General features: G+C 42.2%; 1 protein-coding gene across 2 annotated transcripts; it reads left to right on the top strand.

Moving 5' to 3' along the window:
* The first annotated feature begins 54,317 nt into the window (after positions 1-54,317).
* NPR3 (natriuretic peptide receptor 3) lies at positions 54,318-123,444 on the top strand. 2 transcript variants are annotated; one of them, XM_046672247.1, is made up of 8 exons: positions 54,318-55,987; positions 65,802-65,924; positions 76,150-76,316; positions 107,780-107,915; positions 113,625-113,719; positions 115,685-115,820; positions 117,293-117,380; positions 118,408-123,444. In XM_046672247.1, the coding sequence occupies exons 1-8, from the start codon at positions 55,231-55,233 to the stop codon at positions 118,517-118,519; spliced, it is 1,614 nt and encodes a 537-aa protein (XP_046528203.1). In that variant the 5' UTR covers positions 54,318-55,230; the 3' UTR covers positions 118,520-123,444. The 2 variants fall into 2 exon arrangements, with proteins under 2 accessions (XP_046528203.1, XP_046528204.1); XM_046672248.1 differs by having other exon boundaries at positions 54,319-55,987; positions 117,296-117,380.
* The last annotated feature ends 20,735 nt before the right edge of the window (positions 123,445-144,179 follow it).

Below are 144,179 nucleotides of genomic sequence, written 5' to 3'. Positions count from 1 at the left end.
AAACTCTTCCAGAAAATTGAATGCAGCTGGAACAGTTTGTATAGTAGAGAGGAGCCCATGGTGTTAAATAAAGACCGCCCACCCCAAATTTAGGGTCATTGGATTCTTTCCCTGACATACATGATGATTGCTCTCTCTGTTCATAACAGAAGACAGAAGCACAGGAAGCGTCTGTGGCTCCGATATTAAGACGAGTTTCAGAAAGGTTCCCTTTGCTCTTCTATTCAATATTCCTTATTTCAGTAGGACCAGGAGAAGCCATAGGAAGGCCAGGAACACACTGACCTTTTCGTGCTCTGTTCGGATTCAGGGGATTCCGTTATCACTTAAGCTAGTGATTCTGCGCTAATATTCAAATGAGAAACCGAAGCAGTCTGTTCATTCACAAATGATTTGAGTCCACAGCAACGGTCAGTTTCTTCTTAATTCAAGTGGAAATCCAGTTCATTCAGGGCACCTGCTCCATAGGTGTGGCTCTCTGTCTAATTAACGTTCGCTGCAGACGAACAAAGAGCTTCTGACAGGTTAAAGGTCAGGGGTCTCCTGTCCACATACATTCTGACAGTGTTTTATTAAATGTGGTGATACCTGTCCCTCCCACGTCCTCGGCATCTGTGCCGTGCTTTAGGTAATGGACTTTTCCTCAGGAAATGGCTCAAATCCAAGATACGGAGTTAGGTTTACTCTCTCTGCCCTGTTTCACACTTTCAACCTCTAACACATGTTGCATTTCCTCGTGAGATCCTGGAGGCGGGCCCATTTTCAGACCTTCATGACTCATTGCCATTGATATTTACTGGGCAGAAAAACGTAAGTTCACACAGAAACCTTCACAAAGAAGTTCATGGCAGGTTTATTTATAAGGGGTAAAATTATAAAAATCAAAAATTATCATTCAGTAGGTAAGTGGTTAAACTCTAGTGGCACTTTGTCTCCTTTCCCCGTATCCCACCATAGGCGCACAGTGTCCCACCATCAGATGGTGACCCCACACACTCACCCCCGGCTCCGTTCCCCAGGACGAGAAGGCAGGTGCAGGAGAGCAGGGCCCTGAGCACCTCTGGGCAGAGGGGTCAGGCCCACAGCAGCGTCCGTGCTCCCCACCCGCCTGCCCCCAGAGCCGGGAGCACAGTCATCCTTGCGGCTGCTGCTCCAGACTGTGACAAGGACAGAGGGACGGTGACGCTGGGCCGAGAGGGATGCGCAGGCCCATCTCCATGGCAGCTTCAGCAGGGAGAGAAGAAGCTCCCGGGGCAGCGTCATCTACTCCCACCAAGAGCTCGGGGTGCAGGGCAAGCTTCCTCACCCACCCGACTCAGGGCCAGCCCTGCCCCACACTCCCCTCCCCACTCTGTGACCTGTGAACCTGTCTCTGCACTTCCTGGAGCCTCTGCAAAGCCCCTCCCCACAGCCCCACAAGTTCAAGGGCCAGAGAACGCAGGAGAGGACAGGCGGGTCCCATCCTGACTTGGGTTTTAAAGGTTTTGCTCATCTGGAAACAGCCCAAAGCTTCCGTTTGTTTTTGTAAGGACGGTGTGATGGGGACTTCAGGTGCAGTGGGGGAGTCGGGGTGAGGGCAGGTGAGCCACGCTGCAGTCAGCCTCCCCCCATGGCCCTGTCCCTTCTGGAAGCCAAAGCAGACACTCAGGAAGGGCGGACCCGTTTTGACTACTAGCAGGGCACAGACAGAAGCCACGACCTCTAAGGAGAAAAAAAGTGTATTTGGGGAAAATTGGGGTGGGAAGACACCATTAGCACAGGGGGTGGGATAAGGAGTAAAACCGGGTTTTCTGTTCCTCCACTTTCCCGTTTGGGAAGATAAGCGTTCCTACGAGGAAAGGTGTGTCAGGCACAGTCTACTCATCCCAGGAGACACATATCTGAGGACAGCATGGCAGGGAACGGATTGGCTGAGGCAGCTGCCACCCTCAGCCCAGGCTGGCAGGGTTTGGCTGGGCACCGCGGCTGCCTGGATGGCAAGGTCCAGTTGCCACGCCTGTTCTGATCCATTCCCTCGTAGTCGGACAGTTGTGGTCCCTGGAGATAGGTTGGGGCCTGTCCTCTGTCATTGTTCTTCTCTGGTCTGGGGAGGAGGGAACGTCGTGGTAACAGGTATGTCCAGCTTCCGAGGCCTGAAATGGTCTTTATGATGCTTCGACTGGGAGGCCAGAAGTTCTCGGCAAGCCTCAGTTTCTCTCCCGGGACTCAGAGGAAGGATGTCACTGTCGATGGCGCCTGAACAGCCCCGCCATCCGACGCCGAGCTATGTGTGACCCGTGCCTGGCTCTGGGCGGTGGCTGACGCGGGCTTGCCTTTGCAAGGGGATCCTCTGGTGCTTCCTCCTTGTTGGGCCTCAGGCAGGGCAGGAGGCGTCTCAACATTTTTCTGAAAGGGCTGTCGTGAAGGACCTCTTCCTTTTCAGGCAGGGCCTGGAGGGGTTTGGTCCCGAGGGTGTCTCCTATTCCCCTGACCTGGCTCCCAAACTGGGACCCTGACTCCCCCTCCAGTGTTGCCACCCCACGGCAGGGCTCTGGTGAGGCCCCACCCCGACTCTCCTCCGGAGGCTCATTCCTGGCCACTGGGCACCCTGAACTCAGCTCTCCACGGCCTTGCTCGGCCCCCACGAAGGTCCCACTCTGCCCTTTTCTCTCTGAGAGGCTGAATGGGAAGGTTGGAGAAGGCGGCTGGCCCTCCTGTCCCAAGAGAGAGGCTTCCGAGGGCCCACTGCCATCGCCAGGTAGGGTCCCTCCCAGGGCCTTCTGATCTTCCTCACACACAGGTGAGGGAGCGGGGAGGGGACGGGCCAGGCTGGGAACTGATGCTTCTGTTGTCAAAGTTGAGACTTTGTCACCTGGAGGAGGCTCAAGAGGTTTTCCCATGAAGGGTGCAAAGTCAGCTTTCGAGGGGGCCCCAGAATCACAGGTGGCTGCGGGGGGCAAAGGGGACCGTGGAAGGGCCGAGGGTTGAGCCTCACATGCTTTCAAATCTGCAGGCCCCAAGGACAGGAGGGGTAGGCCCCAGCGGAAATTCAGCCCAGACATGATACCGTGTGCTTCGAGCATCCGAGGAGTGCCTGGATCATCTTGTTCTTTTTCCCAGACCTCCGTTTGTATTCTGTCCGTGATTTCCGTCTCGAGCAGCTTCTGGACATCAGGGTTGGCAAGTGAGGGGCTATCAGTCTCTCCCTCCCTATTCGTGGGGCCTCCCCAGAGTGAGGCCACTGGTCGGTGGCAGGACTGGTGCCCTTGCTGGGACTCGAAGTGTGATGACACGGGGAAGAACAAGACCTCGATCATGTTCCACCGGGAGAGGAACTCAAGGCGGCAGCTCACGCGGCCGTGGCCTGAGTTGGGAAACGGCCAACAGGAGTGACCTGGAGTTGAGCTCGTGGCAACAGGGCCTAGGGGAACTTTGGTCAAGGCCGATGGAGGTTCTGCTGGCAGAGTGGAGGCCAAAGGGAGAGTGCGCTGGGTCAGAAGAGCCAGGGAAAGTGCTGGAGTGGTGGTGAGAGGAGCACCTTTCACAGGCTTCCCGCATGGCTGGCGGACTCCAGCAGACGCTGCCTTGCACGCCTCCCCAGGGGAGTCTTGAGATGACAAGTGATGGAAGCATCCCTTACAAGACAGCCTCCCCGAGGAGCTGCGGGAAACAAGATGCACAAGCTGTAGCCAGGAGCAGAGGGCCCTGGGACAGCAGGGCAGGCCAGGTGGGGGTGGCCCCTTGGGACCCACGGCCCTCCCTGGCCCTCCCTTCACTTCACCGAATTCTCCTGCTGTCCCTCACCCCAGGCCTCTTGCCACCCCCTGCCCCATGGCTCCCCTCCCAGCTCAGCCCCAAGCTGCCTGTAGCCCTGGGGCATGTCAGAGACTCTGCGAGGAAGAAGCCCAGGAGAGAAGGGCAAGATGCCTTACCTTTGCAAAAGGGACATCGGGCCCCCCACTTCTGCCGGGTCCTTCCGGCCAGCTCTGTAAGCTAGAAATTAGGGCACTGGGTCAGAGCGATGAAGTTGGGGTCCTAGGGCTCTTGCAGGAGGCTGCGTGCAGTGTGCCTTTAGGGGAGACCGTTTGAGGTCAGACTCTGGAGCCCAGGAACCAGTGCCCAAGGCCACAGGATCCCTGACGGGGATGGCAAGGCTGCTGGTGGGTTGAGGTTTGTCATTGACCAAGTGCTTCCACCTCCACCACAACCCACGTGCCCCTGCTGGGCAACACCCTGTTCCAGGCGCCCGCTGGCCTGGGCCTTAGTTCCCAGCACAGAATCTGGCAAGTACTCAGGTTTTCATCTCCTTCCCAGGAGCCTCCCTGAGGACTCTGTTTCCTGAGGGACAGGCTCTGTCCCTGGCATCCTCGAGCCCATGGAGCTGTGCGCTCAGGGACAGGAGATGGAGGCCAGTTCTGGGGCACAGGGCTGAACTGCAGGAGCTTACCTTTCAAAGCTCCCCTTTTCTTCCTGCTCCTGCTGCTCCTCCCTCTCGGCTCCACTTGACGCTGAAATGAGAGAAAAAACAAGAAACTGTGGGGGCTGAGCCCCAAGGCTCCCTCTCCTCTCTCTGGACCAGCTGCAGACGCACAGCGTTTGTGAGCAAGATGACTGTCCACGCTGAACTCCTGGGGCTCTGGGGCATTTCTTCCCGTTTACTTCCTTTTGAAGGGGATAATTGAACACAAAATGGTCATTTGCTGTCTTCCTTCTTGGAGGATCATAAGAAGGTCCCCATGTGGGACGAGCATGCATCTTCTGTCACTGTTCCTCTGCTCAAGAAACGCGCACATTCTCAGATGTACAGAATCTTGTGAGCTTCCTCAGGGAGGACTTTGCTTCCTGAGGCTACAGCCCCACTCCAGGTCCTGCCCAGAGGCTCTCGGAGGCTCAGCTCTGCCCTCAGATCAACCACGACAGAGAAAAAGGCCCGCCTGAGACCCCTGCCCTGGGAAGGTGGCCGGGGAACCAGTGCTCAGGGCCTGTCTTCCCACAGATCCCACTCAGCATCCCGTCCATGGCCGCTGGTCACTGGCCTGGGGACTTTCCCTGGAGCCCTCTACCACACCGGGACTCCTGCTCGAAGATCTTCGGATCGAAATCCTCGTGCCCACTCTCACCCCTGCCCACCCAACCTGGCTTGTCTCTAGAAGGATGATGTTCTATTCTTTCCCGCCCCTGGAGTCCCTCTAGTTGATTCAGAGAAGTGGAAATCACAGTAAAAAAGAAGAGAGACTCATCTTCTGGTGGGTCTTGGTCCAGTATTTCTTACCTTCCTGACGTTTCCCCTTTTGAAAGTTAGTTGTGAGGGCAAATTCCTTTTGGGGCAGGGAAAGAAGAGGAGGAAGAGCCCCAGTCCATACAGGATGCGGAGGATGGTCCCAATCACCCAGGAAGCGGACCTGGAGCTCAACCAGGTAGCAACAATGCTTTTTAGATCTAAGATAGGAGTTTCCATATCTCAGATACAGTTCTGCTCTCAGGCAACTGAGCACTGGGAGTGACTTGGAGATTAGAACCCCACGCCCTCATCATGGAACTGTGGCCGTGTCACAAGGGCTCCTGAGCGGGGGAGGCGAGAGGAGGGCAGCCGATTGGACCACAGCCCCTCCGCCACCAACTGGCCTACAACTGCCTCCCTCCACCCTCCCGGGCCTTCTAGACCTTAGCTAGTTTTCTATGTCTTCCACCTGGAAGCCAGATGTCACCCGCTTCCTTGCGTCTCCTGGATTCTTGGTTTGAACCCACTGATCTCGTGGCCTTTGAAAGTCTGAAGTTCTCCCAGGAATTTGATCTAGTTCCCAGGGATTCATATACTCATTCTTCTCTGTCCTAACCTCCAATAGTTTTTCACCTTTCACATTGACTTTGTGTCTGTGAGAGCATCGAAGTGCTTCTCTCTTAGCTGATTTCAACTGTAAAATTCAGTGTTGTCAACTCTAGTCACCATGTCAGACTTTAGATCCTCAGAAGTTCTTGACATTAGAGTTGAAAGTTTGTCCCCTTTCACCTGCCTCTCCCCTTTTCCCCCGCCCCATACCCCTGGCAACCACCTTTCTACTTTCTGTTTATATAAGTTTGACCTTTTTTTTTAAGATTTCACATGTAAGTGATATCATGCAGTGTTTGTCTTTCTCTCTCTGGTTTATTTCATTAAGAATAATGCCCTTCAGCTTCATCTATGTTGGAGAAATCTCTGCTTCATTTTCCACATAACTTTTCTTTTTCCAAGGGATATTGGCCCTGTGCTAACTTCCATTGCCAATCTTCCTCCTTTCGCTTGAGGAAGATTGTCCATGAAATGATATCTGTGCCAATCTTCCTCTGTTTTATGTAGGATGCTGCCACAGTGTGGCTTGATGAGCAGTGCTGGGTCCATACCTGGGATCTGAACCTGTGAACCCTCGGCCACTAAATTGGAGCATGCAAACTTAAACAGTCTGCCAATAGGCCATCCCCCATAATAAGTTTTCTACTTTCATCTATCCAGAAGTAGAACTTTGTTTTATACTTATTTAATTTTGAATATTTAAGTTTTTATTGTTTCCATCAATCTTTGCCATTTTCACTCAGAACAAGTGACACAAAAATTCAAACTAACCATTTGCTATTATTTAAAATAATTACAATGAAAATATATTTAAATCTCCAAATAATGTGTTTTATATTAGTAGCATTTACATTTCTGAAGTTAGAAAAGCTTCACAAAGGCATAATTATGGGATATACTGTATGCACACACACACGTACTTCCACATACGTGGACGCATTTTCACAGACCAGTACTTTCAAACCCAAGAATTTAGCATTTTCTCATTTTCTTTAAATTCTTCATACATTGTCTTGACCCCAAGTAAATGAGTTTTAATGTCAAAAATAAGCTGATGCAAAAATTAAAATTTGGTTTTCTCTGTCTCTTAAAAGGATGATTTTCCTGGAGTGTTAGTCTGCTCTTGATAAAGAGGTTATACAAGGTTTTTCTTTAACTTTGGTAAGTTTACCTTTAGGACAGAATATCTATGTCTGTTAAAATAATTTTCTGTGTTCAAAAGGACTGGGGTTTCCCTATTAAGGTCTTTTTTTTTTCATGAGGAATATTAGCCATGAGCTAACATATGTGCCAATCTTCCTCCATTTTGCATGTGGATTGCCACCACAGCAAGGCTTGACACGTGGTGTATGTTCATGCCTGGGATATGAACCCGTGAACCCAGGCCACTGAAGCAGAATGCACTGGAGTTAACCACTATTGCAGGGGCCAAAATTTTAGGTGTTTTTTTGACTGTTTTAACCCTCTCTTTGCCCTTGACTATTTCTGTTATCACTTTGATTGAATGGATAACTGAGCATTGTTTTGCAGTGAGCTTTGTTTCCTATTTGACCAAGTGTTTAAAAACCTTTTGATATTTTTGATAAGCTTCCTCCCAAATTCAAATTTTAAATGAAATCTTTGTTTCAACCTGTATGAAAAAAATTTTCCTTTGAGAATTTTCAGTTGACCCTGGGGCTACTCAAAGAAATTCATTCTCTCCCTTCCTATAAAGAATAAGATACTAAACTAATTAGGATTATTTTGTATGTTAGATTACATGGGAAGCCTTGCCAAATAAGTGAGGGTAAACTTTCTTAGGTGCTATTATGTGGCTAAATGATATTGATATAAATGTCTTAAAAATTATGCAACATTCCTAAAATTCTGATCTGTTCTGGTGGTCAACGATAATTCTTGTTATTATATTGAAGTGTTATGTGTTACAGGATTAGCCAAGTTTGTCAATTACTCTTTTGTATCTTTTGTCATTTGCAGATAGTTGCTGTTTTACTTTCATAAATATGTTTTATCTTTGGAGATATTCAGGGAAAAGATTCTGACACTCTAAAATACAGGTGTCTGATAAACTTTCAGATCATAAAACTGAACTGGGTAAGAAACTACAGAACTCTAACAGAGAAACTGATGACTTCATGAAACTGCTAACAGAAGATTAAGATCAAGAATCGATTACAAGAATCAGGACTGAATGAACTGATGAGGATGATTATAATTTATATGACTTTTCATTTGCGATATTGCTGAGTTTTTAATCTTTTTTTTTTCCAGATTTAAGGAAACTTTTTCTCTTAAGCTAACTATGACTTAAGCAATTTGCTAAATTATACATTTGGAGGCAAAATTGACACATTTATCTTTTTTCTCCCTGCCTTATCCCTCCAGAATTTGGAAACTCTTGATGAGTGAGTATTGTTTCCATGGCAATACAGTTATCTGCATAAGTTAAATAAGTATCTGTTCTCCTTATAACAGGACACAATTGGAATCATTGTTATATCACCAAAGCTTTGACTGGAATATAATATTTGAGATAAATATCCAGATTCAGATATGACAAGCCAGTTTTTGAGGAATAGATGTTGTCTTTATGGAATAAAGCCACTTGGAAATATCAGCCTGATACCTTCTTTATGATTCCCATCAACCTTACTAGGTGAGTAAAGAAGGTCACTTCCCTGACAGGTGACTGGAACCTCAGAATATTTTCGGGACCTTGAGAAAAGAGAGGAATTCACCCAAATCTATAGGTATTGAAGGAAGAGTCTGATGACAAGTCCTTGGCTTGGTTTTTCTGGCCTCGAGAGGCCTATAAAGTTTAATCTGGGACTCCCTATGAAAAGTTCCAGCAAAGCAGGTTTGAAAGAGCATATACAATTAATTGCTATTCTTACTGTACTTATATAAATAATTGGGCAAAGCTTATTGTCTTAATTGGATATATTTGGTAAAAATAAGGGTGATTTTAGACAGAAAAATTATCTTTCAATGAAAACTATAGTACACATTCATGGACATTAGGTTCTAGTTCTGATAATCATCTTTGAGGTTTTGTTTTATATCTGTTAACTGGAATGGGTCCTGAATTCTTCTAGTGTCCTGAGATATCTGGCTACAAATCTCCAAATGCATGTTTTCAATTTTTTCCATAATTTTCATTAGGAATCATTGAGAACTGAACTGCCCTTTTCCCTGAAAACTTGCAAACTGAAACTGGACAACCTAATATAAACTTAAGAAAGATCCATGCCTGTTGTTTGTAAGCCACTCAGAAAGATACCTGAACATGTATGACATCATTGGACACATTTCAAACTGTGAAAGATGCTTCGACTCTGACATCTACAAATCCTTTGACAGGCTGCTCCTTGGGCTCAGGAACTGGTCTATAATTTGCTCCAACCATCAACCTTGCTTTTCTTTTTGTTTCTCCAGAAATGTGTCATATTAAATAACTAGTTACTTGCTTACACAACATAGGCCTAAACTTGGGAGCCCACCTGCATCACCGTCTTACTAAGAGAGTGGATTAATGACATGGATCAACCTACACCCTTTATCAGTAGGAAGAAGCTGGAGCAGTCATCTCCTTATGTCCTTCAAGATTGAGGAATGAAGAACAAAAAGGGGGGATTTGTAAGCCACAGGCCTCCAGGATCAGTTCAAGTGACCCAATCTCTTATCAAGAAAGTTATTAAAAATTGTCTTTCAGAAAAACTGCAAAGTCACGTAGCCAGAGCATGCATGAAAGAAAAAATTCTGACCTGAAATGACCACAGAACTAAAGATCTTCCTCCCCATGGAACCCTGGGACGCAGACATGATCAGAACTTGAATGTTAGGCTCTTATCAGAAATGAGGGGTCCCTCATTCAGGAAGATCCAATGTTAAAATTCCTCCCCCACCCTGTCATAAATGTTTAGAACCTTACCATAAATGCTTGAAGCCTGCCAACCAAAGCCTATCCCACCAGCATTTCTGCATGCCAGCCTGTTCTCCCTAACCTCTTAAATTTTGCCCCAAATCCTCAGTTGGGGAGACAGATCTGAGGGCACATGCCCCCTGTTTCCCTGCAGATTGATCTTGCAGAATAAAAGTTGACTTCTCCCCCAAAGGCCGATGCCACAATTAACTGGCTTGTTTATGTGCATCAGACACAGAACCCCAATTTTGCACTGTAACAGCAATGGGGCCTTTATCGAGTTGCTTAACTTCTCAGAGCCTCAATTTCTCATCTGTGGAAAGGGGATGATATTAGTAATAGTATTGCTGAAGTGAAATGAATGTTTTATCATATGTGAGCATGTACAGTAAACTCTGTATAAGGGATTATTCTTGCTTTTTTCTGTTTGGGAGCTAAGGACAATACAGTAAGACATGTAGCTAATCAAACTAGTCCATTATGTGGTGTAACGAGCTGTATTCCCATATGCACCAGTGTTCATGAGCTTGTCCTTCCAGTCCTTGTTGTTTGGAATTTGTTTTATAACCATCCAGAAGGGTTTGAGAGGAGAGGTTTAGGTCATATTTTAGGAGCAGAAGGGTGCTGTAGAGAAAGAGCTTCTGTTCCAAGTGCTTTGATAGAAGCACAAGCACTGCCAAGCTCTAGGAAACCAAAGCAGCCTGTCCAGGTGGAGTGTGTGATGGAAAAGCAATTCTTCCTTTGATCTATTCTCTCTAAGCACCCTTCTATGCCTTGGGGGCTGTCTCTCTACTGCTATTGCTCCTTGAGGGTCCCTGCCTTCCACTGGTGTCTAATTAGGCCCTGGACTCTCTTAGGAAAAGCTCCAGGATCAACCCACTCCCACAGCATAGAAATGTCTTTTGTCCCTTTCTCTCAAGGGTTTTTCTTGTATTCTAAACTAGTCTATAACATACATATTATCATAGCTTAGCTCAGCAAGTGAGAGAGGGCCAATGTATTATGTCCCCAGTTACCCTCTAGGTTTTCTGACAGATGTCCTCCAGAGTCTAAGCGATTTGAAGGCAAGGTGACAAGTAGGTAAAGGAAGGCTCTGAAGGTTGGTCACTTTTGTCTTCTCTTAAATTTCAGCATGTAAATGGCATCCTAGTGGTTTTCTGCATACTGCTCCTTGGAAGTAGGACAGAGAGGACAGAGCTTGGGGACTTTGTGTCCTTGGGCTTGATCAACGTGTCTGTTCAGAAGACGTGACATACTTGTTGTAAAGAGGTGCTCACGAAAGAGCACCTAAAATGAAGATGCCTGTTCTGATCCAAGGAAAATAACAGACAAACATTTGCATGTGGGCAACAAAATCTTTCAATCCTATAACCTCTCTTGGTCTAGACCACCACTGGCCAATAGAACTTTATGTTTTAATTTTAAAGAATTACTAAAAATTAAGTAAATATCAAAAAATCTGTTTTGTGGTCACTTTAGCCACAATTCAAGCACTCAAGTAGCTACCTGTGGCCAGTGGCTACCATTTTGGACAGCACAGGTATAGATTATACCCCTGTGAATGTAGGACGGACATTACTGTGCTCGTTTTATCCAATAATCAACATCTTGAGGCAGATAAGAGGTCATAGACTCAAAGGCCTTTAGGAGCCAGACAGATAAAGATGTGCTATGGGAATGGTGGGGACGGGGTCACACTGGAGAGTATATCCGTGTCCAAACAGCAGCTGTTACTCAGATTTAGCCAGTTGCTGCCATTTGGAAATGCAAGCCCACAGGTACCAGATCTTTACTCTTTTTCTGTTGCATTGATAATGGATTTTTAAAAACAACAATATAAAGGCTAAAAACCAACAAAAACCAAAAAACCCCACAACAATCTAACCACATTGGAGCCTTGATATAGTCCACGAACCATGAAATTTCAAATCCTGCAGATGAACCAAAGTATTGCACCTGAAACAGCTTCTTTGTGGAGAGAGGAGCTTGTAGGAATGTCGGCTGTAGGAAGCCAGACCTTGGGCATAAGCTTCCAGAAATAGGCAGACTAAATAAAGGAGATTGTGGTAGAAGTAAAAGAAAAAACCCAAAAACCAAGCTGCTTTTTTTTTTAAGGGTCAAAAGTCAGAGAAGTTCCCACTATGTGCACAGGCTGATAGAGAATGATGGTAGGGATTGGCCTCCAGATGTGAAAGAGCCCTAATAGAGAGAATGATTTTCCCCGACGATCCGAAGTGTTACTTGTCAACATTTCATCCACAGGCAAGGGAGAGGAACGGTGTTTCCATGCCCCAGTGCAGACAGTTGTTAGTTGACTCCCAAGTCTTCAATGTACAACTCCAAAATCATAGCATGGGAAGACATCTCAACAATACAAACATTTCAACAACAGGAATGGATGAGGGGAAAATACTTCAGTTTATAGAAACATCAATTATCTTAATGAATAATCATTCTGCTGTTCTGTGATGAAAGTTATTGCATATCCAAGTCAATCCATTGTTCTGACTTATAAGGATTAGAGACAGCTTTCAAATTATCAAAAGTAAAGAACATCATTTAGAAATACCTGTTTTACTAATTCAATACTGCAAAAAAAACTGCTATATCTTAAAGTTCAAGTTTCTTTAACCAACTGTATTACTAGATTGTATTTGCTGTATATTTTTGGTTCAGATACTTCAAGAAAAAATAGTTTATTTGTATTTCAAATTCCTGGGCTATGTCTTATTTATGACTCAGATGTTCTGCTGATTGTCTCAAGACTGCTGTTTTATAATATTTTTCTGACATGATGCCAAGAATGTTACAAAAAAAAAAAAACAGATTGAGAAACCTGAGTCAAACTGAGGCAAACGAGCAAATTTCATCCAAATGAAAATAGAATTGGCAGTTTTCAGCAAATATTTCAAATGGCTGGGTGTTTGTTTTATTAAATTTCACCATGTAAGCCAACATTTATTGACTGACTATTGCATACCCTTTCTTAAGTGCCCTAGGGTTGGGATATAGGGATAAATTCAACACTCTCATTCTTACTCTCAGGAGGAGTGAAATTCAGAGACGCAGTCATTGGTATTTTCTTCTGAAGTTCAGTTGAAGTTGACAAATAATATCCAAGGGCCTAGTGTGTTCTAGACAACATGCTAAGCATTTGAAAGTCACTACAGGATGAAAACAGGAATACATAGCTTACTGAGTAGTATGGTAAAATACCTCCAAGGTGTTTACAGATACAAGAATTAAATTCTCTCAGAATGGGGATGTTTTCTGGAAAGGAAATGTTGTTGAACCACAGAGATGCTATCCTCTTTTGATCACGGAGTCCCTTTCCCCTTGGAGCTTTGGAACATATACTGCATTTTGTTTAAACCATCAGCGGGTTTGTTGAGATGTGTCTTTCCCCAGGGGGGTCAGCCCTTGGAGAACTTGCATTAGCTCATAAATACGTTAAATTTTAACAGGCACCTCAGCAAAGAGCAAGACTTTTCCAGGATCTAGGGGCCTGGCCTTCTGTATTACTCTGCATGGGCTGCCATAATGAAATACCACAGACCAGGTGGTTCAAACAACAGAAATTTATTTTCTCAGAGTTCTGGAGGCTGGAAGTCAAAGATCAAGGTGCCATCAGGTTGATTTCTGGCGAGGGCTCTCTTCCTGGCTTGTAGAGGGCCTCCTTCTGCTTGTGTCTTCAGATGGCCTCTTCCCTGTGTGCTGAAGGAGAGAGAGATCTTTGGTGTCTCTTCTTCTTATAAGGACACCCGTCCTATAAGATTAGGGCCCCATCCTTATAACCTCATTTAACTTAAATCACCTCTTTAAAGGTTCTGTCTCCAAATACAGTCACATTGGTGGTTAGGGCTTCAACAGATGAATTCTGTGGGGGACACAATTCAAGCCATAACAACTTCTTCTATTTTACCTATCAGATAATTTCATCTAGGAAATAGTAGAGCCTGTAGCTAATTGTCCCCCAAATTTGTCAAAAAACAATAATTAGATCCTTCCAGGTTAACACTGGAAAGAGAATTTCCTGGAGAGGAGAAGCAGCTGGATCCTATATTCTTATTGTCTGTCCCCCATGTTCTACTGTCCTGTGGGAGATCTCTCCTGTATATCCCTGCCATCACCTCCATCCTTGGTGGGATAGGCGTGGGAGTGGGGAGTAGCACTTTCTTTTTAACAAAACTGGCCTAAATAGGAAGCATGACTCTTCCACTCCTGCCCAATAGCACAGCCAAGCCAAGGTTACATCATCTAAGAGAAGCTTTTCTAAGAGCTAGGAAGTGACAAAAGGTTGAGAAGTGCTGACTGCAATAGGAAGCACAATGATCCTTTGGCTAAATCTTCCTCATTTGTGGTCCACTGGAGGAGCTACCTTGCTCCCTAGTTCCTGGGGTATGAAAGATACCTAAACCTTCTAAGTTCTATCCCAAGAGAAAATTCTTATTTCCCATTTTCCCCCTAGCTGGTTACCCGAGCAGTCACCACCAATCTGTAGAGGAAATCATGGAGGCAGAACCCCAACAAGATAACCAACATGATAACCAAAGGAATGCCCCTCAACATTTTGTAACAGGATGGCCGTTTGCTGGGAGTTGTCACCCCTTTGTATCCATGGGTAAGTAATCTTTATCTTCCCAGCGCTCCAGATTAAGCACCAACATGTGCTAGGCACTCTTTGTGGGATAAACTGCTTACACGTCTTCTTTCTATCTGGGTCCTAGATGATCTCTTCTTTATTCCCTCTGTTCACTCTTGCATCATCCTTCCTTCCAAATGACAGAAATCCAGTGCCCCCACTAAAGATGTCAAAAGGGTTCAGACCACGTAATTATATCAGATCTTGCTTGCAGAGTTACTTTTTCACAGTTACTAACCAACCTCAGACAAAATGAAAACCCATCCTGAAATCCCTCTAGGCTTCCCCATAGTTGCACAGCAACGATGAAAGGACTGAAAGCTATATTTACACCTATGAGCATCTAATCTTTAAGATGATATTAAAAGAGTACTGTTTTTCATATGTGCGTTTTATCTACCAAATAAAAAGTTGATAGAAAATGTTTTAGTATAGCAAAGGAGAATTTTAGCAGCAAAAACCAAGGTTTCATTTGTTTTCCTAAATCAGTTGAACCTGTAATTCTCAGCCTTCTGCCATCGCTCTTCAGAGCACGTCCCCCGTGTGAGATATGGGAGATGATGCCAATTCCACATTCAGCTGCTGACTCTCAGTGTACAGGATTCTTTGAGCATTCCCTTGAAGAACTTAACCCCTCTTCCTTAAAGAGAAAATTACAGAAAATTAGAGCACTGGTGTTCTGATCTTAGTTGAGACAAATATTCAAAAGGATTTTATTTTAAAACAGACAATGAGAGAAAAGGCCAGGAAGACAGATTCAATTTTTCCCTTGAAAATGTTTAATTTCTGTGATTCCAATTTTGAATATTTGGTAAAGGCCATAGCTATGAGAAAAACCTTTTCAATCTACTGATGTCCTTGAATTAAAACAAGCCTCTCAGTCATTCACTGATACAGCAAGCATTTATTAAGGGCCACCTGTATGCATAGCAGTACACCAGGCAGTTCTTGAGGGTTGGAGAAGGGGAAAGTGATGCCCTCCTTGCCTTCTGAGGGTTTGCAATCAGGACCCATGAGGGGTAAACTGTTCCCTCAAGGAGCCCACTTCAGTAGCATAGCCAGCTTGGTGGCCTGGGTGGGGAGAAGGGTGGCTGCGAGGTTTAGAGCAGTTTGGGACAAAGTGGGGTTGTGTGTCTTTTAGGACCTGAGCTGCTGACTGATTCACAGCTATACGAAGTAGGATGTGAAGGGAGAATGCAGCTGCATGGCTCCCCGGGTTCAGAAGGAGATGTCAGAAGGAAAGCTATTTAGATGACTCAATAAGAAGAAGAGGTAGGAACCCAGGCTTCTTGATCAAATATGGCTTATTCCCAGGAGGATGCAGCAGGAACAAGAGAAAGTGGGGATAAAAGCATGCATACGTACATCAGTGCAAATACAGAAGAGTCTAAAAGGCAAATGGAATTGACTAGAAAGAGAAGACCTCAAGGTAAATGCCATCGGAATGAGCTGAAGAATATAGAAAGGCTCTAACACAGTACCCAGTAGATTCAGAATACCTATCCCGGAAAAGACTCAGAGGACTTTGTGACATTATGAAATCCATTTTTATTGTCCATAACACTCAATAATGCTTTTCAATCTCTGTGATCTTCCTTTTGCTATTAATCTCTCCCTCTCCCATCTATGGGAATTTCCCCCACTCATTTAACATTCCTTTGAGTCTTCAAAGCTTAGCTGATTGTTATTTTATCTGTAAGGTGGCAGTGTCTAACACAGTCAGTAGATGTCACTGTTGATTAGTTAAGGTGTCCATCCAAAGAAGCCCTTAGGTCAGAAACTTCACGTTCCCCTTGATGGATTTACTCTCTACTTGGTTGGCTCTATAAGGTCTAAAATCTGTGCATAGTGTTTACTCAAGACAGAGATGTAGCCACCTCTCCATTTCAGACATGACGTTCAAGACGTGATTTGCCTGGGGTCTGTGATCACCGGCTTTCACTGGCCTCCAGCTGCACCACATTGCCTCATGCCCTAAGAAGCCACACTTGCCCTTCAAGGCTGATTCAATGGCATTTAATGGTATCTAACCCTGGCCCACTGCCCTCTGGACTTAGATCTTTAAGTTGTGGCCAAAATCTTAGCTCTGAAGATGGAGACAGGATCAGGTACCGCATGGTCCTGAGCACAGGAGCCAGTCTGAATGTGTCCTGTCACTTGATAGCAGACAGACACTCTTCATCAGCTACTCAGGACTCCAGGCGCCAGGAAGTAAGTTGAGGTCAGGGAGTTTGTTTTATCTACTGATCTGGAAAAATATTTAGCCTCCCTGGAACAGGGATGTGCATTCCGTGTGCCTGAAGCCATGAAATTTGGCAAGTCCCGTATCAGATGCCTAAAACTGTTATACAACTCAGTATAATTTAGATTGTAAGGCTGCCAGAGGGAACCAGGTCTCTTCCTTGGTCCAAAAGTCCCCTCTGACAATTCTTAGGGCCCAACGATTCATATCAATATATAATAATAATAACAATAATAATATTCATTATCCAGATTAGACCTACAGTTCAAGACACACAGCTTTGAATAATCAGAAGCTAGAATTTGGCCCAGGAGGGACGTATGAGTACTTGTGCAATAATTTGCCATCCTACAAATGGAGACAAAGGTACCTGACAGTGTGAATTAGAAAGAAAACATCTCCACAACTAGAAGGACCTGCAACTAGGATATACAACTGTGTACGGGGGGGTTTGGGGAGACAAAGCAGAAAAAAAAAAAAAAAGATTGGATTGGCAACAGTTGTTAGCCCAGGTGCCAATCTTAAAAAAAAAAAAAAAAGAAAGAAAGAAAACATCTCCCAAACTTCTTCCACAATCAACTCTGGCAACCAGAAAAGAAAAGCCGTCTTTCTTGTAATTTTTCAAAGACAAGGCCATTGCGTGTCTGATACTTTTTATTCCAAATTGTCTTAAAAAAATTTAGTTCTACTTAATTTCGCCTGGTATATATGAATCTGCAAGAGCAAGTGCTTAAAACTTTGTTCTCTGGGAAAGTAACACTTAAAATGGAAAAGCAAACTCAAGATCAGTAAGTCTAACCATCCAAAAGATTAATGATACCGGTGTTGCGTTTGTATACATGTGTATGGAATGTGGAAAGAGCCTAGGTTTTAGATTCAAATAGATCTGGATCCAACTTGTTACTCAGCAGATTCTTCAGTTTTCTCATGTCTATGTTGTCACACCAAACTGTATTCTGTGGAACGCTAGTTTTGTAGAACAGGAAAGAAAGATCACAGGGAAAAAAAGAGAGAACTGAAGTTAAATAAGTTTGGGAAGTGCTAGGTTGAATAAAGTTCAGCTGCCTTTTTAACTGTAGGGTTGCTCAGAGCCTTTAATATATTAAAATATAATGAGAGTATGAAAGAGGAGAGCAATATATAAATTAAAACACAATGAATATCCAAGAGTTGCCCAAAATTATTTATGGTAACTTTTATCCCTGGAGCATGGAGTTCAGGAATTTAGGGTAATAATGACTACATTCTTCAGGACTCTCCAGGTTGCAAGTCATAGAGACCCAACACTAGCTTAGGCAAAAAGAGGAAACCATTTGCTCGGGTGACCAAATCAAAGGCGGGCCAAGGGTGGAGAGAGCCTCCTGGACAACTGGAGTAGCTTATAATAGTTAATATTTATTGTGAGAAGACCATGTGCCAGGCATTGTTCAACGTGCTTCACATGTATTAATTTGTTCAATTACAACAGCCCCATGAGTTAAGTACTATTATTATCTTCTTTTTACAAAAGTGGAAACTCAAGTTGAGAGAGGCTGTTTCCCAAGGTTAGCTAAGCAGTCTGACTCCAAGTCCACACATGAAACCACTATGCACTGTGTGTCTCCTGGGACTTAAATGCTGTCAAAGTTTATTTTCTCTGTGTGACTCTTGTGTCCTTGGGTCTATTTCATTCTCTTCAGCCAACTCTCCCCATGAGAGTAGAGACCTGGCTCCCACCTCTTAGCTTGTCCCCTCACCTGCTTCCCAGGAAAGTGTTCCTGCCCCTTAATGTTTTATGAAAACCATTCTGGAGAAGGACTATGATTAGCCCCTGACTTGAGGTCATCTACTCAATCTTGGTGGGCTGGTGTGTGGGGTTTTCTAACCAGCTCAGCTCACTGCCATTACTGTGGCCGGGAGAGTGGACAACTATGATTAGCTACATCCGCCATATCAATATTGTCTTAATGTGGTAATGGGGAGCAATTCTCTGAAAGAAAGAAGGTGTGTTTTCCAGAAGTAGATGCCTGGGGCACTGATATTCTGAACTCTGATACACCCTGGACTCTTTTAGGATCGAATGGCATATGTGTATAGACCTTGCCAACACAGTTCTTGGCTCTGGAACAGGTTGTTGATTCATGGTGGCTTCTCTATTCAGGTTGCAGAAAAGAAAGACCCTCCTTTTAATGTGGGGATGCTAAATTTACCAGGTGGAAGAAGTAGCTAGAAAGTGTGCTTTGTATAAAAGTCACAGAATTAGAAAGGGCTTGACTGTCAGGTCAAGATGTAGGTCTCAGAGGTCAGGGCAAGCTGGAGGACAAATAAAACCAGGTCAGAAATCCAGGGAATTGGAGCAGCAAGATCCAGATTTGTTATAAAGCACACACATGCTCAGATGGAACAGGCCAGGGGTCAACGTCCAGAAGTCCAATCGAAGCGAGAAGGCACAGACAGGGGTCTAACCAGGGAGGATGTCCAGCCCAAAGCGAGGTCTGGACGTATCTACTCGGGCTGGAGTGTAGGATCCCAGCTGGATGGAGGTCAGGGAGCAGTTCTCAGACATAGAACAGGGAGACAGAGAGCAATGCCTCGGATTCCAAAATCAGGGATTGACTAGGTAGCCAAGTGATGCCAGAAGGAATTTCCTCCAATTCCCAGAAAGAAAAGTCAGCACAAACAACACCTTGATTTACTTCAACCAACTATACCCACAAATTCTAAAGGTCATCATTGACTTCTTGCAGGAATGGGTTGCCAAATCCCAAATAGTGCTAAGCCGGGGAGCCCTTGAGGGGCCAAGGGCTTCAGCTCTGATGGCAGTCTTCTTCAGGTCAGGCTTCATGTCAGCCAGCTTTGATCTCAGGATCCATAAAGAGTGCTGTGCCTCCACTTTGTGATTATCCACAAGGTGGGTCTTCATCCACCTTTGGCATTGTTCATTTCATACTCCTGTTGTAACAAATTACCACAAACTCAGTGACTTAAAACAGCATGAGTTTATTATCTCACAGTTTGGGAGGTTCAGAAGTCAAAAATGGGTCTCCCTGGGTGTTGGAAAGGCTGTGTTCCTTCTGGGGGCTCTAGGGGAAGATCCCTTTCCAGCTTCTAGAGGCCGCCTGCACTCCTTGGTTCATGGCCCCTTCCTCCAGCTTCAAAGGCAGCAGCCTAGCATCTTCCGGTGTCTCTCTAACTCTGATCCTCCTGCCTCCCTCTTATGAAGACCCTTGTAACTGCATCGGACCCCACTCCTCTTCCAGATAATCCAGGATAATCACCTCTTCTCAAGGTTCTTAATTTAATCATAACTGCAAAGTCCCTTCTGCCACGTGAGGAAACATATTCACAGGTCTCAAGGATTAGATGTGGAAATATTTAGGGGGCCACTAAGCAAGGCACCACAGCTGTCGCGTTCACCTTTAAACCTCTGAACAGCTTTGGCTGTTTGTCATATGCATGTATCCTTTCCACAATGCTCTCATCGGTCTGTTCCAGATTTTATAAGCACCCGCCTGGGTATCTGCAGGGTGAGAGCTGCATGCCCTGCATGTCCTAGCTCTCCTTGTGGAGGAGGATGGGCTGGAAGGTATGTGCCGTTCCCCGAGTGAGGCGGGCTTCTGTAAGAGCCGGTGCGTATGGTAGAGGCCCAGCTCACCCCGAGACCCCTTCCTGACAGTTACATTTTCCTTCACAAAGAGAAGAATTTCTCAGCAACCTCTGGTGCTAGCTACAGCTATACAAATCTGCCATTCTTAAGCAAGCTTCATAGAAGAGCAAATGGAATGGATAGATCTCTCTGGAAAAACTCTCATACCTGTGCTCCAGGAAAAATGCATGAGAATATTCATCACAGTCTTGTTTTTAATGGTGAAAAACTGCAAAAAACTAAAATTTCCTTCAGTAGCAGAATGGATAGGTAAACTATTGACATACCCTACAGTAATCAGCATGAATGACTTAGAAGTATTAAAAATATAACGTTATGTGAAAAAAAATCCCAGGTTATAGAATTATGTTGTTTATGTACATAGCAGATAAAAGTATAAAAACATGCTTGGAATGAAAAGACTCCAGCTTCAGAATAGTGGTTTCTTCTGCGTCGGAGCGAGGGAATGTCATTGGATGAGGCCATGTAAAGGACAGTGGCCACACGGGTAAATTTCACTTCTTTAACAAAAAAACTGAAGTGAATATGGCAAAATGAAAATATTTGTTACAGCTGAGTGAGAGGGATTATGTGTTTATTATGTCATTCTCTATACTCTTTCATATCATTTTGAAATATTAATAATAAATCAATAATTAATTAAAAATCTCAACATAAGACATAATGGAGTTATTTGGATTACTTTTCAAAAGCAACTTTTTAAAAATAATGCAACATTAAAAAGAAATTCGAACTAGTCTCGTTATCGAGTCAAACCACGTGGTGAGCCAACGAGCGATTTACAGTTTTTCAACACTGTACTTTGACTTAAAAATTGATTTGGCATGCAAACTTCAACTCACTAATTGTTGTATAATTAGCAATTTGTCTACTTGTCTTTCTGAATGGCTTGTCAGTGAGAATATTGTCTCTTGCTTTCTTTTTTACAAAATTCCACTTGAAAAGGGGCTAAGGGGAATTTTCCACCAACAGTAATTCTTACTAAAAACCTCTGTAGTATGACACCTCCAGCATGAATTTGCTTTAGCAGGAGAAAGTCATTGTTCCAGAATTTTCTTCCCCAGGGACTTACGCAACAGATATTAATTTTCTCTGTGGAACTAGATGGAAACATAAGCTGGGTAAAATTTTTATAATGAGTACAGAATTATCTCTTCACTGTGGTGATATTGAATATGACTTTATCCAAATAACGGTAAGAGAATCCACCTTCACCAGTTCTACATTTCTGCCTTATGCAAAATGTTACCGACAAGTTTAAAGTCACTGCCATTTAGAAATTTAAGCCAATCTTCTTGCCTGTTCTTTTCTAGTCACCTAGTTACTCTGTACAGTCTTAACTCTGCAAGTATCATGTTGTACTCTTTCTCCAGTCTTCCCAGATTGCAAGGATGAGGTTGCTGACACCCTACAGGGAAGGAGAATTTCTGGGTGAAAAACAAGATTTTAAAGAGTTGAGGGAGTGGAGTCAGAAGTGAACATATCAAGGTTCTTATACAATTTCTTTGTTGTTCACTAAGTTAGAGCTGTACAGATAATACGTTCAGGGCTGCAGCTGGGCCATACAGCTCCTCTGTGCAAAGATTAAAATACAGCTCTTTCTCTGGGTGGACACAGCCTTAATCAGCCAGGTGCCCTTGCGCAGGACACAACCTGCCCAACCATGCATGGCAGCTCTGAGAGGGATTATCCATGGCATTGTACACATCTTAATATAGTAATATGAATATGCTACAAAGAATTTATTTATTTATTTATTTTGAGGAAGATTAGCCCTGAGCTAACATCCGTACCAGTCTTCCTCTAGTTTATATGTGGGACGCCTGCCATAGCACGACTTGACAAGTAGTGTGTAGGTCCATCCACATCCAGGATCCAAACCAGTGAGCCCCAGGCTGCTGAAGCAGAATGTGTGAACTTAACCGCTGTGCCACCGGGCTGGCCCCTGCTACAAACAATTTAAATGTGCAACCCCTTGCTTGATAGAAACATTTTCAGGTCTCTCTCCTCTGCACTTTCAGCAATATGCATGCAAATTTGTTTGGCTTTGCTGAGATGGTGTGTACAGTAAGAGGCATTTTCCTTCCTCTGAGTCTGTGTGTCTATTCAAACGGTCTGCGAGTCAGGACTGTTGAGTCATTTCTCACACTCACCCGTAGTTCCAATTATGATGCCCCCAACAGAGCCTGGGGAGGGATGGTGGGAGCAGGCATCCTGGGCTTAAGCAGCAGAGGAATACAGCAGTACAATGGTAGATTGGTTCTGCCCACAGACAGCACCCTTGAGGAGAAATAAAGTAACTTGAGTGCCAAGCCTTGTCTTCCAAATATTTTTTTCAATGCCCACATGCAGTCTCATCCAGTTTGAATGTCAGCAGTCCCAGGCAACTGGAATTATGAAACTGCATGAAGCCTGGCACAGGGACCTTCCTGTGGAGGGAATAAATGATGGATTTCTTTTATTATTGAATACCCCTCCCAATAATTGGCCAGGATTAGAAAATTCCAAAAAGAAAGAGCTACAAGAAAAGCTGGAAATGTTTTTTTGAATTTTTTCAGACCACTGACTCTATTTCAATCAGAATTAGTATTTCCACAAGAAATTTTAAAGTACGTATATAATTTTGAAACAATCACACAGAAAAATTGCAAGTACAACACAGAGAACTTTTTCACCTCTGAGACTTGTCTTTTCCCCTTTGTAATTAGTAAGTATTTTGTGGGGAGAGACTCTGAAACTATGTGTGTATCTTGTGTCTCATTCGTCTTACAATTCATTGATTGTTTTCTCAATATGAATATGGGCTCGTGTGTTTGGGTAATAATCGATTACTACCATAATTTATCTTGATAAATTGTTCTTGTTTTTGGCCCCCGTTCAGGCTGGCTTCTGTGTCCTTTTGGCATGTCCCTCACTCTGTGAGCACTTCTTGCTTTCTGGCATAACATGGTCCAGACTCATCTTTACATTCCCTGCCCCAGGATGGAGTCAGTCATTTCCTCTCAAGGAGCCCTGGTTCCTTTGAGTGGAGAATGGTGTTTAGGATTCAAGATCTGGGTGCTACGTGTGCTCATTGCTACTGGTGTATTGTTGCTCCCAGGTCTTTTTGATGGATGGATTCTCTCCCTCTTGATATATGTATGTATACAAACACACTTATGTCTATATTTCTCTACTTATATCTATTGAGAACCATGACTTCACACCAATACCTCCAATTCCAATCCATCACCATAGGGTTCAGGCATTCCTTCCCATATGTGTACCTCTCTTCTGCATGAGAAGCTTGGCTCCATTATCCTTATTTTATTTCCTCTTTTGATCAACCCTCTTGTATGTAACCAATCTAGCATCTCTGCTGCCATCCTTTCCTCTGCCCAGATGCCCTCCTTAGTCCCAGAGTGCTGACAGCCCTTGTCAGGCTGCCTTTCCACAAAGACATCCTCTCACCCTTGCCCCAACACCCTACCTGGGGCCTCCTCTGTGGGGGCGCCCTCCTCCTCAGGCTAGAGCTCTGATGTGTCCTACTGGGCTGTCCCCATGTGTGACACTGTGTTCTCCTGGTGAGCTCTGATACCCTGCTTGGGGCTATTATGGCTCTTCCCCCCAATGATGAGGAAGCCTAGCTTGTCCTGCCTCACCGGATAGCTTTAGGACTGAATTATTTGACAAGGAAAGCAGAAGAAGGAGCAGGAGGAGGAGCTGGAGGAGGAGGAGGAATTATATGCACTTTCACTAATAAAAAGCTCCTAACCCAACCTCACTAAATACATGTTGAGCCATTTTTAAAAATAACATTGATCTGAAGAAGTGCTACACCGTCGGCCTGCCCAGGGCGCCTTGTGTCTCTGCTCAGCCCCGGCTGTCAAGCCTCTTATGGATGTCTCAGTTCCTTGCTTCTGTGCGATCCCAGAGTACAATCCTAAGGAAGTAGCCTTCTCTCAGCTTCCTTTATCTTCCTGAGGCTTCGTTGCAGAAATGCTCTACGATTTACCTTCATTTTCTATTTTCAACTATCCCACTTCCACCCCATTCCTCCTTTTCTAAATATGCCTATCAGGGATGACTTCGGTTTACTGGGATCAACACTCTTGGGCTTGACAAAGAGATGTATAGCAGTAAAGGTTTGTTGCTAGAGTGTGTTTACCAGGATCTTGTGACTCAGTTTCTATACATGTTTATTCCTGAGTCTGGAGTCCTTTTTTCATAATTATTTTTGTCTTTTAAGACTTGGCATTGTACCTGGCGCTTAACAGGCAATCAGTGTGTGTTTGCGGGATAGTAACAAATGATCTTGACTGACACTATACTCCAAAGTTTGAACACTTGGTGAGCTGAAACTCGAAAAACTTGTTGTTTTCAGTCTCCTGAGTTTTAATTTGTTGAGTTGGCTGTTCCTTTGTTCTGGGGGAATTAGTCACAACAGGCTTTAGTAAAGAAAGTTGGAGCGAAGACCCTCTTCTGGAATGGAGAGGTATAAACTGAACCATTTGTCTAATTATGTACACAGGGACCATCACTGTGGGCAGAGCTGTCTTACCACTCGTTATCTTTGCTTCAGTGGGGCTTTTCTAGGTCCACATCTGGGCCATGATGTTTTGCATGTCACTGCTCCAAACACTGGAACAGTATGTATTCTTGCTCCCAGGTCAGGAGCAGAGACCCCAAAGAGTCTGGGAATACACACAAGCCACAATCTTCTCTTTCCTTATGCTGGAGCAGAGACGGAGCCAAGGAACTTTGCTTGAAGCAAAGGGACCTGGATGGGATTGTGGCTGACCCCACATGGTGTTATTAAAGATTGAATAACCTTGGCAGACCTGCTGATATAGAAATGTGTTCTGACGTCTTTTGGGGCTAAAGAACAAAACTACAGTTCTGGGGGTGGAGGTTGGAGTTTCCCCTGAAAGGAACGGACAGTCTGACCACCAGTTGTCCTGGAAAGAGGTCAGTCCTGGGGAAGGAGGTGGGAGCGTAAGAGGTGGGTCTCAGCAGAGGCAGAGGAAAGACGGTCTCTTTTCTCCAAGGCCTCAGGTCAGTTAGGCCTGGATGCTGACAAGTGGAGGTGTTCAGAACCCACATGTGGTGGTGAGGTGTGCTGGGCCATGTGACGTAAAGGCAGATTGGGGGGACCCAGAACAATGGGTAGCATTTTAATCTATTCTCTATGTTGTACTTTTCCATGACTTTTGAAATACACACACACATGCACAATTCAAGTCACCCAGATTGGAAAAAAAAAATCCCTGGAGCTATGAGTAGATTTCATCTGTAAAATGAGGAAAATAGGACACATCACATAGGATTGCTGTGTGTATTAAGTGGGATAACCCATGTCAGAGTACCTGCGAAACTGCTCATGAAATGTGGGTTTCCTTTACTTTCCATAGTGAGCACTTTAGGAACTATTTCCAGGGAAGCTTCTGTCTCACACGCTCTGAGACCCTTGAGCCCTTTACTCCAACCCAAAAAAAGCCAGTTCTTTATTCCACCATCCTTCATTTTGATAAACATGCTCATGTGTGGCAGGGTGGCTCATAGCATTTAATTATCTAGTTCATCCATCATAATTGTAAGGAAACAATGACATAGAGTAAAATGATGAAATGTCAAGGTGACAAGGACTTCAGAGATGATCTAATTGGGTTTCACAACAGGGCTACATTGATTTTCTGATGGAACAATTCTCTGTTGTGTGGGACTGTCCTCCCCCTTACAGGGCACTTTACGTTCTTGATTCCCTTAGTTTCATGACAATCAAAAAACACCACATACACTTCCAGATGCCCCCAGGTGGGAGAAAATTATATTCCTGGGGAGAACCACTAAGACATTCATTTTCGCTCAAAGATAGGTAGGCCTGAAGAGGTCACATGACTTGCCAAAATTACAGGGTAGATCAGAGAACCAGAAAAGAAACTAAGTCCTGTAACTCCTACTGGTAAATCTTATTGTTCTCTTTACCCAGATTGAGAAACTGAAATTCAGAGTGGTTAAGGACATCCCTTAGATCAGGCAGTTCACGAATGGCTAAGCTTGTGTTCAGCCCCAGACCCGGTTGTCCTCAAAGTCCACCCTTTATGCTCCATCACACGATGCTCCTAAACTAGCCCATGTCCAGTAAGAAAACGAAGACCTGGCATGCTTGGAACCTTCTACAGGACATTTCCTCCACCCTTGACTCAAACCAACAAAGGGATAATTCATAGATTTGCTGATATTTCTAAAATTTTCTAATTTTTCTTACATAAGTTACTATAAAAGTAACGTTTTAAAGTGATAGATGTTGCAGAAATCTCTAACTTTTTTTGATTATTACCCAAGTATTAACTCATTTTGAATTTTCCAAGTAATTAAACTTGCCCAAACCTACATTCTTTCAGTATGACTAACTTCAACACAGGAGTTTTCATACGGAGATATAGAATGTTGACAGAACATTTTCCCCTAAACGAATTACTGTTAAAAGCAAATTCTTTGAATTTCTGACTGTGGACATTAAGGATAATTGTATGTTGCATAAAATGAAACTAAATACTAAGAAGAGGCTTCTGTGTAGTCTCTCTTCACATCCCTAGAACATTAACTAGTTCTGTTAATCTACATAATCAGAATTATTCTGACATTTGGAACTAGCACACACAGGATTACTTTTTTTTTTGCTTTTTTGGAAGATTGGCCTTGAGCTAACAACTGTTGCCAATCTTTGGTGTTTTTTCTTCTTCTCCCCAAAGCTCCCCAGTACATGATTATATATTCTAGTTGTAGGTCCTTCTAGTTCTGCTATGTGGGATGCCACCTCAGCATGGCCTGATGAGCAGTGCTAGGTCTGTGCTCAGGATCCGAACGGTGAAAACCCTGGGCCACTGAAGCTGAGTGTGTGAACTTAACCACTCGGCCATGGCCCAGCCCCTGCTTTTTTTTAATATGGGTGATACGAGAGCTATTCTTCACTGAAATATTCATAGCACTGTTTGTTCATGCTTCCAATACACTTGTAAACAAGGCATAGTTATAAATTAAAGAGACTAATTCTACCAGTGACAATCAAAATCCTTCTCATTGTTATAGTAGAGATGGTCACCCAGGTAATCCATAACATGCTGACATTAAGCTTTTTGAGATTATTTTAGAAATATAAGTGCAAAATTTAAACATTCTTGGAGGACTCATTTCACATACGAAAGCATTTCTTTTCAGCTATCAGTACTCTGTTCTTTTTTTTGGATGCATAATTCTTAATCTAACTCAGCCACATAATTTAGAAAAAAATTTAGAACTTACTTAGAAAGTCAATGCATGTAAAATTTGGTTATTGTTGAGTTGATCTTTCTAAATAGAGCAGAATGTCATTTTAGTCTTACTGGGTCAGAAATATTTCAGAATCAAATACAGTGTTTCACAATCACTAGAAAGTAAAATTCTCCACATGTGCATTTACTCAGAAGAATAGCTAGATAATTATAAGCAATTTCATAACCAGAGGAATGGTCTGAATCCCAACCTCTATTCATGAACTCAATTTACATGTTTTTTAATACAATTTGACAAACATATTAATGCATTCGTAGAAACTGGAGCTTTCACTTACTTAATAGAGATTATCAACAACTGTAAGGTGTTTTTCCCCTTTAAGTACAGTTTGCAGAATAACAATGGAATAAGAACTATCAATACATATGAAAATTTTGCACCAAATACATATGTAGGAATTTGTAGCAGCAAATCATTGTAATACCCTTCAAAGTGTTCATCTTAGGAGGCCACACTCTTATTCTAAGGATGATGTCATTGCTCTAAACCACCGTTTCTCAAACTGGGAGTCATGTTCCCTGGGGTTCCAAGGATATAGTCTCAGAAATCCATGAGTTCTCCATAAAAAGCTTAAAAGTTGCATTAATATTTTGAAGATAATCTCAAAAATTTTAATATCAGTATGTTGCTGATCATCTGAGTGACCATTTCATAACTGGGTACTGCCAAGAATTATTATGCCTCTGTTTGCATTTGTGTTTCTGATTTATTAACATCAAATAACATTACTCTAATTATCATGGGTTAATAAGAAAAGAACACAGAGATTTTCACACCAAGTGAAGACCAAGTAATGACCTGGCCCTGCTGTCTCAAGGTTTCCCGGTAGATTGAAGGGATAAGAGTGGTGGGAGAATTGAGTCATCACAAGGCATGCAATGGCATAGCAATGCTGAACTCCCAAATGCCTGCAGTATAGCAGTCAGGACTATATTCACATTGAGAGAGCAGCTCAGTTTCAAAAAAATACCATCTGTCGAGTTAAACTTTTGAAAGTAATTTGAATTATATTGGTTTTGTCATTTTGCTTGAATTGAATTTTAAAATTTGTTGTGGCTTTATAATTTTATAAGTGCTCTAAATCCCAAGGATTTTTACCCTTAGTTTTATGTTTGTGCACATCTAAGTAGCATTGCAGTAAAAAGTAATTTAAGACAACACCAGATGGCTCAGAAGCTTTTCCTTTAAAATCTTTTATTTGCTTATTTTATTAAAAGTGGACCTTTTGAGAAACAGTGCTGTAAATGTTTTGGATTTTTCTTCGGGAATTGCCTCTATCGTGCATTTCTTTGAATGTTTTCAATAGTATAAATCTTTCTTCTCTTATCATGGACGTGTTTAAAGTCATCGTAGCATTTTCTATTTGCCTGCCTAACACCCATGAAGTCTTCTTGCAGTCACTGCCCCTCGGTTTTCCTTTCTGGAATTCAGTCTTGGTGGAACTGCCAATCATGGTGCCCATCCCTCCTCCACCCCCACCTCCTGGCCTAGGGCTGGACAGGGGATCCAAATGATGTCAGTCAGACTCTCACTGGAATTTGAGGCTTGAAGCAGAGTGACACAAGGACTGAAAATAGTTGAAGCTGATTCATCCCAACAGTGGAGGCCCAATGAGGCTGTCTGTTACTTCCTGTTACTCTGTTCCCTCATTTTGCCTGAATTCTGTCCTTACCAAGATTTACTGATCACCTGTTGCTTTAATTCTGTGGGCTAAACATACCTTTCAACAAATACTTTTATTTATTTATTAAAAAAATTGTTTTTTGCTGAGGAAGACTCATACTGAGCTAACATCTATGCCAATCTTCCTCCATTTTGTATAAGGGGCACTGCCAGAGCATGGCCACCAATGAGTGGTGTAGGTCCATACCTGGGATCCGAACCTGGGCCATCAAAGTGGAATGTGTGGAACTTACTCACTAGGCCATGGGGCTGGCCCCTGAATCTCTTTATTTTAGATAAATTTAGCCACAGTTGGTTTTTGTTACATGCTACCAATCTTGGAGTCATAAGACTGAAGTCTGGTCAAAAAAGTTGTTGATAATGCTAAGAAATTTTGTTTTGGGTCAACAAAATAACGTGGAAATAAAGTCATATGTGTAGCATTTATTGGAGCTCCTCATCTGGCTATTCATTCTGTAAACACTGTTGAAAGAAGCCGTGGAGATTGGCCACTTTAGTGTCAAATAGAGCTCGATCTCTCACTTAGCAGCTGTGCGTTACCTTGAGCATGTTACTTAAATTCTCTAAGCCTCAGTTTCCTTATAGGTAAATTTGGGATAAGAATAGTATATACCACAAGGTATTGTTGTGAAGATTAAATGAGATAAGGTATATAAAACATATAGTAAACATTCAAAATATAAAGTATTATTGTTATTATAATTTTGATATGCTTTATGGGATAGTCATTGAGCTACATGCTGGGGATGCAAAAATAATAAGTTAAATCCAGTCATATTCTTCTTGGAAAAAACATTGACTTTGTTTGAAGAAGTACACTAATATTCTCCTTCAGGTGGAAAGGAAGGAATTAATCTTAATTAATAGTTGAGTGAGGAAGGGAAGAGAAATTAGCCAAAGAATGACAGAGTGGAGATTTTAGAGTGAATAGTGATGTAATATGATTCAGCCTGTGTAAAATGAGGGGAAATTGTCCTCTCTGTTTTAATTCTGGTGTTCTTTGTGGGATTATTGAACTAAAGGACAATACCCAGTTATAATTTACGTTAGTTCATTTTATACTCAGAAAAAAGATCCTTGAATCAGGATTTTGGGATTAGGATATTTACGTTCAAGAAGCACAGACATTGCTTCCTTGATGGGGTGAGGGGAGAATGGGACATGGGTAATTCATGGCATGCAGTGGCATCATGACTCAAATTATCACTGCATGATACCAAGAAGTGAAGTGCAGGTGGAGGGCGAGGCTTGGGGAGATCAAGTGGCTGTGGGACTTAGTTGCTATAGTGATAGTAGTGTTTGTAAAGATTGTGGAGTCACCTGGCTTCTGAGAACCCTAGATGGTACAAGAGAAATGAAAAGCTATGAATGTAGATTTAAGAATACACACAGGGAACCAGGGGGCCTCCATGACAGCTTTGAAGGAATGCTTCATCTTCTGTAATTGCAGGCTTGATACAGCTGAGGGGTAAAGGGTGAAAAGTTACAGTGCCAATGAAATGCTTCAACCTGCCAGCCTTCTGACCCTAGGGTAAGGATACTGGTGAGGCTGGAGTAGGACATGGCTTGAAGACATTTGGGCAGACATGGACGAGGCTGAGAACTTTGAACCTGTAAATTCCCCTTAACTCCTTTGCCAGCGGAAGAAACCCCATCCCTTTCCGAGGGAACAAGCTTTCCTCTGCTAAAAGCCTTTTAAATGGGAACTCCTGGCAATTGCCTCCCAAACTAACGTCACCACTCCTTGCCTCTAGGTCCATAACAAGAGTCAAAACTTAACTCTTCCTGCTGCAGAGGCACTAAGGCAGGTCTGGCAAGAGAGAGGTTATACAGAGAGTTACAAGATGTCACTGATGGGTGTTGACAAGAGTCTGGGGAGCATATGCAAGAGTGGATTCTAAAGGTGTTAAATAGACCAAAAAGGACAGCATTTAAGGCTCTTTTGGCCTGACTTTATTAACATTGGAGCGCTCATCCAGGCTTCTAGAATTAATGTGTTGGCTTTAGTGTGCTAAATTGGCTAATCAAAATCTGGACTCAGCAGTGGCATGGCAGATTGCATTTTCTAAGGTATTTGGAATGTATATCCCATCCCACAGGCTTAGCCCTAGGGCTGAGTCAGTTCTCTGCTCTCTATCACAGCATAGTTTGGAGGAATGCTGATCATTTTGATATCCCGTCAGTGATGGAATTATGATAATGGGACTTGGTGGTCAGGAAGTAGCAAACGCCTTTGATGCCTTAGTAAGACACATGCATTTCACAGAACGAAAAATAAGCCCTGAGAAAGATTAGAGCTTTGCCATCTTTCTAGATGTCCAGTGACCTGGTCATTTTGGGATATTCCTTGTAAAGCTAGAGACATTTTGTTGCACCTTGCCTAGCTCACCGCTAAGGATGAGGTCCAAAGCTTGGGGAACCTCTTTGGATTTTGGAGGCATATCTATCCCATTTGGGCCTGCCGCTTTGACTCATTTCCTGGGCAACTCATAGGGTGCCAGTTTTGAACGATGCCTTGGATAAGAAATGGTTCTGCAGCAGGTCTGGGCTGTGATCCCAGCCGCCCTACCACTTGAACCTTACGACCCAGTAGAACCAACAGTAGGAGGGGATTTCCTTGGGGAAAGAAATTCCAGTATAATAAAAATAAATAATATTTTTATTTTCTCACTTTTATAAAATAACACATGCTTGGTATAGAAACTTTAAGTATACAAATAAGAAGAAAGAAGAAAATAAATCAACTATAACCCACAACCCATGTCACTGTGGATCCTAGCTCGGTGCATAGCCTCCCAGTCTTTTTTTTTATGTGTGTTAATTTCTTTTTCTTCAGTAAAGCAGATATTATAGAACAAGGAGTTTTGTGACTTACATTTTTCATTACGTATATTGAAAGCACTTCCCACCTTACTTATTATTCTTTAGCAACATTATTTTGAATACCTAGTTCCTGTTTCTTTGTGTGGTTATCTCATGATTTCCATAATCTCTTAGCTTCGGAGGTTTGGGTTGTTTTCAATTTCCTGCTTTGATGACAGCTATCAACACATTTTAATTCTTATTCCTCTAAAGTAGAATCATGAACTAAAAAAGAAAGAAAGCTATCTGAAAAGTTATATACTTTTAAATGAAAAATATTAATGTGGAAAGAAATCTATATATTTACTTTTCACTGGGGAGGAGGAGAGGAAAGCATCTGTGTGTCCTTATAATAATGCACAACTTCCTGAACCTGATTATCCTTCTGTGATTTAGGTGGTTAGTTCAGTAACACACCCCACCAGTATTGAGCAATGTCTGGGACAGAACCACTTGTAAAATCCAGATTGTATGGATTTCCTCTGTGTTTCCCATTAAGAGTTGATTAACACCAAATAGCAGGTCTAACGTGACATTTTGTTTTTGGTTAACTCTGCCTGAGAACAACTTGTCCACTACTTACCTTCTGTATGAGTCATGATTTTTATTTTCTATGTTTGATAATGCTTTGACGTCTTGGGGGGACCTGCTGGCTGGAGAGAGACTGACCCTCCCAGGGCCAGCTGATTCCTAGAGATAGCAATGACTCTCCTGTGAGCAGCCCTTCCTAAGCAAATCAAGCAATCCAAAGCCCATACCCCCAACCGCATCCTTTATCTAATTCTCCTCTACCAACCAACGTTTCCTCTTCCCTATATCAGGTCCCAGACAACTGGAGAACCCCCATAACCCAAACCCCCACAGAATTATTCAAACTATTTAACCCTAAACTTGCTCAAACTTGTCTATCCTGTTTTCCCATTCCTTCCCTCAGAAACCACAATAAAAGCTCTGGGCCATACTTTCTCCTTTGCTCCTTCTGCCTCCTGACTGACTGACCTTGGTGCTTTCCCATGTGGCCCTGCATGCTGTGCTGGGCCCCTTTCTCTTGGGAAATGCAAGTAATAAATTCTTCTTTCAAAGGCACTTGTCTCTGTGTCTGTCACATCACCATACCTGATTAAAACAAATCCCTGGTACATGTTAGAACACCTTTCTTCTCTCCTTAACCATAAACATTCTAAAGCTGCCCAGATCCCAATTCTATGCCCATCCTCAGTGTGCTTTCCCCGTTTATAGCAACACCCATTCAGGGCTGTGTGCATCTGAGGTTTTAGGATCACCCAAACCCGGAGGCTCTGTACACCGTGTGGACAAATTTTTTTCCATAAATACAGAATGCCCTTTGGGTATTGCAATTTGTCTCTTATTTTTCTTGGTTTTTAACTAGGTCTTCATGTTTTTTTCTTGGTTTTTTAACTAGGTCTTCATGTTTTTTTCTTGTTCAAAAGAAGAAAACATGCATTATTTTGCTTCATCTTCTTTGAATAGCTGCGTGAAACAAGAGGCCCCCTGGATTTTATATGATGCAAATATGTCTGCGGCTACCCAAATATAAATTTCACACAATGTGAATCTTTCTCCAAAGCCCAGTAACTTGACATGTAAAAGATGTGTCAGCCAAGCTTCTGTTTGATCTCCATAGCTCTGGTGGCTTAAAAATAACTCCCATTGAGAAACAGAAGAGCATCTGCTCACAATGAGTCTGGGTAACATGGGGACATCCAAGAAAACGAGTGATTCACTAGGAAAGGAGAAATCAAACAAAAATAGAACCCAAGGGCTTAAGTACATATTAAAAAACATTTTTCTGCAAAATAAGCTTGGTAGATTTTTTAAAAAACGACTTATTTGATAAATGCTGAGTTTAGAAAATTTGTAAAATTAAGTCAAACATTAAATCATTGCCGAATAATACCCCTACGCACTTCAGGCTCAGAACAAAAGTCCCCAAAGCTCTTAATAACATAATGTATGATAAGACAATAGGACATCATATTGAGGAGTGATAGAGTCACGATGCCTTGGTTCTTGGCTTGATTTCATTTGGTGGCAATGGGCGTTCACTTACCTTTCCAGGCTTTCCTTCATCTATGAAATGAAAGGATTGGACTGGCTGCATTCTTTAAGTTCTAAAATTCTAACATGTTAATAATTTACTTGAGATTCTTTCTATGACTATGCCAAGCACATCCTTAGATCTTTATCTAGAAAATCCCCCTGGCAGAGACCTTGCGTCTTAATTTATTAGCAGTACCTAACTCTTTTGATATAGCTGAACTATAGATACATACACTTACATTGTAAATAAAGAAATGAAAAAAAAAGATTAATGGCTAAAATGGAAAACTCTTTGACAATGATTTTTTCAAGGAGAGGAGGGTAGGTGATGTTCAGCACGGTTATGGAGCCAAGGAGCCCACCATTTTGGTCGGCTCAGATTTGCTCCTCAATTGGAAGTTGGCAGTTGACACACGCAAGTTCAACCCTCGTTCTGGTTGAATCCAAACTTCTTGTTTTGCCTGTGGAATGCTCCTTAGGAATATGGGCTTCAGAGTTAAGCAACTAGGTTCAAATTCCAGGCCTGCCACATACCTGTGTGACTACAGATCAATTATTCCATTGTTTGAAGGTTCAGTTTCATCATCTCTAAAATGGAACTGATAACAGTGCTTACTTCAGAGAGTTATTGTGAGGACTAGATGAGATAATGCCTGCAGAGCACTTAACAGTGTCTCGTTCTTACTCTGTTGGTCTAGTTGTGAAATCTCACTCCTCTCGGTTATTTGAACTTTCAGTGGTTTTCCAGTGAAATTCCTTTTTGCTGAAGAGAACCTGTTTAGTTTGGTTTTCCCCAGAAGCAGACCCTGAGAAAAGAATTTGAAAACAGGTGGTTTACTTGGGAGGTGCAGAAAATGTTGGTTAGGCAAGTGGAGAAATGACGTGGCGAAGAGAAGGCAGCTAAGAAAGGGAATATAGTCACGGCTACCACTGTGGGCTCCCGAAATGGATCCTACAGAGGAACTCCAGGAAACTGCAGGGACGTGGGTCTTAGAGTTGTCTCCCTCAAGTGGGGCAGGCACTGGGGTATTTCTATAGTCCTATCCTCAGGGCTGTTCTGGGGTTGCTCAAAGTCTGGCCCTTCTGGCTGCCATTAGAACAGGCAGGGCAGCCTTCTCCTGCTTTGGGCAAAGCCTCCAGTCAAAGAGATGCAGGTACTGGCAGCTGACTCTGGGCTGAGGCACTTGGAGGTGGTAAGGCCCGAGTGACATGGGCAAGGTGCTGACAGCATCTACTACAGGCCTAGAGCCAGTTCCAGTTGCTTGAGAATGAGAACCAGGACTGAGACACACCATAAGCAGGGCTGCAGCCAGGCTGCCTCTCCCAGGTCAATGATGCCAACATCACTTGACTTCCTGACATATGCGTGTCTTCCTAATAGTCTCAGCCACCCAGGTGCCCCTCCTTCCAGATTACTGTCCATGACAAGAACAGGCCAGATAGCTGTGTGCTGGCTGAGAGGAAGTGGAGAGAGAAAAGGCTCTCTCTGACTTGATTTCCACAGTGGAAGGCAGAGCACCGAATCCTACCTATATCATCCTAAAATTGGGAAGGGTGGGGGTTGGGGAGGCTGTTGGCCAAAAAACCTGACAAATAGTCATTGCAGCCATCATTTTGACATCTCAATTTTCACCCTCAATGGTATCCCCATGCTCCACAGCCAAACAAGAAAACCTGCCTAACATGAGGAATTACTCCTCATGTAATTAAAGTACATTCACCCTTTCTCTTAAGGAAGAACAACAAAATCATACCTTTTGTAGTAACCAGCTTCTGGATCAAGATTTCTTGATAGGGTTCATTATTTCTCTAATTCTGTGGCGATATCCCCTCAATATTCCATAACTGATGGACCACATTATAAAGTTATCACCACGGCACACCCCAAATATGATAATGGAGTAAACAGAGAGAAAAAAGGGAAAGTGGGTGAAATACATAAACAGACTTAGGATAGAGTAAGAATAGAAACAGATGGAAAGATTAACACCCTCATATCTGTACCAAATCAAGAGTAATTGGGTTTAGAGGACTTCACCACGACATAGTCCCTCTGTCTCTAGCCAGTGGCTCAGTTAGTGCTCTTTACCCACTGAGTTGACACAAAACCTTTAATCCATGGGGATGGGCTTCCTTGGCCCTGGAACACAGGAGTTCCAGTAGTCATTCGTTGTTTTCTCATCACTGGTACTGTCATGTGAGGAGGCACCCCAGGGGAATCCCTGGATTCCACTCATGTTTCTTCCTGTTCCTGCTGCGTTTTAGCATACATAGTGCCCCTTGATAGTCAAGATCAACCCTTCCGGCCAATTTAGGACTAGTTTAGAACTCACTCCATTTTTTGCTTGTTTGCCCATTGGCATGAAGATCCTGAGTAGCCGCTGTCAACTGTAGAATCATTCCTTTCTGGATTCAAAACCAGCAGAACCCAGAGTCACAGGGATAGTAGCATAAATTTTGAACGTGGATCACTGGGAGTAATAATGAAAGGTAATAATCTCATTTGTGTCCCTTGATTCCCAGATCCATGTATTCTGGCTGTGGGAGCAACAGTAACATATACTGATTGAACCTTTAATAGTCATGAAGGGGGTTGTTGAGTGGGAGCCATAACTTGAGAGTCTGCTTGTAGCTGATGCTAATATACTTTGCAGCACTGTCTATAAACCAGGCTTGTTTTTTCTCTGTTTTCAGTGAACTGGCCAGAATACACTTCCTACAAGGCCAAAGGTGTAAAATAAGAAAGAAGTATCAGTAGGGAAGGAGTATCATTATGGAAGGAGTATTTAGTATTTATTCAGGGAGTGTGAAAAACTTTCCCATGAACCTTCAGGATCTGTTGGGCCTGACCTTATACATACTTCTTTCACTTGGTGTGGGGTACTGCTGGGCATGTTTGACTTTGTGTTAAGGGGCTAGATAACACTCAGTTCATGATGGACAGCTCAGATCACATAATTACTTAGTGGTTCGTGGTCAGACACTCAGTCTCCATCAGGGTCCAGCAGCAAGCCGAGGGATGTTTCCCACAAGGAGAGCATTTACTTGCTCCAACTCTTGGGCCAGCTATTGTGATTCTTCTAATGAAGCTTGTCATAGGTTCTAGATAGTATCTCCATCTTCCACAGACACTCCAAGAATCTCCTAGATCATAATAGCAAGTAGCAGACTGCTTACCCCTCGGCCCAGACCTGTTAGAGAGCTTGCTTTTACTTTGGGCCCCACTTAAAGCTAGCAGTCTTTCATCCAGTTAACCTGGGTCATTGTAGCAAACCCAAACAAAGTACATGGTCCTCTAAAATTCAAAGAAGCCCAGCAAGTGAAATATATCTTTATTTCTCAAGGGTAGGGAGCACCAGATGCATAAATTTGCCCTTTATTTTAGAGTGAATAACCCTTGTCCTTTATTTTAGAGTGGACATGTATGCATTTTATAGGATCTCTCTTCTGTCTTTACCTAAGCATATACTTTAAATGGTCTGAATAGTATTCATCATGTTATGTTTCCAGGTACCCTTAGAATGCTAAAAAGTACTTGATCAGTGTGGTGACCTATGAGATATCAAGATGGTCAAGGTCCCTGAAAAATTAATTATGTTTCAGGCTAGTGAGTTTACATACATCTGAGGAGTTGTCACAAAACTGTACTGCTTTCTGGGGCCTGTGGCCGGGTGGTTAAATTCATGCACTCCTCTTTGGTGGCCCAGAGTTTTGTTGGTTTGGATCCTGGGTGTGGACCTATCACCGCTCATCAAGCCATGTTGAGGTGGTGTCCCACATAGCAGAGCCAGAAGGATGTATAACTAGAACAGACAACTAAGTACTGGGGGCTTTGGGGAGAAGAAAAAAAAAGGAGATTGGCAACAGATGTTAGCTCAGGTGCCAAGCTGTAAAAAAAAAGTGTACTGCTTTCCCTGCAAGGTCAAAGAAACTTGATCTGAGGTTTTTCATTTATTGGGTTAGAGCTGGGGACAGCAAATTACAACTTTCTGACTGTTTTTATAAATAAAGTTTTATTGGAATGCAGTCACACCCATTCATTGATGGATTTTCTGGGGCTGCTTTCATGCTACAACGGCAGAGTTGGGTAGTTGAGACAGATGCTCTATGGCCCCAAAGTCTAAAATATTTCCTATTTGACCCTTTACAGAAAAAGTTTGCTAACTCCAGGGTTGGAGAAACAACTTGTTAAGTCAATAATTGCATGACAGCTTCAGGGGCTGTTTGGTTTGCTGATATCTGTTTAGACAACTACAAATACTGCCTGCACCTGAGTAAACATCAAATAATTCACCATCATTTTCCCAAGACTAATCTCTTTTCATTCCAGCCAAGTTGGGCATATAAATGGACATATGATAGGAATCATCCTCTTTCTGCACTTACAAAAAGTATTTCATGATGGCTCCAATCTCTGTAATTCTCAGAAATGCAGAATTGCTTTTGGTTTCCTATTTTGGAAAGGAGGGGAAGCCCTAGAGGCTCCACTTGGAATAAGGACTATTGTAGTAGATGAGACCATGTGTTAGGAAGCCAAAGCGAGTATTCTTAAGTTGCTGAGAATGTCTATATTTTTAGTAATCATAAGCTGGTGTGGTGGTCCCCTTGGACTCCTGGTGAGGTGGATATGGTTAAAAGAAAAGCCAGTATTTCATATGTCCTCTATGATCTCTGCTGTGATTGGTAGACAGCAGTGATAATCTGGGAACTCTGGGAGTTAGAATTCCCATAGAGTCAGTGTACAATAGTTTCCCAAAGTTTTGGGTATTTCTCTTTTTTTTCTAGTGCATGGTTATGCGATGAACAGCTGTAGGTCCCTCTGGAGAAGAATAGGAAGAAGAATCATAGTAGCCACTTGTGGTGTTACTTCAGGTTCCTTTTCCGATGGAACCCAGATTTTTCTTCACCGAGTCTGGGAACGGATTCAGGACTAAAAATTGAGCAAGGTGTTGCTACTCTTAAGTTACTGTTAGGACTTGGTGTTTTTCTAATTCAAATCAAGTAGGACCTTAGCAGTCTGGATTTGTATGTTTTTCTAGGGACCAAATAAATAAAAAATTCCCAAAGTTCCATGTGGGTTGGACCACTTTGATTACAATGATGACTTTACTGCCTGTAATAGCAGGAATGGGAGGAAGATAAGCAAAGTGCCTTGGATACAAAATTTAAGGAGGCATCAGTCTCAGGGTAACACGAGTGCTAAGCCCTTCACTGGCACAACCTGGAGAGTGAATGTCTCCTTAAATTTTGTGTCCTAGGTGCCTTGATTGCCTCACCCTAGTCCTGGTCCTGTATAATAGTAATCATGAGTTTCTACTTTACCTCTGATTGTTAAGTGCTGCTTCTTGCTCTCCAACATCTCTAACATATTCGATTCTTTCATTCCCGTTAATATTGAAGAGGTTATTTCAATGGCAGTGTCTCCCTAGCTATAGTGAATGTGTGTTGTGCTTCCAGATCACCCCTTTAGGAGAGAGGCTCTCAGAGCTCTAGTAGCTCAGAATGTTGGTACTGAGGGCTGTTAGCTGAGTTGCTCTCCAGGAATTGCATTCGGCTGAAGAAAGCCACTTCATCCAAGATCACTCCCCTCCCTGGGGTCAGGCTTCAATGTGGAGCTGGACACCTTGCTTCAAAATTGGGCATTCTAATTCCAGAATTCTTGGTGGGATTGCATTGCAGTTCAACCCCTCCCTCTGCCTAATCCTCCTGCCTCCACTCACCCATATATGTTGACCATAAGAACATTAACCAGTAACTTCCTGCATGCAAATCTCCTCTCAGAGTGTGTTTCCTGGAGAACCACATAATGACAGTTGGTTTCCGGGAGAACCACATAATGGAAGAAGATCAATATACCTTCTTCCAAAATCTCTTTGTCTTCAATATTCAAATCTTCTGCCTTCTAAACTCTGACCATTGAGTCATACCATTAATCTTTTCCTATAGTGCCAATTAGGATTAAGTTCAGTTGCATAGAACAGAGGAAGCAGACTCTACAATGAGATGTGGAGCAGCATCACCTTCCATCTGACTGGCATTGAGGACAGCATCATTGGTGGCAGGTGGAATACTGATTGCCCCTGGCTTGCCATAGTTGTACATTCATTAAAACTTCCAGGGGCTGGCCCCGTGTCCGAGTGGTTAAGTTCTTGTGCTCTGCTGCAGGCGGCCCAGTGTTTCGTTGGTTTGAATCCTGGGCGTGGACATGGCACTGCTCACCAAACCACGCTGAGGCGGCGTCCCACATGCCACAACTGGAAGGGCCCGCAACGAAGAATATACAACTATGTACCGGGGGGCTTTGGGGAGAAAAAGGAAAAAAATAAAACCTTTAAAAAAAAACCGAAAAAACTTTCACTGCTGGTGTAGTGGGATAAGACACTGGTGGACTGTGGAAAGGAATGCAGAGGTAGGAGCGGTACCACAGGTGTTTGAGAAGTTTGGTGGAAGTAGTAATTATGAGAACTGTGGAATTGGATGGCTCTTCCTGGGGGCAATTAATGAAATAGAGTAAGACAATGAAAAACTGAGGGGTATTAATCACTAATTAAAGGCTAAGTGGGAAAGACAGAGGGCCTCTTTGGCAGCATATAAAGGGACTCCTCCCGCACCTAAAGGGCAGAAAAACCTAAGGATCAGGCCTAGAGCATCATTATAAGAATAATAGTGCTCCAGAGGTGGTTGAAGTTTCAACATTCACCACGGTCAGAGCCCTGATTGGGAGAGTGGCCCCCTATGACATGGGATGGGGAAATCTGGGTCAACGTATTAGGAAATCTCGAATCCCAGATTCCTTCAAACCTCCTGAGCCTGCAGAGAGACTTTACTACTTCTTGTTAAAGGACCGTGTTCCCCGCCTGCTTGAAAACAATGCAGAAGCCTCTGCCATGTAAGACAGTATGAAGCCCCCTTGAGATCTACACCCATCTCATATCCTGGTCACTGGGCCAATAATTAGGGTTAAATCACAATAAAACTCAGCAGTGGAAGTCCTGGGCCTGCTAAAGAAGGATAGGGACTCTACGTGGAAGGAACTGCAGGAACTCACCAACAATTACTAGTAGCAGCTGGGAGAATTTATGCAGCCTGGATCCTGAGGATGCTGACTAAAGGGAAGTTAGAACATACAGGAGTTCATCATGAGAGCGTTCTTTCGTGACAGATGATTTAACACCTTTGGCAATGACACTGGGAAATGATATCTCTTGGAAGTTGGAAGAAAGGGAAGGACCCCCACCAAGTGAACTAGAGATTCTAGAACTGCTGTGGCAGACAGTGGAAAAGCAGATCAGAAGGTTCAGAGAAGACGGCATGCTAGAGTGGGCATACATTCTAAGGCCAGAAAGCCCACTAGCTGATTACATTCTGGGGAAGGGCCCGGAGAACAGTCCATTTGTCAAATTAAAGAATGCTCTAGTGAGAGGACACCAGATTCACTGAGATTCTCATTGGTATTTGTCCCTGTTGGACAGGGCTGATGATAGATGTTGATACAGAACTGGGCTTCCCCAAAACAAGGGGATAATAGGATTACAAAATAGTAATGACCAGCTGGTTTTTAATCGTCAGAACAATGAGGCTACAAAATGGGAGTGGCAGGAGAGTGAGTGGGTCTGACCTCTAAGAAGTCTACAGAGTTGGTTAACAGAAGATGTCTTCCCTTGGAGCAAGACAAATGGCAGGAAATAAGGGGATTGCTTAATTTATGCAATCAAGAGAAATCAAGGTTGGATAATAGAAAGGCTGAATGCAGCCAGACCAAAAAGTCATGGTCCCTTGCTCAGTTTCCAGACCTAAGCTGTTTCAAGACCCAGAACCACTGAATTAAGAAGAGGCCATGTCTCCAGGAGGAAGGACCCTGCAACATCATGGTAAATGTATGTGGTAATGATTCCCCTAGTCGTTTCCCAGAGAGACCCATGGCCATTTACTAAGATAACCAATTGCTGGCAAAAAGAGAATACCCAAACATTTCAAGGACTGTTGGACATAGGTACAAGTTGACATTGCTATCTGGGGACCCAAAGCATTTTTGTGGACCACTTTTATAGTGGGGGCAAATGGGAGACCAGGTAATAAATGGAGTCCTGACTCTGGTCCATGTCACAGTGGGTCTGCTGGGTGTATAAACGCACCAGTGAGGACAGTCCTCAAAAGAATTTTGTGTATAACAGGAAAGAACAAAAGGAAAATAATACCAAGTTTAAAGAAACCACAAACAGCCCAATTTACGTAATACAAATTATTCACCCTACCTTTATGTACTAGTTAGGATTAGGCTCATATGTATTGACCAAAAACTCAAAGAATGGCATAAAAATATACATTTATTCATTCTTGTAAAAGAAGCCTGCTGGTCTATCATCAGGGACTCAGACACTGATTTTTACTTTCTTCTTTTTTTTGGTAATATTGTATAAATTTCAGGTGTACATCATTACATTTTGACTTCTGTGTAGACAACATCGTGTTTACCACCAAAGTCTAGCTGCCAAATGCTGAATTTTCTACTCTGCCATCCTTAGCATGAGGGCTCCATCCTCAAAGTCATTGCATAGTCTAATATGACTGCTAGAGTTCCAGCCATCATGTACATATTCCAGGAAGGAAGAAGAGAAAGGGCCAAGGACCTTAGTGTATGCTCTCCCTTGGAAGAGCCTTCCTGGAACTTTTACCCAACTTCCACTTACATTGATCAGCCACACTTAGTTTCACATGGCCTTACTTAGTGTCAAGGGAGGTTAATTAATATAGTTTTTCAACAGAGAAGATTGTTGCCTTGAATAAAATGGGATCCCGCTAATAAGGACAAGAGGGAGAATGGGTATTGGATGGACAGCTAGCTCTCTCTGCCACAGATTGCTTCCAGGGCTCAGAAGCCCTATTCAGTAGATGTCCTTTAGCTCCAACCTGGCAAAAGCTCGAAGCTACATTGCCTGTATTTTGTCTGTACCTGGAGCTTCTCTCCAATCTCCATAAGGAGGTGTCATCTTAGAGCTGATTACCTCTGTCCTCCCTCAGTCTCCCGGGCTGGCTCAGGCCAGAAGAGCTAAATACCTCTCTGGGCTTGTCCTACTTGCTTATGGTTTTTGGCCAGAGAGTCATACCTCTTCCCTAGGTGACTCCCAGTAAAACTCACCATTTTAGTGTAGTGTGCTGAAGAACTGTCCTCTAGCATGGTCGATTGTTATTTAATGGCCCCCAGTAAATCATGCATGTGGTACTCTCTTAGGAATTGCCTTCCCATGTTGACTCTGGGCTCGGCCATGTGACATGAGTTGGCCAATGAGACATCAATAAATGTCAAGCCAGAGACTTGATGTGTGCTACTGCACTGGGGCTTGCCTTCTTGGACCACCTCTGCGTAAGGAACCCAGGCCATCTTGTTGGAGATGCTACATGGATGAGAACTGTTCCAGCTAATAGCCCCAGCTAATCTCCAGGCATATGAGTGAGGCCGTCTTGGACCTTCCAGACCCAGATAAGCTGCCAGATGATTGTAGCCATGTGAGCAACCCTAGATGAAATACCAGACGAACGATCCAGCTGAGCTTACTTGCAGAATCATGAGTAAATAAATGGCGCTCTTTTAAGCCATTAAATTTTGAAGTGGTCTCTTATGGAGAAATAGAAGACTGAAACATCTTGGATATTACTCAGAGAAGTTATGGCTTGGGTAGTGTTACGGGTCGGTGATACTCCCTAACCACAAGGCTGTGGTTTTAAGAATAAGCACTCGTAAGCACTTGTTTTATTTGATCATCCAGCATCCATTTCTCCCTCTTTAGGTAGTAACAATGGAATTTTACTTAGGATAATCAATGATTCAATTCTCACATGCAATTCCTTTGGCTTCAGTGTTTGGACAGGGCGAGGTAGGTGACCTAATTCAGACAAATAAAGGTCAGGTCCCTATCTTTTCTCCAAACTCTCTTTTCATCTAGAAGACAGACTCCGAAGTTATGAAGGACCTGAGGAAGCTGGTTCAGCCTTCCTCTTTGGTAATGGAGATACACTAAACAGACATCAGAAACATACTGAGTTTTTACTGCAAAGAAGTTCCTGAAGGAAACCCTCAAGTAGAACTGGTGGGAATGTAAGCTGATGCTGCCATTCTGCAGAGTAACCTGGCCATAATAAGTCAAATAAAATATACCTTTGACCTGGCAACATAAACCCCAGGGAAACTCTTATACAAGTCCATGGGGAGACACAGATGAAGATCTTCAACAGAGCAGTTTCTGGTAGCAGAGAATTAACACATGCATCAAAAGCTACTAGAACGAAGAAAACACAAAATATGGTAGAATACTATGCAGCATTCAAAAATAATGATGTATGTCAGTGAGACGGCAGGCTAGGAGGCTCCAGTGCCCATCTCCCCATAAAAATAACAAAAACAATAAATAAACAACTTTAAACTGATGAAAACAGCTCTGGGAAAGCTCTGGACTACAATGAAGAAGGAGTAGAAACTCAACGGAGCTCAAAAACTGAGGATGGCAGTGCAGAAAAGTGTAGGAGGCATTTTGCCTGCATCATCCCATCCCCTGGTCCAAAGCAGCTAGGTGTCAAAAGTGATCCCCCAGGAGGGGTTTTACCCCACGGGGAAAAGGAGAGCAGGAGAACCCCAGCAAGCCTCACTGCCGTGGGCAGGGCGGCCTTTGCTACTGAGCACCCCCACAGTCTTCAACAACGCTGAGCCCAGCTGACAGAGCTTCCCAGACTCCCCACAGCTGTGTCTCCTCCCCAGGGCTGGAGCTGACACTGTGGGACATACTAAAGGCCATATATGACAAGCCCACAGCTAACATCATACTCAATGGTGTAGAATTAAAAGCCTTTCCTTTAAGATCAGGAATAAGACAAGGATGCCCACTCTCACCATTTCCATTTAATACTGGAAGTCCTAGCCACAGAAATTAGGCAAGGAAAAGAAATGGAAGGCATCCAAATTTAAGAGGAGGAAGTAAAGTTATCTCTGCAGATGACAGGATCTTATATATAGAAAACCCTAAAGACTCCACTAAATCCAGTCAGAACTAACAAATGAATTCCGTAAAGTTGCAGGATACAAACACACAAGAATCAGTTGTGTTTCTATACACTAACAATGAACTATCTGAAAGAGAAGTTAAGAAAGCAATCCCACTTACAATGGCATCAAAAACAATAAAATATTTAGGAATAAATTAGTCAAAGAGGCAAAGGACCTGTACAATGAAAACTATAAGACATTGATAAGGAAATTGAAGAAGACACAAACAAATGGAAAAGATATCCCGTGTTCTTGGATTAGAAGAATATTGTTAAAACGTCCATACTATCCAAAGCAATCTACAGGTTCAATACAATCTCTATCAAAATTCCAATGGCGTTTTTCACAGAAATAGAAAAAACTATTCTAAAAGTGGTATAGAACCCCAAAAGACCCCCCCAATAGCCAAACCAATCCTGTGAAAGAAGAACGAAGCTGGAGGCATCATACTTCGTGATTTCAAACTATAATACAAAGCCATAATAATTAAAAGAGTATGGTTCTGGCATAGAAACAGGCACATAGACCAGTGGATCAGAATTGAGAGCCCATAAATAAATCCGCGAATATGTGGTTAACTAATCTTTGACAAGGACACCAAAAATACACGATGGAGAAAGGATAGTCTCTTCAATAAATGGTTTGGGAAAATTGGGTATCTACATGCAAAAGAATAAAATTGGAATCCCTATCTTACACCATTCACAAAAATTAACTCAAAATGGATTAAACACTTAAATGTAAGACCTGAAAATGTAAGACTCCTGGGAGAAAACAGGGGAAAAACTCCTTGACATTGGTCTTGGCAATGATTTCTTGGGTCAGACACCAAAAGCACAAGCAACAAAAGCTAAAATAAACAAGTGAGACGATATCAAACTAAAAAGCTCCTGCACAGAGTAGGAAACATTCAATAAACTGAAAAGGCAACTGATGGATTGGGAGAAAATATTTGTAAATCATTTATCTGATAAGGAGTTAATACCCAAAATACATAAGGGACTCATAAAATTCTTTTTTTTCTTTTTTTTTTTTAAAGATTGGCACCTGAGCTAACAACTGTTGCCAATCTTTTTTTTTTTTTCTTTTTTTTCTGCTTTATCTCCTCAAATCCTCCCTGGTATATAGTTGTATATCTTAGTTGCAGGTCCTTCTAGTTGTGGCATGTGGGACATCGCCTCAACGTAGCCTGACCAGCGGTGCCATGTCTGTGCCCAGGATCCTAACCAGTGAAACCCTGGGCCACCGCAGCAGAGCACGTGAACTTAACCACTTGGCAACAGGGCCGGCCCTGAGACTCATACAATTCTTTAGCAAAAAAGCAAATGATCAATTAAAAAATGGACAAAGGACCTGAATAGACTTTTTTTTCCAAAAAAGATACACAAACGGCCAATAGGTATTTGAAAAACCGCTCGACAGCACTAATCATCAGGAAAATACAAATCGAAACTACACTGAGATATCACTTCACACCTGTTAGGATGGCTCTTATGAAAAAGACAGAAGATAAATGGCAAGGAGGTGGAGAAAAGGGAACCCTTGTGCACTGTTGGTGGGAATGTAAATTGGTGCAGCCACTATGGAAAACAGTATGGCGGTTTCTCAAAAAATAAAAAATAGAACTACCATATGATCCAGCAATCCCACTCCTGGGGATATATCCAAAGGAAATGAAATCAGTATCTCGAAGAGATATCTACATTCCCATGTTCAGTACAGCGTTATTCACAATAGCAAAGATATTGAAACAACCTAAATGTCCTCCGACGGATGAATGAGGAATAAAAATGTGAGATATATATAAATACACATGCGATGGAATATTACAATGAATATATGATGGAATGTTGTTCAGCCATAAAAAGAAGCAAATCCTACCATTTGTGGCAACATGGATGAAACTGGAAGGCATTACGCTGCGTGAAATGTCAGACAATGACAAATAACGTGTGGTATCATTTATATGTGGAATTAAAAAAAAGCTGATTCCACAGAAACAGAATAGAATGGTGGTTGTCAGGTGCTGGAGAGAAGGGAAAATGGGGAGATGTAGACCAAAGGGTACAAAGTTTCCATTCTAAGAAGAAGAAGTTCTGAGGATCAAATGTACAGCTTGGTGACTGTAGTTAATAGCACGGTCTTGTATACTGGAAAGTTGCTCAGATTTTAAGTATATTCACAACATATGCAGAAAAACAGTTAACCGCAAGAGGTGATATATGTGTAATTATCTTGATCATGGTAACTATTCTTCAATGTATATGTCTATCTCATCATCATGTTGTACACTTTAAATATGCATAATTACATTTGTCAATTATTCCTCAATAAAGTTGGGGAAAAAAGAGATTACCAGTTCTAAAAATCAAACAAAAGAATGATGTAGGTTTGTCACCTGAGAGTTAAGATCTATCCATGTTATTCTCTGTGAAAATAGCATAATACAGTTTCTATATTGGAAAAAACACATGCACACACAAGAAACACTCTTTTTCAAGAATATAGCCCTTTCTATGGCATATATTAAACACATAAAGAAGAGCCTATGGAGTAAAAGAAATGTGAAGAGAGCAATGAAGGGGAGACATTAAAATAAGACAAGAACTTCGCAGATTGATGATGAATGTGCCAAGAATTGAGGATTTGGCTAATTAAAAAATTTGTACCTAAGGTTAAAGAAAACCCCAAAGTGATTCACTAGAATATGAATGATATGCAATTTGAGACAATTTGTACACTTACATAACTTGGATACAAGAAATTGCTCAAGTAGAAAGTCATTTTCACGTCATATCTCAAAGACTTCCAAGAGTTGCAAAGCAATGGATTGGGGTTAAAAATGTCCTTACTAATTTTTCCCAGGCACTTAGTAAAGGGAAAAAGAACATAAAGGCTGAAAAGAGAGTATTTTTGTAGGATGGACGAAGAGAAAAGAAGAACATTTCATGTCAAAGGAGTTACCAACAATTGGAAAGTAACAATGTCAGCTTGACGAAACAATTTTCTCCACTAATGTCAGGGCGAAATTTGATGTCCCAACCTGATCACCAAAAATATGAGAGGGCAAATGTCAAGAATTTTCCTGATGTTTTCCTCATGGCATTCTATTCTATTTTAGTCTCATGCATCAGCTATCCAAGATTTCATACCTACTGGAATGTACTTGCTGGAAAGAAAGAAAAAACTATATCTCACAACATTGGCACAAAATGTAACAAAAATTTTCCTTATCACCTTTAATTCCCGTTCATAGCATTACAGAAGATAATGTACTGATTTTTTTTCAGGATACTGTATTTTTCATATTAGCAAGAAAATAATCAAGAATTAAGTGATGAGGTGTTGGTATATCAATGTGTTAAGGCCTCTTAAAGTTGGTATTTAGGATCTTCAGCTTCTTACATTGTTTGCATAAGCAGAAATCCAGTGTGACCATATCTGAATGTTCTGAAAACTACGATTTTAGAATTTACATACATGAGCTAATTTGTTTTTGAGTTATCTATTTTTTCCTTTCATTGCTTCATTATTTCTCTTCTACACTCTGTTTTATAGTAATCTTTGCATTCTTCGGATTTATCATTGGTAAAATAAAATGTCAAATGCCTTCTGTATCATTCTAGAAGGACAGAATGCAGGATTAAAGGAAAAAAACCCCAGCCCCCATGGAGTTTATCTCCTTATGGATTAATGCTGGTTAACTGAGAGTATAAACTGTTCAATAATGTGATGTAATAACACCAGGAAAATTATTTTTATAAGACGTTTTTGAAATTTGATATATTTTTGTCCTGATAATGTTTCTCTTAAACACAGCACATTTGACTGTTATAACATGACTATCACATAGATTTAAATATAACTTGAGTCAAATCTCATCCCCAAACAAAATAAATGAATGTCTGACAAGTTTAAGCAGAACACCATAGTCTTTGACACAGTGTGGCTGTTTATTAAAAGGTTGAGTTGAACAAGAGCATTAAGCCCTGAGCTTGGTATTTTTATAGCCCTGGTATTTAGCACATTAGGATACATTCTATTCTTTTCTCATTATTTATGATAATACCCCTGCTCTAGAAATCACATACATTCTTTCCAGCACAATCCTCTTTTGCTTCCATATGATCTGCATATTGCTACCACTCATGCTCAAAGTCCTGCCCCTAGGCACAGCCACTTCTATATTTTCCCTTTTTAAAAAAATCGCTCTCTGACATATCCCTGTCTCTCCTCACTCCCTTTTAGTTCTCTCAGGCTGGAGGCAGCCTGAGTTTCTGGAGGAGCGCTGGAGCTGTTAAAGGCAGCGGTGGGGTGGCAAATGGCTCCTTCCTACTCTCTTTGCTGCACTGTGGAGAGGAAAGAATATCGATCAAGCTCTCATCTCAAGCTGACCAGGAGTGTCTGAGGTTGAGGATCCAGGGCCAACGTCAAAGTGATTGCCAAAAGGGCTCCCCCAGGGAAGCCACTGTCACCAAACAAATATTAAGTAAGGTCTGTTGTGGTTAGGCAATAGATAATTCCAGACGAGTTACCCATAGGCCATATCTTTTAGGGTTTTGAATTCATTCTTTCATTCCATAAGCACTATTGAACGCTTGCTTGGTATAGTACTCTTTACCAGACGTTTAAGGGAATGTAATAACAAGAGCTGCCATTTATTAATTCCCTACTGTATGCAATGCACTTTGCATGTATTGTTTATGATCCTTACCTCCACCACCAGGATGATATTATCTCCATTTTAGAAGCGATAAAATTGGGGAAAGTGAGGAAACTGAAGGTCAACTAGCTGAGGTGATAATGTACCGACACGTCTGTAAGGCCTCTGAGCGCGCTCTTTCCACAGGAAAGAAAAAAGCCGGATCCAAGAGAGTGGGCCCCAATGGCTCTGCATTTTGCCCTGAGGAAAATTTCCCAAAATTCTATGTTATATTTTTATGTGCCTTCTCAAATCCTTTCCGGAATAATGCAGTGTACAACTAAATAAACCAATTAAATATAGTCCGTATTGGTATGCATGAAGTTGGGGCACATACACTAGCTTTTCTGAATGTAATAATCTACATTAAATAACTTCTATAAATCAATGATACAATTATGTGGCTTGCAAATCCTAGGAAACCTCACGCCACTACTCAGGTTAAATCACAGAGCAGCCCTACATTTTTCGGAAGTCTTTCTATGTCACTTTGTCTCAGAACATCTCCAAAGAAATGAAAAGAGATTGGAGCTGATGGAAACCCAAGTGGATAGTATTTCAGAAAGATCTGACCATAAGGAGATAAATCTCCTAGAATAAGTTTTCCAGAGAATCCCTCAGAGCCACATTTAACTACAGTTGCTGATGAAATTGAATCATAAATTTAAATAGAAAAAATATGTAATTACTATTGTTTATAGGGCTGGCAAAAAATATATAGATTTGTATAATAGAAGAAAAGGGGTCAATTAACAGAGTTGCTGCTAGTGACAGCTAAAACCTAGAAGCAAAGTTTTAATTTAAAGTTTTGGTCTTCATTGATTTTCCTCCCATGTCTCGAATGGTTCCCTCTAAAACATCAACTATGTGTTAAAAATAAAATCTCAACACACCGGATTACAGAAATGTTCTTGAATTATGTGTAATATTCTTTCATCTTTTCTGCCTCTAGGGGGAAGTGTGTTTTCAACAATTCTGTCCCCACAAGGTATTTTCTTTGTGAGCCACAGGCTTCACAGCGGTGTTCTTCAATGTGACTTCAGGGCTGGCTTAACAAGGGACAAGAGATTCTCTTTGAAAATCTGGAAGAGTTCTTCCTTTAGAAGGTGCTGCCAGGATTCTAAGGGAGAAGGTCATACAGACTATTAGAGTTGGTGGAAAAAACTTCTGATAGCATTTCTAGCACATTTCAAAAAATTGCGTGATGAGGTGCCCTATATATTGCCGTCTTTCCTGGTGGCAGAGGAATCACATATGGACACTGGTTTCATTTCACAGAGTAGGAAAACAGTTGAATACTTTATAGAAAACTTGCCACCTTATTTTAGTAACTTAAAGTTTAAAAAATATAGTTTGTGGATACTGATGAAAATATTTCTAAATCCTATAAAAAGTCTACTAGCTTCTGTATTATCATGTTTAGGGCTAAGACCGCCTTTCATTTGGCTAGTTTTATTTTATTTTGCACTGTTTCCCTGTAACTTTCTTTTGTTTTCATTCAGCAACTGTAGCTAGAAAGAACTCACTCAGTGAAAGGGTTAGCAATCTTTTGAATGTTAAAAAAAAGTGCTTCTTTAAAAAAAAGAATTTCAGTGTTTTACAGAATCGAAAGGAGCAATATTTAAAATTGAGTCCAAGGCATGTTATTTCTATTTTCTTTTTTTTCTTCTTTCTTGGTTTGATTCATCTTTATGATCATAATGCTGCAAAAAATTCTATTATAATCTTTTAGTAATTTTCTTACTGTGTTGTGTATCCTCAAAAATTAGCTCCATATAAAATAAAATTTTGATATAAAGCATGTTATTACTTAATGAAAATTAGGTTTGTTCCCAACCCTCTTTTACATAGTATAGTAGGTGGTGCGTTTTATTTCTAATCCAATCCCACTTAAGAAAATTCTTAGGAGATGAAGAGGTATTTAAGAGTGCCATGTATATCCTTTGGCCTAGATTCTTCATGTAGAGAGGGAAGGGTGTCAGGCTGGGTGACTTCTAAAATAATTTCCAGTCCTACGTTTGGAGAACTCCATGATATTCATAATATTTACACAAACTTTTAGCTTCTTGGGAAAAATCTAATTTGATGGGAAGTAAACAAACTAATAACACTAAAAGCCATATGCTTAGATTATTTGGTGGGTCTTCTTATAATCTTGTGCATATTTTCCTTTGAAAAACATTTTTAAAAATCCTTATTTCTATAAAGTAAATGTTATGGGGATACAATGTACAGCATGGTGACTATAGTTAATCATGCTGTATGGCATATTTGAAAGTTGCTAAGAGTAGATCTTAAAAGTTCTCATCACAGGAAAAAAAATTTTGTAACTGAGATAACAGATGTTACACTTAGTGTGGTGATCATTTCGCAATATATACAAATATCCAATGGTTATGTTGTACACCTGAAACAAATATAATGTTACATGTCAATTATAACTCAAAAAAAAAATCCTAATTTCTGCTCATTGCAAAAATTTAAGGGGTGTTTTGAGCATCAGCAAAAGTCTGTAACACTGGCTTTTCTTGTTCTGCTGTCTAGTGTGCGGGCTCTTCCCTTCCACAGCTTGGTTTGTCGGTGCTCTTGAGTGACAAGCTGGAAGTTGAGAGCTCTGATCCAAAGGCCACCGAGAGCCTGGACACTCGCTCACACGTAAACGCTCTGCCCTGCCGGTGACCCTCGGCGCGGCTGGGCAGCGCCTGGAAGGGGAGAGGCGTTCACACCAGGGGCCGCTGAAACCTCAGACTCTCCGAATAAGCCCACGCTACCCAGTATGCAGAATCATATCGCCATTGGCCGGTGCTCCCCAGACACAGGGCATAGCGAGCAGTAATAGGAAACCCTGGTGCCTTCACGTCTCCTGGCAACTAGTTTTGAAATCCATTAAGACCTTTGGAATTCGAGATTTAGCCCTTGTTCTTTCTTTCTCTCTTTCCTTCCTTCCCTTCTTCCTCTCTTTCTCCCTCCCTTCCTTCATTCTGCCCAGGAGTTTAGGGATGACTTAATTGCTGGGAAACTCTAAATCTCAATTTACAGTGTGTGCGGATTACCCTCTCTGTGGAATTAAATTTTATGCAGATGCCCCTTTTCCTACTGATTAGCAGCTCTAATTAAGAAAGTGACAGTTCTCGCAGGAGTTAGAAGGTCCTACCTGAAGATTCAGGGTTACGTAATCTGAAGTCTAAACGACCCAGAGGAGGACACGTTACCCACAGTAACATTAACGGTGTCAGAAAGAGCTATAAGGAGGGTGCCGTTCATAGCGACCGACGCTGGTGCCTGAAGTTGCCACATCTCTGGAAACCCCCATTTGCCTTTTCACCGTCACAGGTGAGAAGTCTTGCTCTCTCAGGCCTCGGCTTAAACAACAAAAACAGACGCAGCGCCTGGGGAGGCGGCACTGGGGATACGAGTCGGCTGCAAGTTTCTGCCGAAAGAGGGCGTTGGTCTAAGACTAATAGAAAGCCGTGGACAGGGACGCCCAGTCAAATGAAAGACCACTTAAAAACATTTTCAATTTATTTTAATTTGCGGGACTTAAGTGTCAGAATCCTCCCGTCCACTATAGCAGTTCACATCGCAAATGACCTCGGGGTGTTAGCACGTACGTTCCAGGGTCAAGTTCCATTCGAACCTGCCCTGAAGCGCGGAGGACCCCGCAAGGCTCCTCTGGCTACGGACTTCCTCACGGCCGTTTCCATCCTTGTCTCCACTGCTGTTGTGGATGTGACCAGCGGCTGGACTGGGTCTCCGACGCAGGACCTCTCGCTTTCCAGAACCGCGAGCACAGAGTCTAGCGCGCCCCCGAGCAGAAGTGGCTGGATTTCCGAGCGCAGGGGCTGGACCGGAGCGTGCGCGTGCACCCAGGGGACCCTCGGAGTATCGATTTAGGGAGAAGATCGCTTTATTTAGTTACCTGGTTCAGCAAACAAAGCCCAGAGGACGCCTTGGAGATGCTTTTCAAGCTTTTTGCCACCTCCAGAAGCGGAATCGTTCTCCCGCCTCTGGGAGCAACAAGTTTCGCTTTTCTGCTCGCAATGCGCCCGCGGAATGTCTGCGCGCGGGGACGCTGGAGTCCCCGCAACGCTGCGACTCCAGCGCGAACCCGCTCGGCCGGGGGGGGGAGAAGCCTGGCGCGAGAAGGAGGAGGGCGGGAGAAGGATGGGCGCCAGTTAATGCCCGGGCTAGTTGGACGTTCCAGGTCGGCGATCGAGCCGTCTGCACTGGGACCTTTGTCCCTGTTCCCTGACTTTGCGCCAGGGGACAGAAAGGTCGGGTGCCTGCCCAGAGTTGGCGCGTCAGGAGGTAATGTGGCCGGAGTGCGAAAGAGGTGAGAGGGAGCAGGACCTGCGGAATTTCGCAACGAAGCTACCAATTTCTAGGACCACCCCCTTTCTCTAATCCTTTTGTGTTTTGCTTTTTTTTTTTTTTTTTTTTTTTTTGCACGGTGTATGTGTGCCTGCGCGCATTTCTTTACTTTCCAACATTTCCTTTTTAAAGCCCGGAACAGGAGAGAGCGCTGCCGCGTGCGGGGCGGGGGAGAGGCGGGGACCCCGGAGGCGGTGCGGTGCGGGCTCCTGCCCCTGCTGAAGTGGGCGACTGCGGCTTTAAGGAAAATGCGGAGGGCTGGCGAGGAGTGGGGGTTAGGGACAGGGGAGGGGTGGGAAGGGTAGGGGTGCGGGGAGGAGCCCTGATGTAAGAATGTTAATGACAGGCTCCCCCAGCCCAGCCCCCCCACCCCCACCCGCTGGAAATACAAGCCCGGCCTCGGCGCGCCATGTGTGGTAACACGCTCCGCCGCTGCCACGCTATTTAAACGCGGGCTATGGATCCAGGAACCGGCGCGAATCAATGAGATCAAACGCGAGGGAGATGCACCGTCAATTACAAGCACTGGGACAAGTCTAACTTTTTTTTCTTTTACAAATACGCTTTCAAAAGCAATCTTTGCAACGCCCAAATAGGAAGCCATCTCTGAGCAAAATAGTATATATAAAGGGAGGACGAATATATATATTTATAAGTATATATATAAATATATTGCAGGCATACAGGTTTACACCCGGTGAACTTTTTCTTCTTTTTCTTTTCTTTTCTTTTTTTCTTTTTTTTTAAAACGAGTGAGATTGCAAAGAAGGACTCTTCCTCTCTATCTTTTGGCAAGTTAGTGGAGGGGGTATTCTGTTTTCTTAGAGCGCCCAAGGGGGCGCAGGGACCTGGGAGAGAAGAGTGGGGAGGAAAGAGGAAGGGTGGGTGGGGGGCAGAGGGCGAGTCAGCAGCGAGGGTAGGCGCTTTCCTGCGGCACGATGCCGTCCCTGCTGGTGCTCACTTTGTCCGCGTGCGTCCTGCTCAGCTGGGCGTTGCTGGCTGGCAGCACGGGTGGCGGTGGCGGCGGGGGCGCGGGCCCGGGCGGCGGGCGCCGGGAGAGAGAGGCACTGCCGCCTCAGAAGATCGAGGTGCTGGTGCTGTTGCCCCAAGACGATTCGTACCTGTTCTCCCTGGCCCGGGTGCGGCCGGCCATCGAATACGCGCTGCGCAGCGTGGAGGGCAACGGGACCGGGCGGCGGCTTCTGCCACCCGGCACTCGCTTCCAGGTGGCCTACGAAGACTCAGACTGCGGCAACCGCGCACTCTTCAGCCTGGTGGACCGCGTGGCGGCGGCGCGGGGCGCCAAGCCGGACCTTATCCTGGGGCCGGTGTGCGAGTATGCGGCGGCACCGGTGGCCCGGCTTGCAGCGCACTGGGACCTGCCCATGCTGTCGGCCGGGGCACTGGCCGCCGGCTTCCAGCATAAGGACACTGAATACTCACACCTCACGCGCGTGGCGCCCGCGTACTCCAAGATGGGCGAGATGATGCTCGCCTTGTTCCGTCACCACCAGTGGAGCCGTGCTGCGCTGGTCTACAGCGACGACAGGCTGGAGCGGAACTGCTACTTCACCCTCGAGGGGGTCCACGAGGTCTTCCAGGAGGAGGGCTTGCACACGTCCGCCTACAATTTCGATGAGACCAAAGACTTGGACTTGGACGACATCGTGCGCTACATCCAGGCCAGTGAGAGAGGTGAGCAGAAGCGCGCTCCTGTCCCCCGGCCCTAACCCAACCGCTCTCTGCGACTCTCCCTACACAGCGGTCCGCTCTTCTGCAGACCGCACTACCCTCTGCGGCACTGAAGACCTGGGGAGGGCGCGCATGGGGACTCCCCTGGGTATGCGCTGCCTGGCTGCGACGACCTTTGACCACCGCTCCTTGCGGTCGCGGGGTGTACGTAGAGGGTCCTGGGGAGGTGATGGAACCTGGGGGAGGGGCATCTGAGCCCGTAGTTTCCGTGTGCCCATGCCCAGGTCTGACAGGTGCCGCCTGAGTATTTTTTCCTCGCTTCCCCTTCACCGGCGCCGGGCTGACGATTAGGGGCTCACTCCCAGTGCCCTGCCCCAGCCAGGGTGTGAAAGCGTGCAGAGGCCGAAAGAACTTGTTACCCGGTCGTTTCCCGACGTGCGCCCTCTCCTAGTACGGAAGTGCATGCACACGCGCTACAGCGCGCGCGCCGCCACTTGGCTAGCTGGGGTCTCGGGGTTGCCTGGCTGCTCCTTCCACAGATCCCAGCGTTCTTTAAAAGGCTCATTGTATCGCCCTTCTTATTCCTTCCATGGCCCCTCTAGCCCTTTATAAACGAGCTCCTGTGGTTTGTACCAAAAATGCCTCTCTGTGTCTGGACTCAGGCGACACTCACTTTCCCCAGCGCGTTCGGCATCGCGGTCTCTAAAGCGTCAGGAGCGAGGCTTTGCGAAAGCGCGCGCTGGAGAAGCAGGCGCTGAACCTCCTTTCCACGGGACCCCCAAGTTTTCTCCGCGGCTCTGTGACGGTTCGAATAACCACCAAACTGGACAAAGAGTTCAAGGCTGAGGATGGTGGCTCTGGCTACAGGGAGCGGGAGGAGAAGCGGGTGGTCGCGGATACGTAAGCGCGGAAGCCCCCGGTGCGGCCGGTTGTACTGTGGAGCACACTGCCGGAAGGCGGGCTGAGATCCCAGCGTAGCGCAGTTCCCTCTTTCAGGGTGTCAGGTTTGGCGTGCACAACGCTCGGGGAATCTCGCCCCGGCTTCCCCTCGGCGCGCACGCGCCTGGATTGTCGCTGGCGCAATTTGGGCAAAGCTCCCCACGACACCACGAGGGGGGACCCAAGGGGAGAGGGGCTGAGTCAGGAGTGGGGCTCCCACCTGGGCGCTGCCGGTGGGAGGCAGCGCAGCCGGAGGCTGGGGGGCCTCTGGAACAGGTGGGAATGGGCAGAGGCGCCACGGAGGATGGCGCCGCGGCCGTCCCTCTTCCCAATTTGGCCACCTTGGATTCGGAGTGAACGCACTCTTTAGAGCGCAGAGGCGGGAGGTGTTGACTGTGGGGATGCATGGCCAAGTTTTAAGCGTTCGAACTCCAGGCTGTCTGCGCCGATTCCCTGCCAGCCAAGCAGGCGGGGCGCCGGCTTTGCTGATGATGAAAAAGGGCACTTGTATCCAACGGCTGCGGACTCGACGCCCAGCCGAAAAACCCACATCTACTTCTCTCCCTTTTCTCAGTCCCCAGGTTACTGTAGACCCCTGCAGACCTTGGGCTGCTCTGTTCCCCCCCGGAAGCCGATTCTTTAGCTCTCAGCGTTTGAGGGCCTGGAGCTAAGAGTCGGAGACTTCGCTGGAGCGGCTGGCGATGGGGGTGTGTCCCCCTACAGGCGAGATCCGCGGTCTGCCAGCGCGTCTGTGCTGCCACCGCCGTGGAGGGCTCCATGCGGGCAGTGACCCCTGCACACGTGGCCTGGGATTCATCGTCGGCCCAGATGAGGGCAGATCTTGGCCACCATGCCCCTCAGCCTCACAATGGTGTGGCTGAGGCCAGTGGGGAGTGAGGGCGTCAGTGCCCTGGTGGGCCTGGGGACTTCAGAAAGCTTGGGCCACAGTCTGCTGCTGCTCATGATTTTTTAATTACATGTTCCCAAGTCTCTTTGCTTTTTTTCTTTTCTTCCAACTTTGGATTTAGTGGTGACAGTTTGCTCAGCTGACCTGCATGTTTTACAGGTGATAAGGTTCCCATTCTTACTCTAAAATATATTTCCAACAGCGACTTGGCAGATGTTCAGAAGTGGAAAATAAAATAGTTTCTTGCCTAAGCCCGCTGCCCACCGAAATTCCCTACTCTCTGGAGAGAAAGTGGCTGGATACAAAGCTCTCTGGGGATCTTTCATCTTTTACTAATCACCATTACTTCCCTATAAGCGATTAATGGGTTAAATCGGGGTTCAGTAGAGGGGTTCAGTGGAGTTGGATGTGCGGAGCGCCTGTCCTGGCTCAGGCATTCACTGGCAGGAAGCCTGGGCTGCTGCTAAACCTCTTTACCTCGGCTTCTCAGGTAAAGTGTGGGTAGTCGGGGACCCCCATCTTGGGGATGCTGGGAGGATTAAATGAGTTAACACACAGAATGCACTGGAACTATGCCAGATGCATACTCAGTGCTCAGTAAACGTGAGGTTTTATTATATTTTACATATATGATGATAATCCCCATTACCAGAAGGAGAGGGCAGGCCTAGGGGCAAGACCCCTGGGCTGAGTAGATGTTCTGGATTTGGGGTCTCCATTCAGCTGCTGTGTGGCCTGTGCAAGTCACTCACCTTCTCTGAGGCTGAATTTCCTCTTCTGTTAGTGAGGCAGATGACAATCAGGCCTCATCAAATTGACATTAGGTGGTTGTGATTTGTGCTCACTTAAGTGTAAACACGTACCCGACCATATTTTTGTCTTTGAAAATTCCAGGGGCCCGCCTGGTGGTGCAGCGGTTAAGTTCGCATGTTCTGCTTTGGCGGCCCGGGTTCACCAGTTGGGCTCCCAGGTGGGGACATGGCACTGCTTGGCACGCCATGCTGTGGTAGGCATCCCACATATAAAGTAGAGGAAGATGGGCATGGATGTTAGCTCAGGGCCACTCTTCCTCAGCAAAAAGAGGAGGATTGGCGGCAGATGTTAGCTCAGGGCTAATCTTCCTCAAAAAAAGAAAATTCCATATGAAACTTCATAGAACTAGAGAGTTTCCCCCCTTTTGGAGATTACATTTTTAGCACTGTTTTGGACTTAAATTCATCTTTAAAATCAGATCACAAATGTTTGACTCTCTCACAGGGTAAAACCTGATGATGCCACCCTCCCAAATAATAATATGACTAAAAAATACCATTTGGCTATCTGCTGTACTGCAGAATGAAAAACTGAGGGATATTAATCATTCATTTCAGGGATTTTCCATCAAAGTCAATAATTAAAAAATTTTGTTTCTCTCATGTCTTTCGCTAACATATAGTATCACCAGAATACACACACCTGAGTATATATTATTTTTAAAAATAATGACCTTTATTTAAAATGGATTCCCTCATACCCTCATCTACTGCCCTCAGTATTCCACACTCAATGATCAATTTATTTTTAAAAAGGCAAGTTTAAAAACAAATATTATTTTCAAGCAATAAAAGCCAGTAGTTTTGTTTATACATCTTATAAGATGCAGAACTAGAAGTATTGTACACACAAACATTTTTGTATGAAGGGCTGTAGTTTTATCCTTTTAGTTAGTAATATGTCATTAATCTGGGCCTGCACAACAACTGTAGAGATAACAATACTTAATCAGCACAAGAGTCATTTATTTTTAGAATTAGGCTGGAGTAAATGACCCTGTGGTTGATCAGTAGACCGTTTAAGCAAAGAACCCACGATAAGTGTAAAATAACTAACACACAGCAGGGGAACACGTGACACAAGTCTTTTTAGGAGCAAGAGTTTCCCGTCTCCCACTCCCCCTTTCTTACTTCCCAGAGGCAACTGTTTTCAACTCTTGTAGCTGTTTCTGTGAGTATTTGACTTCATACCTCTACATAACATGTTACTTTTGATTTTTTCGGTTTTGGGTCTTATCTCTTGTCATCCCAGGGAAGATGATGACTTAGTTCTCTTTTACTGCCTGTTAACCACACACTCAAGCTTTCCTTCCAGTCATCCTTCCAATATGGTGTGTCAAAACATTTAGTTAGCTCGGTGTTCAGTGTCTATATTATTATCACCTTCTGAATGCTACTTGTAGCTGAGCTGTATAGACTACTATGATGACATTTTCTTTATTGTCCTACTTGCTTTCCTTGAGGTTAAAAACAAATTCTGTTTTTGTTTGTTTGCTTAGTTTCCTATGGGCTTATAACTAAATCATCTACCAATTCTCTGTTTTAAGCCTCCTGTGTTGTTCCAGTTTGGTTATTTTCTAAGCATGCTGCACAGTTGTCACTCTGGGTTCTTTCTTCAACACCCTCCTGCAACTCCCATCACCTCTCTCTCTCTCGGACTAGATCCCTGTGTGTTCTTCTTTCTTGGTTTATACTCTTGTTTTGGTGGAGCACATCCTCCAGGAGCTTTCTGAGAAAGGATGGATGAGAGTTAAAGTTTGAGACCGTTCACGACTGAAAATTTCTTCCTCCTACCCTTATACATAATTATACAATTGTAGGTTGGAAATCATCTTCCCTCAGAATTTGAAGGATTGTCTTCTAAATTCCAGTGTTGCTATTAGGAAGCTTGAATTGATGCAGATTCTTGACCTATTGTTTATCTATTTCTTTTTCTAGAATTTTTCAGAACCTTCTCTTTGCTCCCAATGTTTTAACCTTTCATTATCATGTACTTTCATGCCAGTTATTTTGCTTTATGCATGTTACGATATTGTAGGGTAAGCCTCTTCAGTTCAGAAACTCACGTCTTTTAGTTCTGGGAAAATTTCTTAAATTATGTCTTTTATCCCCTTCATTTTCTCTGTTCTCTCTCTCTAGAATTTGTTTTGTTTGGATGTTAGTCTTCCTGGATTGAGACACTACTGTTCTTATCCTTTTTTTCCTGTTTACCACCTCTCTTTTTTCAAAAAATTTCTCTTACTTAGATATTTCTTTGACTACCCCCAAAGTTACTATATTGAGGTTCTTCTTCTTCTTCTTTTTTTTTTTTTGCTAAGGAAGATTTGCCCTGAACTAACATCTGCTGCCAATCTTCCTCTTTTTCTCTGTGAGCCACCACCACAGCATGGCCACTGACAAATGAGGAGTGTAGGTTCGTGCCTGGGAACTGAACCCAGGCCGCTGAAACAGAGCACACTGAACTGAACTTAATCACTAGCTCACTGGGGCTGGCCCCTGAGTTTTAGTTTTTAATTTCTGCTATCATATTTTCAGTTTGAAGTGTATGGCATATCTTGCTTTGCTTCCACGAAGTAACATCTCTTTTCCCTTCTAAGTTTAGACTTAAATATAAGATGGATGCAGGAGTCAGATGGACAATATGAAAATACTGTTTTTATCACTGATAAAACCTATTGGAGAATATGGATCTAGATCTGTCACCAAAAGGGGCTCCTTGCTATTATTTCCCCTTAGAATTAGTCAGGGTCATCCAGTAAATCACAAATAGTGCTGCAGACCCCCATTCCAGGACAGGCCCCTTGCCACATGACAGAAGTCACCCATAACGTGCGCTTTCTGCAAGCAGACAAACCCCAAAGAGGAGGGAAGAGAGGCTGAATCCAGTATGCCCTGTGGTTTCTTCTAGTTTCACCAATCTGACAACTCACTCCTTTTCCTCCAGGGAGATGGGGGAGAGGGATAGATGAAGACACGTTGAGAGATGAGGAGTGTCACCCTGTTGGACGTTGCTCCAGATGGAAACCTGAGACTGGGAAAACGACATTCCTCTAACTCAGCTTTGCTACTTAGAGTGTTTTTGGCTCTCTGAAGTGACTTCTACAGCTACCCCTTTGCACTTCTCTCTGCTGTTCTCAGTGATTGCAGGAACGTGTTGCAATGGGGAGAAGACACTTACAGAGGCACTGTGAGAATCAGATAGTGGAGGATGACATGGAACGTCACAAGTTCTTTGACCAGGAGGAAAAAATAGAGCAGAATGATGAAAAGTCTATCCAGAAACTTCAAATCACACCATCATTCCCCCTTTCCAAAATTTAACAATTTGACTAAAAAAAGTTAGTATTTATATATTTAAATATACCTAAATACAGCAGAAATTGCTTTTCCCTCCACTTTTTCTTTTTTTAATTGTGGCAAAATACACATAATATAAAATTTGCCATCTTAATCATGTTTAAGTATACAGTTCAATGGCATTAAGCACATTTACACTGTTGTGAACCCATCACCACTGTCCATCTCCAGAATTATTTTTATCTTGCAAAACTGAAATTCTGTGCACATTAAACACTAACTCCACATTGCCTGCACCCCCAGCCCCTGGCAACCCGCATTCTCCTTCTGCCTTTATGAACTTGACTGCGCTAGGTACCTCATATAAGTGGAATCGTGCAGTATTTGTCTTTTTGTGACTGGCTTATTCACTTAGCATAATGTCTTCCAGGTTCATCCATGCTGTCGCATGTGTCAGAATTTCACTCCTTTTTAAGGCTGAATAATATTCCATTTCAGGTGTACATCAGAGTGAGTCGCTATTTATCTACATTATGAAATGATCACCACACTAAGTCTAGTTACCATCTGTCAACATACAAAGTTATTGCAATATTATTGGCTATACTCCCTATGCTGTACACCACATCCCCATGACCTATTTATTTTATAACTGGAAATTTTTTACCCCTTAATCCCCTGCACCTATTTCACCCGCTCCGTGCAACCCTTTCCCCCTCTGGCATCCACTAGTTTGTTTCCCGTATTAAGAGTCTGTTTCTGTTTAGTTTTGTTTGTTCCTTTGTTTGCTAGATTCCACATATAAGTGAGATCATAAGAAGTTGTCTTAACTGGCCTCCACTTAAGCAGCTTGCAGGATTAGTGATGCTCTGTCTTTCTCCATAAACTGTGTTGACTGTTGATGAACACTGGTAACTCGCGTACTTCTCTTGAGTATGTCCACACTTCTCACACTTGTCCATATACTTTCTAAGAGTTGTCCCCAAATCTGTTTATGCCAGTTGTGCTTATTTGTCATAAGTACATAATTTAATTTGTTGTTATATCAACTGATGAAACATGAGTAGGAAGAGAAAGCTATTTCAGTGAAAAGTATTTTAGACCTTCTGATAGATTGCTAAAAATACTTGCTGTTGAATTTGGCATGAATGAAACAGCTATAACAGATTAGGTAGCATCCTACAAATCTAGAAGGATTCTGCATTCTTACTGTTTTGTGAGTGTCCTTAAATGCTTGCTGCAACTTAAACTGGACGATAATGTGCATTATGGGTTTGTTTTATGGAAGAAAAACAATACCCTGCCTATGAACTTGGAAGTCAGGGTTTCCTTTTGAGAGTTGAACTGCATGGTCAACACAAAATGGATGAGATCTAAAGAAATCAAAGTCTGCTCAGATAGACACAATGCTGCTCTGGGTCACTTTGACTCAGTCCAAGCAGGTACTGGCATTCAAAGAAGGAATGTGTCCATCAGAAGGGGTTGGTCTTGGTGGTGATGAGGATAGAGGGAAGAAGATGGGCCAGGCCTGTAAAAATAGAAAAAGAAGTGAGAGCAAGGTCAGTGTTGGGCAGAGCACATCCAGGACTTAGGGAAGCCTTGCTCCAGCCTGAGGACACAGCCTGTTTGGTCCTGGGCCAGGTGTAGCTCTCAGCTGGATGCTTAGGGTTATCAAGGCCTGATGTCTTTGGATACCTGAATCCTCCTACTGATGTCCCTGATTCTGATTTCATCCTCACTAACATCCTAATTTGGCTCCTCAGTTAGCATGCCCAGGTACATGTTGACACAAACATGTTGTGTCCTCACTGATACAAACATTCTGGTCCTCACTGAAATTAAGTAATCTGTATTTCAGATTATCTAAAAATATCTGAGTTAGGTTATTGGCACTCTGCCCCCAAGCAGTGACTCTCCTCTTTACATGCCGACAGAAGCAAGTTCTGTGTCTGGGGGTTTAGAGCCAGACTCCAGACAATGATCAATTGATCAAAAAATGATGATGGCTGCAGGGGCCAGTCCACCAGTGCTTCCTGGAGCGTCCTGGAGCTGCCCACTCTCGGAATCCACGCTCTTCGAACTTGACCAGTCTCAGCCCCTTATCCAAATTAAAACAAGGATCTAAGTCATAACAAGTAAGGAGAAGTTTCTTCGAAAGCTTCCTCACTGAGGCATCTTGGAATTTGACTATTTATCCCAAATATAAAACCGTATCTCCAGTCACAAACAACACCTAATCCCACAGTTATAGATCTGTACGAGTTTGGATTGTTTTAAAAACTTGTCCAGAGCTTTCACCTTGTACACCAAGTCCTCTGGTAGTAAGAAATGTCAGAGTCATGATCTAACGCTTTGAATTAACATGAGCAGTAAACTAAATATCCACGAGCGGCTGCCCCTCCACGTGGCTTGCCAAGGCAGCTTTGGCACAGCCTGAAGTTTGTTTTACATCTTTCAGCACCCGCATGTCGGAGGGCTGGCATGCATGACGAGAACGTGGTTATGGCGCCCAGGCCTCTCTGGGTCTCCTCTCCTCCGTGTATGCAGCAGAACACAGTGGTCCCCGTCCTGGGGCCTGGGAGCCATCAACAGTGATCCAATTAACTGGATAATGGCCAGGTCCCCACTTCACTCCAGCCTGTTGTACCCCTTTGTGGTGGGCAACCATACTCGGGAGCTGCTTAAAGCCTCTCAAATCTGACAGTGTGGCTATAAACTGAGAGAACATGAGGAGGGGGCTGGAATCTTGTTAACGATTTCCTATAGATGTTGAGGCAGCTTGAGAAAAAGGGTTCAAAAGTCAGACAGCAGAAAACCTATTCCACTCATTGCATCCTCTGATTTGCTAAATGAACGCTCTCCCTAAAACCATCTGGTTTGCTTTTTCAGGAAAATGTATTTACCATGCTATTAAGTATAAAAAGCAGTGACACTCTTCACTGCCTTAAATTGGGCAAATCTGGTGATTTAGTTGAAGTACTTTTTTCAAAAAACTTTATTTTGAAATAACTTTACACTTTTGGAAAAGATGTAAGAAGGTATAAAGAACCTCTGTATAGCCTTCACCCAGATTTTTACAAATTAACATTCCGCCACATGTGCTTTATCACTCCAAATCCTCTCTCCCCCTCAATACATACACACACTGATATTATCTTTTTATGAACTATTTGAGAGTAAGTACAACCATCCTGCTTCTTTACCCCGAAATACGCGGTGTGTGTTTCCTTAGAACAAGGGCATTCGCTTATATAACCACAGTATAATTTTGAAAAGCAAGAACTCTAACACAAATGCAATACTATTATCTAATTAACAGACCTTATTCAGATTTCTCCAGTTGTCTCAATAATGCCCTTTATAGCAACACTTTTATTATTATTATTTTTTAAGGTCCAGGGTCCAGTGCGGGATCACACATTACATTCAGTTTTCTGTTCCTCTAAGTCTCTCTCAGTCTAGAACGTTTCCTCAGCCTGACTTCGTTTTTCACGAAATTGACCCTTTTAGAGAGCATAGGCCCACTATTCCACACTCTGTTCCCCAAGCTGGCTTTGGGGCTGCTTCCTTCTGATTAGATTCAGGTTGCCCATTTTGACGTCTTTGGCCCTGGGTGTATTACCTTAGGAGGCTCATGAGTCTGTTCCCACGGGTGGTGATGTTGGCTTGCATCGCTTTTTTATGGCGGCCACCGCTGGAGTTCTCCACTGTAAAGTTACTTTTCTTTCCCTATGTAATTCTGAGCTACTTAAGGACTTAGGTAAGTACCCTGTTCTTGTCAGGCGGCCCCCACTGGTTTCAGCGCCCTCGCTGTTCTCTGTGAAGGGGCGTCTCACGCGTGTTGTTTGTTCCTCCCTCCCAGTGGTGATCATGTGTGCGAGCAGCGACACCATCCGGGGCATCATGCTGGCAGCGCACAGGCACGGGATGACCAGCGGAGACTACGCCTTCTTCAACATCGAACTCTTCAACAGTTCTTCCTACGGTAACTCCGCTTCCGGTTCCCCTCCCCCTGCTAGGGCATCAAAAAGGGGTTGTGAGAAAGAGAAAGCGCCAATAATTTGAGTTACCTCGATGGATTTGATTTCCATAAATAGGATTTTAGAAATTTGTAATTCTGAACACTCCCACGACTTCTCGTAAGTTCTCAAGCTTTTCTTCTCCGAGAACTCAACTAGAGCAAAAAGATACCAGTACTGATCACCGGTGCCGAGTGATTTGTCTGGGAGTGAGCGGAGCGCTCCAAGGGATCATAAATCCAGGCCTTAAAGACCCTGCCTGGTCTGTTTCCAACTGGAAGTTGTCATCATGATGGGCTGTTGGAATAATTTTAGTGAGATTTGGGCAGAATTTTTAACAGAACGGAATAGATTAGAAATATCAATGTAATAGAATAGAACATGTTGAAGTGTGTCACATGTAGCATAAGTATTGCTTTATAAAACTTTTATTTCAGTAATATAATTGCATGTTCGTGTGTATATATTTATGCATGTTACACATATGTTTGTCATGGGCCACACTGTGGAATAAATAAAATAACCATTACTGTAAAGTGAAGTAAACAACTTTGAAAGCCACTGCTCTGAGCCCCACTTCCTTCCAGATTACTGCTCCTTAGTCCTCTTCTGTATACGTAGAAGTCTGAAAGCCACCAACATATATGATTGAAATGGACCTGGGGAAGTTCCCAAGTTTCTTTGGATGCAGGGTGTTTAAGGAGGCCATCAAGATCACAGGTACAAAGCGTTTTCCCCCAGATGTGGTTAGGGCTCTCTCTGAAGTAGACCCTGTAGGGCTATGGAACGTTTTCTCGGAGACGGCACCCTGGCTATTATAGAGGAACTGTAAGTGCGCATGTTACAGATGGCATGCTTGTGCTGAGCGCCCCTTCCCAGTTCTTGCTGTTCAGATACAGTTAGACAAGATCTAAACCTTAAAACATATACTTTGGTTTCCTGCTCTGATATCTTAGTTTACTAAAGCAGTATATCATTGTGCACAAACAGATGATAAAATATACTTCTCAGGGGGGTAAAGAAAAGTTAGTGAAACAAATGTAGCCTCTGCCTCCTGTCTGGATAAAATTGGAAATCTGAGGCTTGCAGGATACATACCCATTTTTTCGCTCCTTCCTGTCATGATCATGTTTTTTCTTCTTTACACAGAAGACTAGTGTTTTCTCTTCTTGACCCAATATCAGAATGTAATTACATTATTGGCTACAGTATTGAGTTCATTGGTATAATGGTATAGACTGGTGACAAATGAGAAACTTTTATTCTGAGTTTTGCAAGATTGCAATTGCAAATATAGAATTTGGAGGCAATGCATGTGAATGCACATTATAAATGGGCAATTGCAACACAAGTATTAGCTACTGGAATTCCTTTCATCTACAGATAAAGCTTGTATTACTATTCCCTGCTAATTACAATACATGAGTATTGTAGAAAATTTGGGAAACAGGAAAGCAAAGAAGAAAATAAATTACCATAATTCTGCCACCGAGATAAAAGTACATTGATATTTAGAAGTGTGTATATCCTATTGGATAAAAAAATATATTTTACAAAGAATATTTTTCATTAAAATGATCATTCTATTTATAGTATGGCTACATAGTATTTTATAATGACAATTTGTCATCTTAATCAGCCTCTTATTTTCCCATATTTGTGTTGTTCCCAGCTTTTTGCTATTAGGAACAATGCTATATTGGGTGGCCTTGCATATGCATGTGTGGCACACACACTCACTTATATATATATTTATATATATATTATCTGTAAGATAAATTTCCAGGAGTAGAATTTCTGGGTCAAAGGTTATGTGCAGTTAAGTTTTGGTGGATATTGCTAAGTTACCCCTTAAAGAGGTTTACCAAATTATACTTTTGCAACAATGTATGAGCTTGTCTGTTTTCCTATATCCTTGTCAACCCTGCACATCTAACTTCTAAATCATTTTATTTGTTTGAATTTCTTTTTATGTCCATAAGCAAAGGTTTGAAGTTTCTTCTTCAGTTGTTATATAGAAAAGCTGTGTTTTTCTTTATCTAGTTTGTAAGAATTTCACATATTAAGTCCTCTGTTCCAATGGTTTTTATATCATTTTCAAATAATAATAACAGTTTTTTCTCCATTTTGATGGTTGAATGTTTTGTATCCTTTTCTTTCCTTATTGCAATGGCAAGAGCCCCCAGAATAATATATAGCACTGGTGATACTTCAACTTCTGACTTCTTCTCTTGAAGCAGATGTTAAAGCATCCTTTTATTTCTGGCTTAATAGGTGTGGTTTTCAAAATCAGGAATGAGTGACGAATGTTATCAAATACATTTGACCTATACTTTTAATAAATTTCCTAATATGAGCCATTAGAGTATCCTTGGAATTAAACATACTTTGTCATGATGATTTTTTTAGATATGTTGCTGATTTTAAGTTTTTAACATTTTATTTAAGATTTTTGAATCTGTATTCATGAGACTGGACAATAGTTTTCTTGTCTTGAGGTGGTATTGCCAGATTTTAATATCAGGTTTATATTAACTTTATGCAATTGATTGGGACACTTTCCATTGTGTTTATGCTCTAGAACAGTTTATATCATACCGATATTCTTATATACCATAAGAATATTCCTTGAAAGATGGAAACAATTCAACTCTGTATCTGGATCTAACTTCGTTTAGGCAGTAATTTTTGGAAAACTTAAAAAAAATTATTTTGAAATAATTTTAGGCTTACAGAAAAGTTGCAAAAATAATAGAGTTCATGTATACTTTTTACCCAGATTCCTCTAACGTTAACAATTTAAATAACCATAGTACAGTTATCAAAATAAGAAAATTAACGTTGGTACAATGCTACTAACTAGACTACAGGCCTTATTTGAAATTTACCACTTTAATGCTTTTTGTGTTCCAGGATCCAGTCCAGGATCCCACATTCCAGTTAGCTGTTGTGTCTCCTTAATCTCCTCCAATCTGTTCTGGTTTCTCAATCTCTCCTGTCTTTCATGACCCGACACTTTCGATAAGTGTGTTATTTTGTAGAATGTCTCTCAATTTGGATTTATCTGGTGTTTTTGCATGATAAGACTGAGTTTATACATTTTGTGCAAGAATTTTACAAAAGTGATGTTGTGTCCTCACTGCGTGACATCAGTGCATAAGAAATCGTATATCTGTATCTGTGTGACTTATTGGTAGTTATGTTTGGACAACTTTTTCAAACTTAGTTTTCCATGAGTTCAGTTTTTCTTGAAAATTTAATTGTATAGGTTATACAGTGTGCTCTTACACAGTCTACAAGGTATCCTTGGTGTTTCTGATTAGATCCTCTTTCTTTTCCCTTTTACAGCACAGTTGCTCAAGCTCTGGGCTCTGGTGTCAGTCTGCTTGAGAGGCTGTGCCACATACTTGCTCTTGGCAAATTGATGTAACCCTGCTCTCCCCCTCAAGCTTTAGTTTCTTCTACTGATAATAATAGTACTTACCTCATGGCATGAGTAGTAAATGAGGTGACGTATGGGAGATACATAGCAAACTTCTTGGAACATAATGAGTGTTTAATAAATCTTAGCTATATTTATTACTAGCCTTAGTTTACTTTGATGATTACACATAATAATTTAAAAATGAAAAGTTAAGTTTGTACATTTTTCTGTGGTGTAGTTTTATGGATAGATCTAGGGCCATACATTCTATTACCAAATTAATCAACTTTTATCTAATACATCCTAATGACCTGGATGCATTAGGAATTATATCTGCATGCAAATAACCAACACTCTTAACTGTAGTGATTTAAACAAATGTAGGGGTTTATTCTCTCACCTGTAAGAAGTCCAGAGGTGGGCAGAGCATCCGCCAGAGCAGGGATGTGGTTCCACAATGTCATCAGGGATCCAAGCTCCTTCTGTTTTTCTGCTCCCTCAACCTTAGTGAATGGTATCCATCCTCAAGATCACAAGACAGTGACTGGGGCTCCAGGGATCATGTCTTAATTTGAGACCAGACAGAGGGGAGAAGAGGAGAAGCAAAAAGAGATCCTCTTAGTTGATTCAATTCTGTTTGAAGGGTTCTCTAGGGCCCCGCTCGTCAACTTCTGCTTCCACATCATTGGCTACCCCCAGTTGCAAGGGAGGCTAGGAAATGTGTGCTTTTAGCTGGATTCACTGCTCCCCCAAATCAAAGTAGGAATCTGTTAGTAAGGAAGAAGGGACAATGGATGTAGGGAGGCAACTGCCCACCTTTGCCACAGACCCTGAAGCATCCTTCCTCCTCAGAGTAGAAGCAATCAACAGAATCTTACGGCAGGCAGAGTGACCTAGACCGAGGTTCTGGCGTCCGTCTCTGAGATCTTGTGCCCTAAGAATCAGATATGTGTTCATGAGAAGTTTGTCAACATCCTCTTCTCCCTGTGCTTCCTCACACCAAACCCTACACCAGTTCCAGAAAAAGCCTCTATTTTAATTAGTACTTACTTGACTTTGGATTTTCAAAAAACATATTGCTAGTGTATCCATATTTACTTATTACTAGATTGTTTGGTCTTGGTGAGCACTCCCCAAAATTCTCAGATTTGCCCAAATTATATTGTCACAGGAGTTCAGAATATATTATGGGGGAATTCAAGTGATGGAAAATAAGACTGAATGGATAGATTTAAAGAAAATGTAGAGAGAAGGTGATCTATATGGCCCTATAGAGTTTTTAATAGTACCTATTGGCGTTGTCGTTCATTGGCATTCCCTTAGGATGTAAGTTAGGTGGAAAATTATCTGGGTGATCGTTCCCGGGACTGTCAAGATTAGTTGTAGGGCGTTCCTGCCTTCCAGAGAACTCAGAGGGCACTAATTGTGGGGAGGATGGGAGTGTAGTAGAGTGAAGTGATGCACATAAATTATTTCACTTGCTAAAAATGGAAAAATAGCAGAAGAACTGGTGAGGGATTGGATTTATTAGGTTTTGCTATAAAAGTGATCTATGCACATTGAAGTAAGTTTGGGACAATGAGAAAAGAGAAAAGAATTCTCACACAGTCCTTCAACTGTAACGGTTATTAAACCACATTTAGACACTTCCTCTTCTGATCTTTCTTCCTCTGCTACTTTTTTTTTAAACATTTTTGTCATCGCACTGCATTTGCAGTTTTTTTTTTTTTAAGATTTTTAAAATTTTTTTCCTTTTTCTCCTCAAAGCCCCCCGGTACGTAGTTGTATATTCTTAGTTGTGGGTCCTTCTAGTTGTGGCATGTGGAACGCCGCCTCAGTGTGGTCTGATGAGCAGTGCCATGTCCGTGCCCAGGATTCAAACCGATGAAACACTGGGCCACCTGCAGCGGAGTGCACGAACTTAACCACTCGGCCACGGGGCCAGCCCCTGCATTTGCAGTTTTAAACCTTGGAACCCCAAAGTCTGAACATAGAGCAGGCACGGCACCAGCATTTGGAGTCTGCCTTGTGTGTGAATCCTGCTTCTGTTGTTTATTAGCTAAGTGACTTTGGGGATGTTAATCTCCTTGAGCCTCAGTTTCCTCATCTGTAAGATGAGAATCATACTTAGAGTTTCTATGAGGATTAAAGAATGAAATCTACAGGCAAAGCCATGCACAATGGCATCCCCCAGTAAGTGGTGCTCTTATTACTGATGGGAGGAACTGGATCAGCCTCGCTCATGGCAAGCATGTAACACCTGGGCATTTGGAGAGGGTGGCATGAGGCAAGGAGGCCGGTACTGTTCTCTCACTTAAATGGCCATCAGAGTTCAAGAGCTGTAGTGCCATGTGTCCAGCCCAGGTGAACTCCAGGCATTCATTTCTTGGATGTATTCTCTGATGTCTCAACTAGTTATTCAGCCCACAGTTACTGAAAGCCTACTATGTGCTGGGTCCTTGGTAAGTACTGAGAGCTTCAGGATGACATAGTCATCCCAGCATAGGCACCCTAGCCAGCGCCGGCTCCCTGGCCACCAGGCTTTCTGAGCACAGGGCTTGGTGCTGAGCAGGTTGTTCTTCTCTCACAGATGTTCTGTACGTTTCTCACTCTAGATGCAAGCTTGGGACTCCCTGATGTTTAAAACAAAACAAAACAAAGCAAAGCAAAGCAAATTCATTTTCCCATAGTCCTGAAACAGCTGCAACAAATCACCTTCTCTGCTCTACTTTTCACTAGCAGACTTCTTCTTCTCTTCTTAATTCCGTGTTCAGGAGCGTTGTCAGAATATGACATGAGTACCCACCACTACTCTGAAAGTGCTCTCCTCAAGGTCACCAATGACCCCCTCATACCAAAGCCCTTAGCTTCAGCTCAGACCATGCCTCCATGCCTCTAAAGCAGTGCTGTCCAGTGGAACTTTCTGTGATGCTGACTGTGTTCTATTTTGTGTTGCCCAGTATGGTAGCCACTAGCCTCATGTGGCTATTGAGTACTTGAAATGTGACAAGTGTGACTGAGAAACTGAATGTTTAGTTTTATTTAATTTTCATTAATTTAAGTTTAAATAGTCACTCGTAGCTAGTGGCTACTATATTAGACAGCACAGTTCTTGAGCATTCATCATTGATTCCATCCATTTGTTTCTGGAAACCCTGTGCTCTTAGCTTTGGTGGCATGGCATTCCTTGTTCTGTTAGCGGCTCTCTGTCTCTCTTACTTGTCCTGCCCACCAAGAACAGCAGCCCCAAAGTGCCTATGCTCAACCCTTCTCCCTTCTCTGTCTGCCCTCTCTTTCCAGTGCAGTCCATCCTTGGGTTCTAACTAGAAGCCATAAGGAAATGACATCCAGCACTCTCTCCAGTCCTCACTCCTTTCTGGCTTCAGACCACTCTTTCCAACCCCAGCCTGGTGTAGTCAGTCACCTTGGATTGACCGTGGCCCTAACTGAAATCGTTATTATTTCCACGTCCACCTACCCCTTCTCCTCCATCTGGCTCTGCTCTTTCCTCTAGCGACAGGCGGTTTTCCTTTCCTCTTTGGCGTCATCGGTGACGCACCTCCCTCTCTGTTGTCTCTCACTCCCTAACTCTAGTAGAGTCTTGAGATTCCTCTTGCACAGTCCTCTGCTTCCATTCTGAAGGGTTCTCCCTCCTTTTATGATTATAAAAGCAGTAAATATTTATGACTGAAAATTCACTAGGTTCAGAGAAACACGAAACAAGAAAAGAAAAGAAAAGAAAACTTGCCCTGATTCTAACCACCCAGACAACCATGTTTAATTTTTTGGGTATGTCTTCCCACATGTAACCTCTCGTAACCTCTTGCCTGGATTACTGTGGCTGTGAACGCTCCGTGTCTCCCCACTCTAATCCATTGCTATTTCCCAAGGCATGATTCTGATCATGTCATTCTTCTGTTCCGCTCATAAATCTCCGGAGGCACCCAGTTGTCTACTGAATTAAATTTGTCCTCACTGATGTGGCGCCATGCCAAGCCGACCTCTGCTTTCCTAGCATTCAACAGCTCTGTATGGGAGATGTTATTGACCCGTTAAAATAAGAAACACCCACAAAAGCAGGAAGTCATAGTATTGCTTAAGGTTATGACTAGATACCTAGTTAGTTTGGCTTAAATTTATTAAGTGCTATTGTTTCCATTCTTTTTTCCTTTTCTTTTTTTTGGTGAGGAAGATTGGCCCTGAGCTAACATCTGTTGCCAATCTTACTCTTTATGCTTGAGGAAGATTGTTGGTGAGCTACCTTCTGTGACAGTCTTCTATTTTGTATGTGGGATGCCACCACAGCATGGTTTGATGAGCAGTGCCTAGGTCCGTGCCTGGGATTCAAATTTGTGAAGCCCAGGCCACTAAAGTGGGGCACACAAACTTAACCACTATGCCACTGAGCCAGGCCCCTCTATTCTTTTTTCTAGAAAATAAAACTCCAAAGTTATTATCTTTCAGATTGTGGTAGATAGAGTTATTGTACTGGATTTCACTTCCTTCAAAATAAAAGTATTTTTCTTATTTTAGTAACTGAGGTAGTTGCTATTTCCAGTTCTATGTGTATTTTCTAATTACACAGCATAAAACCCTATAGGGCTGAGTATTTCCTTTCTTATGCCCCCAGAGAGAACTCTTTCCCAGAGCTGAGAAACTCTGACCTCTTCTTAAGAAACATCGCTTCTGTCTTGAGTCTTGATACCTCAACCCAATTAAAAATGAATCAATAAATATTGATTGCAGGCCTATAAGAAATGAGTTTCTCCATGGGATGAAGATGTTCTGGAAATCTTAGAATTTGGGGTCTTCCTGGCAAATGGATTTGGCCCCTTCAGAAAGGCCATGTTGTCTGTGTTTTGAGCACCCAGCTGGGTTTACCTGGCCGACGGCCAGTGCTGCGCATGCTGTGGCCTCCTCGGTGTGGGCGTTTGGGAGGTTTCCTAGGGGAGGAGGAGGACTTTGTCAAGTTTTGTTTGTTGGCCTGAAATTTAATCTCGTGCTCATTGAGAACAGATCTAGCCCTTAATGAATTCTGTCCTCAGCTCTGTCTTGCTTATCTTTTAACAGCTCCCTGGCACATAGTAAGCAATTAATAAATGGTTGCTATTATAAGGATTATGATTATATGGATGTCTCCACAAACAAATTCTTTGTCTATGCCTTTTCTCATGCTCCAGACCGAGGTTCCCAGCTGCCTACTGGATGTCATACACATTTGCACCTTTGCCTGTGCTGTAGGCTCTGCCAAGCATGCCTTTCCACCTCCTCTCCTCCTATTAAAATCCTATTCACACATTTAGGACCAGGCTGACGCCGCCTGCTCACATGAAACCTTCCTTCCTTGGAGCTCGTAGTTTCTTCCTCTATACTCGGCATTGTTCTTTGTACCATCCAGCCACCCCTGTAGCGAGCTGTTACCTGTAATAACTTCAGTTGTTTACATGTCCATCTCTACATCCCTCTCGTGAAGGTGGTGGAGACTGTTCGAGACATTTATGGTGCCCTTTGTGGCTGTCACAGAACCTCGCATGCAGTACATTGTTAGTCGATGGTGTGTCTTTTAAGTTGTGATAGAAATTCCAAAGCCACCAATTCTTTATTGAACTTTTTCTGTAAGAATAGAGCGAGTGCCATGGGACCCTGGCTGACACTCCAGAGACATCCTCACTGCTCAGCTTCTGGCCTTGGGCTGTCTGCCGTGGACTGGGGGCTCGGAGGAAACAAATGACTTTGGTGTTGGACTCCAGCAGGATGAGTTCCTCTGTGTGTTTGCAGAGATCTCCAGGAATCACAATGATAATTCCCAGAAACAACAGCTTATTGTCAAAAGTTAGAGGTCTACATTTCCTTTTGGGGCCCTACAGGCCACCTGTTTTCTCAAAATGAAATAATAAAGAGAAGAGTAATGATTCTTATCCACGTAATTTGCCTTTGCTTTTGTGAAAGGGAGAGCTGTGGGGCAGCCGGGTAGCCAGCTGCTAAATGCCTCGATTTCCTCATCTGTAAAATGGAGAGGATAATTGGACCTGCATCGTGGGGTCTTGTGAGGATTAAATGAGTCTGAACATGTAAAGTGCTCAATAAATAGGGCTTTAATTATTCTGTCTGTGCCCAATGACTGTTAGCAATTTTCATTTTATTACTATTGACGCACTGATGAACAGTGTCCAATAATTTTTTATGATGTTCCAGGACTAGAAAGATACAAATCCTCATGTTTACCTAAGCTACTTTCACTCTGAAGAGATTCCAGAAATATTTCAAGAAATATCCGTCTCAAACTTTTTTCTTTTAACAGCGCCAGCTTTGTCATACTTGTGCCTGTCTGTTGTCATACATAGGCATTCCTGCCATTCCACATCCGCATAACAGCAGGTTTATTGTACCACAGTAACAACTTGGTTGACCTCCGCAGTTGATCGTAGGTATTAAAAAATAAGTGTGAATGGAAAGGAATAAAAACTTACTTCTTGCTCCTGCAGTGCTGCAATTGGGGTGAAAATACGGTGACATGGTTATTATAAGGCAATTAACACAGTGCTTTTCTTTCTCTCTCACATTTCAAAGGAACATGTGTCCAAGGGGCCTTCTTCCCCTTTGAGGGTGTTGACATTGCCACATCACATCCAAGTGCAAAACTATGACAATACCTCTTGCCCCATCTGCCAAAAGTAACATGTAGAGACACATCACAGTTGTAAAGGGAGAATGGCCCCTTTATGGTGACTACTTTGGAATTATAAATATTTTTGTTTCTCTCATAGGAGATGGCTCTTGGAAGAGAGGAGACAAACACGACTTTGAAGCTAAGCAAGCATACTCATCCCTCCAAACAATCACTCTACTGAGGACAGTGAAACCCGAGTTCGAGAAGTTTTCCATGGAGGTGAAAAGTTCTGTTGAGAAGCAAGGGCTCAATGAAGAGGATTATGTAAGTGCTTGATTACGAGCCTGGACCCTCAGCATCCTGAAAACAGTCTTCTAATTAGATCAGCGGTGACAAAGTGTCCCATTCTGAACCATTCAGAAATTCCTAGGTTCAGGTCTGCGTGTCGCCGAGCTTTCTGTCTGTTTTCCTGGCCAGTTTTCCTCCCTCCGCCTTCCTTCCCTTGGGTCCCCAGCCTCCCCCCGCCGCCCTTCGCTTACGCCTTTCCAAGTGCTGCAGGAAGGAAAATTGCTTTTTGTGGGTACTTGTGTTCTCATGCTGAGCAGATGTCTGCAGACTTCCATCACCTCTTGGCTAGGAGCATCTTGGGGAAGAAAGAGGGATGAAGGAGTGCCAAAGTTTTGCATGCCTAATTTTTCCAAAGCTTGGTGGCAGAAGATATTTTGGGTTTGAGAAGGATCTTTCTTTTGAGAATCTGTCTTAGCTCTTTGGCACATCTGCTCCTCTCCTGTGGCAGTGTCCTTGCCTTCTGCTGCAAGCTCTTTCCTCCTCAGGTGTTCCAGAGTTTCCCACTCCATTAGTTCTCTTGTTACTGATGCATCTTCAAAGAGTGGACTAGAATCAGAGACTCAGGCCAGGCTAAGGATCAAGCAGAAGAACTCATGTAAGAGGCGGCACGAAGACAGCTGACCACTCCTCACTTGGTGCCATTGTTTTGCTGCCTCTGGCACACCTTGCTGTGTGACCCCTCAAGCCTCTGTGTCACTCCTGCAAATCATTTCTCAGAGCAGGATGAACAGTGGGCCCCGCAGGCTGGTTGGGTAGGTGTATTGGCTTTCAAAACTCTTTTCTCCGTAGTCCAAAGCAGAAAAGGAGCACCTTCTTCATGACAGGTATGTAGCTTTATCCGCCTGCCCAAGGTGGATGATGACCAGCTTCGTAAGAGATGGTCATTTCCAAACAGGGCCTCTCCCAATTCTTTGTCTGAAGTACTGCAGGGTACAGGCATTGGTCTCAGACAGACTGCATTCAGAGCCTGGATCTAGCACTTCCTAGCTGTGCGATCTGGGGCAAATTACTCAGTCTCCCTGATCCATATTACTCCTCCCTGCTGAGAAGATTACAGATAATCTGTCTGAAGCATTTTGTACTATCCAGTCAAAAATTGGAACTCAATAAATAGTGCCTCTTTTGCATTATTGTTATAAGATTATAACTGTCTTCATAGGAATTTGCTATCCAATAACATGCAAAGTGTCTTATAAGCATATGTATTAACATGTTAAATGTTATATGTATTATACACACACATCATTCAAAATAGCTTTTCATTTTCTAAATCAACTCTGTCCAGTAGATATGTAATGTAAGCCACATATGTAATTTAAAATTTTCTAGTAGCCGCATTAAAAAAAGTTAACCAGGTGAAATTAATTTTAATAATACATTTTATTTAACTCAAATATCAAAAGGGCCGGCCCGGTGGTGCAGCAGTTAAGTGCGCATGTTCTGCTGTGGTGGCCTGGGGTTCGCCCATTTGGATCCCAGGTGTCACTGTAACCATTGTAATCTGTGTTTATAAGTAAGCAGATGAGACATTGAGTTGACAGTGACAATGAACCATTTACTAGATTCATATTAATTTATTAATTTTCTGGTTTAAAAACTCAAAAATGATATCATTTTGTCTGGCCTTCCTGAGGTGGTTGAACTTCAAGTATTTCAGTATAGGCTGTGCTCGTTGGGCAACGGTTGGCATTCCAACACACTACTGGGTAAGTCTTCTTGGCCATCAGTTATTTTGTGTCCAGAATATTAAATCTTATTTTAATGGTAGCCTAAGCAAAATCTCATTGGGAAGGTATACCTCCGACAAAGATCCATAATACATTCCAAAGCAAAGGCTAGTGCTTTAGAGAATATTTGTAGTCATAGATTATAATACTGCTTCTCTCTGATGGTGGGATCATTAAAACTGATTTTATAAATAAAAATTTTATTTTTATAATTTTAAGTAGAAATCAAGCTCATTAGAATAACTTATTCCAGTTCTGAAGATGTGTCCATCTTTCATATTTATGTGCATTTTAGTTAGATCCTTTTGCGTGCCAGTTGCAGATGTTTATTAGGTTAGTTTAGACACGTGGTTGTGGGGAGTCGTGGAAGAGCAAGTTATGCGAGCCAGAGAAGCGGGAGCCTGGTGTGGCTGGGCCTCACAGATGCTGGACCTTAGTCTAATGCAGCAGGAGATGCTTGACAAGACCAGCAAGCCTTGGTGGCCTTCATTCTAGGACTCAGCTCTTTTCTAGGTCTTTCTGCTTTTCCTATTTATTCTAACGGATTCTCTCATCTGCTTACTTAGAACTTCAGTTTGTGACACTCATCATGGACTCTTCAGCCCCTGCTGTCAATCTCAGATCCAGCGACTATGATGGACTCTCTTATTAGTTCTTTAATTTACCACACGTGTTCTAGGCAATCACATCACCTGTGAATAGTGATGATTTTATTTTCAATTCTTCTCCTAAGTACACTTAGTTAAATTAAGCATATTAAATTAAATTAAGTATAATTAATTAACTTACAACTTTAATGGCACTGGCTAGGATCCCAGTACAGTATTGAATGTAAGCAGTGATAGTGGGCATCCTTGCCTTGTTCTTAACTTTAAAATGAAGAGCTTATAACAGATTTTATATCTGTTTATATCACCATTTAAGCATGATGTTTACTGTGGGGTTTTGGGGAGAATCTATTAAATTATGGAGGTTTCTTTTTATTCCTGTGGGTGAAGTTTTGTTTTGTTTTGGCATAATTACACCTTTTATTAGGAAAACTGAAACAAAAATAGAACAACAAGCATCAAGGTTTATATAATGTAGGTTAAGGAAAGGCTTTGGACACAGGTTTCTATTGTAGGCATTATAAGTTGTATGATATCCCTGACTCTGCGTCATATATGTTAGTATCACATTCATCATATTAGCATATTAGCGGTACCTTTGGAAAGGTTGTGATTTTTTTCAAAAGGCAGAAATTTGAGACTTTAAAATTTTTATAAGGCTATACCGGAACATTGGAAGGATGGACTAGTTATGATTTTTAAAATGAAATTGTTATTATATATTTTTAACTTACCAAATTTTGATGGATTAATGCAATTTTGTTTACATAAAATTGATATCCTCTCCCTTTCTCTCTGTCTCTCCCTCCCTCTTTCTCTCCCTTTCTCCTTTTCTCTTTCTCCCTCCCTCCTTCTCCCCCTTTTTCCCTTCCTCCATGTCCACCTCTTGCCCTCTGTTTTAAAAATTGACTTTTTTCTTGAGATAATTGCAGAATTACATGCAGTTATAAGATGCAATACAGAGAGATTGCTTGGTAACATTTTGGAAAATGATATATATGATCACAATACAGATATTGACCCTGATGCAATGCACTGATCTTACTCGGTTTCCTCAGTTTTATTTGTACTCGTGTGTGTGTGTGTGTGTGTGTGTGTGTCTATGTGCGTATTAAGGTCTTTTCAATTTTATCACCTGTGTAGGTTGGGGTGTTTGAATTTTACCAAATGCCCTTCCTAAATCTATTGAAATAATCAGAGATTTTTTTCTTTATTCTGTTATAATGTCTTGAGTTGCATTACTAGATTTTTCTTTTTTCCAGTTTTATTGAGATATAATTGACATATAACATTGTATAAGTTTAAAGTGTACAACATAATTATTTGACAGATGTATGTATTGCGAAATGATTGCCGCAAGTTTACTTAACATCTATAACCTCACATAGTTACAAATATTGTTTTTGTTGATGAGAACTTTTAAGATCTACTCTCTTAGTAACTTTCAAATATACAGTACAGTGTTAGCTATAGTCACCATGCTGCACATTACATGCCTAGAGCTTATATATCTTATAACTGGAAGTTTGTACCTGTTGGCCACCTTCATTGCTAGATTTTCTAATTTTAACCATCTCTGCACTCCTGGCATAATTCCAGTCTCTCTATACCTTGAGACTTGGAGCTTCTCTATTTCCTAGGTCATATTTTGGAGACTATAATTGTGGTTGAACCTATATATGTTTGCCTGGGTGGAGCTTTCCAGGTTGGGTTGTCTCTAAGGCTATTGGCATCCTGTAGATTAGCATCTCTGGGTCAAATATTCCCTCCTGTTCCACTCTTTTCTGCTCAGTGGTTGGTGGGGGCCTGTGTGTAGTGTGATAGAAAATAGGATTGCTGAGGGCTGGGTTATCATCGGGGCTGTGGGTGTTGCGTGTACTGTAATGGTCTAGCTATTAGAACATGTATCTTATGACAGTGTTTCCACCCTTCCTATGGATAATATAATATTTTGTAAAGTGCATTTGTTCTCTTTCTAGTGAGCCTGATGGAAACCTATTCCATTTTGATACCTCATGTTTTAACAGGGCCTAGTGGCTACCACTGGAGACAGTATTGCCTAGGGGTTAAATATGCAGGCTTGGGGTTTCATAGACCTGGCCCTGCCTGGCTCTAGGCACATTTCAGAAACTCTGTGCCTTGGTTTACTGACTATAAAATCGGGATAATAATTTTAAACTGACAAAATTGTTGAAAGAGCTCAAGAATTGTATATAAATAATGTTTAACACAATGCCAGGCACTTAGTAAATGTTCAATGGCTGTAGCTATTATTTCTCTTCCTTTTGTTTCTTATACTCCAGACTAAGGTATAGGATGCTCCTGCATGCCTAATGCACCTAGGACTCCTACTCATCCTTCAGGTCTGAACTCTGATACCACCTTCTCAAGACCGTCTTTCCTGACACTCCAGACTGTCATGGCAGTCTGCTCCTTTCCCTCATGCACACTTCTCCGGTTGTAGTCACACACATATATGTGATATTTTCTAATTAACTCGGTCCTCTTCTGCCAGAGTGTAAACTCTGCAAGAGCAGGAACCATGTCTGTTTCTGCCCACTCTTGCATCCCCTTACTGTAAGCTTGGCACACAAGAAGGAGCCCATAAAAGGAAGCTTTTATTATTATGTGTATTATTTTAGTTATTACTAAACCAAAGGAGATGGAATCCAGCCTGCTCCCTGTATAGTGGGGGAAACTGAGGCCCAGGGAGGTGAGGTAGCCTTTCCACATGTAACCAGTATACTGCAATCACTACAGTGTTGGGTGGTGACAGAGTCCTGTACCTAGACCTTATCAGATACACAAAGCCAGGGGTTCAGTTTCATTTGTACTGTGGGAGATGGTGTTGGGGGATAGTAATGGGTTTTCGCACCAAAATGGGGTTCTGAAGACCTCTGGGCAGGTCATCAGAAATCTAAAGTTAGAAGTCAAGCCCCACTGGAGAGGGCCTCAAGTATCAGTGGACTCTCAGCATGGCTCTGACAAGTGTTTGTCAAGTGCCTGTCTGGCCTTCTCTGGTGGTTTTATTGGGTGGCCCACATGTGCAGTGGCTCTCACTCAAGGGTATCTTAATGGAGGTGTTTGGCTTCTGCCATGCGAGTGGTTCCAATTCTGGAGCACTGGTATTTGGTTTTAGAATGTGCTGTGTGGTGGCCAAGCCAGGATTAGTTGCATCCCCTGACTCCTAGTTCAGTGACTTTCTTTTTCCACTACATCAGTCTGACCCTTTTAATAACAATGTGCCCGATATGGGGGCAAACCCATGACCTGAAGATTAAATGTCTCGGGCCCTACAAGTGAACCTGGCAGGCAACACAGGCTGAAGTATTTCTTTCCTTTCCCTACACCCTGCCTGCTCAAATACATACTTTCAAGATACCGGTTTCTCTTTCCTCTTTCACGCACTTGGCAAAGTCCGGCTGGGACTCTCCTCTTCATCTGCAGCAACTTGTTTCCCCTGTTTTCTTCTGAAGTATAAACCATCGTTTCCTGGACCATCAGATGCTGTGTATTGAGTGCCCCAGGGAACACGGCTGTGAGCTTGATCCTGGACCATGCAGTAGTCCAATACGGGGTGGGATCCTCATCGCCTAAAAATACTTAAGCAGGTGTATAAATATCTATGGCTATGAGCTCTGGGAGCCCACAGGAGCTGCATTCCTATGCCAGCACGGATGCAAAACATCACGCACCTCTGTGTAAAGCACTCTGACACACTGATGGTACTCAAAGAGGTCTGGACAGTTTATCTTGTAGCAGACCAAATGTGGCACATATGTGAAAATACCTATGTTTCTAGAGAAAGGAAACCAAACACAGTAGAGTGGGTTCACTTAGTTCTTTAGTAGGAAGCTCCTTACAGATTCATCCAAGTTTCCGTGATCTCTTTAAATGGATGAGGGTTTCTTGACTTAGGGTGCATTAACTCTTATAATTATGTTCAAAATTTTTTGTGTAAGTACACATGTGTTTATTTCTGGAGAGAGGGGCCAGCATCCCTCATCTGATTCTTAACGGTGTCAGTGTTACAAAAAGTTAAGAATCATTGAATTAGACCGGAGCTAGTCAGCATAGTATTTGACCAGTTATTGTCTCAAGTCCTGTTTATTCACATGGATAGGGTCCAACATTGTTCTCGCAGGGCTACGTTGAAAAGTCATTCCCGTGGAAGAAAATGAAGAAATACCTAAATGCGCTAATATTTCATAATCTTACATTCTAAGACCATTTAGTTTTATTTCTGAGATGACAGGGATACTAATCCTTTTATTCCTTCCTTCCTTCTGGACTAGGGAGTCAGTCTAGTCTTTCCAATTCCTGGGGTTTTCACATTATGTCTTAAAGAGATAAGTCAAGTTTGTCCCTGCTACTATTTCTCAGTTTAGATGAGCCAATGTTAGAGACATCTTTTCCCCTCTGGCAGCCTCTCTGACTTCTCAGTCCTGTAAATCCCGCTCTTGGCTTCCCTCCATTCTCCCTATTGTGTTTGGCACTTCTGAGACCCATTGACTGGCTGGCCCTTTAACAGCTGGTGCTGCCCTTGGGTGATGCTCACCTTGGTTCCCTGATGTTGTTGTTTAAATCTAAATAATATATGACTTTCGACGTTGAATACAATGAATTAAAAAAGACCCAAAATGAATTAAAAGTAAACTCGTGGTACTATAAGAGTTAGAGATAAACGTCAGTCTCCAGTTTTGCTCTTCTCCACTTGCAACTCTCATTCCTTAGAGGCAATAATCCTTAGTGTTTCTGTCGGCGGCTTCTGCTGTTTCTCTCCACATTTCTAAAATAGCTGATTTATATTGCTGTTTTTAATATTAAAATTTTTGATATTCTCTCTCGATTTTCTAAAATGGAAAAAGACTTAGCTCCTTTACACACTCTTCCTCTACAAATACTTTCTTTTCCTCCCCTTCTCCCAATATTTTATAACATAGTTTTTAAGTAAAGGTAGCTTCAAAAATTAAAATTGGAAGAAAAGCTAAAATCAAAAACCTATTCAGAGCTCTTATTATTATGACCATATATATATTTACTGCAGAACTATGTCATGCTATGATTACGTTTCCTCTCTGTGTAGCTTTTTGTCAATCATTTTGTTAATCATTTGTTAATAATTTCCTTGGTTTTCTGTTTGCTTCCATATAGTTCTCACTATTTTATTCTCATTCCCTCAGTCAAAAATTTTATTTAGGTGATGATGTTAGGCTTTTATTTTGAGCCCTTTGTCTTTGTGCTCCAGTTTAGAGTAATTGCTTCCTTCAATGTCAACCTGGAAGTGTCCTTTAGTTCTCTCTTGTATTGGATCCCCTTTTTCTTGGACATCAAATCTCTTTCTTTGTTGAATTTCACCTTCGTTTTGAAGGACAAGACAGTATGAGTGGAAAATCTTTTGAGACACTGTGTATCAGAAAACATTTTGGCTTAATTTTATTTAATTAATTATTGATTACTGTATTGTTGATTGTCTCAGTCAGAGTCTATTTAGGAAAATAGTGTTTACACTAAGTAATTCAACAGAAGGAATTTAATAGGAGAAACTAACTTTAAGGTGAAGGAAGAGCTGAAGTGCCAAATAAAAGAGTAAGGTAAGCCAGAAATTAGCAACAGCAAAAAATTATTACCACCTCTAGAGCTAGAGCGACCAGGGAAGAGAGTTTTACCAGGACCCAAGAGTTGGGGCTGCTCATTAGGAGCTAGAAGTGTGGAAGAAAAGCAGCCTCTGCCAGAGATGCTACCTAAGGCAGAGAGAGAAAGGGAGAAATATCCTGGCTTTTCCCTTCTTCCTGGCTCTTCCACCAGTGTTTCTTGTTGGCTGAACCAACCAGAAGTCAGCTGACAGGGAAATGCAGCCTGAAGGATTCATCCTCCTTTGACATAGAGCAGAACGAAGCAGATGTAGAGAGGGAAATGAATTGGAAACCAAATAGGCAGACAGTTGGCTCACTGGTGTTCTGAAATTTCACAGTGCTGTGTCTTGGTGAGGGTCTTTTAAAATCTTTGTGCTGGTCACTTTGCTTTTTCTGGAAATTTTAAAGTTAGATGTCGGCTCTCCCCAGTTGATTCTCTAATTTTCTCTCTTCTTTTCCAACCCTGCCTTTTTCTTTTACTTTCTGAGAGATTGCCTCAACTTTATCTTCCAAACTGTCTATTGAATTTTTGATTTCTGCTACCATATTTTTAATTTCCAAGAGCTCTCTCTTGTTCTCTGAGTGCCTCTCTTTTTAAAAAATAGTACCCTGACTTTGTTTCCTGGTTGCGGTATCTTATCTTTCTAAGTGTAACCTTTAATCCGTGCTAGAATATGCTTCTTTTACATTTTAACTTATTGGAAGTTGGGATTCGTTTTATAATTGGTGTGCTGTCATCATTTAATAAGTAGAATTTTTTTCCCTACGGGCGCATAAAACAAAGATGCTTCTTGCAATTGATGGTATCTTACGTTTGCTGAGATAAGGGTGTTTTTTTGTTTGTTTGTTTTCTTTTACTTCCTGCATTGCCTATTTCTTTCAGGTTCCTTTTTTTAAATATTAATTTTGACTTCTTTCTCTTTCATAATACAAGCTTTTCTTAAATTGTTGGTAATTCTTAGCCGTCTGTTTATATTTAGGGGTGAGCCACTAAAGAGCTCTCCAGAAGCTCTGTGTGTACTGGAACTTGTCTAGTGCTGGACTTTATTGTAGGGTGAAAGATGTCAAGCTAGCTTTTTCAAAAAGGGTCGTCCCAAACATGATTATCTGGAGATTGTTTCTCTTAGGCTGGTCAGTTTCACTAAAGAATTCTCCTCCAAACCCTTCCTTAGGGTCATAAGGCTGCCCTGCCCAGAGTGGGAGAGTCTCATCTTTAGGATTGTAGACTTTTCACTTAAACCTCATTTCCACTTTTATGCTTCACTCAATCTCCAGCTGTTCCTGGTACCCATTCAGATCTTCTTTGCGTCAACATCTTCAGACAATAAATCTCCTGTCTTCTGCCTGGATGGGAAAGGGCACTTTCTTCTCTGTGTAAGGTTTAGGGGTGGGAGACATCTGACTTTTAAGTACTCCTTATACAGACTTTCAACTAATCCCGCTATTGTCAACGCCACTGCATCCCTACCTCCAGAGGTAACTGGTGTCTCCAATGCTGGAGCCTCTGGGCTGGGATTTTTTGCTTCTTGTTGGAGTTCCCTGCCGTGCTCCTGTGCACACTTCGGTTTTAGTTTTTCAGGTGTATTGGGTCCCCAACTGGGTGTATTCCAACTTCCAAAATTTTGTTGAGGTTTCTCATCTATTTCTTTCCTGTACTCTTTTGACTTGTGAGTTTACACCTTAAAAAATTTGTTTATTGTTGTTGTACTGGGGATTTTGAAGGGAATGAGTGTTTAAATGGCTGTGATTTACCAGAAGCCTCTCTGGATTGTTAAATCTAGTACCATGCAAGTGTTCAGAGATGGTGGTGCCATCTTGTTTTCTTTGGTGGGGACGTGGTGGTGGTGGTAATCTTGTTACATTCAAAGCAAGGAAGGAAGAGGGAAAGAGAGAGTATGTGTTTGAGAGAGGGAGCCAGCATGTTTCTTTTGGTGCAAAATGTTCTAGCTCCTTTAGAAATTCCCATTTGGTTATCCCTCCCAGTAGCTACTTTTTCTTGATTTGCCAGCTCAGTGCTTGCCTTCTTACCCCCATGTTTACAACAATACTTCCTCACTAAGGAGAGGGTTGTTCTTTTACAGGTTTGTCATCCTTGTGGATGAAGACCTTATCTTACTTTATGTCCAGGGCTAGCCTGTGTCCCCTAGTATAGTTCTTATGCCAGTTTCCTTTGAAAAAGGAACAGATAGGCCAGTTCCAGTGACCTAGTGGTTGAATTCAGTGTGCTCCACTTCAGTAGCCTGGGTTTGGTTCCCAGGTGCAGACCTACACCACTCGTCTGTCAGTCGTCATGCTGTGGTGGCAGCTCATATACCAAAAAAAAAAAAAAGAGGGGGACCGGCCTGGTGGTGCAGAAGTCTGCACGTTCTGCTTCAGTGGCCCAGGGTTCGCAGGTTCAGATCCTGGGTGCGATGCTCATTAAGCCATGCTGTGGCAGGCGTCCCACATATAAAGTAGAGGAAGATGGGCACAGATGTTAGCTCAGGGCCAGCCTTCCTCAGCAAAAAGAGGAGGATTGGCAGCAGATGTTAGCTCAGGGCTAATCTTCCTTAAAAAAAAAAAAAGGGGGAAGATTGGCAGTGGATGTTAGCTCAAGGGGAATCTTCCTCAGTGGAAAAAAAAAAAAGAGAAAGGAACATATGTAGGAACATCATCTAGGAATCCTGTTGCCAGTGTACATAGAAGTTTAGGTTTTAAAGTGGATTTTTAAGAAGCCAAGTAAACTCAGTTTTAAGGTTAAAAAATGGGATATTTACATAAAAATAATTGGACCTATTTGTGTCCTGGCAGGTTATTGTAATTTATCACAATGTAGTGGTAGCAATTTATACCCTTTCTAGAATCTATTAGAACTCTTTCGTTGTAAAACAAAATACTTCAGAAAAAAGTTGAAGAAGATTTGAAGACATAAACTTGTTGAGAGGGTGCCAGTGTGGGGCTCGGTTACCTTCTAAAGCTAGCTTTGATAGCAGAGCCCATCTCTGAAAAGGACCCACCCCTAATAATCTTCACTGTTGCAGACAGCATCATTCTAGAGCCAAAGACAATCCAGCTGGCAAAGGAGCTTTCGGAGAGAGAGAAGAGCTCCTGACCTTGGACTAGTTCAGTGGACTTGGGCTGAGAAAGCCCTTGGTTGGGTCCCTTTACTTCTTAGGGCTTCTTCCTCTGCTGTAAAACCAGAGGTTTGAGCCACCACCTCAAGGGGCTTTCCCATTCCCAGGTTTCTGTTATTGCATGTTGAAAGTGTTTGTCTAACTTTAGTCTTAATTTAGAGGCTGCATTTCATTGTCATTATGTGAATATGGAACTTATCCTTTACTGAAAAATCACAGCGTAGCCATCATCACAAACCCGCCTCCTCTCCTGCCCTCCCCGCCCATTTTAGGAGAATTTTATGACAATAAAGTATTCTGCTGCTGGTAACATTACATCAGAGAAGTTTCTTGGACATTTTCCTTACTCCAACTTTCCAATACAAAGGATCAACTTTTCTTCAGCTCTGAACTGGTCACCATTCTATGGCATGCAACTGTATATGCAAAACTCTCCTTTGTGTCCCCAAATTAAGTGATTGCAATCTTCTGTGTCCCAGTTTGCATTTGCAGAGATGCAGCTGCAAGTGTAGTTTTGCAAACACAAAATTAGAGCCTAGTTTTTAAGAGTGGATCAGAAGCGTTTTTTTAGTATTTCTCCAATTAATCTCAGAGATGGCTTTTTTTTGGTGGTTGTTAAAGAAAAGTGTTTTAGTTATAAAGAATGTGTGAAGTCCATTTTTTATGAAATAATGCTGCATCCTTAGTACTTTGGCTTTCAAATTCAGTTTCATAACTCTTAATGCGACCTCTGTTCTTGACTTCGGGTAGATTTTGGTAAATGCTGTTTTTATTTCTAACCAGGTATTCTGAGCAGGGGTGATTTTATAATCTTGGATATTTGCTTGTTTGAGGTTAGCGGGCCACCCATAGCTTGTTTTTTCTCCTTATTTCGTAGTTGAGAAATTGACTAATTAAACAAATACTTCGGCAGTGTTCGACGCACAGCAGTATTGTTGAGAGATGGGATGTGTCTGTGGGCTTTCCCTCTCTCCCAGGTCTTCCTCTGATGCTCAAAAATGAAATGGGAGCCTGAGAAGCAGGCGGTTTATCTAGCCAAGGTATTTGAACAGAGACAGGGTTTAATAAATCATTGTTTAGATAGGCCAGACATTACATTTTGGAAAGGCTAAAATGTTCAAAAACAGCGCTCTCATTTGCTTCAATGAGGGGAAGGCCAGGCAGAAAAGCTGCTTAAACCAGCTTGGGTTTTGACACTGGTTTTGCCCGTTAGGAGCGTGGGAGGTGACATCCCTTGAAAAGTTATCAGATCATCAGTAAAATCTCGGCCAGACACTTCACCCCCTCTTGTCTTACATAATATCATTTAATTGGAACTGTATACTCTTACTGAAATTTTAAAAAGTTAGCTAGTCAGTGAGACTAATGAAGGAAAAAAGATACAAGCCATATTCGCCCCCTCGCTGTGCACAGGCAGGCTTCTGTGTCTGCTGGAGCTCTATCAGAATAGCAGACTCCCCCTCTCCGCTCCCATCCCCCGCATGCCCTCGCCTCTTTCTTTAAAGTCAGCCAAGGAATAGTTTGTCCAAATGAAAAGGCTCTTTCAGGCACTGGACAGCTTTGCTAATTGTATTTGAAAGAATAAAAGCAAACTACAAGTAGGCTTTTAACAAAAGAAATATAATGAGTGCACATACCAACATATTAATAAAATTAGTTTTATTAGAAAAATGTAATCAGGGGGACCGGGCACTGCAAGAGGAATGGCTTGTTAAAAGCCTTTCTTTTTTTCCAGCTAAAGAATTGTCAGTTGGCTTTCAAAATGTTTAAATAAAGATGTACTGAAATCTAAAAAAATACATCGCTTTCATTTTCTTGAAATAAAAAGGAAAATTGCTTTAAAATTGTTTATTCCTGTAACTTTTAAATCAGCTTTAGTTGTGCTAAATTAGAATATTTAAAAAACTTGAGAATCTTCTGATTAAAGTATTTTTTGTCTCATTGTACATGAGTATCCATTTGTTTGTGATTGTGACATATTGGCAGGTGTGGATTTATTAATTGCAAAAATCCTATTGAACTGGTACAGTTTGAAAATGCTCAAGGAAGAACCCCAGTACCTATGAAAAATAACTTTTCCACGCAATAGGCTTCATTCTGACCTTTCAAAAGACAATCACTGGGTGGTTTTTTTCCTGTTATGTGCCATGATGTAATTTCAGTTAGAAAGATATTTTGCAATAATGGTGCCAATATACTCAAATATGCATGACTGAAATAGCAATGCAGTGTGGAAATACGTTTCACAATTGAAAGACTAGGCTGTTTTACTTTTTTTTTTTTTTTCCTCTGTATTGTCACTGTATGGAGTAGAAGGGCATTTCAGTGCATTTGGCCAAATTCTTCACAATGGAAACACAAATTAAATACTTTTTAGAATAGTCAGATCACTTAAAATATGAACTGTGGACACATTAGCAGTTCAGCTTACAGAAAGAGCATGCATCAGCTTTAACAATTGTATCCATTAGCATAAATGAAGGAGCACACGGCAAAATCCTAGGGGCTGAAAGGCTCAGATTTCTTTTTTCTGCCTTTCTCCCTGCTTCCCATGCCTCTGTGCTCCTGGGGCCTCAGAGTCTCAGCATCCTTCTTTTTCTACTTGGTGAGGAACTCATTTACACAAAGATGTTGGGGTTTCAGTAAACCAGCTTTACCAGGACATTGCATTCAAACGACGAACCTGGAAAAGCAAAGCTTAAAGTCAGCGAACCTAGAGGTGGTATTTTGCTGTGAGGTGGAGGAGATGAGAGAGTATCTCTTATGCCAGGATTCATTCTTTCTATAAGAGAGCTCTGCTTGGGACACATTGCTTTAGTTAGACCACCCCACGGCTAGAGCAGTGTGGTACTTTCAGAACTTCAACTCCCTAGCACGAAGCTTTGCATTTTACCAATAGAGCAGCAGCAAAAGGACTCTGCATTTCACATAATTTGACAGGAACCAGAAAGGAATGCCTGTATGTTCAGCCTTCCAGCTTGGAAGAAGGGAGGCTTCCAGGCCCCTGCCAGCTTCCTTGGTCACTGCACTAACAGAGGACTCTGGTGTTTGACGCTGACAGCAGCCACAGGTCTTTAAAGTCCTGAGGCAGAGTTCTGCTTCATAAGGCCTGGCCATTGATGCTGCTTTCCGTGTGGGTGGATGTGGCAGAGAAGCCCAAGGTAGTGGTTCAATAAATATTAATTGATGGGCATTAAAACAATCAGTGACCCCAGGGCATTCCACCTTATGTGCCAGAGACTTTAATCTGTGAAATGGAGAAAACCACAATGAGTTGCTCTTGGAAGTTATGAAAAATGATTGTAAAGGGGTTTTATAAGCTTAAGCGCTTTGAGGGATAGCGTCCAAAGAAAACAGCCCTAGCAGCTGAGAGCAGAACATCCCCAAGGCCCTGCAAGCAGTGTGCAGTAGCAGTTTTAAATGACATCTTTTCTGGGGTCCAGCCAATTGGTAAAACAGAGGAACTAGAATAATATATTGCTGGGGACTCAACCCCCTTCCCAGTTATGAAATTCGAAAGTAGCTCAAGCTGTAGGAAATTATTTTGGATTAGTCTTTATCTTCTGATTTTTTCTTTCCCCTCCCTGGAGTGAGCTTGCTTCATTTTGTAAAGTTCTAAAAAGCTTGCTCTCACAGGCTTTGATTTGGGGGTAGGGAAGAGGTGAGCAGAGGATTTTTTTTTGAGGACCTTTATTAGTTATTTTTTTTTACCCTGTTATCCCTTTGTGGGATGATTAGTAAATCACTGAAGTCAGATAGCTGTGTTTCTAGCCTATCCCAAAGATCTTACAGAGGTTTAATTTATTAGTAAACAGTCCTGCGTCAGACTGGCACCCTAGTTTGCGCCTTGTTGCCCTGTGAATTACAATTATTTCAATTTTAGGCTGTTTTTCCTTTTCTGTACTCAGCAGTGACATATATTTATGGTAATCATGTGTCCAGGAATTTCTAGGGTAGAACAGATTTCAGATTCAGTTCATAGGCCCTCTAGGTGCGCGTGTATTCTTGTTGATCGCTTGACCCCATGAATTGCCATGCATACAGTTGAACCTGTAGATGGTTATTGATTGAGCCGCTATGCATACCATCACCCGCTTACCAAGCCCCTCCTTTGGGCAAGGCATTCTGCTGGGTCTTGTGAGGACAATTCAGCACCTGTGTGCGTTGCTCTTGAAGGATGGATAAGAAGAGATGGGTACAGATGAGCCTCTTAAGTGAGGCAAATGCAGGGAATCCAAGCTCAGAAGTACGAATGCATCAGACACATCTGGGGAATAGTGAGCAAAATAACCAGGCTTGACTGGAGGGATTTCATAGAGAAGTGATTTGGAAAAGTCTCTCTTTTTTGAAACTTGCTCCTCCTTGGCTGTCAACACACCCCCGTCTCCAAGTTCTCTGCCTGCATTGCAGACTTCGTAGTTTCCTTTCATGACTCCTCTTTTCCACTTGCTCCACAAATATTAGTGTTTCCCAAGGTTCTTCCCTTGTCCCTTTTCTCTCTAAACACCATTTCTGGACAGCTCCTCCACTTGCTTGGGTGGGATGTTCACCTCTATGTGGATAAGACCTAAATTTATATCTCCAACTCCAGCCTTCCTCTGAGTGGCAGGCCCCCACTTCCAATTTCCCACTGGCACCACTGCCTGTCTGTGTCTACCTGTCTCATCCTTTCATTGGGAACTGCTCCATTCTGGACCAAGCCTAGAGGGGGAGTCAAAGAGGATGGGAGTTTGAGTTCAAAGAAATTGTTCAGCACACAGAAGGAAGTGGGAAGTAGGAGATTGTAGTCAAAAACAGATTTTCAAGGATTTTCAAAGTAGAGCAGTTCCAGGTGATGATAAGATCTCGGGTCTTGCTACTCAAAGGGTGGTCTATGGACTAGCGGTATCAGCATCACTTGGGAGATTGTAGAAATGAGGAGTCTTCGTGCCCCATCCCTCAGACCTACTGAATCTGAATCAGAGTCTGCACTTGAACAAGATTCTTGGGTGAACTGTACACACTTTATAGTCTGAGCATTGTTCTAGGGTGTGTGCATGAGAGTGAGTTCATGAAATTGAGTGGAGTTGAAATACACTGAATAATGGTGATTAGGGAACCAAGAAGCTAGGGTGTGGAATGAATGGCAAATGCACAAGGACGCTGAAATGGCCCAGGATGAATGCAATAATGTGGGTGGAGAGGAAGAATGTGAGCTGACTGGCAGTCTCCTTAATGCATTCATTATGCCCTGGGAGTGAGGGAGGGTCCTTGGGTCAGATGACAGTGATATTTGATGTCTCAGTTCTTTGATAAGAGGGTCTGTGATTAGGATTTCGCCCCTTTAAGTTCTTTGTCTCAGCTCTTACAAACATATAGCAGGTCCTTAAATGATGACAAATTGACTTTCTGAGCAGTGATATAAGCCTTTTTTTCTGGCTTTATGTCAATTTACAGATTTTTTTTTTAAAGCAAACCTGGAGCTGACTTTAACAATCTGGTATCCAATATTACCTTTTTCCTCCTTTGATCTTATTTTCTTGACAGTTAATTAAAAATGTGTTTGCCAGGGCAAACGTCCTCATTCTTTTTTCTCCCTCCTGATATGCAATAACATCTTGGAAATCTTATTCATCTTAGAGAAATCGTAAGAAGTCTTTGGAAGGAGAGGCTGATATACTTGGTGCTGCATCCCTGGGTGTGAGTTTGGCCTTTAGGGAGGTGCCTTGAATGATAAACAAGTTAGGACTGATGATGAAGGTGCTGGTTTGGAGTGAGGAGACCTGAGTTCCACTTGCAGCTCTGTCTTACTATCCATGCAGCATCGAGTGAATCAGGCAACTATTGTGGGCTTCAGTTTCTCCTTCACACAATACGCTGGTTGGACTATGTGAGCTATAAATTCCCTTCAAGTTGTAAACTTTTGTGACTCTGTCATTCTTTTAGGCTGTTAGGAATGCTTGTGAGGTTAAAATAATGCAACTCCCTAAGACATATACCCAGGGGTCTCTCTTGTATTGTGGCCAATATACTTATTAAGCTCAGTATCATTCCACCTTTCAAAATATTGGGGGTATCTCCATGATTCAAAATCGTGATGCATCTGCATCTAGAAAACTCTGCATCATTTTGGTAACTTTCTTAAGAGGAATGAGTCTCCTCACATTCATAGAGTATGTTAGCCCTAAACGTTTTAAAAAAGAAATAGAGTATCTTTTAGTTGCCCAAGGGAGTGAAACAATTTTCTTTTGGAATAGACTCAAAAAGATCAGTCTCTTCAAAAAGTATAATAAGGTGAAGCATGATCCAACCTTGTGAAGACTATTGGGCATCTCTGGAAATTTGAAGACAACTGAATTCTCCAACTGTGGACCTGCAGGGGTACTTTCAGGATAATTACAAGGAATGACTATTTTTCCTGGTAGTTAGTAAGCATGTGGAACTCGTTACTTGCATAGTTTCTAAAAGCTGTATTACAATGGATTCCAAAATGATTTAGATCAGTTCATTATGATGGATCCCAAATGGGATTGGGGGTGTGTCGATTGTTTGGTGTGTTGCCCTATTCTTTGAGGTTGATACTTGAGATCTACAAATAGCTTTCTTTAAAAAAATCATTGGTTGAAAAGTTAAAAAAAATTTGATTCAATGACGGAAAACACAGAACTGGACTAGACAAAACATGCGTATTGACCTTATTATTATGTATTTTCATATGTTCTAATAGCACCAATTGTGGAAAAGTTTCCACAATTTTCAAGGCTTGGATTAATAAACATTAATAGATTAATAAAGAAAACTTTTTGTTGTGCGAAATTTTAAATATATATAACAATAGGGAGCCCAGCAGAGTGAAGCTCCATGTCCCTGTCACTCAGCTTCAACAATTATCAACTCAGTCTAATTTCATCTGTAACCTTTTCTCCACCCTCACTCCAAGTCCCTGATAATTTTGAAACAAATCCAAGGTGTCCTCATTTCATCTGTAAATATTTTTGTGTGTATCTAAAAGATAGGGCTCTTTATTATTTTGTTAAAATAAAATTTATATACAATGGAATCCATAGCTCTTACTTGTACAGTTTGATCAGCTTTGATAAATGTGTATGTCTATGCAACTACCACTCCAATCAAGATGTAGGAGATTTGCATGACCACATATAGTTCCTTCGTGTCCTTTTCCAATCAATTCCCACCCCTATAAGCAACCACTCTCCTTCCCCCCCCAATTTATTGAGGTACAATTGACAAATAAAATCGTATAAATTTAAGGTGTAAACATAATGATTTGACACACGTATATATTGTAAAATGATTACCACAATAAAGTTAGTTAACATATCCATCATCCATCACCTCATATAGTTATCCTTTTTTTTTTCTTTTTTTGGTGGTGAGAACATTTAAAATTTACTTTCTTAGGAAATTACAAGTATACAATACAATATTCTTAACTATAGTCACCATGCTGTACATTAGATCCCCAGAACTTATTCATCTTATAACTGAAAGTTTGTACCCTTTGACCAATATCTCCCCATTTGCCCCCCACTCCAGCCCCTGGCAAACTATTTCATTCAACTCTGTTTCTATGAATTTGAATTTGAATATATGAATCCCAAAATATAAGTGAGATCATACAGTATTTGACTTTCTCGGTCTAGCTTATTTCACTTAGCCTAATGCCCTCCAGAGTCATCCATGTTGCCACAAATGGCAGGATTTCCTTCTTTTTTATGGCCAAATAACATTGTGCACACACACACATATATATATATATATATATATATATAAATATGCAAATATATCGCATTTTCTTTATCCATTCATCTGTTGACAGACACAGGTTGTTTCCATGTTTTGGCTATTGTGAATAATGCTGCAGTGAACATGGGCTGCTGATATCTCTTTGAGATACTGATTTCATTTCCTTCAGATATATACCCAGAAGTGGAATTGCTGGATCATATGGCCATTCTATTTTTAACTTTTGAGAAAGCTCTATACTGTTTTCCATAAAGGCTGTATCAATTTACATTCCCACCGACAGTGCACATGGTTTCCTTTTTCTCCACATTCTCACCAATGCATGTTATCTCTCTCTCTCTTCTTTGAAAAATAATAACCGTCCTAACAGGTGTGAACTGATATCTCATTTTGGTTTTGATTTACATTTCCTTGATGATTAGTGATGCTGAGTACCTTTTCATGTACCTGTTGGCCATCTGTATCTAGCTCCCTTGCCAAAGATTAGTTGACCATATATGTGTGGGTTTATTTCTGGGCTCTTGATGCTGTTTTCTTGGTCTGTGTGTCTGTTTTTGTGCCAGTACCATACTGTTCTGATTGCTATAGCTTTGTAATATAGTTTGAAATCAGGAAGTGTGATGCCTCCAACTTTGTTCTTTCTCAAGATTGCTTTGCCTATGGGCGTCTTTTGTGATTCCATACAAATTGTAGGATAGTTTTTTCTATTTCTTTGAAAAATGCCATTGGAACTTTGGTAGGCATTGCATTGAGCCTACAGATTACTTTGGGTGGAATGGATATTTTAACAATATTAATTCCTCTAATCCAAGAACACAGGATATCTTTTCCATTTATTGTGTCTTTAATTTCTTTCATCGATGTCTCATAGTTTTCAGTGTACAGATCTTTCACTTTTTTGGTTAAATTTATTCCTAAGTATTTTATAGTTTTGATGTAACTACTCTTCTTATTTCTATTACCATACATTTATTTTGCCCATTCTTGAATTCATATAGCACATACTGTGTGAGCAGAATCATGAAGTGTATACATTTGTGACTGGTTTCTTTCACTCCATATACTGCTTTTGAGATTTTGCGTGAATAAATATTCATTCTTCTTCTTTCTTTAAATTGCTGAGTAATATTTCATTGCATAAATACACCATAATTTGTTTATTTATTCTCCTGTTGATGGACATTTATTTTTTCTCCCCCCCCCCCCCCCCAGTTTGGGACTATTATGACTAAAGCTGCAGTGAGCATTCTGATAAAAGTCTTTGTGTGGACATATGTTTTCATTTCTGTTGCGTAAATACCTAGGAATGGAATTGCTGGCTTGTAGCATAGATGTATGTTTAACTTTATAAGAAGCTGCCAGAGTAGTATTGTTTTACATTCGCACTGGCAATATATGAGAGTTATGCTTGTTCTACAATCTTATTCACATTTGATTGTCAGCTTTTTGATTTTAGCTATTCTGATGATGTGAAATGGTATCATATTGTGATTTTAAATTGTATCCCCCTGGTACCTAGTGATTTGTGAGCCTCTTTTCATGTGCTTGTTGGCTACTTCACTTTTGTGATCTGTCTCCTGAAGTATTTTGCCCATTTTTAAATTGGGTTATTAATCTTTTTTGTTATTGACTTGAAGAGTTCTTTTTTTGATATGCTTGATATGTCAGATATAAGTATAATGAATATTTCTCTCAGGCTTTCACTTGCTTTTTCATATTTTTAATGGTGCTTTTTGATGAGCAGAGTTTTTTTTATGTTGGTGAAGTCTTTTTTTATATGTTTAGTGCTTTTTTTGTATCCTCTTTAAGAAAATTTGCCAACCCCAAAGACACAAAGACATTCCTTTTTTTTTCTTTGAGAGCTTTATAGTTTTAGTTTTTGTGTTTAGATCTCTGATCCATCTCAGATGAATTTTTGTATATACTGAGAGGTAGGAATCAAATTTTAGTTTTTTCCTGTATTTTTATCAATTTTGCTTATCGCCATATGTTGAAAAGACTTTGTTTTTCCCATCGAATTGCTCAAGTGCTGTGGCCAAAACTCAGATGACTGCATAAATGTGGTTTTTGGACTCTTTTTTCTGTTTCACCATTGATCTGTTTGCCTGTTCTTATGCCAATTTCAGACTGTCTTGAATACTGTAGCTTTAGAGTATATCTTGAAATCTGGTAATGTGAGTCCTCTAATTTGTTCTTCTCTTTTAAGAAAGTTTTGCCTAGTCTAAGTTCTTTCCTTTTTCCATATAAATTTTAGAATCAACTTGTCAATTTCTACAAAACACCTTCCTGGGATTTTTTATTTGGATTGTATTGAACTGTAGACCAATTTGGGGAAAAATTGACATCTTAAAAATATTGAGTCTTCCAATCCATGAACACGGTATACCTCTCTATGTAACTGAGTCTTCTTTAATTTTTCTCGGTAATGTTTGTAATTTTCTATGTGGCAGTTCTGCATATGTTTGATTAAGTTAATTGCTAATAATTTTATGTCTTTTGATATTGTTGTAAACAGAATAAAAAATTCATTTTCCAATTGTTTGTTGGTAGTGTATAGGAATATAATTGGTTTTGTATGTTGGTTTTGTATTATTTCTTTTTTTTAGATAGGGATGTTTACTATTGATATATCTTTAAGATCATGGACTCAGTCTGCTTTTAAGCCTATCCAATAAATATTTCTTTTTCAAAATTGTACTTCTCCGTTCTAGAATATCCTTTTGTTATTTTTTTTTTTCGCTTCCATTTCTCTGCTGAGATTCCCCATCAGGTCACTCTTTTGGGCCATCTTTTTCTTCAAGTCCTTGAACATATTTACAATAGCTGCTTCAAAGTCCTTATCTGCTAATTCCAACATTTGGCTCATCTCAGGGTCAGTTTTTGTTCACTATATTTTTTTTGACTATAGGTCACCTCCATTGCCCCTCTATTTCTAGTATTTTCGATTTTTATACTGGATATTGTAAATGATATATTGCAGAGATTATATTCAGTTATGTTCCTCTGAAGAGTAATTTTTGTTCTAGCAGGGAGTTATGCTGACTGACCACTTTGAACTTTTGGAAAGTTGGTTTTCTTTTTTCTCAAGAAGAAAGAAAGTGGTTCTCTTTTGGTTTTGCTCTTAGTCTTAGGATGAATCCTTAGTCTTTGGACATAGTCTTTACTCCTAAGGTGCAGCCCACATAGGGTTTTACTGGGAAGCCTGAGGTATTACCCAAGTTCCTCTAACTTGGTGGTATTAAGCTCCACACTTCTGTGCAGAAGGCAACAGTTCAGATGTTCTCTAACTTCTTCAGCCTTCCAGCTGTTGCTTTCTCCTGGATTCCTTGGTATCTTCCACGTGTGTGTGCAGTTTAGGAATCAACCAAGGATAATAGAAATTTATGGACAGATTTGGGCCCTCCCTTCTCTGTGGCTCTCTTCTCCCCATGGTTTACTTCCTCATCATATGTCCTCAATATCAGCTCTGAACTACAGCCTCTGACCTCTAAAGGCAAGAAGGTTGTAACTTTCTGCTTGAGTTCTGCCTGCTCTGTGCCTCCTGGACCAGGTACAGTACCCTCAGAAGAACTGAGTTCTCATACAGTGTGGTCCCTTGCTTCAAGGGTCACATTGACCTTGAACTCCAACTTCTGCCTGCTTTTGGCCACTTTCCTGTGCTTTCATTAGTTCTTTTTAAAATATTTTGTCCAAAGTATATAATTGCTTTTTGCGAAGTTAAACTGATAAAAACTACCCTGCCACTACTAGAACTCTGTTTTCAAAAACGTAACCATAATAGTATTATCACACCTGAAAGTTTCCAATAATTCCTTAATTTCATCAATAGACAGTGTTCAAAATGTAGGAAATTAAGTTTTTTGCAAGACAGATGATATTTAGTTTAGTTTGTTTTCTTGGTAGCAAACTTAAAAAAAAGTTCACTCATTCACTGGCTGAGAATTATATTGTTAGTTTCAGTATGAGCATCCTGTATTGGTGTTAAAACCTAGAAGTCCTTCCCTTAGCAATAGCTATTGAACCAATTTTTATGGCAATCCCAACTACATGGGACCCAGTCATGAGCAAAGAAGTGTGTGAAAAGGCCTTTGAGCTGCTAAAACTGACATATAAGCTATTAATTTATCATAGAAGAATCTCTCCTCACTCAGGACCTATTTACCCCCCATTTTAAGTATGACTATCACATGCTTTGCAATTTCTTCCTCCAGCTTACAGAACATTAGTAGTAGGAAGCATAAGAGAAGAGGATGACATGCTAGAGGCAGGCACAGTGAGAGTAGCAGGTAGTGACAGGTGCCAGTGGAGTCAACTCAAGTGAGTGCAGTCTCCGTATTAGAGGCAGGGATAGGTCCTAGGGAAACTAAGATACCTCCCATATGGCTTGCACATCAAGGAGCTTGTGTAGCGTCGGGGTATACAGATGTGCAAAAGTGTACAGTAGACTAGTGAGTGAAATAATACAAGTTTGCACTAAGAACGCTTGTGGAAGAAAGGAGGAATTGGGTGGTTCAGGGAAGGCTCCAGCAAGAACAAGTTTGAGTGGCTCACAGAAGGTTCATATATCCATTTGGGTCCTGGAAGGAAATAGAAGACAGATTGAAAGGAAATGAAAGAGAACTTGATAAACATACTATTACACAGGTATGTGCAGAGTTAAGGAGAGTCGGCAAAGGATGGCAACAAACTCCAGGGCTTGCAAAAGTGGGAAGCTGTTGCCACCCTTAGACCAGAATGGGCAAGAGGAAGGAGAGGTTACTGGAATTTGCAAGGCCTTTGGCAGCTTGGGAGAGCCACCTGTGACATCTGTGGAGGAGTGCAGCCCCTGACATCCTGAAGTTTATCTCCTTCTGCCCTCCCGTCTCCTGCTGAATCCAACCAGAAGCCAGAGGACAAGGAGAGCCAGTTGATGTTGTCCATATATGTCAACCTACCAGGGCACAGGGCTGACTGGAGAAGGACGGAAGGTGGATCTGGAGGGGATAACCTGAGAATATCCTGCAAAGTTGAGTAGGAGTTTGCTTTGGATGAGACAAGGCCTAAGGGGAGGCCGTTCCAAGCCCCAGGGGCTAATACGTGAAGGTACCTCATGGCGTGCTCAGAGAATCCAAGAGATTTTGTTAAAGAGTAGGGCATAGAGTCCATTTAGGCATGTAGCTATTAATGGAGAGTGTTCTTCACCATCCTGAAGCATTTAGACTTAATTCTTTAGCTGTTGAGAACCCTGCAGGTCACCAGTAGGAAGGACTGGATGAGGAGATGCAAAAGAATCAGCAGCCAAGGGAAGGAAGCATTCCAGGAAGGGAGAAAGGTCCCAGCTCATATTCTGTCAGCATAGAAGAAAGATTATCTAGAAACATACAATTCTGGTGTCAGTATTGTGTAAACAGCACAATACATTCTTCAGTAGTGATGGAGGCTAGTGCACTGTTCATTATCATAGCCTTGCATATAGAGAATCTCAATAAGTTAATATGACATTCAGCATATTTCTGTTACCAAGGCAGGAATGTATGTGGTTCATTTTAGAAGCATGTCCATCAAAAGCGTTTATATTATTGAAAAAGTTTTGATACTTAGAGAAATAACATTTAAGAACCTGGAATGTTTGCTTATGTGAAACATCTTTTTTCCCGGATGAGGCTGGGTAAATGAAGCTTTGCTACGTTTATTATTATTTATCAAGGTTATTACTATTTTCAAGAATTAAGACCATACAGAATAAAGACCCTACAAAACCAAACTTATCATACTTCATATTGAGTGCTAGTTAGAAAACATTAAATCAGTAGATTTTTATTACCTGGTTTGGTTGCTGATGTGCTTGGAGTAGACAGGTCTCTGAAGTAGGACTCTGGTCATTCACATTTAGCTTGTTTACATGCTCCTTTGGCATAATAGGACTTTTTGATTGTAGCTGGGGCAGGCTCAACTTCAGCTAAGTCCGTGGCTTACCAGTAATCCTGATTCATTTGGTCTGAGTCATGCTGTATTAGCTGCTGGTTTAAAGATTTGCTTAAGAGATGAGAGACAATTAGCTTGTTGTCCCATGTCCCCTCTCCTCCTTTCTTATTCCATCTTCTGTCCTCTTATTCCCTCTCCAGGTGTGGGTTCTGTCCCTCCCTCACCCTGAAGTACGTTGACAATCTTGGTCTTCTCTTTTGGACTATCATTGGTCTTTCCAGCCTACACACTCAACTTGTAGAGTGACCCAAGTATTGGCCGATTACAAACAGACGCTCGAGCACAAAGCTGTTTTCCAATATTAGCTGGCTGAACGTGTGTGTCAATAGGATAAATGTCCTAACTATCCAAGCCTGATTTGGACCCCTTCTTAAGAACTTGCCCACCCAACATTTTCTGGAGTTTTGACCCCATCCACTGACCAAGATCTCTTCTTTCTGTTAGGATGTTAGTCAGCGTCTCGCTCATAGGATAATAACGGTACCGATCTATGAACGTTTTGTAAGGCCTAAATGCAATAAAACTTGTGTTTACCCAGCTCCTAGCATATGGCACATGTTCAATAAAAGTTAGCTGTTATAATTATAAATAAGGAGACTACTTGACTTTGTTCAATCTAGCATTTTGTAAAGATGTTTAATCACAATGCTACTATTTCTAGAGCCATCCGTTAACATGTTAAGCACCGCTGCTTCTATGGAACACAGCTTGGGAAACTCTGAATTAAGAACTGAACAAAAATTAAGCTGCTAGCTGTTCACAGTGAGTGACTAAATCAGTAATGCTTAAACTAGGAGTTGGGGTTCTGGATCTGAGCTCAGTCCTTACCACACCTTGAAATCGCTTAAATAAAAGGGGAGAGGGTTCATTTTAAGACATGAAACAGAAATGAAAAGAGGTGGTCCTTATCCAAAGCCTGGACTTTTGCTCATCTCTTAATTGTAATCACATCTCCAAGCGGACTCAGGAAATTCAGGGAAAGCTGTTTGAAGTTCTCAGCACCAGCTTAAAAGGACATCATCAAGTTGGATAAATTAGGATTTACATGCTCCTTCTGATTTTGGCCTTTCAGAAATAATAAGGTCAGAAACTGTGCCCCGGTGTTCCCTTGTCTCCATCTCCTTTTGTTTTGGTCACCCCTCTTCCTGTCTTGGGTCTACCTCACCTCTTGGTGAGCATTGCACCAAAACTCCCATAGGGTTTTGGTTTATGGGTTTGTTCCCCTTGACATTATGCCTGACAGGAACAGAGAACCTTGGGAAGAGAGGCCGTTAAGTGTCCAGAGCAGTCTGTGGGGGTCGGGTCACCAGTCTTTCCAGAGGAACATCTGGTCGGGCACTGGTGGGACGTCAAGGCCAAGGACAGATATCACTCACTTGATCCTCTGAAAGCCAGAGACAATTATGTCATTATGTATGTGCATTTCTCAACTAAGCCTTCAAGCCCGATAGTTGATGAGAAGCATCTGTACATGATGTGTGTTTGACACATTCAAAGGGCAAATATATCAGATGGCTGAATTCACTGCATGAGCACTGGGGGAATTATTTAAAGTCATTTTTATTTGCTTGTGCTCCACACCCACCAATTTCAAGAGTCTAATTCCATGGAATTCTCCTCTTTCTTATTGTTCCCTATGAGCAGGCCCCAAAGTGGCTCTACTTGCTGAGGTTTCCTCGTGTAAATGATGCCATGTGCCAGCACTCTGGTGCCTGTGCTCAGCCTCCACTGCTGCTCCAACCATTAAAAGGGCAGCTGGCTACTGTAATATGGGAGACGAATGAGGGGTCTTAACTTGACCAGAGTTGCTTTTCTTCAGTGATCTATTTTGTTTCAGGTGATAAGAGAGAGAAAAATCTGCTTCTATTGGCAGGCAGCCACACTTTAGGCCATTACGGCATTGCTACAGGGGCAGAGCTGAGCCCAGGATGGAGACAGTTATTCAGGCAACCTAGGGCAAACCTCCATCCCAAATAAGTCATAACTTCAGTATGGGGAGAAAGAAATCTGCTAGACAGTATGAGGATGCTTCGGCCAAGCACAGGGCTGCACCCTGGCTCTCTCCCTGATCTGTCCCTCACTGTTAGTAAGCCACTTGTCCTTTGCATTTCCTCAGAGTTCAACTAGGATAGGGATGAAGATTTTCAACCTAACTTTCCTCAAGGCCAAAATAAGTCAATAAGTGACCAAGTGTGAATTCCACGAAGGCAGGCTCATATAGAAGAGCAGACATTGGGGTGTCTGTCAGTAAGAGTGAGAATTCCCTGTTTTGGGTGTTGAGGAGGTTGTGATATTACTAGGTTTATGGAAGTTCCTGCTGTTTCTATAAATTTTGGACTTTTAATTTTATGATTCAAAAGAAAATTGAAAGAAAACAGATAGTATCTATGTTTTTATTGTATGGAGGTCATATGTACAGTGTTCATCAAATGCATAATATTCTTTCACCTTTCACCTACCCAGGCAGCATGCCCAGACCATTTCCTTCTGTGGTCCACCTTCTCAAGTGGCCCAGGAGGGCAGGACAAGTTCATTTTCAGGGTCTTATTACTAATCAGACAAGGTGATGCTGCCACTGCTCCTGCTGTGATAGGGAAAGGCAGGTCCTGGACCCATCTTTCCTCTTACCTGTCTGCCATCAAAATTTCCTTGTCTCCTATCTCCCCTTCAACTGGATGGAAGGTCAAGGGTCATGTCTTTTTCAAAAGACTCTTGAGGATGCTGCCCAACACCCTCATCTTCCGTCATTTGCATTGGGAACCACTGGTTTGTGGTAAGGAAGATGGAACCACTGTGTGACATGCTTGAGTTCATGTGGATACCGCAAAGTGAAACCCCAGGACAGTGTAGCCTTGCATTTAACTTCAGTAGCTTTCTTCCAGTCATCTCTATCTGAGAGCTTTACAGGCTTTCTCAAATATCTAGATGAACTGGGAGCTGGATTGCTGCCGTGTTATTCACTCTCCCTTTCCAGAACAGCTGAGGCAGGCAGCATTCTTTGCTTACTTGTTTGGAACACTAGCACCGAGGAATTCATCTATGAATCTGCCTCCCCAAAGAGAAATGAGCAAGACTCTACTCACTGTCACAGGTTGGAGCCATGTCATGAATGGCAAGTCTTTATGCTCAGTTAAAAAATAACAAGATTTCTATTCATCTTTCCCCACAATAGAGGATTTTAAAAGAAACACTAATAAACAGGCATGACTGACAGGTGCTATCAGAGAGGAAGGCCAATGACGAAAATAGTGTTCTTTCGTTTGGAATACCTGCTGCTGGCCAGCTACAGAGAACAAAATCAAGAGAATTGAGATGAAGTGATGGAAAAGTTAATGCCAGCTTGCTATCTTGTTCTGTCAGACTTCCCAGAGAGAGTGGAAGATGGTGAATGATTTCCATCTTGTTTGAATGACAGACACTTTATTTGATACATAGCACAAACAATTATTACTCTGAAGCTTGCCCCTTATGGTGGTCCACTTCACAACTGCCTTGTGTAGAGTCCATCCACGTGTACGTATGGAGCAGTTTGGTGGAGATTGTAAACTCCCAGGGCTCAGGAACTGTTCTCTTAACTCTGTTCAGCATCTAGCAGGGGAATGGCTGCACTTAGGAATTTAATTAAGACTAATGACAGTAAGAAGGACTTTCTGGCTAGAAGTGATGCTAAATAGAAAAGATCGCTCAGGTGAGGGAATCTTATTTTCTGGGATCAGTAACAATAGCGTGACCTGTCAGTCAGGACTTTGAGGTTCAAGTGTTCTGACCAGAGGCAGAGGGACAGGCCAGATGGCCTTGTTCATTTTTGCCTGGAGGTCCAGTGAAAAGTGTTGGCAACTTAAAACTGGATTTTTTTCTCTCTCATTTATTTATTTTTTAATTTGTGCTTCCAATTTTCACTGTCTATAATGTGCTAATGGGTTTTCCTCCCATTAAAAACACGTGTGGATGTGAGATGTTCTCCTCGAGAAAACACGGCCTCTAGGGTTTTGCTCCTGGCTTGAGGTCCTATGAGGTAGGTGTTATGAAACTCCCCCGCAGCAGGCTGGGGTGCCAGCGAACCTCACAGGGGATCATTAGCTCTCCTGCTAATTTTGGTAGGAGAGGGAGACACTCAGCCACTTTAAGAGGAAAGAAGGTAAATTTTGTGATTCATTTGGAAATCAAGATAGAATGAGTTTTCAGACCTGGGTGTGCGTTCAGAGCCTGTCTGTTCTCTTCTACCATCAAACCTATTAGGACAAAAGTAATCCAGGTTCATGTTTCTCAGCTAGATAATCATCCTTCCCATCCTGGATTGTAGTGGGGCAGCTCAGAGGACGTATCAAGAAGGAAGGATGGGGAAGGGCCAGAGAGGAGGTGGTGCTGGGGCACACGTCCTGTGTTTTGGGTGGCTGACGGCAGCATGGTGACGCTGGGTTATGATTTGAGAAGGAATCAGGAGGAGAAGGAAGAGAGGAGGATAGGTGATGCTCAGCAGCTGATACTTCACAATTTAAGGAGGGGTTGTCCGAGGCTAAGGACTCTAAGGAGTATAGAGGGAACAACCCACAATTACAAAGTGCAGGAAGACTGGGGACAGTGATGCTCTTTTGGTCTTCAAAATAAGGAGAGAATTAGACCAGAGTTTTTCTCAGGCACCTTACATCTCCCATATCCATGATTCTGTGACTTCCTTCTCTAGCATGGTGGTTTTGATACAGTTATCAAATAGGAGATGGTTCTTTTGAAAAAATTATTTTTATTATGGCCTGAGAATTAAATTACACATCTAAAGTCCACTTACTAGAACTTAATTCGTGAGCATGCATACTTTACAAACCATGATTACTTCATGGCCCAAGTGAAGATTTCGTATTCCATTGGAAAATTGAATTAGCATAGCCAAATCAGCAGAAAATTATCTTTGACTAGTAGATGTTATTTCTATACCATTCTTCTTTGCCTAAGAAAATGATGATTCTGAGACTTAAGTTTGATGGCTAAGAGTAAGAGCCACTGTCTACCATTTGCATGCATGGTCTCAGGAACTGTTTTAGATGTTTTACATGCATTGGTTCATTTAATCCCCAGAAGAGCTCTATGGGATGAGTACGTCCTAAACCCCCATTTAACCAATGAGGAAATTGAAGATTAGAGAGATTAAGTAACTGTCAGGGCTAGGATTAGACTTTGGGTCCAGTGGCTAACTCAGGGCTCCCCTGTGAACCAGCACTCTCTTCTGCTTTCCACCTCTCCCAGAGAGTCAGTGGAATGGCCAGCTTGGGCTACACCTGTCATACTTGTTCAGAATTACGGGCATGACATTGTGGTGCCAAAATATGAACAAGATGGTGCAGAAACACAGCTAGGAAGTGGCAGAGCTGGGTAGCGAGTCCAGGCTCTTTAACCATTATTCTAAACTGCCTCTGAGCCATAGGCTTTGGCAAATCTGAAATATTTACTGCTGTGATGGAAACAAGACTTACTGTTCTTAGGGGGTGGGATGCGGCCAAGTATAACTGGAGGTTGAGCCATGTCTTCTGTGAATGGTTGTGTATTTCAACCAGGTGATGCAGATCAATTGTGGCTCTCTTCCTACAGGATCTCTTTCTAGGGATGGGGCAGGGAATGCCCTGCACAAAGGCTCACTGTGGTCATCTGCAGGTTGCCCAGTTCGTTCTGCTGCATGGCATTCCATTCTTGACACTTACTCATGAAATAAGAAAGTTTGAATTGTTTTTGTACTTTTGTACAGAATTTGTAAGCTATTCAGTGTTGCAAGATTGTATTTGCTCATTTCATGTTCAATGAGTGTTACAACTGGTTTAAATCTGATATTAGAACTTGCCAAATGGTACTTATAGAAAGAAACAAGGCTTAAAGAGATTAAATGAATTCCCCAAGTTCACGTGAAGCTGTAAGTTTCTTGAGTGCCAGGGCTTGAATTACTCAAGCCAGGATTCAACTGGGATAAATCAATATCCAGGCCTGTTTCCGTTCGTCTTCTTCAAGCTTGGCAGGGGGTGGAGGTAGGGAATCATCAGATACGTATGAACCACTCTGAACACAAATTGGGAGGAGAAACTGAGTTGCTATTGCTGATAGAAGAGAGGACACAAATGCCAGGCAGGCAGGAATGGCAGTACCTACTCCTGTTTGCATCTTTAGCACTCTGGGAGGGATTTAATAGTATGTGAGTATGAATGAATGGATCCCTACTGTTGTTTTAGTCATGTTCCACGTTCAGAGCATGGAATGATCATAGGGCCGTTGAAGATGGAAAAGACTTCAAGGGAGAGGTTGGTTTCAAGTTGGCTCGAGGTAGAGAGCAGATGTGGGAAGAAAGAGGGTACCTGTGCAGAGGGAACTAGGGAAAGGCGGATGCACCTGGAATACTTAACCTAGTCTACAGGTACAGTTTTCTTGACCTCTGTAGTATCTTGTCTGCTTTCCAAATTCCCAAACTGGGAAAGGCTTTTCCTTACTAAGCCAATGCCAGGAAAACTGTGGCATTTTTCTTGTTAGCTACCCTTTTGTCCACCTTTGCCATTGCTGTGGGCCTGGAGTTAACCATTTTTTGTTAACCGTTTTGATTTGCTTATGTAGTTCCTGAATATGAGTCATTTGGTGTTTGGGCTCACCCAACTGGGCTTTTCTTTCCAGGTTAACATGTTTGTGGAAGGATTCCATGATGCCATCCTCCTCTACGTCTTGGCTTTACATGAAGTACTCAGAGCTGGTTATAGCAAGAAGGATGGAGGGAAAATTATCCAGCAGACTTGGAACAGAACATTTGAAGGTGAGGATTCAGTCTATAAGGTGACAACACTCTATCGCTGATCGAGCTGCTTCTTTCCTGGTTCTGTTTTTTCTCTTTGACAACTGTGGGACTTTGCCAGTGTCTGGCTTTTCTCAGCTGTAAAGTAAGGATAATAGGTCGAGATCCACCCACCTCACAGGTGTTGTGGAAATTAAATGAGATAAAGCTCGTGAAAGTGCTTTGAAAGAGTCCCACTGAGATAGGAAGTGCCTTGTCTCCTTCTGATGGTTAGGTAACAATGTTGTGCTTCTTAAAATTAAATTTATCACAGGCCTCATTCACAACAGATAATCAGTTTGTCAAGAGTTCTGTGATCCGTTTTAAAAGGAGTAATCCCAGATATACATTCCTCTGTTCGAACCTAGGTGGGTTGAGATGATGGGAGGTCCACCGGAGCCCTCTGCTTTAATTTTATTTTCAGTTTCCTCTTTTTTTTTTTTAAAGATTGGCGCCTGAGCTAGCAACTGTTGCCGATCTTTTTTTCCTGCTTTTTCTACCCAAATCCCCCCAGTGCATAGTTGTATATTTTAGTTGTGGGTCCTTCTAGTTGTGGCATGTGGGATGCCACCTCAGCATGGCCCAACGAGCGGTGCCAAGTCTGTGCCCAGGATCTGAAGCGGTGAAACCCTGGGCTGCCGAAGCGGAGCACGGGAACTTAACCACTCGGCCATGGGGCCAGCCCCTATTTTATTTTTAAAATGATGAATATTAGCTGTTGCTTTTTTTTAAGAACAGAGAAGTGTAAGAACAACAACCAAAAAAATGGCCCATCATCTCATCATTCAAGCAACTTCTGTTGACTTTTTAAAATGTACAAGAAGGAGACTGTTCCTGGCTGGAAAATTTAAACAGTACAAAAATGTACAAAATGAAAAGTGAAAGTTTTCCTTCCCGCCCTAGGCTCCTCTCCCCACTGTAATCACTATTAACGATTTCCTATGATTCGGTCTAAAAATATTTTGTGCCTTCTGCCAGAGCATATGAATTTGTATGTCTTATCGAAAAAATTTACATGAAAGGGCTCATACCGTGAATGCCATTCTTCATCTTAGCCTTCTTACTTGCATGTCAAGTAAAAGAATGTTCCATATGAGCACTCATAGATTCAACATGTTTTTAAATGATAGTTCCACATTTTCCCACCATATGGCTGTGTAAGAATTTCTCTAGCCGGTCTTCTATTGATGGAGACTTCAGTTGCTTACAGTTTTTGCTATTATGCAAAATGCTATCATGAGCACATTACACGTCCTGATGGATTTTTGTGAGTACATCCAACATGGAATATTCCTACTCATGGGATTTCTGGATTCAAAAGTGTGTTAGTGCCTTTTAAAGTGTGTTAGATATTGCCAAATAGCTTACAGAAAGATCTGCTAGTCTATATTCTTACCAACAGTAAATCAGAGTGCTGGTGGGGCCAGCTTGGTGGCACAGTGGTTAAGTTCACCTGTTCTCTTCGGCGGCCCAGGGTTCGGTGGTTTGGATCCCAGGTGCAGACATGGTACCGCTTAGCAAGCCATGCTGTGGTAGGCGTCCCACATATGAAGTAGAGGAAGATAGGCACAGATGTTAGCTCAGGGCCAGTCTTCCTCAGCAAAAAGAGGAGTATTGCTGGCAGCTGTTAGCTCGGGGCTAATGTTCCTCAAAAAAAAAAGAGTGCTGGTTTCCTCTTACCTCACCAACACTGAAAGAAAATTAACATGAGACTCAATATGGGAATGATCCAGCTGCTGGAGCTCTGCAGATATCAACTTCATATTCATTCATTCATTCATCAAATATTCATTAATGGATGTGCCAGGCACTGTTTAAAGGGCTGAGGATTCACCAGTGAACTGAAAATGTTCCCTGTAAGCAACTGAGCTTACGTGGTAGTGGGGGGAGCTGGCGATAAATAAATACTCCGATCAGGGGCTGTAAAATAATGCAGTGTAGGGAGGTAGAGAGTGACAGGATGGGTATGGTGGGACTGCTAAATGAATAGAGTTGTCAGGGAAGGCCTCTCTAATAAGTGGCAGTTGAGTAGAAATCTGAGGGAAGTGAAAGAAATTGTGTAGATGTTTAGGAGAGAACATTTAAAGGGAGCAGCCAATGCAGAGACCCTGAGTGTGTCTGGTGGGAGAGGGCTGAGTGTCCTCGGAGGAGCAAGGAGCCTGTGTGGCTGCAGCAGAGCACATGAGGGGCAGTGTGGGACGAGCCGAAGTCAGAGCAGTCACCCTGGGGGAGACTGAAAGCCACCAGAGAGTTTCGAGGGACATCATCTGTCTTGAATGTTTAAAAGACGTGTGTATGGGAGCTATGTGGACAATGGACTGTAGTATACTGATGGGCATCATTTGGGAACCACTGGCATAGAGTTCCTGCATCCTAACCACTGACTAGTAACCTCAGTCCTCTGGGCTTCTCTTTCATCACTTGTGCTAAGCAGGTTGAACTAGGTGATGCCTGACAGGGGCCCTTTCAGTTCTGTATCGTGCTAACTCTTCCTTAGAGCCCTTTAATGCATTGTGAGCTATGCATGTATTTATTTGCAATCCAACTAAATGAAATTTTTCAGGAGGGCAGGAACAAGTACTGCCAAGTCTAGATTTTGGGCGTTCCTATCCCCTTCACTGCCCAAGCCTGCCCTCAGTTATCAGAAAGGACAGAACAGTACAGAGAGGTCAAGTTCCAGCTAGAGTTGACCGGGCAGTAGCTCTGGTGACAAGTGGTGGAGTTCATTTCTTCTTGATAGTTTTAGTGAGTGCCACATCTTATTCGAAACTAGAGTGGCATCTGTTTTAACTTTAGACAGATTGTAGGACATGATCAACTCTGCCTCCAGTATTGTCTTGCTTAATCTTTGACTACCTCAGCTAGGGGCTGGAGTCAAATAGGATAATCCAGGGGGCATATTAGGACAGAGTCACATTTCCCAGAAGTTGTGTCTAATACACTGAGAAACCGGCATGTGTGGACACAACCTCGGTAGGCCACATCCTGTTCTTAGCTATTCCTCACTACGTGGTGTGGTCATTTGTTCTTGGTCTTCTGAGGGAGGTTGTTAAGGGAAGGGCAGGTGTCCACAATGGCTGGAATTCAGTTTTGTTTAGAGCCAGGGCATGGACTGAATTTTCCCATAGACCATCTCGATGACTCCTTTCTAGGGCCAGGTCTACACAGGCAATATGAAATTAGTCCTGAAACAATCATCTGTATAGTTCAGTCTAAACTTAAAATCCCATTTGTCCAAATGTAAAGATAATTGAAGCCAAAGTAAGTTTTAAGCTTGAATTGTTTGTAGAACTCATTTTATTTGCTAAACAATGAGCAATCTGAAGGTAGCCCCCAAAAGAACTCTAAGAAAAACCTTAACCTTCCTAAAATTAAAAACAATTTTAATTTTAATGGCCACTGTAAGTGACCATTAAGTTGTCAAGGGAAAAATACTCTGGATGTTCTTTGACAAGTTTGGGTTTTATTGCTGTGAAACCTATGATCAACTCTCAAGGCTTTCAATAAATGGCCTGGGAAGAAGCTGAATTTCCTCTCTATGTGAGAGGTCAGAGCGAGAAGGTAAATAGGACTGTGGCTCAAACCTTGAGCTCCATGACAGGCCAGTAGAAATGAGGGTGGAAAGTCTCATTACTTATGTACAGGAAAATTCTACTGTCAACCTGACAATCTCACCTTAAGTACAATACTCTTAGGTGAAATCTCACTTGCTAATCGGCCACCCTGAGGGTTCTCACCCCATTTCTTGGCAGAATTGTAATAGCTTAAAGTGTAATGAGGTCTTGGATTACTAGGGCCACCTTGTTTTATAAAATACTCTGCAAAACACTTAGCAGAACACACCATCATAGACACCTCTGAACAGATTGACAAATGGTTTTGGATAGCCAGTATATTTGGAGAAGGATATATTTTTTAAAAAATGGTGTTTATCAGCAAAAGTTTTATAGGCTGTCAAGGATAAACAAGTTTGAGAAAGATGTATCCTTTGTAACCAGTCTACATTAAGAAGACAGAAAATCAAGATGAATGGTAGCTCCATTCTCTTTCCGGCAAAGTAGACCGAAGTCTGGAAAAATCAGTGGGCCTTCAAACCACAACCCAAAGGACAGTAAACCCAAATGCCTGCCCTCTTCAAACCACACTAGAGGATGGAACTTTCCCTTGGGATCCTTCTTCTCAGACATTCGTTTTGGAGAGAACCAAATCAATAGAAACACCAATTAAGAATTACGCTGAACTCTACCACACTTTAAAATGGAAGAAAACAAATAGCCTTGGTTAGTTACAATGTGGCTGAAATATGCATTCTCTTAGTTAATAAAAATTACAATATAGACATATTTAATATCAACTAATGTTACATATTTGCTTTTACTGACCAGCTGCTCTAAGCCACCATTGCTAGCCAAAGCAAATTCAAATCCTTTGTGTGGGCACCCAGGACTCTCTGTGCTCTGGGCCAGCCTGTTCCAGCCTTGCATCTCATGCTCCCCTCCACACACGTGGGCTACCTTCCCAGGAACCGCAGGGTCCCTCTGGTTCCTTTTGGCTTCTGCGCCTTTGTACATACTAACAAGGCCAGCCTTTCTGGCTAGAATATTCCCACTCCCTGATGGCTGCTTGTCCAAATCATAGACTTCCTCCAGTGTCCCTAGAAAAGACCTACTCCTTTCCTGAGTCCTCCATAAGTCTCCAACTAGATGTGCCAGCGCCTCCTCTGAGTGATGTGGGCACGGTCAGCGGTCTTCTCCCAGATTCCAGGCACAGCCAGAGTAATAGGAACAATAGAAGAAAACAACTAACTTCTCTTAAACCTGTGTTGAAATTGCTTTCCCCGCTTCCATGTCATCTCATGTCATCTTCTCAACAGCTTCTTGGCTGGGAGGTACTACTATGCTTCTTTCACACTCGTGGAGACAGGCTCAGAGCACTAAGTCCTTGCCCAACGTCACAGAACTAGTAAATGTGGTGGCTGGGATTCAAATGCAGGCAGTTGAATTCTGGTGCCAACATGCTGAATCCCTAGGCCGGGCTGCCCGTGTCTTGAGTGGAGAATGTGTCTGATTCATCTTTGCCTCAGCTGCAGCATTGTGGTAATCACCCAGAAAACATCTGGATAAACAATGAATGAGGGAACACAGTCAGATAAAGACCAGCTCTTCTTCAGCTCTTGGCTCCCCAACGCCTGAAGCAGGCGCTCTCCTCTCCCGTGCATCAGAGGAGCCCGTAGCAGAGCACATTCACTGTGGCCTGAAACTGCAATGAGTTTTCTATTATAATGTTGGTCTGGTGAGAACACGACCCCATGACAAGTACCACACCATGAATGTACCACACTGCACTTCTCACTCTTTGCATTTTTTTTTAATTAATACAAAACTCTGGGATAAGCATGCTGCTTTCAGGATTAACCTTATTTTTTTTTTTTTTTAACATATTACCCAAAGAAGGTCATTTATTTCTTTTTCTTTTCATTTTTAAATGGAGAAATGTTAAGAATTTAGGAATGCAGACATAGATGAAATTACAATGTCTTTCCAAATGCCAACAAAAATGCTCAGAGTCTGATGAGATTCCCTGTGGCATGAGTTTGTTTAAAAAATCCTGTCCATTCATTTTCTTGTTTTTTTTGGCGGACAGAGGTATTTTAAGTAACTAACTTGGCGTTTTTCACATCTCCTCCTCGAGGTATTGCTGGGCAGGTGTCCATAGATGCCAATGGAGACCGCTATGGGGATTTCTCTGTGATCGCCATGACTGACACGGAAGCGGGCACCCAGGAGGTGAGCACGCGAGACTCCTGCCCCAGCTGCCCCTTCTGCTTGTTGAGATTCCAAGGAATGCATTTGTCCTGGTGTCCAAAGACCCACCCCCACCCAGAGCAGCCTCCATGTACAAATGAGCTGAAAATCTGGGGGTTTCCAAGTAGGGTGGGCTCACTTCTGGGTGAGGGTATCAGCGAAGACTTCCAGACGTGGTTCCATGTTTATCCTAAGTGGGGAAATCCTACCTTTCAAGTGGGCAAGGATCACATCTCATGCCTCAGATGCAGAATAGGACCATCGGCTAAAAGAGGTAAAGAGAAACTGTATTTATTTCCTCCCTTAAAATTTGGAAATTTTTTTGGTTGGAGGGATTATAGACCAGACTTGGGTTAATATTTCAAAAGATAATGGGGTTTCAGGACAGCATCATGAAGAGAAAAGTACCCTGGATGCAGGATGAGTCTCTGACACTTACTGGGGTGTGAGCTCTCTGCCTCAGTTTCCTCAGTTGTAAGATGGAAATCATCACATCTTCCTTGCCGATCTCACATGATTATTGTGAGCAGCAGATAAAATGAAACTTAGAAAAATACTATGTAAACTTTAGATGATAAATATTTGAATAAACATTATATAGAGATGCAGTGTTTCAGGTCAAATAATGCTGCTTGCTCTGTGCCTCCTTGATGGCTCTTGCCCAGCCTCATTGCGCCCATGGCACTTCATGTGACCTGGCACATGGGACCTGCTGTTTTTCTCTTACTACGCAGATGCCTGGCCTTACCAGGAGGGGCCGAGCCAGTGGACCAGCACTTGCTACATTTACTGAGTGATTTTGCCCCTTAGAGTAGCTGGGTCTCATAGTATGTTCTAGACTCCCCCCTCTGCAAAAGGTGGGTTGTAATAGTCCATTACAGGGTTGCTGTGAGGATTCAGGAAGAATGTGTGCAAAGCACTTGGTAAGGGGTTAGTCCCGGCCAGTGATTATTATATTTTGGTGATTATCTAGAATTCTTTTTACTATGACATGAAATAGTCTTTGAGATGCTGCTGGGCCTCCCTCAGGAGAGAGAGGGGAGGAGATGTCACAGGCCTCTCAGGAGCAGGACAAAAGAGAAGCAGATCCTGAGACCCTGAGTGAGAAGGGACTTCTAATCAGGACTTGGGAGCTGACTGAACAGAAACTGAGGGGTGAACCTTGAACTGAGCCATAAACGGATACTGATTTTCCAGGGCCAAGGGAGCCAACTGAAAAAGAGAGGTCAGCCTGGAAATGGGGATGTAAATAGGATACATTCATCAGAGAGAAGAGTGTGTAACCCCTGACGCAGGATGGGGAATAGTCTTCCAACCAGAAGAGAGTGAAACAGGAAGTTCCTAAAAGATGTTCTTTAATGCTTTAATAACATCCTGAGCTGACTGAGTGGTGTGAGGCTGTGTACCATAATATGCTTACCCTGGGTAGAAAGTGGACCTTGACACTCCCTCACACGTCCCTGAAAGTAACTTGGGCCTCACAAATGGCTGACCGTATGGGATTCTCTGTGGCAGATGAGTGGAGCAGCTCCCTATCCCATGAACAAGGGAAAAGCCATGAATTCCAAGGTTATTATTTCCTATATAACCACTTTCCCCGCCATGTTGAGCACTGTTCTCCCTAAATTATACCCACCTTAAGAGCATCATTGGCGACGCAAATCTTGACTTACAAAGTCCTCAGAAACACACCCTGACAGTCAATGTGAAGGCTAGGGGAGCCCACCCCATGCCCCTGTTCTTCTGAAACACATGCTCTTGACCAGCCTGGCGGGGGTGATTTGATGATGTGCAGGCCATCTGGCTTCCTTGGCCCCCACGCAGCCCCTTTAGATCAGGCTGTGCATTTTTGGCAGCAGCAGTGCAAGGCTCTGAGCTTTCTGCCTCCTTTGGAGACAGATAAAGTTGTCTTTTCAGTTTGCGTATTTGTTTTTTGCCTTTATATAGGTTATTGGTGATTACTTTGGAAAAGAAGGTCGTTTTGAAATGCGGCCAAACATCAAATATCCTTGGGGACCTTTGAAACTGAGAATAGATGAAACTAGAATTGTGGAGCACACAAACAGCTCTCCTTGCAAATCATGTAAGTTTACAGACTTAATCTGCTCTTTGTTTCATCATCTGTAGTATTGGCATAATGCAAGTTTAAAAGACAGGAGTTATCCAAAAGCACAGCTTCTGAAAGTTCAGATTTCTTTCTCTGATGTGGCAAAACCCAAGGGAACAATTCACAGACTGGCATCCTGTCTTCATCAGAGGCTTCTAGGTGTTTCTTCCCTTCCATCCTTTTCCAAAGTGGTAGACAGCTTCTCCCTCTTTTTATGTCTCTTACTATAAAGTCTTAGTATTTGAGGTTTCCACTTTTAGGGAAAATCAAATACTAAATGTCACTCACTCATTTATCTCTTGTAGCAAGTCTCATTCTGATTCTCAGAGTTTGTGGTTCTCCTCCTGCCCCTCAGAACCAAACAGATAATGTTCCTTAAACACCTACAAATTTACAAATTGACAAATAAATATAAAATCTGTTATTTATGAGCAGCCTCACCAGAAATATAGAAGCAAGTGGGTATTCCTGTAAGGAACTTAGAAATAGGAGAATTGTTGGAAATCATTGCTTTAGAGAGACCATTTTATAAGGTAGTCAGGGAGGACAAAGTGAATATCGATTTTTCAGGTCAGTCGTTCACTTTCAGCTAATATATGTATGCTCATTATTTTGGGACCAACCTTCAGACTCTGAGGAATTTATGTATATGCAATAATTACAGGAAGGAGTAAGGCAGAAATTTAAGAACATAGTCTCTGGAGTTATTGGGTCTGGATTTGAAATCCTACCCTTGTCACTTCCTGGTTTTGTGACCCTAGGAGTGTTCCTTTACCTCCTTAAACTTCCGTTTTCCCGTATGTAAAAGGAAAGAAATGCACGCAACTCTTAGGGCTGTTTTGAGGGTTAAATGAGATAATGCACTAAAAGCTGTACACTGAGCTGTTTATTTAAAGCTAGCTATCATTTTTATGTAATAACTAGGACACTGCTGAACTTGATTGTTTCAAATTGTTATTCACATTTTCACAAAGCTATATAGGACATTTTGACATGAAACTCCGGCTTTGGTGAGAGAACATCTAAAAACAGAACATTAACCCAATGAATTTTTCACCAAATCTCCCAGCACTTTGAAGTGTCACCATCCATCTGTGAAAAGAAGTGCTGGGTCCGTTCCAATGGTCTGCCAGTTGTCTTCTCTGACTATGAACTCAGAGCCTGGATAGATCTGAAAACTGCCGTTTCCAGTTTTCCTCAAACCCTTCTTGAGCCTACTTTGTTCCCATGGTGCTCACTCGTGTGTTCATTCATCTAGTACTTTCTCATATGCTTCTTAAGCTTTGCACTTGAAAAAGAAAAAGTGAATGTGCAGGATTCCCTAGGAAACCTCCTAAGAAGAAAGGAAAATTTGCCTCAAGTGGGAAACCGAGAAACACCTTCCAGTGAATGAAACTTGACATTTCTATTGCTCAAAATGCACTCTGATTATCTGTTTCTTTTTCAAGCAGGCGGCCTAGAAGAATCAGCCGTGACAGGAATCGTTGTGGGGGCCCTACTAGGAGCTGGTTTGCTAATGGCCTTCTACTTTTTCAGGTTAGGACCGCTTTATAAAGTTTTCAAGTTCACTCTCCTTTTTTGCCCTTGTCACTTGCCTTTGCGTGATCCTCCTTGTGACTTGTCCATATTTTGATTTTACCCAAAATCACGCTAGCTGAAAGAACCAAGCCATTGTTTTGGTGTGATCCCTGGTGTGGTGGTCAGTGGGTTAGCATACTGGGTAGTGGGTCAGGCATTTCTGTTGCATCTCCCTGTGGGCCACAGAGTCACTGCTATCCTTCGATCAAAAATATTCTGACCTGAATTCCTACCGCCCACCAAATTCTTCAGTGGAGAGGGATTTGGATAAGGGGGCAATCAACTGCCCCATTCTCAGGATTCCTCCAATTCAGAAATAGGTGCCTGAGTTCACCTTCTGAAGAGGAAGATGTAACACCAAGCAGTCTGTACCCTCAGGCTGGTCTTTGCTCAGTATTTTGAGAACCCATATGCTTAGTTGCTACTGTGGTTAAGCCCACGGCTGGTAAAAATGTAATCTTGATGTGTGTTCAAGATACCAATAGTTTCGTACCACGAGAGTGGTCCATTCCTTTGTAATCTTTGGTGGTTGAGTTTGTGGCTTATTCTTAAGTCATTAGACCAGGATTTCTTCATTTCTGCTTGGAAGTGAAACTCTGGGTGCATGTGGTTCTTGGTGGGAACAATTGTATTCCTGTTCCTTTGGTCACAGTACACTTAATCTGATCTTTATCTAGGGCATATCCTGGGAGTTGGGGAGAATTTCTGTGGCAGAATAGACAAGACTTAACCTACAAGGCACCCGGGAAAGAAGGGGAAGGCTTGTTCTATGGCATTTCGAAGGACAGGCCAATTTTCCTCCTTGAATAGGGCATCATGCCTTGGGGCACACTACTTTAATCTCTGACCACGGTTTCATATTCTGTCACTTCTCATTTATCAACCCAAACCCAGATGTCCCTTGAGGGCATTCTTTGTAAGAGAAACCATAGTATTTTGTAGCCAAGTGATGTTTTATTACTACATTCACTTTCCCTTTACCCAGGAAGAAATACAGAATAACCATTGAGAGGCGAAACCAGCAAGAAGAAAGTAACATTGGAAAACATCGGGAGTTACGGGAAGATTCCATCAGATCCCATTTTTCGGTGGCTTAAAAGGAAGTCTTTTCTTTCAGCCTGAGATTCTTTAAGGAGATAGATGGGATGAAAGACATCAATGGAACAGAAGGGGCGCTCTTGAAGAACTCATTCTTTTAAGCAGTTAGTCATTTCATTTTAAAATTTCTTTAGAAGCTCAGGAATTATTATTAATCACCATATGCCTCCCGGCCTTTCATCTCACGACAAACACATATAAGAATATAATGTCATTCTGTTAAATGTTCATAGTGTTTCAAGGGCATATGATTAGGTTTATGTTTTGAAAATTTGATGTCTCCGTATCTTGATGGCTTTTGGGGGCCTTTCACACAAGGCTAGGGAATGTGGTTTTCTTAAATGAAATGTTTATGGCTAGAATAAAATCATTTTTACAAGTAGAGTATACTCGGAAAGAATTTAACACCCAAGAAGAGGAAAATGTAGTGAAAATCTCAAGGTTGGACATACAGCATTCCTTTCTATAGTGCTGGCCGACAGATTCGAGGTTGAGGATTGCTCTGTCCACTGTGTTCATTCAGGTCCTGACTTCATATCTCAGAAAAGGATTTGCTCTCTGTCTCCTTCAGTGTCTCATAAAAGCTGCTCTGGAAAGTTGTAACTGTTAATGAGATAAGAGGATTTATACAAAAAGCAAATCTAAAATGTTTCATTTTTTAATGTAAAAAAAGAGCCCTATTTCACACTAACATTTTATTTTTAAGTATTTTAATCTTATATTTTACTATTAGAAAATGTGTCTATTTTTTCATTTTGAAGATTAAATTTCACTTATATTTTAAAAGCGTGGGTGAAGTGTACAACAAACCAACAATGATGGAAGATGCTTCTCTTTTTCTCCCTGTTTCCCTCTCCCCCTTGGCCATAGCCAAATCTAATTGCTGCTGTAATTATGAAGATCTAGAAATGTATTTGGATTACAGATGCCACAGGAATACATCAATTTGCCTGTTTTAAATGCATGTTGTTTTAGCATAGACCCCTTCTAATTCTGGCCAAGTGATGAGTTTTAAGATCACAGGTGAAACTTACTAGAATTAAGTATGGTTTTGTAAAGGGAGACAGCCCTTTTTGCTCCAGAACAACTTTATAGAGAGTTAAAACTTGACAGTAAGCACAGAAATGATAAATTAAAAAAAAATGTGTACATGATATTTTACCAAAATTTGCAGTGATGGTTTTGATTAAAAGAGAGAATCTAAAAGCCACTATATTCCCTTTCAGTTCCCTCCACAGCTTTGTAGTCATCCACTAATAACCTGTTAACAGGGGGTGGGTGTGGATAGAAGCAATCTGGATAAAACTGAGTAAATATTTATTGAATATCTACTTTGCACCCGGTACTCTGCATGTAGGTTTAAACTCAGGTTGCCACTTTCATTTTTAATTTGTGGAGGAAATAGACAGTGAGGGAAGAATGGGAAGTTACTGGATTAGTGGACCATCATGTAATTATGTCAGTAGAGTCTTTCCTCAATAAGATTTTGAGCATCTGGAAAATAGTTTTAAAAACTATCTTAATGTCTATGAGAGATCATGCATAGGGAGGAAGATAGGGGAATTTAAGAAAATAAGGGAAAATAGGAATCTGAGCAATTCCTTTTAGTAATGGAGGGCGTAGTTCCCACAGGGGATGGTGGAGTCAGGGTGGGGGAGAGCTGCGTGTCCTGGAAGTTGGTTTGAGCGTGTTTCGCTGGAGGAGTCTGCCTCTGTCACTCTTGTGTGAGCCAGTCAAAGTGAATGGGTTATTTCTGCGGGAGGCACATTTCCCTTCTATTGTTTAAAAATGGGACGCGGGCAGCTGGAGAATATGATAAAAGAATTAATTATGATTAACTGAAACAACTATGTTGTAGTTTTCCATGCTGGATGCAAAGGAAAAAGTGCTGAATTCAAAAAAGGATGGAAAAAGAAGGCAAGAAAGGCAAGTTCCAGAAATTCTAATGTAGGAAGAGAGTTTGGGAAGTGAAATCCAGGAAGGCAAAACGTTAACAGCTCAGGACTCTGCTAAGTGAAAAGAGAATGGAAGGTTTGCATCCATCTATTTTTGTGAATTGAGAGCTTGAGAAACTTGGTTAAGTTTTGAAAACTCCCTTAAGTTGGAAACATTTGCTAAAAGTGTAGGTGTTTGGCCCAAGGCTATCCTGGGTTAAGACCTCTGGAGATTATAATTTAGGATTTAAGTTCCTAACTGCTAAGCAACATCTTTGACAACTAGTCATTCATACTCTGCCAGTAGCCACATATCATACAGTAAAATAAATAGGGCTTTAGTTCTTAAATCATTCTATTAATTTTTACCCTGGAATCCAGGGTGTTCAGATTTTAAAAGGGATACTTTATCAGTATTTTCTCATCTGGCCAGACATAAGCTGACATTGTTACAGGTCAAAATGAATATATACTTTTTGTATACTCTAATGGCGTTGGAAATAAGTATAGATTTTATGGTCATCATTGTCACCTTCTTAGATTTTTTTTCTGGACTCAGAAATGAAAGCTTTCTCCAGATGATCACTTCTATCCAGAAAGAACTTTCTGTATGGAGTGCATATCTTCCCCCAGACTGACCACAGGTCCCGCGAGGAAGCCCCTGTAAACATTACATTTCTCGGAAGAACCATCAGCTTGTCCTTTCCTGAACCACAGGCATGGTTCCACCGGCTTTAAAGTAGTTCTTTACATTTCAGAAGCTGTGTTTAATGGAGTGAGGGCAGAAATGTATGGAAAGAGAATGCCTCCTTTTCTCCTCTTCCCTAATTTCAAAGACTTTTGCTTTGGAATGTCCGGTCACTTCTCCGTATTCACAGGCTTCTGGGATCATTAACTTATTCAAGGCACCTGTGCCCTCTTTGACCCTAATTTACCACTTTCCTGTGGTTGTCCCTGATTTGGGGAATGTAAGATACACTGTTGGCAGTGAAATTAAGGCCTTGCGTAGACCTCACACAGACAGTGATAGGAATTCAGAAAGTAGGTTCCAGTGACATCACCACTTTCTTGTGAGTAAATATACAGTGGCTGTGTGTGGAAGCCTCTTTAGGAGCCCAAACAGAATATTATGCCACTGGTATTAAGGGAGTGTTTGTAAACTGAAAGGAATACACACGCATGTTTCTTGGAACACAAAGAACTCAGATCCTGAGTGGATACAGTCATAAAGCCAAATGCCAACCAAAATTAGGCTCCTCGATCTCTGTTTTGTGGCTCTTGTTTAGTTGTGCCCTATGGCTCAGTGGTTCACGAGGAAGCTGATAATGTGCTGAACTTCTTCAGTGGCAAAACCTGAAACTGTCTAAAAACATGGAATGTGTTTTAGGGGCCAGTGTGGAAGCAGAGAGAAAGAGATGGTGCCGTTCAGAGAGATTTGTTTCTTTTCAGATCTCGAGAACTAAAGAATAACCAATAATTTAGTCCCTCTTCAACAGCCAGACTCAGCAAGGAGCTTGGGACACACCCAGCAAGAAGAATCAGGAGCTTGGTCCTCCAAAAGAAAGAGAAGTGGGTAGTATTGCAAGCTGCCACCATCTTTACCACTCCATCCTCCCCCACTCCCACCATCCATCATGGCTCCAAAGACGCATTGGCATCTTGCCCATGCAGGTAGAAGAAACTTGGGAGTAGGACCTCCAGACTTCCTCAGAGCAAAAGAAGACAAAACAGTGCTGGCTGTAAGAATGCAGCTGGCTTTTGATCAGAACCCTTATGCTAACTTGACCACACACACTCTTGGGGCAGTTCAAGCCTGTGATGTGCGTATGCTCCAGGAAGCCTGGCTTGGTTGTCAGCGTGTAGAGCTCACAAATATCTCTTGCAGGCGTACCCTACAGCTAGACTCTAGGATGAAAATGACTTTCAAAAGGTGCTGGATTTGAGTTTGTTCAAATTTCTCATTAACCACTAATGTTAATTCATACCAGAGGCAAAGCAATTCTAAACCAGCTGATGCTGTTAGGTTCGTGTTTTAAGCTACTTCAAACACAGTGAAAGGGTTGCAATGGGAGCCAAGTCTCAGAAGTAAAAATCCATATGTTCTAATAGCTCTTTGATGTATCAGGTGTGGGATGATTCTTCCGGGAGAAATTTGAATCAGCAGAATTAAGTGTTAACGAAAATCCTGCATTGCTTTGATTCACATATTTAAAGACCTAGATTTCTATGCACAAGGAATAAAGGGCCCATTCACCAAATGCGAGTCACAACATAAACTACCAAATTGTTTTTTATTTGCTAGGAACACAAAGCTGTCATTGCACATAATAATTGGGCAGAGAAGGTTGAGAAAAAGGAAAATTTGGATTTTGAAACAGGATGTCCTATTTATCATTCAATGCCAAGATTTGAAAATGTTCAGTGTGGTGTGGCTTATTTATAAGACAGCAATGAGGAGCCCTAAAAGCCTGGAGATGCTGTGAGTTTCCAGACCTTTTTGCTGGGTCCTGGGAATCCGAGCTTTGTTCCCTGTGCATGGTGAATAATTGAAACCAAGAGGACACGGTGTAGACACTGTGGAAGATTACTTCCGCAGCCCATGTCTTCTGGGCCCTATTATTCATTGTTAATTTAAATACAGGACTACCAAAACATAGACACCTACCATGAGTCTGGTAGAAAAACAAAAGTAAAAGCTGCACAAGCTACATACAGTTTATTATTCTAATGTAAGTAGAACTATCTGCATATAATGTGATTTAATTTATTGTTGTTTTGTGTAGAAAATGAAAATTAATGACTGTGGATATGACCCCTGTTTTGTATAATATATTTTATTTCTGGTGCAAACTGGTCATTTAAAGTATCTACTTCATTTGGTGTTTGGATATAAATGTGTATGTGTTCTTGTAAATGTTTCTATTAAGCAAGAATGCCACATGCTCACAGTATAACAATGTGTTCTCATTAAAAAATACATCCCACAGAAACCTTTTCCTGTTTATAATTCAGCCAACATACGCGGCACATATCCATATTCTCTGAGGACTTCCTGTTCTCCTGGGACGAGTGTAAGTAAAAGATCAATTGGTGGATGTGATGAATTGCACTATTTGAACGGTACCCGTGAAAGAACTCAAGAATTTCTTCCCAGCAAAGGGAAATTTGCAGAAATAAGAAAAGAATATATTGTTAAAATGAGGGGTAAACCTTGAATTGGCAGGTAAGGGAAGAAATCTTCATGAATAATACTGTCTTCAGTCTGTACAACTTGAGAACACCATATAGCTACACAGGACTCATGTCCCTTGCCCACTTGGACTGGGTCCTAAATCAGTTTTGTCAATCTAAAGTGGTCCTTGGGTTCTAGGGTACTAAGCAAACTAACCAGCATCTCCAGGTGCCTCTGGGTTGTAAAAAGCTGCTTCACTATCTGGGAAGTTACTTGTGATTTATTTTAAGCCCAAGAAACACATAGCAATTCTTGTGGTTGGAGCAATGTTCCCCTGGTCCTGCTGCTGCTGTACTGCCCAATGAAATCCTCTGACAACACCATAAATGCACTCACGTTAGGTACCCATTTGAAAAGAATTTGCCAGTGAGAAGATTCTGCAGCAGGATGCGAATTCAAGGGGTGGGGGTGGGAGTTGGGGGCAGTGCAGGAATGAAGGGTGGGACCAGGAAACCTCCAGGAAACACAGGATGTCTTAGTCCACTCCAGCTGCTATGATGAAATGCCACAGACTGAGGAGCTTATACAACAGAGGTTTATTTCTCACAATTCTAAAGGACTTTGTTCCGGTGAGGGCTTTCTTCCTGGCTTCTAGATGGCTGCCCTCTTGCTGTATCCTCATATGGCCTTTCTGGGGGGGCGGGGGGGGGGGGGGGTGTACAGAAGGGGGGGGGGAGAGAGGGCCTCTCTGGTGTCTCTTCTTCTAAGGATGCTAATCCTATGGGATCAGGGCCCCACCTTTATGACCTCATTTAATGTTAATTACTTCCTTAGAGGCCCCATCTCCAAATACAGCCACACTGGGGGTTTGGGCCTCAACATAAGAATTTTAGGGGGAGACAAACCTTCAGTCCATAACACAGAGTATTACCACTACTTTCCCATATCACCTTGGGGACCGCGGCCTCCTTGAATGTTTCCACCTATGTCTTACCTCCCCATCTCCCTCTGAACATCTGCATGCATACCCAACATCCCATGATGAGCCAAAGATGCCTCATGACTGTGGCTGGTCAGGGTATGTCCCCTGGAGGAACCCTAGGGAACTCCAAACACCATTGACTTAGGGCTCTGCCCTAACCCTAAATCATGGGCTTCTGGGGTTGACATAAATAGCAGCTACTATTGGGAGAGGTACCAACGGCTATGTGTACTTTTAAAAAATAGCAATTTAATAAGCCGTTTATTAATGCCAAACTAGAATCAAGAAAAATAATTTCTTTTGCAGGCCTTGTGCATCCCTGACCATCATGAGCTGCTGAAGCTCTATCCTTCCCGCTTCATAGATGAGGACACTCTGGAGCCAGACTCCTCAGGTTCATAGCCTGGCTCTGATACTTGTGGCTGTGCAACCTGAGCGTAAATGGGGGCAATTATACTCTCAACCTCACCAGGCTGCTGTGAGGACTTCAAACTTAGAAACTACCTGGTGCATGATGAATATTAAATAGAAGGATGGTACTCTCCTGTCTCCTTGGATAAGGAGACAAGAGCCTCATTTGGCCATTTTTGAGGGCTTTCATAACAAGGTCATCAAGACAAGTGCTTGATGAGAAGTAGTCTCGCTCTCTTGGAAGATGAGAAGAGAGAGAGTGAGGAGGAAGAGCTCCATTTTCTGTATGCTGTCCTCCTTCCAAAGGGTCCAGACAAGGGCCAAGAAGGGGACAGTGATGACCACATTGGCTTTGAAGCTCTCAGAGGACCAGGCAATTTCTTCATTCAAATCTGTTTTCTCCTCATAGCAGAGGTGCCATAGCTGGACCGGCACGTCATACCTGCCGTGCACGCCTGCGCTCTACCCCTGGCTGAGATGGCCCTAAAAGCTGCTCCCTGGACTTCATCGCCCCGGACAATGACACTAGCTGCTGTGATCAGTGAGAGCAGCACCTACTCCCTCACAACACAGAGGGCCCTCATGTGCCCTGAAGATCACCTTTCCCCGCTGGGGCTGCCCTCGCCCCATGTCTCCCCTGAGAATGCTGGGATTTTGTCCCAAATGCGACAGTGGCACCTCATAAAGGTGTTAGTGGGTGAGAGGATTTCCCATCGTAGACAATAGGAGTTTTATTCCCCTGCCACTCCAGTGGGCCAAGAGAGACCAGGCGTCATGAAGCCTGGTGGAAAATGACCACATCAAAGTCACAAAGTTCCTAGGGCTTACAGGGACCTTCACTTCCCAGGCCCAGCAGCCCCACAGACCAGGAGAGAGACAAAACCACTCTTCTGAAAGCGCCTCAGACAGTTCAGAAAGAGAATCAGGCAAGGCAGATCTGGGAGGCAGCATTCCAGGCTGTGTCAGCCGCTCTGCATCCCTTAGTGCAGTGGCCAGTGCTGGGTATCCTCTGGCTGGGTGGACTGGCCCCATGGAATACTTGAGAAGAACCAGCTGAGTGAGAGAGCTGTGGTCCCCCTGCAGGAGTGTCCTGGGGAGTGTCAAAAGTATTTTATGCTTTCAGACAAAAACTCAGCAGTGGAAGTTATCTAAATAGAATTTGCCACCTGGTATCTTAACTGTACACTACTATATGACTATTCTTAGCATTTTGTTCAGAAGGAAAATGAAGAATGAGCAAGGGGCCAGCCCAGTGGCTCAGTGGTTAAATACACATGTTCCACTTTGGTGGCCCTGGGTTCACCAGTTCGGATCCTGGGTGCGCACCTATACACTGCTTATCAAGTCATGCTGTGGTGGGCGTCCCACATATAAAGTAGAGGAAGATGGGCACGGATGTTAGCTCAGGGCTAGTTTTCCTCAAAAGAAAAAAAAAATGAGCAAGAGTGCGTGCCCTTCCCAATTCAATAATGGTAGCTATTCATTGAGAGCTCTCCACATGCCAAGACTGGGCTGAGCACCTTAAATGTGTTCATTTATTTAACCACATACAGTTACCCACGTGTCTCTCCTATGACATAGGTCTATGGTCATCCTCCTCACTTAGAAGTGTGTAAACTGAGGCACAGAGAGGCTAAGTAACTTGCCTAAGGTCTCCTGGCTAGCAAGTGGCAGAGCTGGGGTCTGAATCAGGCTGCCTGCTCTAGACCACGACTATGCCAAACTGCTTCTTCCAGTAGATAGTGGTCGTTTTCAGTGTTCTACAAGTAGACCTTGCTTCCTTTCCATCACCTCCCACACCCAGTCAGACTCCCATCCATCTCTTCCTCTCCATTTTCCCCGCCATTAATCAAGGCCTCTACCACCTTACTCCCAAATTAGCAGGGAATAGCCTCCGACTCTTCGCCTTATTTCTAAGCTCTCTTCTTTCACTCATTTTTCTCACCACTGCCATGTCAGTCTTCCTCAAACACTGCTTCGATAGTGTTACTCTCTTGCTCAATAACCTTTAATGACTCCCATTCCTCACAAGTCAGATTCCGTGTTCTGTGCCTGGTGTTCACAACCCTACTCCCTCAATCTTACTTTACCAACTTATTATTCACTATTCCTTTGGTTCAGTCACATTGTGCTGAAATTGACTTAGATGGATTTACTTGTCACCCACGAAACATTCCCTGCCTTCACCTTTTTATTCCTACTGTTCCTGCTGCCTGGAAAACCCTTTGCTTTCTAACCAGGTCCATCCTTTATCTGCAGTTCACATTCCAGTCCCTGAGCACCTTAACCTCAGATGAGCTCTACCTTACTTTGTGGCATTGTCTCGGGGGTTATGAGTGGGTGATCTGCAGATGTGTTTTGGTGGCCGGCTAGTGTGTAGAGAAAAAAAAGAAGGAATTTGAGTGCCTTTCGATGGTGCAAATGCTCTTCAATTTGCCAGAACCCCTACACACCCACTGTTCTGACATTCAGCTTTCTTCGCTCATTTAAGTCAGGTCTTAAGGGCTTATAAACTCTCTTGTACAGTTAATTGGGCAGTCATGGAGAGCTTTGTACCATCTCTTCTATTGCTGCTTCATTTATCCTTTTAACATCATAACTTCCAAGCTATTGATCTACAAAGAATTCCCTGACACTTTAGATCTGTGTCTCTCTCCCTAGCCTCTTCGTCAGGTACTAAGTGGTTCCAGAATTAAATATTTCCTTTACCGGGGAAATTATTACCCAAAGAAACTCCACACAGTTTTTGTAATGTTAATACTCACTCCATAATGTTTCCTTTTTGTGACATTTTCTTAAAACTGAGATATTCTTAGATAGCCTCCCACACGAAGGACTCTGGAGCTTAAGTCCCTGCTTTTCTATTTACTTTTTGTGGCTTCCCAGCAAACCACAGGCGTTTCTCAGCCTCAGTTTCCTCTTTTGTACAATCAGAAGAACAGTTACTACTTTGTAGGGTTTTCAAGTTATGCCTGCTATGCAGCAGAGGCTCGATAAAGGGGACCTAGTACTATTTTCATGAGGCAACCTTACATAGCGCCTCAAGTTCTTGGGTTCCTGGTGTCAAGACTGGCCCATAAACTGAGGCCCTGGGGTCTTGCTGGCATGTGACCTTGCCGTAGAGATGCATCCTTTCTAACCCTTATCCTCATTTTATAGACAGGGGTCCTGAGGTGTGCACAGGATCGTGGGTGTGAGGTTCCTGGCGCAGAGCAGTGATGATGGCTCATATCTGTGATGTGGACTCTCCGCCAGGCGCTGCTCTAAGCCCTGTATCTCATGCAGTCCCCGCCACAGCCCTGTGAGGCAAGCACTGCAGTTATCTCTGACACACACAGGGCTTAAACACCTCGCCCTGGTCACCCAGCCAGGAAGCGACAGAGCCAGGGTGTGAAAGTGGGGAATCTGGCCCCAGAGCCCAAGTGCTTATCTGCTCTGACATACGACAGAGACACCCCCAGTGTTGTCACTCGCACACTAGGAGAGCCTGGACGACCCTCAAAGATCCTCCCGGCTTCAAGCCTCTGTTGCCCACTGCCCTGTCAGGTATCAATCGTGATGACCAGAAAAACTAGTGCCTTTACAGCAGAATGTAGGACTGTAGCTCAGAGCTTCCCAACACCACCTTCAGACTGGAGTCAATCCAGGGAGTTTTGCCACTTTGTGCTGAAATAAGAAAAATTAGGACCATAACTGGGAAATGTTCGTAAATATAAATTGATTCAATATTTAAAGCTTTGGCTTTCTTTCTGAGATTATGACTTTATAATTCTGTGTCTGAGTTGTGAAAATACCTTTTCTAGTATCAAATGGTAGTGATAACAGTGGGTTTTTGTTCTTTTATTTTTTTACTTGACAAAATAAAAAGTTGGCAAACAATGGTTGAAATCCATGAGATTCATCAGTCTAGAAACACTGCGTTAGTCTGTTGTCTGATGGCATTACAGAAGGTCCACTTGTTTATCCACTGTAACATGAGAATACATCTTGACTTCTGGGCCAGCCTTCTCCCCTTTTTGTATCCCAGTGGCTTAGAGGTATGCGTTTAGTAAATCCCGGCTGGCTGATTCTTGTAAGGGCCACACAAAACCTGTGTCCCAGCCCAGATTCCTCACAGTTTATCTTTGTCCTCCTTTGAGAGGTCTCTCACATTCTGACAAGTTGAGTGATTAACAAGTCATCTTTGACCAAACTGTTGGCAGAACAAACATCTCCACGGCTGCTGTTTAATGGCTGTTTCTCACAACCAGCCTCCAATGTTGAACTTCAAGTTACATTTACAAGCAGCTTCTATGGTGAAACAGATCACTACTTATCAGCTTATTATAAGAATGACAATAGTGATAATAATTCAACAATACACTAGAGACTTCTACTTATGTGTATCCTTCCAAGCAATCTCGCTGAAACATTTTTTTTTTCTTACTTTAAGCCTTTTCTAAACTTAGTTGCTTGGACTTAAGAGAAAAAAAGAAAAGCCTGAATGCCAAAACCCTGCATATCAGTGTGGATGCTTTCTTGCACTTTATTCTCATTTTTAACCATCCAAGACTCTCTATCTCTCATTCAAGTAAGCCTTGGCCCAAAGCCATTCTTACACTTTACTTAAGAATTGTGTCATTCTCTAGTTCATCTCTCTCGTATAAAAGAAACCAAACCCACTGGTGGTGTGCTGGAGCTGCCTTGTACTGGCTCGTGAGAACAAATAATTACATTTTCAGAAAGTTTGTAAGCTGGTGGTAAATAAAGCAATTCTTAAAAACTAAATTGTAGGGGCTAGCCCGGTGGTGTAGTGGTTAAATTCAGCATGTTCTGCCCTACAGTGGCCTGGGTTCATGGGTCTGGATCTCAGGCGCGGACCTACACCACTTGTCAGCCATGCTGTGGTGGTGTCCCACATATAAAGTAGAGAAAGACTGGCACAGATGCCAGCTCAGGGCTAGTCTTCCTCAGAGGAAAACAAAATAAAATAAAATCTAAATTATATATACTTACAATTAAATACGTTTTATTAAAAACAAAGGTAATAAAGACTCAAAACATTTTCTAATTATTTTACTACATTTTACAATTATCTATGCATTTGAGGTTATTTACATCTACTCTAGCTGTACAGTATCTGTACAGAAATACAAAATGATGGTGCGCTACTGTACATCTCTTCCCAGCTCCACATTCAGGGAAGTCATGTTGGTCGCTTGAAATCGGCCACTGTAAGGGTATTTATACCATGGAATTCAACAAACGCCACAAATCATGGCACGTTTCCTCCAAAGACCTGGTTGTTAAACACTTACCAGCACACCATTTGCCTACCATTCTCTTCTTCCTACTAGGTGGACCTAGAACTCAATTCATCAATGATGTTTCTCTTTCACAGATAAGAAAATTGATGTCTGAGAAGTTAAATGATCTTGTCAAAGTCTCACAGCTGATAAACAGTAAACCCAGGACTAGAGCCTAGGGCTTCACAAGCCTACCTAGTGTTCTTAATATTCTAGAGAATGAAGACCTCAGATGCTAAAAATAACCTGGAATGTTACAATGAATTTCCCAGCTCAGTAACAGCCCTGGAGAAAGTTCTGCTGAGGGTCTGCTGACAGATCAAAGATTTTGATTCTTATAATAGAAATTCTTAAAAATATGAAGATGCTCTTATGGCCTCAGCTAATATTCCAAAATTGCCATCTCACAAGTAAACCTCAGTATTTTAGTCAGGTTTGTGTATGCATTGCAAATTAGGGGGTGGCAAGGGGAGGGTGACACAGAAGGATGAGACTCACAGGAATCCAACAACTGGAAGATATTCTGTCCAACCTTGTAGACTTCCCACTTCCTCCTAAATTTACAGCCCCCATACCCACACTCCGCATACCCCTACCTGGCACACGTGGTAAAGTTGGAAATGTGATAAAAAATACAGTAGATAAAAATTCAATTCAAGGCAATTGAAACCTAGTAGGCATTCCAAGTAAGATTTCAGTCCATCCATTTGCATAATGCTATCTCTTGTGACATTTTTAATATTATATTTATTATATAGAACCTGTCTAAGCACACTCATGGTAGAGCAGAGAAAGTTTTACATGCTTTCCCAAGATTAATGAATATAATTTCCTAAGTAGAATGAGGAATCCCATACCAGCCTCTACTTTGGAAATGATTTGTGTTAACTATGTAAACTAGAAGAGACTGGTCACCATTTTTTATAAAGCAAAGAGTGTTTTCAATATACTTAATTTTAATTTAATTAATTTAATGTAATTAATTCTTATAGAATTAATAAAATGAATGTAATAATTGATAACAAATTAATGGCTTGACTTATCTTTTCAGGTTATTATCTGCAAGGCCCAGCTACTTCCTCAAAGGACTCGCATTTTTCTCTCTCTCTGCCATGCACGCTCAGTGCCTCCATAGGCATCATATCCATGCTTCCATAATGGTATTTCTGACTCAACATTTGACTCTCAGTTTCATACCCAACCTCTCACCAACCAAATTTTATCTTCTTTTCTGTCTTAGGAACTCAGGTACATTGTAAATGTTTCCATTGACAACCACAATATAGTGTTAATAATAGAGTGTTTGTCTAGATGCAATGTTATGCTAAATAAAAAAGGGCAGAGAATGTTCTCCATGCCAAGCCATACACTTGGGTATTCAAATTGCGATGATCCCCTGAATTTTTAAAGTATGAGTGACGCTTTCTGATATATAAATGAAGGACTGAGAATAGGCAAGAAATGGAGACGGAGTACATCCAGTGGCCCTCTGCAGGTTTGGGAGTCATTTAGTTGTTCACATGATTGTCCTGTTGACTATTATTACATCCCAACTGGATACCGAGAAGTGTAGGAAGCTTACACTGTTAGTTTAACAGAGAACTTTCAATGAAGAAGAGAGAAGATCTATTTGGGTGACCTCAATAGATTTTACATTGCCACGCTCATCTATCATGTAGAAGACGCAGAGGCCAGGCATGCCCTATCTCAATTAAAGCCACTCTCTAATTCCTTCACTACATTTGGTGTGGAGGATTCCCGATGCGACCCGGACTTCTCACCTTTTGCTTGAGAAGCCCACGGTAACTCAGCTGTACTGGAAGGTCCCCAGGGCCTTCATTCTTTAAATCCCTTCTGAACATGTACAGGAGACATTCCTGCAGCCTACTTAGGAAACTATTTCTTGAGGAGCAGTCATCACATTTCTGAAAAATTATGGTGGCAGCTGATCCAAAATCTTGGCCTTGAACTCCAGCCAATGTTTTCTTGACTCCAAAGTGTCCTGCCAAAACAAAGTAATTGCACAGCTGACAGAACCTCTCTTGTTACCTCTTAGGAATGACCATAATTTATAGCCTGCAATGCCAATGGGGGTCTCCCAGTGAACATACAGCTACTCTGGGTGCATTTCAGCGAGTCATCTCGGGGCTAAAGACCTTCTCGTATTTACCTTCTCGGGAAAACACAGAGTTCCTTGTTTGAGGAGAATGAACATCACTGATAAGGAGTTCTGTATTTACTGAACTGTGTGCTCCTTTTTCCTTCCAGGTATCTACTGGTTTCCTGCCTTGTCAGTTTGGTGCCATTTCCTGAGACCTCCAATTCTTCTCCCAGGTGCTGGTTCCAGCCTTGAGGTGACCATGAGCAAAGCTGTCACTATGGAGGCTCCCTCATTCTAAAAAGAAGAATTGTTTATTTTTTCTGAAAAAACTCTCTAGGCCATTCATTTTAAGGCAAGGTAGGCTCTGGGCTCAGGATCCTCTGGGCTATAGACTTTAGAATCTAGAAGCCCTGTAATGGGGTAGGCAGGAAGATGTATCTCTGAACTTTGTGAACCTTGGTGAGAAGGTGAGGAGCTGAAGGCTCATGGGTGACTAAATGCTGCCAAATCTGGAGGAATCTGAGGGTCTCCAGGGATTGTCAGTATACTTAAGAGGCTTCCATGTCCTCTGCTTTCTGATAGACATAAACATATACAGAAGAAGCACTGAAGAAAGTTCATTACGTTCATCTTCAGGACCAGACAATGGAAGGAAAGATCTGGGGGCCAGCTCTGACCAGGGGGACAGAAGTCACCCAAGGTCACCCAAAGAGAGACACCTAGTCATGGCAAAATTTCTCTGAAGCATTCATCTTCTGTTCCTGCATGGGTGTTAAAAACTCAAGTCCTGATTTCTGTAAACTGGCAAACTCCCCACCCACTTGGTACCCAGGGCAGTGGCCTTTGGCTGGTGCTCTTACTGCTCTGGTGTTCATTAAGTTCCTTCTACATTTTGGGCCCCTGGAGATTTCCCTTAATTTTTTGGTGAGCTCACCTATGCATTTACAGGAATGTTCGTTACGTATATCTAGTACTTCTAGCTGTTCTGTTGTGGGCAGTTTCTACGTAATCACATCCTCCATATTGCCAGAAATGAAGTCTTTGGAATCTAACGTAAAGGGGATGGAAAAAGATCAACAATGGACGCCTTTTCTTGCTCTTAGCAGGGAGGGTCAGGCATTGGTGAAGTCCTGAATCAGGGTCTTTGAGGTGAGTTGAGTTTCTATATGTGGTGGTCTATTACTCTTGGGATGAGCCTGCTGACAGAGGCATCAGCTACATTTTGCTGCAGGGTTCCTGGGTTTGCTGACTGGATCACCTGACTGAGTCCCTAAACCTCTGTTGGTCATACTTTGAACCTGGGGAATGGAGGCACTTACTCATGCCTATGGTCTGGACTGCTGGTCTCTGTTTCTTAGGATCTGACCCACTGCCTGGACTTGTTTTCAGTTCTTTGTTATCCTGTGGTTTCTCACTGCCTGAATATTTTGAACTATTGCCTTGCTCTAACCTAAAGAAACATGCATATCTACCCTTAGATGGCTCATCTGATCCCCAGATTTCCCCCCAGGCTCAATCCATTCTTTGTTTTGGCTCCCAGGAAGCAGTACTTTCTCTCAGTCTTCTCCTCAGCATGGATAGAAGCAAATCATATGAAGACCCTGCTTTGACAGTTCAGGTAGTATATATTCTAAGGAGAAGAGAGTGGGGGGTCTGTTGTATCAAAAGATGTAGATCTATCAAAACATTCAGAATTGAGGAGACCTGAAGTTAGCAGAAAGGAGGTCTTGCATAAACCTCATTAATCCCTTTGTATTCTGAGGTTGTTATCTCATTTCTGTCTTCATTTACACTCTGCAGCCTCCATAGTTCCCAAGTTACTGGGAAGGACAGACAAGTCTAGACCCCTTAAAACTCTCTATACTTTTTCCCCAATCCATCTTCCTGTCATCTGTGAGGAAGTCTCTCACCTCATCTCTCCTGAAGGTAATTTCCAATGAAGAAATTAGAAATGCCTTTTTTGTGTGTGGTAAAAAACACATAATATTTACCATCCTAGTCATTTTTTCCCCTGCTTTATCTCCCCCAAATCCCCCTGATACATAGTTGTATATCTTAGTTGCAGGTCCTTCTAGTTGTGGCATGTGGGATGCCGCCTCAACGTGGCCTGACCAGTGGTGCCATGTCCGCGCCCAGGATCTGAACCAGCGAACCCTGGGCCACTGCAGCAGAGCATGCGAACTTAACCACTTGGCCTCGGGGCCGGCCCCATCCTAGTCGTTTTTAAGGGTACAGTATAGAAGTGTTGTGTATTCACATTGTTATGAAACAGAGCTCCAGAACTTTTTTATCTTGCAAATCTGAAACTCTATATCCGTTAAATAACAACTCCCCATTTCCCCTCCCCTCCAGCCTCTGGAAATCACCATTCTTGTTTCTATTTCTATGAATTTTACTACTGGATAGCTCATATAAGTGAAATCACATAGTATTTGTCTTTTTGTGACTGTTTATTTCACTTAGAATAATGTTCTCAAAGTTTTTCCATGTTGTTGCATGTGACAGGATTCCCTTCCTTTTTAAGGCCAAATAATATTCCATTGTGTGTATGTATACATCTATATATATGTATATAGATATATATCACATTTTGTTTTTACATTAATCTGTCAATGAACATAAGGGTTGCTTCTGTCTCTTGGCTATTGTCAATAGTGGTTCTATGAACATGGGTGTACAAATATCTCTTTGAGACCCTGCTTTCAATTTTTTTGGATATATACCCAGAAGTGGGGTTGCTGGGTCATATGGTAGTTCTACTTTTAACTTTTTGAGGAACCTCCATACAGTTTTCCATAACAGCTTCATCATTTTACATTTTTATCAATAGTGCACAAGGGTTCCAATTTCTCCACATCTTTGCCAACACTTGTTATTTTGTATTTTTTTTATAATGGCCATCTCAATGGGTATGAAGTGGAAATGTCTTTCTTATACTTCTTCATAAAGTCCTTGGAATTATCTCTGGTTGCTCAGTTCAACTTTCAGTGGCAGAGGGGTATTCAAATGATCTTCAAAATTCAAAGAAGCTTTGACAAATTAAGAGTTTTCTGATCAAGAGTGGAAGGCATCCAGAACATTCATGTTTGCTTTCCATCCAAAATTATCACTCAATTAATGTTCACCACTGAATTCCACCTGGTTTCGTTACATAAACTTTATAGTGCTCTCCTTACAAGACTTCTGTGTGTTTTCCTAATGATGGAAAGACCACTTCATCTTGGCTTCTGCTTTTCTTCTGTGGGCTCATGCTGGGGTCATTGTGCTGCGTCTTGTATATGCTCGGACTAGAGTAGAACTACAGGGGTCCATTCCCTCCTGATTCTAAGTCTTGGTCTCTCCTCAAGCTGGGGTGGGTGGCCTCTTTTGGAGGGTACAAAGGTCTTCTTGGTTACCTTTAAGTAATGACCACAAGCAATGTATTGTTTTCACTGCAAATGACTTTCCTGTTCATCAGATTTTATTTGTAGTTGATCCTGGATCAGAAGCTGGTGGATTTAGCTTGGCAAGCTGTGCTCCTGTCAGCATCATTCCATTTCCGAGGAAGGTATATCATGGTGCCTTTCTGCCTGGTGTGCCTCTCCTCTAATGCATGACTCTAAAATAAGAAATGATACTTCTAACATTCTCTTTTATTTTCTCATCTTTTGAGTTAGAGCCCTGTACCCATTCAACACAGCAAAGTACATGGCAAGGAGACAATTAACACCTCACATTTGATGAATATTTTATTTTGTTGGGAGGTAGCTTGAAGGCAACACAGTGTGCCAACCTATTCTTGACCAAACACTATTAAACATTTCAGTCCAATATAACTGAATGCTTCTGACCTTGAAACTCATTGGCTGCTGGTGCTTTACAAACAAGTTGGCATGGGACCATGGTACTATTTGGTCATGTGACCAGGGTGGTAATTCTCCAAATTTTGCACCCTGGGGAGGCAACAGATTCCATGAACCCTACCTACTCACACTTTAAAATACCTTGAGGAGTGCCCTCATCATAATTAAGGGATAAAATGAAAGCATTGTAAATAACAGTTGAATGAAGGATTGATCTAGAAACAGAATTTTTCCTTCATGACAAAAATTATGGTGAGCATAAACCAGAAATCTTAAAAACAATTCAATGGCAAAGAAGAAAGATGGAAGGAAACTGGGTCCTTGAAGATGTCAATCCATCTGGAGCTATCATTTTAAGGACTTCTTGTTAAATGACATCATTATTATTTAAGCTAGATGAATGGGGATGGGGGAGACTTCTCTGTTATTTGCAGCCCAGAGCATCCAAAACCATAAAGCCATGTGTATGGTTTGGTCTTTAACTAATGAACAATGAGAAGCTGCTAAAGGAGTTTAGCAAAAGTGTGACATGGTCAGATGTGGGTTAAAAAAGATGGTCTAGTTTCAGTGTGTGGAGATGGGGTTGTAAAGGTTTAAGGATGGACACAGGGGTAAGAATAAATGAGGACCAGTTTTGAGGAGAAAGATTATAAGGTACATCTTGGACATGTTGAGTGTAACCTGCCTATAAGTTGTCCTAGTGGAGATACCAAGTAGGCAGTGAAATATATAGAACTTAGAAATGAGATCTTGTCTGAAGAGATAAGTTTAAGATCATTGATACATATATAGTTATTGACGTCATGAGATGGATGGATAGGCCTGGGATGAATCCTTGAAGAATTCCAAAATTTAATGACAGGATAGAAGAGGGTGAGTCTCCAGATGAGATAGAGAATGATAGGCAATATAGAGGGTCTGAATACCTTAAAGTCAGTCCATGGATTTCCACTTAAGAACTCATGGGATAGAGGATTGGACTTGAAGATTTCCAGAAATCTCCTACTTCTGAGATCCTTGATTCTAAGGTAATTCTGATTGCTCCATATTGTGGCATCAATGATAAATACTGTTGGATCTTTTTATGGACCCTGCCAATCTCAAATAATCCCTCTGCCTTTGAACTCACATTGGATATTATCTCTACTCCTCTTCCAGCATTTCCTACCTTGTACTGTGGTTGTGTGTGACTAAATCTCATTTCTCCTACTAGACTAGGTGTTGGTGGTGGCCAGGAATTATTATTATTTCTTTATCTCTCTCCCCAAACTGCTCTCCCTAAATGGCAAGGTGTTTTAATTATAGTTGGATACCAACACATTCTTTGGTGAATGAGTATTTGGTAAGTAATTAAAAATACCGAGTGAAATTGCTAATAATTTTCCTTTATTGAAGTCTTGAACATGAACTGGAAAGTCTGATGGAACTCAAAGGTAAATCAAAAGCCCATTCTGAAGCGATCTAAGGGTCGTGGGACATTTTCCTGATGTCCTTCACCTGATGAGCATCTAGCTGTCTGTTCAAGGTGGTAAGATCACTTACCAGTCACTGACTTCCAGATTTCTGGTTCAGTCTAATAATCAAAACATACAGAAGATAAAATAACTCTTACTCTGGCCAGCCATTCTTATGCCCTCAAAACTGATAATTTTCCTATCTCCTACAGTACTTCCAAACTGGATCCTTCCTCAGTTGAGAAAGAAACAAATGTCACGTTTGGCCAAAGCAGTCTTCAAAAATGGGTTTAGCATTGTTATAATCTGCAAGATAGTCAATATTATCAGCTTGGTCTTACTATAGTCCCATTTTGTGACTGCGTTTTTAACTGATGTCCATCCAAAACAACACATTTAACATCTAGCTGAGTTCGTTACAAGATCTAAGAGTTGGCAAACAATTGGTCCATACTTTTTGGGCAATTGAATAAAACAGAATGGAAGAGGAAATGAAACCTACATTTGTGGATGCCTTCTATTTGCTGAGCTCTTTAACGTTGTTATTTCAGTTGACAAAAGGAATAAAGGCACATGTGCAACTGTTTTCTGCTTTTACCCATATGTTTCTAAGTAATTAAGAATTTTGAATATTATTACTATTACAACTATCCATGTAAGATAAAAAAGTTAAATTAAATGATTTTATGTACCAGGTTTTGAAAAAATGTAGATAGGCTCTTCTGCTTTCACACAACCAACAGTCCCTCAAAAATTCCCTCTTTCTTAAGCCAGCAACCATTAAGTTACTCTTAAACCTACACTAAGTACTATTTAACACAGGGGACAGAAAGCCAGATAGGTCTGGGTTTTGGTATCAGTAGCGTCTTTGTTGTGGAAAGATGTCAGCTCCCAAATTCTCACTGCGCTGTACAGATCTGTGTACCTCAGGCGACTTTATAGCGCAAACTCCACACCCTGGGGACTCATAGCAACTTGTAAATCCATGAGGAATTTTTCAGCAAAGGTGTATTTCTTAGTTTATTCATGGATTAGACTTGTAAGAGTAGATTCATTCTAAGGCTTTAATGAGCAGGGGTTTTTTTTTTTTTCCACACTGAAAAGAACACTTGCTTCTCTTTTTCCAACATTTAGCTTATGATGGTTTTAGAATTTATGTTCTCAGTTATATCCTCCATTGACTTTGAAATCCTAGAAAATACTCACCATAGTTCTTCCCAGAACCCAGCACTCTTCAAAGCCTGTCTTTATATAGCATTAGAAAATGGAGACGCACAAAACTATTTCACATGAGTTTGTTGCTCTGGTTCACTTCTAAGAACACTGGCTCTGCTCTTCCAACTAACCAGAATCACGACAGCTGTCTAATAGCTGAGCAATGTCTGTTATTAGGGGTGAGAATGTGAAGAGATTTCCACGCTAAGTTTCTCAGAGTTGAGCTGAGGGTAAGTTCTATTTTCTTTCACTGGAAAAGATTTGAGCTAGATTTTTTTTTAAAAAACAATAGATGTCTTCAGAATGAAGTCCCTAAGACCGTGCTGGAAAGTACTAATGGCCGTGTTTGCCCACCTGGCTGGATGTGCCAGCCTCATGTCTGCGACTGGTCTAGGTCAGTTCATGTCATTGACTTCTACGGGGCTATCAGTATTTGGGTTTTTTAAAACTTTCTATTCAGAGCTGAAATCCCATCTGGTCTTCAGTACTTATTCATTTCTATTCCATTGTTTCCAAACTTCATTCCTGTCTGCTTCAAATGCTTTTCATGGGCATCTTCCTCTTTTGGGGCCATAGGACATAAAATCTTTGAGCTGAAAGGTTCATTAGAGTTCATCCACTATGATGTCCTCATTTTACATATGAGAGAAATGAGGCACAGAGAAGGGAAAGGAATTGATGGTCATAATTTAATGGGGTTTGTCTTAGATCCCAGCTCTTCTGATTGCTGATTTGGCCACCTGCCTAAAGAGGTGGTATAATCTGAAGTGGGGATTAGAACTAAGGTGCATGTCTGAACAGTTTGTGCCCTCACTATATGACTCTCTATTAGTTTTCTATGCTATGTAACAAATTGCCCCAAGTATAGTGTCTTAAAACAACATACATCTACTATCTCACTGCTATATACTAAATTATTATATATGTGTGTGTGTGTATATATATATATACACATACATGTATTTATTATACCATATATGTTCTATACTATATATATCTTGCTATTTCTGGAGGTTAGGAATCTGATCAAGGCCTAGCTGGATTCTCCAGATTCAGGCAGCAATAATCACAGTAGCTGCCAGTCTGTGTTCTTATCTGGAGGCCCAACTGCAGAAGTATCTTCTTCCAAGCTTTCTCAGGTTGTTGGCAGAATTTATTTCCTTGTGGCTGTGAAATTGAGGGCCCTGGCTTCCTTATGGCTGTTGGCTAGAGATAGTCTCAGCACCTAGAGGCCATCCTCACTCCCTTGACATCTGGGCCTTCTAAGTTGCTCACTTACTTCTTCAAAGCCAGCAAGCGAGAAAGTTTCTAGCAAGATAGAGTCTTATATAACTTAACTGAATCAAGGCGAGAGACACCGCATGACTGTTTCCATATTCTATTGGTTAGAAGCAACTCACAAATAGTACCCAAACTCAAGGGGAGGAAATTACACAAGGGCGTGAACCCCAGAGATGAGGATCATTGGGGGTCACCTTAGGGACTGCACAACTCCAAACAAATGATTTACTTGGGCTAACACAGGAATAAATTTCAGGCAAGAAATATTCTCACTATAACTCACTGTCAGTTTGCAAATACGTTTCCAGTGGTGTGTCTCTGAGCTCTATCCTCTATCTCATTCAATAATTTTATCCTTTTTATCAATGAATCTGTGAAGATACAAAAGATAAGCTTTTCAAATTTATAGGTGAACGAGATCAGAGTGTTAGCAAATAATTTGGATGACACAATTAAGTTTCATTTTTATTTCAATGCTAGTGTAATGGGAATAACATTTTTGATTTATATCAAAATAATTTTTCTATTTGAATTTTCTTGCATGTGACCTCCCATTCAGCCAGAGGCATCCATTTGCCTTGGAGAAAATTAAGATTTTTGTAGCAGGAGTGCAAGGAAAAAGGCAATGCTGAATTTATAAACTCCAAAATGGAAGTTTTGAATTCACAGACTGACTATTTTGAAAGACAGGCTTGGTGAGAGAGAATAGATTTTCTAAACTTCTTTAGCTTCCAGTAACATTATTTTTCTTTTCTTTTCTTTTTTTTGAGGTAGATTAGCCCTGAGCTAACATCTGCCACTAATCCTCCTCTTTTTTGCTGAGGAAGAGTGGTCCTGAGCTAACAGCTGTGCCCATCTTCCTTCACTTTATATGGGACGCCTGCCACAGCATGGCTTGACAAGCAGTGCATAGGTCTGCACCTGGGATCCGAACCGGGGAACCCCGGGCCGCCAAAGTGGAACGTGTGCACTTAACTGCTGCACTACTGGGCTAGTCCTCCAGTAATACTTTTGATCATTGAGTTTTAATATAAGTAACAGGGCAGAGGGAACTTAGGTAAGATGTCACAGAAGCCTCTGCCATTAAGGAAGGGAGGAAAACACACCCCTTGCATCCCCAGAGGGCTGTGGGAAAGAGAAAGGAGACAGAACAGGATACGGTGGTCAGATGTTGGGGCCCTGAGGGACCTTGCTCAAGGCCCAAAATTCAAGGGTTGCTGAAATATCTAGGTAAGTATATGGAAACCCAGTCATACTGGGATGATTGATCAGTTTCTTTAGGTGTAGCCTGAGGCTACCTGCAAACTTCTGGAATTGCCTCACAATGGGCTGGGCAACTGTAATTTCCAGTGTGGTATGTATCACTGACAGAGAGGCGGGTTGATAGATGAACCTGAGGCACCACTTCTAGCCTCCTGTGATCTGTTAGTGTCATTCTTGGAGCTCAGAAATTCCCATATGGCCCAGGGAGGGCACATGGAGATGCTGAGGGGGCTTGGAGTGGAAACAAAGGTTCGCAGTGACAATGTTGGACCTTACCTGAGCCCTGTGATTCGGGAAAACTAGCCAAGGATAAGAAATCCCCTATCTTTTTGTGTTCCAGGAAAGGGCTCACTTCAAAGCACCACCCTCTCCCATATGACCTAGAAAAAGCTATCTGATGCCACCTAGTTTACCTACTACAAGACCAGACCCGTACCCTCGAAATTCCCATTCTTTGCCTCATAAATGGTTAGCTGAATTGCTTGTGTCTACTGATCAACTGAACAAAATACTGGTTAATTAAACTTTAGTTAGAGTTAGAATTTTCTCCTTCTCCCAGTTCTCTTAACTTTGGCCCACCTCCAGCTGAGTCAGTACACAGCCCCTCCCAAGATTAGGCTCGCCTCTCAGTAAAATATTCTCTGATTCACTATTCCATCACACCACTCTTTCATCCCACTTCCTCACACCCAGTTCTTTGTAACCTTGTTTACTCTTCTCTATAAAAGAAAAGCTCTATTTGCAGAACTCCTGAGATGCTTGCAGATATTATGGTCAAGGCATCCTCCCAATTACAATAGCCCCGCCTCCTACTGCAATAGCCCTTTTTGCAACAATCCTTTTGAATAAGTCTGTCCTTACTAAGTCTGTATTTCTTTTTATTTGACAACAGCATATGTGAGCTTGTGACCAGAGGCAAATGGCCAGAGCCACTGATCCAACCGTGGATGCCAGAATGATGTCCCAAGGCTCAGATGGGGCCATCGACACCTCAGGGATGAGATCCAACAACTTGCTCCATGGTACAGACCAGTGAGGACCAGAGGATGTCACTCAGGTTTGGCGGCTCTTTTCCATCATCGTGAGGTCTCATGATTCCCTCCTTCAGCCAGTTTACATCTTGGAGAAGAGGGTCTGGAGTGATCCACAGGCACTGAAAAAATTTACTCAAAAGAATCAAGTCTGTTTCTTCCAGCGTAAAAGTCTTTTTTGAATGAGACACCATTACTGGAAAATTTATTTTTTTCTTGCTACCCAGTAGGCTCTTATGAGGGTGACTGGCTCTGTTACCAAAAGTTTACAAAAGCCACATTTTCTTAGCACAACTAACAGTAGTGTGTGCAAATTTGTGACCGGCTACACTAGAATTATGAATCAAACAAAACAAGATGATGTTCCACAGCAATAAATGTAAAATCCTGCCTTTGAGCTCAAAAACATGTAAGGACAGGATGTGAATATTTGGTTTAGGAACAGCATGGCAGCACTCAGGAAGAAAAAATTAGGGGTTGCATTAGTCAGGAATTTTTTGGTCGCAACTTACAGAAACCCAACTGGAATTAGGCAAAAGGTCAAAAAGGGAATTTATTGGATCTTGGAATCCAAGAACAACCAGACTGAGGGAAGGAAGGGGGGCTGCTGTGTTTTAGGGAAAAACGGGGCAAGGGACACAAAGCTGTGGGACTCCCTCCATTCTAGTCTTGGCTTCTCTTTGGGTGGCATTCTCTCCTTTGGGTTTTCTTCTCTCTCACTACACACCATCCTTCTGCACTAGGCAGGGTTATGGCCCTTCAATGCTTGTGAGTCTCACCTCTTCTGACTTTTGCTACTGGACTTGATGGCGGCTCAGAAGAATGCTGTGGAAGAATTCTCATAGGAAACCTGGTAAGGGCTCTCCTGTGGCCAGGGAAAGAGAATCATGTAAAAAAAAAAAGCTGTTCTCAAACTAGCCATTTAAATGTGTTTATGGGAGGGAGAAAAGAAGGGGGCCACTCCAAAATTTCAAGAAGTAAAGGAAGTTTCTGGATAAATAATCCCATATAGTCCAAGTATAAGTGTGTGGTCAACATTGTTAATATTAAGTAAGGGAGAGAACATGTTTTTCAGAGAAGTTGATGTGGTGGGAGCCCGGGTCTGTGGATGTGGAGTTCAGGGTGCCACAGTTAGCACACATGGAGGCTGGGGTTTCCTTATGAGGTCACACTTAGAGGACATTATAGGCCACATGGAAGGCGTTTCAAGGGAAGAAAGTAGACTGGTGCGGCAACTCAAACCATCCCATGTTATTGCTGATGTAGCTATCTCGAGGACCCCCTGAAAGTACTGAGGATGTTTAGACTGGAGAGAAGAAGGCCAGGGACATAGCAGCCGTTGTCAGCTGCTCCTATTCTTTATGGACTAGTACCTAGAAGCTTCAAGGCAACAGAGTTTGATTCAATATAAGGACTTCCTCACAGTGATGGCTGCCCCCAGATGAATGGGTGTGTATGACGAAGTGGTGAGATCATGACACATGACAGTACAGGCTACATTTATTGACTCCTTCATCTCTTCATTCATTCAGCAAATATTTATTCATTAACAAATAGACAACATTAGTAAATGGACAAGTTCTACAAGAGCAGCTCAACATTGCAGTACCCACACGGCCCAGTGTACCAGCACTATGTTAATATTTGTTAAATGAACGAAAGAATATATGGATGAGTGAGGGGGTGTG

Source organism: Equus quagga, chromosome 9, assembly GCF_021613505.1.
Source record: "Equus quagga isolate Etosha38 chromosome 9, UCLA_HA_Equagga_1.0, whole genome shotgun sequence".
NCBI classification, from domain to species: domain Eukaryota; kingdom Metazoa; phylum Chordata; class Mammalia; order Perissodactyla; family Equidae; genus Equus; species Equus quagga.
The sequence above is the reverse complement of the archived record's forward strand: the minus strand, read 5'-3'. Positions and strand labels throughout refer to the sequence as shown.

Bases quoted from the DNA above. Each gene is read 5' to 3' on its own strand.
- NPR3 (XM_046672247.1), top strand. From the start codon at position 55,231: ATGCCGTCCCTGCTGGTGCTCACTTTGTCCGCGTGCGTCCTGCTCAGC. The intron at 113,720-115,684 runs GTGAGCACGCGA...GCCTTTATATAG, and splicing joins CGGAAGCGGGCACCCAGGAG to GTTATTGGTGATTACTTTGG. The intron at 117,381-118,407 runs GTTAGGACCGCT...CCCTTTACCCAG, and splicing joins ATGGCCTTCTACTTTTTCAG to GAAGAAATACAGAATAACCA.